This window comes from Leuresthes tenuis, unplaced genomic scaffold, assembly GCF_036924035.1.
Source record: "Leuresthes tenuis unplaced genomic scaffold, fLeuTen1.0.hap1 SCAF_5, whole genome shotgun sequence".
NCBI classification, from domain to species: domain Eukaryota; kingdom Metazoa; phylum Chordata; class Actinopteri; order Atheriniformes; family Atherinopsidae; genus Leuresthes; species Leuresthes tenuis.
The window spans coordinates 25583485-25727008 of record NW_027325359.1 but is presented as its reverse complement, the minus strand read 5'-3'; the positions used below and the strand labels follow the sequence as shown (position 1 = coordinate 25727008).

Sequence of the window (143524 nt, the reverse complement as noted above, 5' to 3'; positions counted from 1 at the left end):
TTGACTCAATAAGAACAGCAGCACTGTTATTTTGTTCCAACCAAGTTTCATTTAAAAACATAAAATCCAGGGTGTGCTCAGTGATAAAATCATCAATTAAGAATGTTTTCCCAGCTAAAGACCTAACATTTAATAAAGCCAACTTAAGTGTTTTAGAGGTATTATTTGCCCCCTCGTGTTTGGGTGCAGTCTGTGGCACACAAGGTATGTTTACTTTATTTAAAGATCTTTTTGAGTGCAACTCTCTGTGTTTTGACTGGGTCACATTTCTCCTTCTGTCACCTAAAAGTACAGAAATTTTAAGATCTTCTAATAAACAGGGTCCCAGCTTGTCCTGGGAAAAGTCACGACTGTCAGAATTCACACAGCCTGGACCCCTCACACATCACACATCAGACTGCGGAGACAGTACATGGTGGCAGCGTGAAGGGACAGAAGGGGGTGGGGCTGGGCTCCGTCGCTTCGGCTGCTCTAGTAGGGGCGGGGCTCGGCGGGGAACCTTTGGCCGCTTTGGTGGGGGGTTTATGGGGGATAAAAAGGGATTGGGCTGGGGGGTAGATCTAAGCCCAGCATTGACCCGTTCCATCATCTCCTCAGTGAATTTCAGGTGAGGGGAGGAGGAGGGAGAAAGGGAGGGTGAGGAGCACAATGACCTGTCAGGGGTTTGGGGGGCTGGGGAAGGTCCTGGTCCTGGTCCCTGGTCCTGGTCATTAGTGCTGTTGAGAGGGTTTGGGGCAAATAAAGACCTCTCTTCTTGCCTCTGATGTCTCTCCTTTCCAAAGTTCCTCTTGGGTGGGGGCAGATGGAGTTCCTCCTCAAGGTTTCTGCTGGGATTTGTTTGTTCCTCTCTATGAGATAACTCCTTGTTTATCTCAGCCTTGGCCCCGAGCACAGATGGATGACGTAGGAAATAAAATATGTTGGAGGTGAACAGTTTCACCCCTGACTTGTTAAAATTAAATCCATTTGCCATGTAAAGAGGGAGCGGAGGTGTTTGGCTGCAAGGTCTGAATGTCCAGCCATAATTTCTAAAAACCGGGTAAGAAAAGGCTCGAAAGCCCGACTTTACACCATCAAAAGCGGGAGCGGAGGTGTTCAGCTGCAAGAAGGTGTGAATGTTCGACTAAAGTTTGTAAAAATCTGGTAAGACAAGGTGCGAATGCCCAACAATGTATGATCAAAAGCGGGAGCGGAGGTGTTCAGCTGCAAGAAGGTCTGAATGTCCATCAATAATTGCTAGAAAACATGAAAGTAAAAATTTCGAAAATCAAACCGCACATGATCATAAGTGGGAGAGGAGGTGTTCCGCTGCAAGAAGATGTGAATATCCACCCATAATTCCTGAAAAAAGGGGAAAAAAATGGTGCGAATGCCCAACCATACATCATCAAAAGCAGCTGTAGATGTGTTCGGCTACAAGAAGGTGTGAACGTCCAACCAAAGTTTGTAAAAAGCAGTTAAGAAAAGGTTCGAATATCCAACCAAACATAATCAAAAGCGGGAGCAGAACTGTTCGACTGCAAGTAGGTGTGGATGTCAGATCCATCCATCCATCCATCATCTGCCGCTTATCCGGGGGTCGGGTCGCGGGGGCAGCAGCTTGAGCAGAGAAACCCAGACGTCTCTGTCCCCGGCCACTTCCTCCAGCTCTTCCGGGGGGACCCCGAGGCGTTCCCAGGCCAGCCGAGAGACATAGTCTCTCCAGCGTGTCCTGGGTCTTCCCCGGGGTCTCCTCCCAGTGGGACGTGCCCGGAACACCTCCCCAGGGAGGCGCCCAGGGGGCATCCTAACCAGATGCCCGAGCCACCTCATCTGACTCCTCTCAATGCGGAGGAGCAGCGGTTCTACTCCGAGCCCCTCCCGGATGACTGAGCTTCTCACCCTATCTCTAAGGGAGAGCCCAGACACCCTGCGGAGGAAACCCATTTCGGCCGCTTGTATTCGCGATCTTGTTCTTTCGGTCACTACCCACAACTCGTGACCATAGGTGAGGATGGGAACGTAGATTGACCAGTAAGTAGAGAGCTTCGCCTTCTGGCTCAGCTCCCTCTTCACAACGACGGGTCGGTGCAGAGCCCACAACACTGCAGACGCCGCACCGATCCGCCCGTCAATCTCCCGCTCCATTCGTCCCTCACTCGTGAACAAGACCCCGAGATACTTGAACTCCTCCACTTGGGGAAGGATCTCATTCCCGACCCGGAGAGAGCATTCCACCCTTTTCCGGCTGAGAACCATAGTCTCGGATTTGGAGGTGCTGATTCTCATCCCAGCCGCTTCACACTCGGCTGCGAATCGCTCCAGTGAGAGCTGAAGGTCACGGCCTGACGACGCTAACAGAACCACATCATCTGCAAAAAGCAGAGACCCGATTCTGAGGTCGCCAAATCGGACACCCTCAACGCCCTGGCTGCGCCTAGAAATTCTGTCCATAAAAGTTAGGAACAGAATCGGTGACAAAGGGCAGCCCTGACGGAGTCCAACTCTCACCGGAAACGTATCCGACTTACTGCCGGCAATGCGGACCAAACTCTGGCACCGGTCATACAGAGACCGAACGGACCCTATCAAGGGGTCCGGCACTCCATATTCCCGGAGCACCCCCCACAGGACTCCACGAGGGACACGGTCGAACGCTTTCTCCAAGTCCACAAAACACATGTAGACTGGTTGGGCGAACTCCCATGCACCCTCCAGGATCCTGCCGAGGGTATAGAGCTGGTCCACTGTTCCACGGCCAGGACGAAAGCCACACTGCATCTCCTGAATCCGAGGCTCGATTATCCGACGGATCCTCCTCTCCAATACCCCCGAATAGACCTTACCAGGGAGGCTGAGGAGTGTGATACCCCTATAGTTGGAACACACCCTCCGGTCCCCCTTTTTAAAGAGGGGGACCACCACCCCAATCTGCCAGTCCAGAGGCACTGTCCCCGATGTCCACGCGATGCTGCAGAGGCGTGTCAGCCAAGACAGCCCTACAACATCCAGAGCCTTGAGAAACTCAGGACGGACCTCATCCACCCCCGGGGCCTTGCCACCGAGGAGCTTTTTGACCACCTCGGCAACCTCAGCCCCAGAAATGGGAGGCCCCGTCTCCGAGCTCTCCGACTCTGCCTCTTCCGAGCACGTGTTGGTAGGATTGAGGAGTTCCTCGAAGTACTCCCCCCACCGACTCACAACATCCCTAGTTGAGGTCAGCAAAGCCCCGTCCCCACTGTAAACAGTGTTGACTGTGAGCCGCTTCCCCCCCCTGAGACGCCGGATGGTGGACCAGAATCTCTTCGAGGCCGTCCGGAAATCGTTCTCCATGGTCTCACCGAACTCCTCCCAGGCCCGAGTTTTTTTCTCAGCAACCGCCGAAGCCGCAGCCCGTCTGGCCTGTCGGTACCTATCAGCTGCTTCCAGGGTCCCACTGGCCAAAAAGGCCCGATAGGACTCCTTCTTCAGCTTGACGGCTTCCCTCACCACTGGTGTCCACCAGCAGGTTCGAGGGTTGCCGCCACGACAGGCACCGACCACCTTACGGCCACAACTCTGATCAGCTGCCTCGGCAATGGAGTCACGGAACATGGCCCATTCGGACTCAATGTCCCCCACCTCCCCCGGGATATGGTTGAAGCTCTGCCGGAGGTGGGAGTTAAAGCTCCTTCTGACGGGGGATTCTGACAAACGCTCCCAGCAGACCCTCACAATACGTTTGGGCCTGCCAGGTCTGATCGGCATCCTCCCCCACCAGCGGAGCCAACTCACCACCAGGTGGTGATCAGTTGACAGCTCCGCCCCTCTCTTCACCCGAGTGTCCAGGACATACGGCCGCAAGTCCGATGATACAACCACAAAGTCGATCATCGAACTGCGGCCAAGGGTGTCCTGGTGCCAAGTGCACATATGGACACCCTTATGTCTGAACATGGTGTTCGTTATGGACAGTCCATGACCAGCACAGAAGTCCAACAACATAACACCACTCTGGTTCAGATCGGGGGGGCCATTCCTCCCAATCACACCCCTCCAGGTCTCACTGTCATTGCCCACGTGAGCATTGAAGTCCCCCAGCAGAAAGAGGGAGTCTCCGGTAGGAGCATTCTCCAGTGCCTCCCCCAGAGACTCCAAAAAGGGTGGGTACTCTGAACTGCTGTTTGGCGCATAGGCACAAACAACAGTCAGGACTCGTCCCCCCACCCGAAGGCGGAGGGAGGCTACCCTCTCGTTCACTGGGGTAAACCCCAATGTACTGGCACACAGCCGGGGGGCAATAAGTATGCCCACACCTGCTCTGCGCCTCTCACCACGGGCAACTCCAGAGTGGAAGAGAGTCCAACCCCTCTCAAGAGGACTGGTTCCAGAGCCCAAGCCGTGCGTCGAGGTGAGTCCGACTATATCTAGCCGGAACCGCTCAGCCTCGCGCACCAGCTCCGGCTCCTTCCCCAACAGAGAGGTGACATTCCACGTCCCAAGAGCTAGCTTCAGTAGCCGAGGATCAGACCGCCAAGGCCTCTGCCTTCGGCCGCTACCCAGCTCACATCGCACCCGACCCCCTTGGCCCCTCCCACGGGTGGTGAGCCCGTCGGAAGGGGGACCCACGTCATCATTTCGGGCTATGCCCGACCGAGCCCCATGGGCACAGACCCGGCCACCAGGCGCCCGCTGCCGGGCCCCACCCCCGGGCCTGGCTCCGGGGGGAGGCCCCGGTGTCCCATATCCGGGCAAGGGATCACGAGGTCCAAATTTTTTGTTCATCATAAGGGGTCTTTTGAGCTGTTCTTTGTCTGGTCCCTCATCTAGGATCTGCTTGCCTTGGGTGACCCTACCAGGGGCTTAAAGCCCCGAGCAACATAGCTCCCGGACTCATTGGGGCACGCAAACTCCCCCACCACGATAAGGTGACAGCTCAGGAGGGAGGGATGTCAGATCATAATTTGCAAAAAGCTGATGAGAAAGGGTGAGAATGCCCAACTATACACCATCAAATGCGGGAGCGGAGTTGTTCGTCTGTGAGTAGGTGTGAATCTCCGACCATAATTGCTGAAAAATGTGTTAGAAAAGGTAAGAATGCCGGTCCATACATCATCAAAAGCGAGAGAAGTGGTGTTCTGCTGAAAGTAGGTGTGAATGTCCAGCCATAATTACTCACAAACGGGTAAGAAAAGGTAGTATTGCCAGACCATACATGATCAAAACAGGGAGCGGAGGTGGTTCAGCTGCAAGAAGGTGTGAATGTCCGACTAAAGTTCAAATATATTAACAAAAGCGAGAGGAGAAGTCTTCGGATGAGAGTGTTTGAGAATTTCCAACCATAATCTATAAAATGCGGTGAAAAAAAGGTGTTATAGAACACTAAAAGGTGGAGCGGAAGTGTTCGGCTGCAAGAAGGTGTGAATGTCCGACTATATTTGGTGAAAAGCATGTGAAGCAAGGTCTGAATGCCCAACCTTACATCATCAAAAGCGAGATCAGAGGTGTTTGGCTGCAAGAAGGCCATAGTTTGCCAAAAGCGGGTAAGGTGCGAATGACCGACTAAATATCAACAAAAGTGGGGGCGGAGGTCTTCGGATGAAAGTGGGTGTGAATATTCCACCATACAAGTATGGTGGAGAGGAAGCTATGAATTGCTGACCATTGTTTGCAAAAAGCGGGTGAGAAAAGGTGCGAATGTCCAACCATACATGATCAAAACAGGGAGCGGACGTGTTTGGCTGCGACAAGGTTTTAATGTCCACCCATAATTAATGAATAGCGGGCAACAAGTAGGTTCCAATGCCCAACCATACATCATCAAAAGCAGGAGTGGATGTGTTCGGCTACAAGAAGGTTTGAATGTCCGAGCATAGTTTGTAAAAAGCGGGTAAGAAAAGCTTCGAATGCCCGAACATACACCATCAAAAGACAGACCGGACGTGTTCCGCTGTAAGTAGGTGTGAATGCCCAACCATAGTTGGTAAAAAGAAGGTAAGAAAAGGTTCAAATATCCGACTGTACACAATCAATAGCGGGAGCGGATGTGTTCGGCTACAAGAAGGTGTGAAAGTCTCACCATGGTTTGTAAAAAGCGGGTAAGAAAAGGTGCGAATGCCCGACAATGTATGATCAAACGAGGGAGCGGAGGTTTTCGGCTACAAGAAGGTCTGAATGTCCGACCAAAGTTTGTAAAAAGCGGGTAAGAAAGGTTTGAATGCCCGACTATACACCATCAAAAGCGGGAGCGGAGGTGTTGCACTGTAAGACGGTGTGAATGTCTGACCATAGTTTGTAAAAAGCAGTAGGTGTGAATGTCAGATCATAATTTGCAAAAAGCTGATGAGAAAGGGTGAGAATGCCCTACTATACACCATCAAATGCGAGAGCGGAGGTGTTTGTCTGTGAGTAGGTGTGAATGTCCCACCCTAGTTGCTGAAAAATGTGTTAGAAAAGGTAAGAATGCCAGCCCATACATCATCAAAAGCGGGAGAGGTGGTGTTCGGCTGCAAGAAGGTGTGAATATCCAGCCATAATTACTCACAAACGGGTAAGAAAAGGTAAGAATACCAAACCATAAATTATCAAAAGCGGCAGCAGAGATGTTCGGCTGGTATTTATAAATGTCTAGATAGATTTGAACAAAAAACAACGTAGTATTTTGCAGTAAAAGAAAGAAAGGTTCAGAAATCCGAGAAAAAGCTTTTCATGAGTTCTGCATGATTTGGGATTTTGCTTATAAAATGCATTCCTTCAATCAAACTATGGTAAAACGGCTTTTACCTTCATATTTATCAATGTCTAGATCGACTTCAACAAAGAACAACATTAGATTTTGCAGTAGAAGAAAGAGAGACACTGAAGGATCAGGAATCCGAGAATAAGCTTATTTTCATACGTTCTGCATGATTTGGGATTTTGCTATAAAATGAATTCCTTCACTCAAACTATGTTAAAACTGCTTTTACCTTCATATTTATCAATGTCTAGATCGACTTCAACAAAGAACAACATTGTATATTGCAGTAGAAGAAAGAGCAACACTGAAGGAACAGGAATCCGAGAATAAGCTTACTTTCATACGTTCTGCATGATTTGGGATTTTATGTATAAAATGAATTCCTTCACTCAAACCAAGTGAAAACTTCTTTGTCCTTCATATTTATCAATGTCTAGATCGACTTCAACAAAGAACAACATTGTATATTGCAGTAGAAGAAAGAGAGACACTGAAGGAACAGGAATCCGAGAATAAGCTTCTTTTCATACGTTCTGCATGATTTGGGATTTTGCTATAAAATGAATTCCTTCACTCAAACTATGTTAAAACTGCTTTTAACTTCATATTTATCAATGTCTAGATCGACTTCAACAAAGAACAACATTGTATATTGCAGTAGAAGAAAGAGCAACACTGAAGGAACAGGAATCCGAGAATAAGCTTATTTTCATACGTTCTGCATGATTTCGGATTTTCCTATAAAATGAATTGCTTTGCTCAAACCAAGTTAAAATTGCTTTGTCTTCATATTTATCAATGTCAAAGCAGTTTTAACATAGTTTGAGTGAAGGAATTCATTTTAAAACAAAATCTCAAAACATGCACAACACATGAAAAGCTTATTCTCGGATTCCTGATCCTTCAGTGTTGCTATTTGTTATATTGCAAAGTACAACGTGTTTTCTTTGTTTTGTTTAAATCTATCTCGACATTGATAAATATGGAAGGACAAAGCAGGTTTAACTTGGTTTGAGCAAAGCAATTCATTTTGTAGCAAAATCCGAAATCGTGAAGAACTCATGAAAGCAAGCTTATACTCGGATTCCTGAAACTTTTAGATCTTAGATTTGCTCTTTCTTTTACTGCAAAGTACGTTGGGGGTTTTTTTTTGTTTAAATCTTTCTAGACAAGGTAAATATGAAGGACAAATCAGTTTTAACATAGTTTGAGTGAAGGAATGCATTTTATAAGCAAAATCCCAAATCATGCAAAACTAACGAAAAGCTTTTTCTCGCTTTTCACTGCTTTTTACAAACTGGTCGGACGTTCACACCTTCTTGCAGCCGAACAATTCCGCTTCCACTTTTGATGGTGTATATTCGGGCATTCAAACCTTTTCTTACCCGCTTTTTACAAACCATGGTCGGACTTTCACACCTTCTTGCAGCCGAACACCACCTCTCCCGCTTTTGATGATGTATGGTCCAGCATTCTTACCTTTTCTAACACATTTTTCAGCAATTATGGTCGGACATTCACACCTACTCACAGCCAAACACTTCCGCTCCCGCATTTGATGGTGTTTAGTCAGGCATTCTCACCCTTTCTCATCAACTTTTTGCATATGATCTGATATTCACACCTACTTGCAGTCGAACACCTCTGCTTCCGCTTTTGATGGTACATATTTGGGCATTCGAACCTTTTGTTACCCGCTTTTTACATACCATGGGTGGACTTTCACACCTTCTTGTAGCCGAACAACTCTGCTCCCGCTATTGATTGTGTACAGTCGGGTATTTTAACCTTTTCTTACCCGCTTTTTACCAACTATGGTCGGACATTCACACCTTCTTACAGCGGAACACGTCCGCTCCCTCTTTTGATGGTGTATGTTCGGGCATTCGAGCCTTTTCTTACCTGCTTTTTACAAACCATGGTCGGACTTTCACACCTTCTTGTAGCCGAACACCTCCGCTCCCTCTTTTGATCATACATTGTTGGGCATTCGCACCTTGTCTTACCCGCTTTTTACAAACTATAGTCAGACATTCACACGTTGCAGCTGAACCACCTCCGCTCCCTGTTTTGATCATGTATGGTCTGGCAATACTAGCTTTTCTTACCCATTTGTGAGTAATTATGGCTGGACATTCACACCTACTTGCAGTCGAACAGCTCTGCTCCCGCTTTTGATTTTGTTTGGTTGGATATTCGACGCTTTTCTTAACTGCTTTTTACAAACTTTGGTCGGACGTTCAAACCTTCTTGCAACCGAACACCTCCGCTTCCGCTTTTGATGGTATATATTCGGGAATTCGAACCTTTTCTTACCCGCTTTTTACAAACCATGGTCGGACTTTCACACCTTCTTGTAGCCGAACAACTCCACTCACGCTATTGATTGTGTACAGTCGGGTAGTTTAACCTTTTCTTACCCGCTTTTTACCAACTATGGTTGGACATTCACACCGTCTTACAGCGGAACACCTCCGCTTCCGCTTTTGATGGTGTATAGTCGGGCATTCGAACCTTTTCTTACCCGCTTTTTACAAACTATGGTCGGACATTCAATCCTTCTTGTAGCCGAAAAGCTCCGCTCCCTCTTTTGATCATACATTGTCGGGCATTTGCAACTTTTCTTACCCGCTTTTTACAAACCATGGTCGGACTGTCACACCTTCTTGTAGCTGAACACATCCGCTCCCACTATTGATTGTGTACAGTCAGGTTTTTTAACGTTTTCTTACCCGCTTCTTACCAACTCTGGTCGGACATTCACACCTTCTTAAAGCGGAACACGTCCGCTCCCTCTTTTGATGGTGTATGTTTGGGCATTCGAACCTTTTCTTACCCGCTTTTTACAAACTATGCTCGGACATTCAAACCTTCTTGTAGCCGAACACATCCACTCCTGCTTTTGATGATGTGTGGTTGGGCATTCGAACCTACTTCTTGCCCGCTTTTCATTAATTATGGGTGGACATTCACACCTTGTCGCAGCCAAACACCTCCGCTCCCTGTTTTGATCATGTATGGTTGGACATTCGCACCTTTTCTCAACCGCTTTTTGCAAACTATGGTCAGCAATTCACAGCTTCCTCTCCACCATACTTGTATGGTGGAAGATTCACACCCACTTGCATCCGAAGACCTCCGCCCCCACTTTTGTTGATATTTAGTCGGTCATTCGCACCTTACCCGCTTTTGGCAAACTATGGCCTTCTTGCAGCCAAACACCTCTGATCTCGCTTTTGATGATGTAAGGTTGGGCATTCAGACCTTGCTTCCCCTGCTTTTCACCAAATATAGTCGGACATTCACACCTTCTTGCAGCCGAACACTTCCGCTCCACCTTTTAGTGTTCTATAACACCTTTTTTTCACCGCATTTTATAGATTATGGTTGGAAATTCTCAACCATTGTCATCCGAAGACCTCTCCTCCCGCTTTTGTTAATATATTTGAACTTTAGTCGGACATTCACACCTTCTTGCAGCTGAACCACCTCCGCTCCCTGTTTTGATCATGTATGGTCTGGCAATACTACCTTTTCTTACCCGTTTGTGAGTAATTATGGCTGGACATTCACACCTACTTTCAGCAGAACACCACCTCTCTCGCTTTTGATGATGTATGGACCGGCATTCTTACCTTTTCTAACACATTTTTCAGCAATTATGGTCGGACATTCCCACCTACTCAGAGCCGAACACCTCCGCTCCCGCATTTGATGGTGTATAGTCGGGCATTCTCACTCTTTCTCATCAGCTTTTTGCAAATTATGATCTGATATTCACAGCTGCTTTTGATAATGTATGGTTGGGCATTCGCACCTTTTTTTACCCATTTTTCAGGAATTATGGGTGGACATTCACACCGTCTTGCAGCTGAAAACATCCTCTCCCGCTTATGATCATGTGCGGTTTGATATTCGAAAATTTTCTTTCATGTTTTAAAGAAATTATTGATGGACATTCAGACCTTCTTGCAGCTGAACCCCTCTGCTCGCGCTTTTGATGGTGTATAGTAGGGCTTTCGAGCCTTTTCTTCCCGGTTTTTACAAATTATGGTTGGACATTCAGACCTTCTTGCAACCTAACACCTCCGCTCCCTCTTTTGATCATACATTGTCTGGCATTCGCACCTTGTCTTACGCGCTTTTTACAAACTTTAGTCGGACATTCAGACCTTCTTGCAGCTGAACCACCTCCGCTCCCTGTTTTGATCATGTATGGTCTGGCAATACTACCTTTTCTTACCCGTTTGTGAGTAATTTTGGCTGGACATTCACACCTACTCAAAGCCGAACAACTCCGCTACCGCATTTGATGGTGTATAGTCGGGCATTCTCACCCTTTCTCATCAGCTTTTTGCAAATTATGATCTGACATTCACACCTACTTGCAGTCGAACAGCTCTGCTCCCGCTTTTGATTATGTTTGGTTTGATATTCGAACCTTTTCTTCACTGCTTTTTACAAACTTTGTTCGGAGGTACACGTCTTCTTGAAGCCGAACACCTCCGCTTCCGCTTTTGATGGTGTATAGTCGGGCTTTCGAGCCTTTTCTTACCTGGTTTTTAGAAATTATGGTTGGACATTCAGACCTCGCAGCCGAACACCTCCGCTCCCTCTTTTGATCATACATTGTCGGTTATTCGCACCTTGTCTTACCCGCTTTTTACAAACTATAGTCAGACATTCACACGTTGCAGCTGAACCACCTCTGCTCCCTGTTTTGATTATGTATGGTCTGGCAATACTACCTTTTCTTACCCGGTTGTGAGTAATTATGGCTGGACATTCACACCTACTTGCAGTCGAACAGCTCTGCTCCCGCTTTTGATTTTGTTTGGTTGGATATTCGAACCTTTTCTTAACTGCTTTTTACAAACTTTGGTCGGACGTTCACACCTTCTTGCAGCCGAACAACTCCACTCCCGCTATTTATTGTGTACAGTCGGGTAGTTTAACCTTTTCTTACCCGCTTTTTACCAACTATGGTCGGACATTCACACCGTCTTACAGCGGAACACCTCCGCTTCCGCTTTTGATGGTGTATAGTCGGGCATTCGAACCTTTTCTTACCCGCTTTTTACAAACTATGGTCGGACATTCAAACCTTCTTGTAGCCGAAAGCCTCCGCTGCCTCTTTTGATCATACATTGTCGGGCATTCGCACCCTTTCTTACCCGCTTTTTATAAAACCATGGTCGGACTGTCACAACTTCTTGTAGCCGAACACATCTGCTCCCGCTATCGATTGTGTACAGTTGGGTTTTTTAACCTTTTCTTACCCGCTTTTTACCAGCTCTGGTCGGACATTCACACCTTCTTACAGCGGAACACGTCCGCTCCCTCTTTTGATGGTGTATTTTCGGGCATTCAAACCTTTTCTTACCCGCTTTTTACAAACTATGCTCGGACATTCAGACCTTCTTGCAGCTGAATCACCTCCGCTCCCTGTTTTTATTATGTATGGTCTGGCAATACTACCTTTTCTTACCCGTTTGTGAGTAATTATGGCTGGACATTCACACCTACTTTCAGCAGAACACCACCTCTCTCGCTTTTGATGATGTATGGACCGGCATTCTTACCTTTTCTAACACATTTTTCAGCAATTATGGTCGGACATTCCCACCTACTCACAGACAAACAACTCCGCTCCCGCATTTGATGGTGTATAGTCGGGCATTCTCACTCTTTCTCATCAGCTTTTTGCAAATTATGATCTGATATTCACAGCTGCTTTTGATAATGTATGGTTGGGCATTCGCACCTTTTTTTACCCATTTTTCAGGAATTATGGGTGGACATTCACACCGTCTTGCAGCTGAAAACATCCTCTCCCGCTTATGATCATGTGCGGTTTGATATTCGAAAATTTTCTTTCATGTTTTAAAGAAATTATTGATGGACATTCAGACCTTCTTGCAGCTGAACCCCTCTGCTCGCGCTTTTGATGGTGTATAGTAGGGCTTTCGAGCCTTTTCTTCCCGGTTTTTACAAATTATGGTTGGACATTCAGACCTTCTTGCAACCTAACACCTCCGCTCCCTCTTTTGATCATACATTGTCTGGCATTCGCACCTTGTCTTACGCGCTTTTTACAAACTTTAGTCGGACATTCAGACCTTCTTGCAGCTGAACCACCTCCGCTCCCTGTTTTGATCATGTATGGTCTGGCAATACTACCTTTTCTTACCCGTTTGTGAGTAATTTTGGCTGGACATTCACACCTACTCAAAGCCGAACAACTCCGCTACCGCATTTGATGGTGTATAGTCGGGCATTCTCACCCTTTCTCATCAGCTTTTTGCAAATTATGATCTGACATTCACACCTACTTGCAGTCGAACAGCTCTGCTCCCGCTTTTGATTATGTTTGGTTGGATATTCGAACCTTTTCTTAACTGCTTTTTACAAACTTTGTTCGGAGGTACACGTCTTCTTGAAGCCGAACACCTCCGCTTCCGCTTTTGATGGTGTATAGTCGGGCTTTCGAGCCTTTTCTTACCTGGTTTTTAGAAATTATGGTTGGACATTCAGACCTTGCAGCCGAACACCTCCGCTCCCTCTTTTGATCATACATTGTCGGTTATTCGCACCTTGTCTTACCCGCTTTTTGCAAACTATAGTCAGACATTCACACGTTGCAGCTGAACCACCTCTGCTCCCTGTTTTGATTATGTATGGTCTGGCAATACTACCTTTTCTTACCCGGTTGTGAGTAATTATGGCTGGACATTCACACCTACTTGCAGTCGAACAGCTCTGCTCCCGCTTTTGATTTTGTTTGGTTGGATATTCGAACCTTTTCTTAACTGCTTTTTACAAACTTTGGTCGGACGTTCACACCTTCTTGCAGCCGAACACCTCCGCTTCCGCTTTTGATAGTATATATTCGGGCATTCGAACCTTTTGTTACCCGCTTTTTACAAACCATGGGTGGACTTTCACACCTTCTTGTACCCGAACAACCCTGCTCCCGCTATTGGTGGTGTACAGTCGGGTATTTTAACCTTTTCTTACCCGCTTTTTACAAACTATGGTCGGACATTCACACCTTCTTACAGCGGAACACGTCTGCTCCACCTTTTAGTGTTCTATCACACCTTTTTTTCACCGCATTTTATGGATTATGGTTGGAAATTCTCAACCACTCTCATCCGAAGACCTCTCCTCCCGCTTTTGTGAATATATTTGAACTTTAGTCGGACATTCACACCTTCTTGCAGCTGAACCACCTCCGCTCCCTGTTTTGATCATGTATGATCTGGCAATACTACATTTTCTTACCTGTTTGTGAGTAATTATGGCTGGACATTCACACCTACTTTCAGCAGAACACCACCTCTCTCGCTTTTGATGATGTATGGACCGGCATTCTTACCTTTTCTAACACATTTTTCAGCAATTATGGTCGGAGATTCACACCTACTAACAGACGAACAACTCCGCTCCCGCATTTGATGGTGTATAGTTGTTGTTTTGCAAATTATGATCTGACATTCACACTTACTTGCAGTCGAACAGTTCTGCTCCCGCTTTTGATTATGTTTGGTTGGATATTCGAAACTTTTCTTAACTGCTTTTTACAAACTTTGGTTGGACGTTCAAACCCTCTTGTAGCCGAACACATCCACAGCTGCTTTTGATGATGTATGGTTGGGTATTCGCACCTTTTTTTTACCCATTTTTCAGTAATTATGGGTGGACATTCACACCTTCTTGCAGCTGAACACCTCCTCTCCCACTTATGATCATGTGCGGTTTGATTTTCAAAATTTTTACTTTAATTTTTTCTAGCAATTATTGATGGACATTCAGACCTTCTTGCAGCTGAACAACTCCGCTCCCTCTTTTGATCATAAATTGTCGGGTTTTCGAACCTTTTCTTACCCGCTTTTTACAAAACTTGGTCGGACTTTCACACCTTTTAGTAGCCGAACAACTCCGCTCCCGCTATTGATTGTGTACAGTCGGGTATTTTAACCTTTTCTTACCCGCTTTTTACCAACTATGGTCGGACATTCATAACTTCTTACAACGGAACACCTCCGCTCCTTATTTTGATGATGTATGGTTGGGCATTCAAACCTACTTGTTGCCCGCTTTTCATTAATTATGGGTGGACATTCACACCTTGTCGCAGCCAAACACCTCCGCTCCCTGTTTTGATGGTGTATAATGGTGGACATTCGCACCTTTTCTCACCCGCTTTTTACTATGGTCGGCCATTCACAGCTTCCTCTCCACCATACTTGTATGGTGGGATATTCACACCCACTTGCATCCGAAGACCTCCGCCCCCACTTTTGTTGATATTTAGTCGGTCATTCGCACCTTACCCGCTTTTGGCAAACTATGGCCTTCTTGCAGCCAAACACCTGATCTCGCTTTTGATGATGTAAGGTTGGGCATTCAGACCTTGCTTCACCTACTTTTCACCAAATATAGTTGGACATTCACACCTTCTTGCAGCCGAACACTTCCGCTCCACTTTTGAGTGTTCTATGTAGCATTCACACCTTTTTCTTCACCGCATTTTATAGATTATGGTTGGAAATTCTCACCCACTCTCATCCGAAGACCTCTCCTCCCGCTTTTGTTAATGTATAGTCGGGCATGAGAACCTTTTCTTACCCGCTTTTTACAAATTATGGTTGGACATTCACACCTACTTGCAGCCGAATACTGATACTGATCCTCCCGTAATAAAATGGTCGGATCTTATCAAACACACTTTGTTTCTTGTGACAATCAAGTCAGCGAAACAGCGTATACACGTCAAGACACTGAATCAAGTTTGCCACAAGAACTCATAAGTTTGGCAGTATTGCTCTGCCGTCAGCAATCATACACCCATTTTATTTTCGTGAGACATGTGCAGGCACCTGTTCATCTACTGTTCTATCACTATGAATTAGTTTATCTATTATCAATAAGGATACTTCTACAACTACTATCAAAGTATGTCCGGACTTCTTATGTTGTCAGTTGCTATATATGAATAAGTGGGTAGCTACTGACAAGCATTAAGCATGTCACACAGCCCAAACATATAACATTTCAGGACACACCACACAGTTAACAACCACAGTGAAGCGTGTCAAAGCCCAAACATGTAACATTCAACGGGACACTTACACAACACATTCAAATCAAACAGTCAGACAACATACAAGAACATATACCCCAGCCGGCATTGCTCCCTGCCTATTTTCCTACAGCTCACTATGGGTGCGCACACCTTTATTCACAAACTCTTCAACTTATACTCTTTTACCGAAGCTGCTACAGCTCGATTGGCCGAATACCCTTAGATCCTATTTCGGTGAATTTGACATCTGCCTTACATGTAACAGATTAGCGATTTAGTTTGAGTGAAGGAATTCATTTTATAGCAAAATCCCAAATCGTGAAGAACTCATGAAAGTAAGCTTATTCTCGGATTCATGAAACTTTAGATTTGCTCTGTCTTTTACTGCAAAGTACAACGTTGTTTTTTTTGTTTAAATCTTTCTAGACATGGTAAATATGAAGGACAAAGCAGTTTTAACATAGTTTGAGTGAAGGAATTCATTTTATAGATAAAATCCCAAGAGTCTGCTGAGAAACAAGAATGAATGCGAAGTAGACTTTAACACGGCTCTAGGAGCGAGCCGAGTGTGGGCTAACCGGGAGAATTGCTTGAAAGAAACGCGACACCGAATGAGCGGTCAGAACAAAGCCTCAATACGGTTTTCCCGTGGTGTTTTTGTTGCTGCCTTGTCTTTTGCACAGAGTAAAAGACAAGGCAGCCATCGAATAGGGCCCGATTGTTCCTACTTGGTCAGCCGAGGAGCAAGGGGGGGAGCAAGCGTCTCAACCAAGCAAAGCTCACCATGGGGAAGGTGGCTATGCCAACTAGCCTGATGCCCTGCTCCCGCAGTGATGGATAATCGTACTCTGGTTTCTCTTCATAACGTACAAGTCTTTCGCCTTTTACTAAAGACTTCCGTGGAAAGCAGCACTAATGAGTTGTTTCTATTTTTGGCAGGCTTTACCTTTGCGGGTGAAGCCCTTTCCGTCTGTGCAAAAGAAATCTTGTTACTGTGCAGAGTGACTTCTCTGAGTAGAGTCGCCTTACTTGTTGCAACTGTGCCGATGTTGCTTGGATGGTGCTTGCTGGAGCGTGCGGGAGTGCAAAGTTATACCATTTAAAAGGGCTGAAGAGTGCTCAGTGCAGCGGGTGGGCGGAGGTGCAAAGTGACACTCTGGCCACCTATGGCCATAAAAAGAACACCGTTACAAGTGCGCATTGTGCCAGGAAGGGCCCTTGGACGTGAACCAGTGGACAGATATCACTTCTCGGCCTTTTGGCTAAGATCAAGTGTAGTACCTGTTCTTATCAGTTTAATATCTGATATGGCCTTTGTACGAGGACTACATATTAAATTGATTTTTAGCAATAGGAGTTGAAAAAGGAGCTTGCTCCGTTCACTCCAAGCATCGACCCGGTACTGCAGTGCCGCTGGGAACGGTGCGCTCTTCTCTGCTCTTGTGAAAAAGCAAACAGTGGTGCAGGATGGAAGTTTCAGGGAGCCCAAGATGAAACTTTCTTTTAGTCTGCTGAGAAAAGAGAGTGAATGCGAAGTAGACTTTAACACAGCTCTGGGGGCGAGCCGAGTGCGGGCTAACCGGGAGAATTGCTTGAAAGAAACGCGACACTGAATGAGCGGTCAGAACAAAGCCTCAATACGGTGTTCCCGTGGTGTTTGTGGCTGCCTTGTCTTTTGCACAGAGTAAAAGACAAGGCAGCCATCGAATAGGGCCCGATTTTTCCTACTTGGTCAGCCGAGGAGCAAGGAGGGGGAGCAAGCGTCTCAACCAAGCAAAGCTCACCATGGGGAAGGTGGCTATGCCAACTAGCCTGATGCCCTGCTCCCGCAGTGACAGATAATCGTACTCTGGTTTCTCTTCATAATGTACAAGTCTTTCGCCTTTTACTAAAGACTTCCGTGGAGAGCAGCACTAATGAGTTGTTGCTATTTTTGGCAGGCTTTACCTTTGCGGGTGAAGCCCTTTCTGTCTGTGCAAAAGAAATCTTGTTACTGTGCAGAGTGACTTCTCTGAGTAGAGTTGCCTTACTTGTTGCGACTGTGCCGATGTTTGAAGCTGGAGTGCAAAGTTGTTGCTTGAATGGTGCTCGCTGGAGCGTGCGGGAGTGCAAAGTTATACCATTTAAAAGGGCTGAAGAGTGCTCAGTGCAGCGGGTGGGCGGAGATGCAAAGTGACACTCTGGCCACCTCGAAAACCGAGGTTACATCCAGTACCAGGGGCAGCCCAAGCTCTGCCGCAAGTGTGGTGAGCATGGGCACCTGGTTGAGGCTTGTACCAAGGTGATATGTGGGAAGTGCAGAGAAATTGGGGACACTTTTGGAGAGTGTCCAAATGGCAGGAAATGTAATCTCTGTGGAGAATTAAATCACCTCTTCTGAGGTGGCAGTTGGTGAACAAAGTGAAGAGGTTGACCCAATAAATTCAAACTTCCCGCTAAAAGCTTGGATTGGAAGTGAGGAGCAAAAAGGAGAGGGGCCTGTAGAGGCCTCACCACTCAGTGCTGAAGTCTGTGAGAATTCACAGGCAGAGGGTGGAGCTAAGCTAAATGAGGAGGAAGAGCAGACAGGTGAGTCTAGTGAAGGTACTCACCTCCCCGAAGGTCAACAGCCGAGGAGGACGGCATCTGAGTTGTCCTCTGATTCCCTTTAGCTCTGCAATCAACCCCCAGGGACTCAAAGTTAAATGCAACATTGCATCAGAGGCCAACACGAGAGTCCGAAAAGGAGAGCTAGTTTCCCAAGAAATAACCTGAGTGTGTAATTTGTTTTGATAACTTAGAAAAACGAAAATGACATACCTACTTTCCTTTATCCTTTTAATGGTTCTCACCTTCTCAACACTAAATGTGAGAAGTGTGAAATCAAAGACAAGAGCCCAGAGTATTATATCCTTCTTAGACTCCATAAAATCAGATGTGTTTTTAATACAAGAATGTGGACTACCTTTTTTGAAAAACCATAGACAATGGGAGGAAATGTGGCCCAATTTATCGATATGGAGTGGCTCAAATCAAATTAAAAATGATGGTGTGGCCATTCTAATTAAAAATCCGCATGTTCTGGTGCGAGACGGACGGGCACTTTTAGCACACTTGAATTTTATGGGGCAAGACTTTAACCTCTTAAATATTTATGGTTTCAATGGAAAAAATGACAGGTATGACCTTTTAGAAGATTACTCACAAACGGGTAAGAAATGGTAGTATTGCCAGACTATACATGATCAAAACAGGGAGCGGAGGTGGTTCAGCTGCAAGGTGTGAATTTCTGACTAAAGTTTGTAAAAAGCGCGTAAGACAAGGTGCGAATGCCCAACAATGTATGATCAAAAGAGGGAGCGGAGGTTTTCAGCTGCAAGGTCTGAATGTCCAACCATAATTTGTAAAAACCGGGGAAGAAAAGGCTCGAAAGCCCGACTATACACCATCAAAAGCGGGAGCGGAGGTGTTCAGCTGCAAGAAGGTGTGAATGTCCGACCATAGTTGGTAAAAAGCGGGTAAGAAATGGTTAAAATGCCCGACTGTACACCATCAAAAGCGGAAGCGGAGGTGTTCGGCTTCAAGAAGACGTGAACCTCCGAACAAAGTTTGTAAAAAGCAGTTAAGAAAAGGTTCGAATATCCAACCAAACATAATCAAAAGCGGGAGCAGAGCTTTTCGACTGCAAGTAGGTGTGAATGTCAGATCATGATTTGCAAAAAGCTGATGAGAAAGGGTGAGAATGCCCGACTATACACCATCAAATGCGGGAGCGGAGTTGTTTGTCTGTGAGTAGGTGTGAATCTGCGACCATAATTGCTGAAAAATGTGTTAGAAAAGGTAAGAATGCCGGTCCATACATCATCAAAAGCGAGAGAGGTGGTGTTCTGCTGAAAGTAGGTGTGAATGTCCAGCCATAATTACTCACAAACGGGTAAGAAAAGGTAGTATTGCCAGACCATACATGATCAAAACAGGGAGCGGAGGTGGTTCAGCTGCAACGTGTGAATGTCTGACTATAGTTTGTAAAAAGCGGGTAAGACAAGGTGCGAATGCCCGACAATGTATAATCAAAAGAGGGAGCGGAGGTGTTCGGCTGCAAGGTCTGAATGTCCAACCATAATTTCTAAAAACCGGGTAAGAAAAGGCTCAAAAGCCCGACTTTACACCATCAAAAGCGGGAGCGGAGGTGTTCAGCTGCAAGAAGGTGTGAATGTTCGACTAAAGTTTGTAAAAATCTGGTAAGACAAGGTATGAATGTCCGACAATGTATGATCAAAAGCGGGAGCGGAGATGTTCAGCTGCAAGAAGGTCTGAATGTCCATCAATAATTGCTAGAAAAAATTAAAGTAAAAATTTCGAAAATCAAACCGCACATGATCATAAGTGGGAGAGGAGGTGTTCAGCTGCAAGAAGGTGTGAATGTCCACCCATAATTCCTTAAAAATGGGTAAAAAAAAAGGTGCGAATACCCAACCATACATCATCAAAAGCAGGTGTTAATGTCAGATCATAATTTGCAAAAAGCTGATGAGAAAGGGTGAGAATGCCCGACTATACACCATCAAATGCGGGAGCGGAGTTGTTTGTCTGTGAGTAGGTGTGAATCTCCGACCATAATTGCTGAAAAATGTGTTAGAAAAGGTAAGAATGCCGGTCCATACATCATCAAAAGCGAGAGAGGTGGTGTTCTGCTGAAAGTAGGTGTGAATGTCCAGCCATAATTACTCACAAACGGGTAAGAAAAAGTAGTATTGCCAGACCATACATGATCAAAACAGGGAGCGGAGGTGGTTCAGCTGCAAGAAGGTGTGAATGTCCGACTAAAGTTCAAATATATTAACAAAAGCGGGAGGAGAGGTCTTCGGATGAGAGTGGTTGAGAATTTCCAACCATAATCTATAAAATGCGGTGAAAAAAAGGTGTGATAGAACACTAAAAGGTGGAGCGGAAGTGTTCGGCTGCAAGAAGGTGTGAATGTCCGACTATATTTGGTGAAAAGCAGGGGAAGCAAGGTCTGAATGCCCAACCTTACATCATCAAAAGCGAGATCAGAGGTGTTTGGCTGCAAGAAGGCCATAGTTTGCCAAAAGCGGGTAAGGTGCGAATGACCGACTAAATATCAACAAAGGTGGGGGCGGAGGTCTTCGGATGCAAGTGGGTGTGAATATCCCACCATACAAGTATGGTGGAGAGGAAGCTGTGAATTGCTGACCATAGTTTGCAAAAAGCGGGTGAGAAAAGGTGCGAATGTCCAACCATACGTGATCAAAACAGGGAGCGGAGGTGTTTGGCTGCGACAAGGTGTGAATGTCCACCCATAATTAATGAAAAGCGGGCAAGAAGTGGGTTCGAATGCCCAACCACACATCATCAAAAGCAGGAGTGGATGTGTTCGGCTATAAGAAGGTTTGAATGTCCGAGCATAGTTTGTAAAAAGCGGGTAAGAAAAGGTTCGAATGCCCGAACATACACCATCAAAAGAGGGAGCGGAGGTGTTCCGCTGTAAGAAGGTGTGAATGTCCGACCAGAGTTGGTAAAAAGCGGGTAAGAAAAGGTTAAAAAAACCCGACTGTACACAATCAATAGCGGGAGCAGATGTGTTCGGCTACAAGAAGGTGTGACAGTCCGACCATGGTTTGTAAAAAGCGGGTAAGAAAAGGTGCAAATGCCCGACAATGTATGATCAAAAGAGGGAGCGGAGCTTTTCGGCTACAAGAAGGTTTGAATGTCCGACCATAGTTTGTAAAAAGCGGGTAAGAAAAGGTTCGAATGCCCGACTATACACCATCAAAAGCGGAAGCGGAGGTGTTCCGCTGTAGACGGTGTGAATGTCCGACCATAGTTGGTAAAAAGCGGGTAAGAAAAGGTTAAACTACACGACTGTACACAATCAATAGCGGGAGTGGAGTTGTTCGGCTACAAGAAGGTGTGAAAGTCCGACCATGGTTTGTAAAAAACGGGTAAGATAATGTTCGAATTCCCGAATATATACCATCAAAAGCGGAAGCGGAGGTGTTCGGTTGCAAGAAGGTGTGAACGTCCGACCAAAGTTTGTAAAAAGCAGTTAAGAAAAGGTTCGAATATCCAACCAAACAAAATCAAAAGCAGGAGCAGAGCTGTTCGACTGCAAGTAGGTGTGAATGTCCAGCCATAATTACTCACAAACGGGTAAGAAAAGGTAGTATTGCCACTCCATACATGATCAAAACAGGGAGCGGAGGTGGTTCAGCTGCAACGTGTGAATGTCTGACTATAGTTTGTAAAAAGCGGGTAAGACAAGGTGCGAATGCCCGACAATGTATGATCAAAAGTGGGAGCGGAGGTGTTCGGCTGCAAGGTCTGAATATCCAACCATAATTTCTAAAAACCGGGTAAGAAAAGGCTCGAAAGCCCGACTTTACACCATCAAAAGCGGGAGCGGAGGTGTTCAGCTGCAAGAAGGTGTGAATGTTCGACTAAAGTTTGTAAAAATCTGGTAAGACAAGGTATGAATGTCCGACAATGTATGATCAAAAGCGGGAGCGGAGGTGTTCATCTGCAAGCAGGTCTGAATGTCCATCAATAATTGCTAGAAAACATGAAAGTAAAAATTTCTAAAATCAAACCACACATGATCATAAGTGGGAGAGGAGGTGTTCAGCTGCAAGAAGGTGTGAATATCCACCCATAATTCCTGAAAAATGGGTAAAAAAAAGGTGCGAATGCCCAACCATACATCATCAAAAGCAGCTGTGGATGTGTTCGGCTACAAGAAGGTGTGAACGTCCAACCAAAGTTTGTAAAAAGCAGTTAAGAAAAGGTTCGAATATCCAACCAAACATAATCAAAAGCGGGAGCAGAACTCTTCGACTGCAAGTAGGTGTGGATGTCAGATCATGATTTGCAAAAAGCTGATGAGAAAGGGTGAGAATGCCCGACTATACACCATCAAATGCGGGAGCGGAGTTGTTTGTCTGTGAGTAGGTGTGAATGTCCGACCATAATTGCTGAAAAATGTGTTAGAAAAGGTAAGAATGCCGGTCCATACATCATCAAAAGCGAGAGAGGTGGTGTTCTGCTGAAAGTAGGTGTGAATGTCCAGCCATAATTACTCACAATCGGGTAAGAAAAGGTAGTATTGCCAGACCATACATGATCAAAACAGGGAGCGGAGGTGGTTCAGCTGCAACGTGTGAATGTCTGACTATAGTTTGTAAAAAGCGGGTAAGACAAGGTGCGAATGCCCGACAATGTATAATCAAAAGAGGGAGCGGAGGTGTTCAGCTGCAAGAAGGTGTGAATGTTCGACTAAAGTTTGTAAAAATCTGGTAAGACAAGGTGCGAATGCCCGACAATGTATGATCAAAAGCGGGAGCGGAGGTGTTCAGCTGCAAGAAGGTCTGAATGTCCATCAATAATTGCTAGAAAAAAATAAAGTAAAAATTTCGAAAATCAAACCGCACATGATCATAAGTGGGAGAGGAGGTGTTCAGCTGCAAGAAGGTGTGAATGTCCACCCATAATTGCTGAAAAATGGGTAAAAAAAAGGTGCGAATACCCAACCATACATCATCAAAAGCAGGTGTTAATGTCAGATCATAATTTGCAAAAAGCTGATGAGAAAGGGTGAGAATGCCCGACTATACACCATCAAATGCGGGAGCGGAGTTGTTTGTCTGTGAGTAGGTGTGAATCTCCGACCATAATTGCTGAAAAATGTGTTAGAAAAGGTAAGAATGCCGGTCCATACATCATCAAAAGCGAGAGAAGTGGTGTTCTGCTGAAAGTAGGTGTGAATGTCCAGCCATAATTACTCACAAACGGGTAAGAAAAGGTAGTATTGCCAGACCATACATGATCAAAACAGGGAGCGGAGGTGGTTCAGCTGCAAGAAGGTGTGAATGCCCGACTAAAGTTCAAATATATTAACAAAAGCGGGAGGAGAGGTCTTCGGATGAGAGTGGTTGAGAATTTCCAACCATAATCTATAAAATGCGGTGAAAAAAAGGTGTGATAGAACACTAAAAGGTGGAGCGGAAGTGTTCGGCTGCAAGAAGGTGTGAATGTCCGACTATATTTGGTGAAAAGCAGGGGAAGCAAGGTCTGAATGCCCAACCTTACATCATCAAAAGCGAGATCAGAGGTGTTTGGCTGCAAGAAGGCCATAGTTTGCCAAAAGCGGGTAAGGTGCGAATGACCGACTAAATATCAACAAAAGTGGGGGCGGAGGTCTTCGGATGCAAGTGGGTGTGAATATCCCACCATACAAGTATGGTGGAGAGGAAGCTGTGAATTGCTGACCATAGTTTGCAAAAAGCGGGTGAGAAAAGGTGCGAATGTCCAACCATACACCATCAAAACAGGGAGCGGAGGTGTTTGGCTGCGACAAGGTGTGAATGTCCACCCATAATTAATGAAAAGCGGGCAAGAAGTGGGTTCGAATGCCCAACCACACATCATCAAAAGCAGGAGTGGATGTGTTCGGCTATAAGAAGGTTTGAATGTCCGAGCATAGTTTGTAAAAAGCGGGTAAGAAAAGGTTCGAATGCCCGAACATACACCATCAAAAGAGGGAGCGGAGGTGTTCCGCTGTAAGAAGGTGTGAATGTCCGACCAGAGTTGGTAAAAAGCGGGTAAGAAAAGGTTAAAAAAACCCGACTGTACACAATCAATAGCGGGAGCAGATGTGTTCGGCTACAAGAAGGTGTGACAGTCCGACCATGGTTTGTAAAAAGCGGGTAAGAAAAGGTGCAAATGCCCGACAATGTATGATCAAAAGAGGGAGCGGAGCTTTTCGGCTACAAGAAGGTTTGAATGTCCAACCATAGTTTGTAAAAAGCGGGTAAGAAAAGGTTCGAATGCCCGACTATACACCATCAAAAGCGGAAGCGGAGGTGTTCCGCTGTAGACGGTGTGAATGTCCGACCATAGTTGGTAAAAAGCGGGTAAGAAAAGGTTAAACTACACGACTGTACACAATCAATAGCGGGAGTGGAGTTGTTCGGCTACAAGAAGGTGTGAAAGTCCGACCATGGTTTGTAAAAAACGGGTAAGATAATGTTCGAATTCCCGAATATATACCATCAAAAGCGGAAGCGGAGGTGTTCGGTTGCAAGAAGGTGTGAACGTCCGACCAAAGTTTGTAAAAAGCAGTTAAGAAAAGGTTCGAATATCCAACCAAACAAAATCAAAAGCAGGAGCAGAGCTGTTCGACTGCAAGTAGGTGTGAATGTCCAGCCATAATTACTCACAAATGGGTAAGAAAAGGTAGTATTGCCACTCCATACATGATCAAAACAGGGAGCGGAGGTGGTTCAGCTGCAACGTGTGAATGTCTGACTATAGTTTGTAAAAAGCGGGTAAGACAAGGTGCGAATGCCCGACAATGTATGATCAAAAGAGGGAGCGGAGGTGTTCGGCTGCAAGGTCTGAATATCCAACCATAATTTCTAAAAACCGGGTAAGAAAAGGCTCGAAAGCCCGACTTTACACCATCAAAAGCGGGAGCGGAGGTGTTCAGCTGCAAGAAGGTGTGAATGTTCGACTAAAGTTTGTAAAAATCTGGTAAGACAAGTTATGAATGCCCGACAATGTATGATCAAAAGCGGGAGCGGAGGTGTTCAGCTGCAAAGAAGGTCTGAATGTCCATCAATAATTGCTAGAAAACATGAAAGTAAAAATTTCTAATATCAAACCGCGCATGATCATAAGTGGGAGAGGAGGTGTTCAGCTGCAAGAAGGTGTGAATATCCACCCATAATTCCTGAAAAATGGGTAAAAAAAAGGTGCGAATGCCCAACCATACATCATCAAAAGCAGCTGTGGATGTGTTCGGCTACAAGAAGGTGTGAACGTCCAACCAAAGTTTGTAAAAAGCAGTTAAGAAAAGGTTCGAATATCCAACCAAACATAATCAAAAGCTTGAGCAGAACTGTTCGACTGCAAGTAGGTGTGGATGTCAGATCATAATTTGCAAAAAGCTGATGAGAAAGGGTGAGAATGCCCGACTATACACCATCAAATGCGGGAGCGGAGTTGTTCGTCTGTGAGTAGGTGTGAATCTCCGAACATAATTGCTGAAAAATGTGTTAGAAAAGGTAAGAATGCCGGTCCATACATCATCAAAAGCGAGAGAGGTGGTGTTCTGCTGAAAGTAGGTGTGAATGTCCAGCCATAATTACTCACAAACGGGTAAGAAAAGGTAGTATTGCCAGACCATACATGATCAAAACAGTAAGCGGAGGTGGTTCAGCTGCAAGAAGGTGTGGATGTCTGACTATAGTTTGTAAAAAGCGGGTAAGACAAGGTGCGAATGCCCGACAATGTAAGGCAAGGCAAGACAAGGCAAGTATATTTGTATAGCACAATTCAACAACAAGGTGATTCAAAGTGCTTCACAGAGACATTAAAACAGAAGAAATAAAAAGCATGATTTAAAATTTAAACAAAAGAAGGAAATAAGAACAATAGATAAAATCAGAAAAAATTATATATATGAAAGATAAAATCAATAGTTAAAACATGATTCCGTTTTGAAACTCAAGCTTATTCAAATGCAGCTGAAAATAGATGTGTCTTCAACCTGGACTTAAATACACTGAGTGTTTCAGCTGATCTGAGGCTTTCTGGGACTTTGTTCCAGACATGTGGAGCATAGAAGCTGAATGCAGCTTCTCCATGTCTGGTTTTGACTCTGGGAACTGATAAAATACCGGATCCAGATGACCTGAGGGGTCTGGAAGGTTCATAGTGGGTCAGGAGGTCACTGATGTATTTTGGTCCTTGACCATTCAGAGCTTTATAGACCAGCATCAGAACTTTAAAGTCTATCCTCTGATGGACAGGCAGCCAGTGTAAAGACTTGAGAGCTGGACTGTGATGTGCTCCACTTTTTTGGTCTTAGTGAGGACTCGAGCAGCTGAGTTCTGGATGAGCTGCAGTTGTCTAACTGACTTTTTAGGCAGACCTGTAAAGATGCTATTACAATAATCAAGCCGACTAAAGATGAATGCATGGACTAGTTTTTCCAGGTCCTGCTGAGACATCAGATCTTTTAGCCTTGATATATTCTTAAGGTGATAGTAGGCTGACTTTGTTAATGCCTTAATGTGTTTGTCCAAATTTAGGTCTGAGTCCATCACTACACCCAGATTTCTGGCCTGGTTGGTCGTTTTTAGATTTATAGATTGAAGCTCTGTGGTGACTTTCAATCGTTTATCTTTGGCTCCAAAGACAATTACCTCAGTTTTGTTTTTGTTTAGCTGGAGGAAGTTGTGGCACATCCAGTCATTAATCTCCTCAATGCATTTTCCAAGGGCCTGTACAGGCCCTCTGTCTCCTGGTGACATTGTTATATACATCTGTGTGTCATCTGCATAGCTATGGTAGTTTATTTGGTTGTTTTTTATAATCTGTGCCAGTGGGAGCATGTAGATGTTAAACAGAAGAGGTCCCAGGATGGAACCTTGGGGAACTTGTGATTCTTGTCTGCTCAGATGTAAAGTTACCTATTGACACAAAGTACTTCCTGTTCTCTAAGTATGTTTTGAACCAGTTTAGTACAGTTCCGGAAAGACCAGCCCAGTTCTCCAGTTGTTTGAGTAATATATTGTGGTCAACTGTATCAAAGGCAGCACTGAGATCCAGTAAAACTAAGACTGACATTTTTCCACTGTCTGTATTCAGACATATGTCATTAAACACTTTGGTCAGAGCAGTCTCAGTGCTGTGGTGCTGTCTAAAGCCTGACTGGAAGGTATCATAGCAGTTATTTTGTGTTAAAAAGTAATTAAGCTGTTGAAAAACCGCTTTTTCAATGATCTTACTTAAAAATGGGAGATTTGAGATGGGCCTGTAGTTGTTCATTTGCGTCTTATCAAGATTGTCCTTTTTCAGCAGAGGTTTAATTACAGCTGTTTTTAGTGGCTCTGGAAACACACCTGACGTTAAGGACAGGTTCACAATCAGTAACAGGTCTGACTCCAAAGTCTTTGAGACCCCTTTGAAAAAACCTGTTGGTAGGATGTCTAAACAGCAAGAGGAGGACTTCAGGTGACGTAAGATGTCCTCCAGGTCTTTACTGTTAATGGGTTGAAATAGTGTCATGGTGTTTAAACCGGTTTTCGGTGGACACAGTACATATGCTGAACCTGCTGCTGATGTACCAACTGCTTGTCTAATATTTTGGACTTTGTCTATGAAGAATTTGGCAAAGTCATTGCAGGCCATGGTGGAATGGAGTTCATTTGCCACTGACACAGGAGGGTTTGTTAGCCTGTCAACTGTAGCAAATAAGGCCCGAGCATTATGACTGTTTTTGGTGATGATGTCAGGGAAGTAGGATTTCCTTGCATTCCTCAGTTGTAAATTATAAGAGTGAAGTTTCTCTTTATAGATGTCATAATGAACCTGGAGATTTGTTTTTCTCCATCGGCGCTCAGCTTTCCGACACACTCTTTTCCCATTTTTCACCAGTGTGGAATTTCGCCATGGAGACTTCTTCCTTCCAGAGATAACCTTCACCTTAATGGGAGCAATAGTATCCATAACATTTAACATTTTAGTATTAAAGCTACTGACGAGCTCACTGACTGAACCCCCGGACAGGGCAGGTGCTAAGGAGAAAACCTGGTTAAAGATCTTACTACTGTTTTCAGTTTTGAGATCACTGCTGTTGAGACATTTGTGTGCACTGAAATCGTACTCTCAAAGAAAACACAGGAATGGTCAGACAGGCCCACATCAGACACAGTAATCTTTGAAATGCTTAGACCCTTGGAGATCACTAAGTCTAGAGTGTGCCCCCTATTGTGCGTAGGCTCTGTTATATGCTGAGTCAGCCCAAAGTTGTCCAGAGTGTTACTCAGGTCTTTAGTCCCTCTGTCCTGAGGATTGTCCATATGGATGTTAAAATCACCAACAATAATTATACAGTCAAAATCAACACAGATCATAGACAGCAGTTCACTGAGGTCTTCAGAAAAATCTGAACAGTATTTAGGGGGCCTGTAAATATTCAGAAACAGGACACTGGGTGAGGCCTTCACCTGTATAGCCATATATTCAAAGGACTGAAAACTTCCAGGAGATAACTGCTTACATTGAAAGGATTCATTGAATAAGACTGCGACCCCTCCTCCTCTCCTGCTCACTCTGGCCTCGCTGATAAAACTGTAACCAGGAGGGGTTGACTCAATAAGAACAGCAGCACTGTTATTTTGTTCCAACCAAGTTTCATTTAAAAACATAAAATCCAGGGTGTGCTCAGTGATAAAATCATCAATTAAGAATGTTTTCCCAGCTAAAGACCTAACATTTAATAAAGCCAACTTAAGTGTTTTAGAGGTATTATTTGCCCCCTCGTGTTTGGGTGCAGTCTGTGGCACACAAGGTATGTTTACTTTATTTAAAGATCTTTTTGAGTGCAACTCTCTGTGTTTTGACTGGGTCACATTTCTCCTTCTGTCACCTAAAAGTACAGAAATTTTAAGATCTTCTAATAAACAGGGTCCCAGCTTGTCCTGGGAAAAGTCACGACTGTCAGAATTCACACAGCCTGGACCCCTCACACATCACACATCAGACTGCGGAGACAGTACATGGTGGCAGCGTGAAGGGACAGAAGGGGGTGGGGCTGGGCTCCGTCGCTTCGGCTGCTCTAGTAGGGGCGGGGCTCGGCGGGGAACCTTTGGCCGCTTTGGTGGGGGGTTTATGGGGGATAAAAAGGGATTGGGCTGGGGGGTAGATCTAAGCCCAGCATTGACCCGTTCCATCATCTCCTCAGTGAATTTCAGGTGAGGGGAGGAGGAGGGAGAAAGGGAGGGTGAGGAGCACAATGACCTGTCAGGGGTTTGGGGGGCTGGGGAAGGTCCTGGTCCTGGTCCCTGGTCCTGGTCATTAGTGCTGTTGAGAGGGTTTGGGGCAAATAAAGACCTCTCTTCTTGCCTCTGATGTCTCTCCTTTCCAAAGTTCCTCTTGGGTGGGGGCAGATGGAGTTCCTCCTCAAGGTTTCTGCTGGGATTTGTTTGTTCCTCTCTATGAGATAACTCCTTGTTTATCTCAGCCTTGGCCCCGAGCACAGATGGATGACGTAGGAAATAAAATATGTTGGAGGTGAACAGTTTCACCCCTGACATGTTAAAATTAAATCCATTTGCCATGTATGATCAAAAGAGGGAGCGGAGGTGTTTGGCTGCAAGGTCTGAATGTCCAGCCATAATTTCTAAAAACCGGGTAAGAAAAGGCTCGAAAGCCCGACTTACACCATCAAAAGCGGGAGCGGAGGTGTTCAGCTGCAAGAAGGTGTGAATTTTCGACTAAAGTTTGTAAAAATCTGGTAAGACAAGGTGCGAATGCCCAACAATGTATGATCAAAAGCGGGAGCGGAGGTGTTCAGCTGCAAGAAGGTCTGAATGTCCATCAATAATTGCTAGAAAACATGAAAGTAAAAATTTCGAAAATCAAACCGCACATGATCATAAGTGGGAGAGGAGGTGTTCCGCTGCAAGAAGATGTGAATATCCACCCATAATTCCTGAAAAAAGGGGAAAAAAATGGTGCGAATGCCCAACCATACATCATCAAAAGCAGCTGTAGATGTGTTCGGCTACAAGAAGGTGTGAACGTCCAACCAAAGTTTGTAAAAAGCAGTTAAGAAAAGGTTCGAATATCCAACCAAACATAATCAAAAGCGGGAGCAGAACTGTTCGACTGCAAGTAGGTGTGGATGTCAGATCCATCCATCCATCCATCATCTGCCGCTTATCCGGGGGTCGGGTCGCGGGGGCAGCAGCTTGAGCAGAGAAACCCAGACGTCTCTGTCCCCGGCCACTTCCTCCAGCTCTTCCGGGGGGACCCCGAGGCGTTCCCAGGCCAGCCGAGAGACATAGTCTCTCCAGCGTGTCCTGGGTCTTCCCCGGGGTCTCCTCCCAGTGGGACGTGCCCGGAACACCTCCCCAGGGAGGCGCCCAGGGGGCATCCTAACCAGATGCCCGAGCCACCTCATCTGACTCCTCTCAATGCGGAGGAGCAGCGGTTCTACTCCGAGCCCCTCCCGGATGACTGAGCTTCTCACCCTATCTCTAAGGGAGAGCCCAGACACCCTGCGGAGGAAACCCATTTCGGCCGCTTGTATTCGCGATCTTGTTCTTTCGGTCACTACCCACAACTCGTGACCATAGGTGAGGATGGGAACGTAGATTGACCAGTAAGTAGAGAGCTTCGCCTTCTGGCTCAGCTCCCTCTTCACAACGACGGGTCGGTGCAGAGCCCACAACACTGCAGACGCCGCACCGATCCGCCCGTCAATCTCCCGCTCCATTCGTCCCTCACTCGTGAACAAGACCCCGAGATACTTGAACTCCTCCACTTGGGGAAGGATCTCATTCCCGACCCGGAGAGAGCATTCCACCCTTTTCCGGCTGAGAACCATAGTCTCGGATTTGGAGGTGCTGATTCTCATCCCAGCCGCTTCACACTCGGCTGCGAATCGCTCCAGTGAGAGCTGAAGGTCACGGCCTGACGACGCTAACAGAACCACATCATCTGCAAAAAGCAGAGACCCGATTCTGAGGTCGCCAAATCGGACACCCTCAACGCCCTGGCTGCGCCTAGAAATTCTGTCCATAAAAGTTAGGAACAGAATCGGTGACAAAGGGCAGCCCTGACGGAGTCCAACTCTCACCGGAAACGTATCCGACTTACTGCCGGCAATGCGGACCAAACTCTGGCACCGGTCATACAGAGACCGAACGGACCCTATCAAGGGGTCCGGCACTCCATATTCCCGGAGCACCCCCCACAGGACTCCACGAGGGACACGGTCGAACGCTTTCTCCAAGTCCACAAAACACATGTAGACTGGTTGGGCGAACTCCCATGCACCCTCCAGGATCCTGCCGAGGGTATAGAGCTGGTCCACTGTTCCACGGCCAGGACGAAAGCCACACTGCATCTCCTGAATCCGAGGCTCGATTATCCGACGGATCCTCCTCTCCAATACCCCCGAATAGACCTTACCAGGGAGGCTGAGGAGTGTGATACCCCTATAGTTGGAACACACCCTCCGGTCCCCCTTTTTAAAGAGGGGGACCACCACCCCAATCTGCCAGTCCAGAGGCACTGTCCCCGATGTCCACGCGATGCTGCAGAGGCGTGTCAGCCAAGACAGCCCTACAACATCCAGAGCCTTGAGAAACTCAGGACGGACCTCATCCACCCCCGGGGCCTTGCCACCGAGGAGCTTTTTGACCACCTCGGCAACCTCAGCCCCAGAAATGGGAGGCCCCGTCTCCGAGCTCTCCGACTCTGCCTCTTCCGAGCACGTGTTGGTAGGATTGAGGAGTTCCTCGAAGTACTCCCCCCACCGACTCACAACATCCCTAGTTGAGGTCAGCAAAGCCCCGTCCCCACTGTAAACAGTGTTGACTGTGAGCCGCTTCCCCCCCCTGAGACGCCGGATGGTGGACCAGAATCTCTTCGAGGCCGTCCGGAAATCGTTCTCCATGGTCTCACCGAACTCCTCCCAGGCCCGAGTTTTTTTCTCAGCAACCGCCGAAGCCGCAGCCCGTCTGGCCTGTCGGTACCTATCAGCTGCTTCCAGGGTCCCACTGGCCAAAAAGGCCCGATAGGACTCCTTCTTCAGCTTGACGGCTTCCCTCACCACTGGTGTCCACCAGCAGGTTCGAGTGTTGCCGCCACGACAGGCACCGACCACCTTACGGCCACAACTCTGATCAGCTGCCTCGGCAATGGAGTCACGGAACATGGCCCATTCGGACTCAATGTCCCCCACCTCCCCCGGGATATGGTTGAAGCTCTGCCGGAGGTGGGAGTTAAAGCTCCTTCTGACGGGGGATTCTGACAAACGCTCCCAGCAGACCCTCACAATACGTTTGGGCCTGCCAGGTCTGATCGGCATCCTCCCCCACCAGCGGAGCCAACTCACCACCAGGTGGTGATCAGTTGACAGCTCCGCCCCTCTCTTCACCCGAGTGTCCAGGACATACGGCCGCAAGTCCGATGATACAACCACAAAGTCGATCATCGAACTGCGGCCAAGGGTGTCCTGGTGCCAAGTGCACATATGGACACCCTTATGTCTGAACATGGTGTTCGTTATGGACAGTCCATGACCAGCACAGAAGTCCAACAACATAACACCACTCTGGTTCAGATCGGGGGGGCCATTCCTCCCAATCACACCCCTCCAGGTCTCACTGTCATTGCCCACGTGAGCATTGAAGTCCCCCAGCAGAAAGAGGGAGTCTCCGGTAGGAGCATTCTCCAGTGCCTCCCCCAGAGACTCCAAAAAGGGTGGGTACTCTGAACTGCTGTTTGGCGCATAGGCACAAACAACAGTCAGGACTCGTCCCCCCACCCGAAGGCGGAGGGAGGCTACCCTCTCGTTCACTGGGGTAAACCCCAATGTACTGGCACACAGCCGGGGGGCAATAAGTATGCCCACACCTGCTCTGCGCCTCTCACCACGGGCAACTCCAGAGTGGAAGAGAGTCCAACCCCTCTCAAGAGGACTGGTTCCAGAGCCCAAGCCGTGCGTCGAGGTGAGTCCGACTATATCTAGCCGGAACCGCTCAGCCTCGCGCACCAGCTCCGGCTCCTTCCCCAACAGAGAGGTGACATTCCACGTCCCAAGAGCTAGCTTCAGTAGCCGAGGATCAGACCGCCAAGGCCTCTGCCTTCGGCCGCTACCCAGCTCACATCGCACCCGACCCCCTTGGCCCCTCCCACGGGTGGTGAGCCCGTCGGAAGGGGGACCCACGTCATCATTTCGGGCTATGCCCGACCGAGCCCCATGGGCACAGACCCGGCCACCAGGCGCCCGCTGCCGGGCCCCACCCCCGGGCCTGGCTCCGGGGGGAGGCCCCGGTGTCCCATATCCGGGCAAGGGATCACGAGGTCCAAATTTTTTGTTCATCATAAGGGGTCTTTTGAGCTGTTCTTTGTCTGGTCCCTCATCTAGGATCTGCTTGCCTTGGGTGACCCTACCAGGGGCTTAAAGCCCCGAGCAACATAGCTCCCGGACTCATTGGGGCACGCAAACTCCCCCACCACGATAAGGTGACAGCTCAGGAGGGAGGGATGTCAGATCATAATTTGCAAAAAGCTGATGAGAAAGGGTGAGAATGCCCAACTATACACCATCAAATGCGGGAGCGGAGTTGTTCGTCTGTGAGTAGGTGTGAATCTCCGACCATAATTGCTGAAAAATGTGTTAGAAAAGGTAAGAATGCCGGTCCATACATCATCAAAAGCGAGAGAAGTGGTGTTCTGCTGAAAGTAGGTGTGAATGTCCAGCCATAATTACTCACAAACGGGTAAGAAAAGGTAGTATTGCCAGACCATACATGATCAAAACAGGGAGCGGAGGTGGTTCAGCTGCAAGAAGGTGTGAATGTCCGACTAAAGTTCAAATATATTAACAAAAGCGAGAGGAGAAGTCTTCGGATGAGAGTGTTTGAGAATTTCCAACCATAATCTATAAAATGCGGTGAAAAAAAGGTGTTATAGAACACTAAAAGGTGGAGCGGAAGTGTTCGGCTGCAAGAAGGTGTGAATGTCCGACTATATTTGGTGAAAAGCATGTGAAGCAAGGTCTGAATGCCCAACCTTACATCATCAAAAGCGAGATCAGAGGTGTTTGGCTGCAAGATGGCCATAGTTTGCCAAAAGCGGGTAAGGTGCGAATGACCGACTAAATATCAACAAAAGTGGGGGCGGAGGTCTTCGGATGAAAGTGGGTGTGAAAATTCCACCATACAAGTATGGTGGAGAGGAAGCTATGAATTGCTGACCATTGTTTGCAAAAAGCGGGTGAGAAAAGGTGCGAATGTCCAACCATACATGATCAAAACAGGGAGCGGACGTGTTTGGCTGCGACAAGGTTTTAATGTCCACCCATAATTAATGAATAGCGGGCAACAAGTAGGTTCCAATGCCCAACCATACATCATCAAAAGCAGGAGTGGATGTGTTCGGCTACAAGAAGGTTTGAATGTCCGAGCATAGTTTGTAAAAAGCGGGTAAGAAAAGCTTCGAATGCCCGAACATACACCATCAAAAGACAGACCGGACGTGTTCCGCTGTAAGTAGGTGTGAATGCCCAACCATAGTTGGTAAAAAGAAGGTAAGAAAAGGTTCAAATATCCGACTGTACACAATCAATAGCGGGAGCGGATGTGTTCGGCTACAAGAAGGTGTGAAAGTCTCACCATGGTTTGTAAAAAGCGGGTAAGAAAAGGTGCGAATGCCCGACAATGTATGATCAAAAGAGGGAGCGGAGGTTTTCGGCTACAAGAAGGTCTGAATGTCCGACCAAAGTTTGTAAAAAGCGGGTAAGAAAGGTTTGAATGCCCGACTATACACCATCAAAAGCGGGAGCGGAGGTGTTGCACTGTAAGACGGTGTGAATGTCTGACCATAGTTTGTAAAAAGCAGTAGGTGTGAATGTCAGATCATAATTTGCAAAAAGCTGATGAGAAAGGGTGAGAATGCCCTACTATACACCATCAAATGCGAGAGCGGAGGTGTTTGTCTGTGAGTAGGTGTGAATGTCCCACCCTAGTTGCTGAAAAATGTGTTAGAAAAGGTAAGAATGCCAGCCCATACATCATCAAAAGCGGGAGAGGTGGTGTTCGGCTGCAAGAAGGTGTGAATATCCAGCCATAATTACTCACAAACGGGTAAGAAAAGGTAAGAATACCAAACCATAAATTATCAAAAGCGGCAGCAGAGATGTTCGGCTGGTATTTATAAATGTCTAGATAGATTTGAACAAAAAACAACGTAGTATTTTGCAGTAAAAGAAAGAAAGGTTCAGAAATCCGAGAAAAAGCTTTTCATGAGTTCTGCATGATTTGGGATTTTGCTTATAAAATGCATTCCTTCAATCAAACTATGGTAAAACGGCTTTTACCTTCATATTTATCAATGTCTAGATCGACTTCAACAAAGAACAACATTAGATTTTGCAGTAGAAGAAAGAGAGACACTGAAGGATCAGGAATCCGAGAATAAGCTTATTTTCATACGTTCTGCATGATTTGGGATTTTGCTATAAAATGAATTCCTTCACTCAAACTATGTTAAAACTGCTTTTACCTTCATATTTATCAATGTCTAGATCGACTTCAACAAAGAACAACATTGTATATTGCAGTAGAAGAAAGAGCAACGCTGAAGGAACAGGAATCCGAGAATAAGCTTATTTTCATACGTTCTGCATGATTTCGGATTTTCCTATAAAATGAATTGCTTTGCTCAAACCAAGTTAAAATTGCTTTGTCTTCATATTTATCAATGTCAAAGCAGTTTTAACATAGTTTGAGTGAAGGAATTCATTTTAAAACAAAATCTCAAAACATGCACAACACATGAAAAGCTTATTCTCGGATTCCTGATCCTTCAGTGTTGCTATTTGTTATATTGCAAAGTACAACGTGTTTTCTTTGTTTTGTTTAAATCTATCTCGACATTGATAAATATGGAAGGACAAAGCAGGTTTAACTTGGTTTGAGCAAAGCAATTCATTTTGTAGCAAAATCCGAAATCGTGAAGAACTCATGAAAGCAAGCTTATACTCGGATTCCTGAAACTTTTAGATCTTAGATTTGCTCTTTCTTTTACTGCAAAGTACGTTGGGGTTTTTTTTTTGTTTAAATCTTTCTAGACAAGGTAAATATGAAGGACAAATCAGTTTTAACATAGTTTGAGTGAAGGAATGCATTTTATAAGCAAAATCCCAAATCATGCAAAACTAACGAAAAGCTTTTTCTCGCTTTTCACTGCTTTTTACAAACTGGTCGGACGTTCACACCTTCTTGCAGCCGAACAATTCCGCTTCCACTTTTGATGGTGTATATTCGGGCATTCAAACCTTTTCTTACCCGCTTTTTACAAACCATGGTCGGACTTTCACACCTTCTTGCAGCCGAACACCACCTCTCCCGCTTTTGATGATGTATGGTCCAGCATTCTTGCCTTTTCTAACACATTTTTCAGCAATTATGGTCGGACATTCACACCTACTCACAGCCAAACACTTCCGCTCCCGCATTTGATGGTGTTTAGTCAGGCATTCTCACCCTTTCTCATCAACTTTTTGCATATGATCTGATATTCACACCTACTTGCAGTCGAACACCTCTGCTTCCGCTTTTGATGGTACATATTTGGGCATTCGAACCTTTTGTTACCCGCTTTTTACATACCATGGGTGGACTTTCACACCTTCTTGTAGCCGAACAACTCTGCTCCCGCTATTGATTGTGTACAGTCGGGTATTTTAACCTTTTCTTACCCGCTTTTTACCAACTATGGTCGGACATTCACACCTTCTTACAGCGGAACACGTCCGCTCCCTCTTTTGATGATGTATGTTCGGGCATTCGAACCTTTTCTTACCTGCTTTTTACAAACCATGGTCGGACTTTCACACCTTCTTGTAGCCGAACACCTCCGCTCCCTCTTTTGATCATACATTGTTGGGCATTTGCACCTTGTCTTACCCGCTTTTTACAAACTATAGTCAGACATTCACACGTTGCAGCTGAACCACCTCCGCTCCCTGTTTTGATCATGTATGGTCTGGCAATACTAGCTTTTCTTACCCGTTTGTGAGTAATTATGGCTGGACATTCACACCTACTTGCAGTCGAACAGCTCTGCTCCCGCTTTTGATTTTGTTTGGTTGGATATTCGACGCTTTTCTTAACTGCTTTTTACAAACTTTGGTCGGACGTTCAAACCTTCTTGCAACCGAACACCTCCGCTTCCGCTTTTGATGGTATATATTCGGGAATTCGAACCTTTTCTTACCCGCTTTTTACAAACCATGGTCGGACTTTCACACCTTCTTGTAGCCGAACAACTCCACTCACGCTATTGATTGTGTACAGTCGGGTAGTTTAACCTTTTCTTACCCGCTTTTTACCAATTATGGTTGGACATTCACACCGTCTTACAGCGGAACACCTCCGCTTCCGCTTTTGATGGTGTATAGTCGGGCATTCGAACCTTTTCTTACCCGCTTTTTACAAACTATGGTCGGACATTCAATCCTTCTTGTAGCCGAAAAGCTCCGCTCCCTCTTTTGATCATACATTGTCGGGCATTTGCAACTTTTCTTACCCGCTTTTTACAAACCATGGTCGGACTGTCACACCTTCTTGTAGCTGAACACATCCGCTCCCACTATTGATTGTGTACAGTCAGGTTTTTTAACGTTTTCTTACCCGCTTCTTACCAACTCTGGTCGGACATTCACACCTTCTTAAAGCGGAACACGTCCGCTCCCTCTTTTGATGGTGTATGTTTGGGCATTCGAACCTTTTCTTACCCGCTTTTTACAAACTATGCTCGGACATTCAAACCTTCTTGTAGCCGAACACATCCACTCCTGCTTTTGATGATGTGTGGTTGGGCATTCGAACCTACTTCTTGCCCGCTTTTCATTAATTATGGGTGGACATTCACACCTTGTCGCAGCCAAACACCTCCGCTCCCTGTTTTGATCATGTATGGTTGGACATTCGCACCTTTTCTCAACCGCTTTTTGCAAACTATGGTCAGCAATTCACAGCTTCCTCTCCACCATACTTGTATGGTGGAAGATTCACACCCACTTGCATCCGAAGACCTCCGCCCCCACTTTTGTTGATATTTAGTCGGTCATTCGCACCTTACCCGCTTTTGGCAAACTATGGCCTTCTTGCAGCCAAACACCTCTGATCTCGCTTTTGATGATGTAAGGTTGGGCATTCAGACCTTGCTTCCCCTGCTTTTCACCAAATATAGTCGGACATTCACACCTTCTTGCAGCCGAACACTTCCGCTCCACCTTTTAGTGTTCTATAACACCTTTTTTTCACCGCATTTTATAGATTATGGTTGGAAATTCTCAACCATTGTCATCCGAAGACCTCTCCTCCCGCTTTTGTTAATATATTTGAACTTTAGTCGGACATTCACACCTTCTTGCAGCTGAACCACCTCCGCTCCCTGTTTTGATCATGTATGGTCTGGCAATACTACCTTTTCTTACCCGTTTGTGAGTAATTATGGCTGGACATTCACACCTACTTTCAGCAGAACACCACCTCTCTCGCTTTTGATGATGTATGGACCGGCATTCTTACCTTTTCTAACACATTTTTCAGCAATTATGGTCGGACATTCCCACCTACTCAGAGCCGAACACCTCCGCTCGCGCATTTGATGGTGTATAGTCGGGCATTCTCACTCTTTCTCATCAGCTTTTTGCAAATTATGATCTGATATTCACAGCTGCTTTTGATAATGTATGGTTGGGCATTCGCACCTTTTTTTACCCATTTTTCAGGAATTATGGGTGGACATTCACACCGTCTTTCAGCTGAAAACATCCTCTCCCGCTTATGATCATGTGCGGTTTGATATTCGAAAATTTTCTTTCATGTTTTAAAGAAATTATTGATGGACATTCAGACCTTCTTGCAGCTGAACCCCTCTGCTCGCGCTTTTGATGGTGTATAGTAGGGCTTTCGAGCCTTTTCTTCCCGGTTTTTACAAATTATGGTTGGACATTCAGACCTTCTTGCAACCTAACACCTCCGCTCCCTCTTTTGATCATACATTGTCTGGCATTCGCACCTTGTCTTACGCGCTTTTTACAAACTTTAGTCGGACATTCAGACCTTCTTGCAGCTGAACCACCTCCGCTCCCTGTTTTGATCATGTATGGTCTGGCAATACTACCTTTTCTTACCCGTTTGTGAGTAATTTTGGCTGGACATTCACACCTACTCAAAGCCGAACAACTCCGCTACCGCATTTGATGGTGTATAGTCGGGCATTCTCACCCTTTCTCATCAGCTTTTTGCAAATTATGATCTGACATTCACACCTACTTGCAGTCGAACAACTCTGCTCCCGCTTTTGATTATGTTTGGTTGGATATTCAAACCTTTTCTTCACTGCTTTTTACAAACTTTGTTCGGAGGTACACGTCTTCTTGAAGCCGAACACCTCCGCTTCCGCTTTTGATGGTGTATAGTCGGGCTTTCGAGCCTTTTCTTACCTGGTTTTTAGAAATTATGGTTGGACATTCAGACCTCGCAGCCGAACACCTCCGCTCCCTCTTTTGATCATACATTGTCGGTTATTCGCACCTTGTCTTACCCGCTTTTTACAAACTATAGTCAGACATTCACACGTTGCAGCTGAACCACCTCTGCTCCCTGTTTTGATTATGTATGGTCTGGCAATACTACCTTTTCTTACCCGGTTGTGAGTAATTATGGCTGGACATTCACACCTACTTGCAGTCGAACAGCTCTGCTCCCGCTTTTGATTTTGTTTGGTTGGATATTCGAACCTTTTCTTAACTGCTTTTTACAAACTTTGGTCGGACGTTCACACCTTCTTGCAGCCGAACACCTCCGCTTCCGCTTTTGATAGTATATATTCGGGCATTCGAACCTTTTGTTACCCGCTTTTTACAAACCATGGGTGGACTTTCACACCTTCTTGTACCCGAACAACCCTGCTCCCGCTATTGGTGGTGTACAGTCGGGTATTTTAACCTTTTCTTACCCGCTTTTTACAAACTATGGTCGGACATTCACACCTTCTTACAGCGGAACACGTCTGCTCCACCTTTTAGTGTTCTATCACACCTTTTTTTCACCGCATTTTATGGATTATGGTTGGAAATTCTCAACCACTCTCATCCGAAGACCTCTCCTCCCGCTTTTGTGAATATATTTGAACTTTAGTCGGACATTCACACCTTCTTGCAGCTGAACCACCTCCGCTCCCTGTTTTGATCATGTATGATCTGGCAATACTACATTTTCTTACCTGTTTGTGAGTAATTATGGCTGGACATTCACACCTACTTTCAGCAGAACACCACCTCTCTCGCTTTTGATGATGTATGGACCGGCATTCTTACCTTTTCTAACACATTTTTCAGCAATTATGGTCGGAGATTCACACCTACTAACAGACGAACAACTCCGCTCCCGCATTTGATGGTGTATAGTTGTTGTTTTGCAAATTATGATCTGACATTCACACTTACTTGCAGTCGAACAGTTCTGCTCCCGCTTTTGATTATGTTTGGTTGGATATTCGAAACTTTTCTTAACTGCTTTTTACAAACTTTGGTTGGACGTTCAAACCCTCTTGTAGCCGAACACATCCACAGCTGCTTTTGATGATGTATGGTTGGGTATTCACACCTTTTTTTTACCCATTTTTCAGTAATTATGGGTGGACATTCACACCTTCTTGCAGCTGAACACCTCCTCTCCCACTTATGATCATGTGCGGTTTGATTTTCAAAATTTTTACTTTAATTTTTTCTAGCAATTATTGATGGACATTCAGACCTTCTTGCAGCTGAACAACTCCGCTCCCTCTTTTGATCATAAATTGTCGGGCATTCGAACCTTTTCTTACCCGCTTTTTACAAAACTTGGTCGGACTTTCACACCTTTTAGTAGCCGAACAACTCCGCTCCCGCTATTGATTGTGTACAGTCGGGTATTTTAACCTTTTCTTACCCGCTTTTTACCAACTATGGTCGGACATTCATAACTTCTTACAACGGAACACCTCCGCTCCTTATTTTGATGATGTATGGTTGGGCATTCAAACCTACTTGTTGCCCGCTTTTCATTAATTATGGGTGGACATTCACACCTTGTCGCAGCCAAACACCTCCGCTCCCTGTTTTGATGGTGTATAATGGTGGACATTCGCACCTTTTCTCACCCGCTTTTTACTATGGTCGGCCATTCACAGCTTCCTCTCCACCATACTTGTATGGTGGGATATTCACACCCACTTGCATCCGAAGACCTCCGCCCCCACTTTTGTTGATATTTAGTCGGTCATTCGCACCTTACCCGCTTTTGGCAAACTATGGCCTTCTTGCAGCCAAACACCTGATCTCGCTTTTGATGATGTAAGGTTGGGCATTCAGACCTTGCTTCACCTACTTTTCACCAAATATAGTTGGACATTCACACCTTCTTGCAGCCGAACACTTCCGCTCCACTTTTGAGTGTTCTATGTAGCATTCACACCTTTTTCTTCACCGCATTTTATAGATTATGGTTGGAAATTCTCACCCACTCTCATCCGAAGACCTCTCCTCCCGCTTTTGTTAATGTATAGTCGGGCATGAGAACCTTTTCTTACCCGCTTTTTACAAATTATGGTTGGACATTCACACCTACTTGCAGCCGAATACTGATACTGATCCTCCCGTAATAAAATGGTCGGATCTTATCAAACACACTTTGTTTCTTGTGACAATCAAGTCAGCGAAACAGCGTATACACGTCAAGACACTGAATCAAGTTTGCCACAAGAACTCATAAGTTTGGCAGTATTGCTCTGCCGTCAGCAATCATACACCCATTTTATTTTCGTGAGACATGTGCAGGCACCTGTTCATCTACTGTTCTATCACTATGAATTAGTTTATCTATTATCAATAAGGATACTTCTACAACTACTATCAAAGTATGTCCGGACTTCTTATGTTGTCAGTTGCTATATATGAATAAGTGGGTAGCTACTGACAAGCATTAAGCATGTCACACAGCCCAAACATATAACATTTCAGGACACACCACACAGTTAACAACCACAGTGAAGCGTGTCAAAGCCCAAACATGTAACATTCAACGGGACACTTACACAACACATTCAAATCAAACAGTCAGACAACATACAAGAACATATACCCCAGCCGGCATTGCTCCCTGCCTATTTTCCTACAGCTCACTATGTGTGCGCACACCTTTATTCACAAACTCTTCAACTTATACTCTTTTACCGAAGCTGCTACAGCTCGATTGGCCGAATACCCTTAGATCCTATTTCGGTGAATTTGACATCTGCCTTACATGTAACAGATTAGCGATTTAGTTTGAGTGAAGGAATTCATTTTATAGCAAAATCCCAAATCGTGAAGAACTCATGAAAGTAAGCTTATTCTCGGATTCATGAAACTTTAGATTTGCTCTGTCTTTTACTGCAAAGTACAACGTTGTTTTTTTTGTTTAAATCTTTCTAGACATGGTAAATATGAAGGACAAAGCAGTTTTAACATAGTTTGAGTGAAGGAATTCATTTTATAGATAAAATCCCAAGAGTCTGCTGAGAAACAAGAATGAATGCGAAGTAGACTTTAACACGGCTCTAGGAGCGAGCCGAGTGTGGGCTAACCGGGAGAATTGCTTGAAAGAAACGCGACACCGAATGAGCGGTCAGAACAAAGCCTCAATACGGTTTTCCCGTGGTGTTTTTGTTGCTGCCTTGTCTTTTGCACAGAGTAAAAGACAAGGCAGCCATCGAATAGGGCCCGATTGTTCCTACTTGGTCAGCCGAGGAGCAAGGGGGGGAGCAAGCGTCTCAACCAAGCAAAGCTCACCATGGGGAAGGTGGCTATGCCAACTAGCCTGATGCCCTGCTCCCGCAGTGATGGATAATCGTACTCTGGTTTCTCTTCATAACGTACAAGTCTTTCGCCTTTTACTAAAGACTTCCGTGGAAAGCAGCACTAATGAGTTGTTTCTATTTTTGGCAGGCTTTACCTTTGCGGGTGAAGCCCTTTCCGTCTGTGCAAAAGAAATCTTGTTACTGTGCAGAGTGACTTCTCTGAGTAGAGTCGCCTTACTTGTTGCAACTGTGCCGATGTTGCTTGGATGGTGCTTGCTGGAGCGTGCGGGAGTGCAAAGTTATACCATTTAAAAGGGCTGAAGAGTGCTCAGTGCAGCGGGTGGGCGGAGGTGCAAAGTGACACTCTGGCCACCTATGGCCATAAAAAGAACACCGCTACAAGTGCGCATTGTGCCAGGAAGGGCCCTTGGACGTGAACCAGTGGACAGATATCACTTCTCGGCCTTTTGGCTAAGATCAAGTGTAGTACCTGTTCTTATCAGTTTAATATCTGATATGGCCTTTGTACGAGGACTACATATTAAATTGATTTTTAGCAATAGGAGTTGAAAAAGGAGCTTGCTCCGTTCACTCCAAGCATCGACCCGGTACTGCAGTGCCGCTGGGAACGGTGCGCTCTTCTCTGCTCTTGTGAAAAAGCAAACAGTGGTGCAGGATGGAAGTTTCAGGGAGCCCAAGATGAAACTTTCTTTTAGTCTGCTGAGAAAAGAGAGTGAATGCGAAGTAGACTTTAACACAGCTCTGGGGGCAAGCCGAGTGCGGGCTAACCGGGAGAATTACTTGAAAGAAACGCGACACTGAATGAGCGGTCAGAACAAAGCCTCAATACAGTGTTCCCGTGGTGTTTGTGGCTGCCTTGTCTTTTGCACAGAGTAAAAGACAAGGCAGCCATCGAATAGGGCCCGATTTTTCCTACTTGGTCAGCCGAGGATCATGGAGGGGGAGCAAGCGTCTCAACCAAGCAAAGCTCACCATGGGGAAGGTGGCTATGCCAACTAGCCTGATGCCCTGCTCCCGCAGTGACGGATAATCGTACTCTGGTTTCTCTTCATAACGTACAAGTCTTTCGCCTTTTACTAAAGACTTCCGTGGAAAGCAGCACTAATGAGTTGTTTCTATTTTTGGCAGGCTTTACCTTTGCGGGTGAAGCCCTTTCCGTCTGTGCAAAAGAAATCTTGTTACTGTGCAGAGTGACTTCTCTGAGTAGAGTTGCCTTACTTGTTGCGACTGTGCCGATGTTTGAAGCTGGAGTGCAACGTTGTTGCTTGGATGGTGCTCGCTGGAGCGTGCGGGAGTGCAAAGTTATACCATTTAAAAGGGCTGAAGAGTGCTCAGTGCAGCGGGTGGGCGGAGATGCAAAGTGACACTCTGGCCACCTCGAAAACCGAGGTTACATCCAGTACCAGGGGCAGCCCAAGCTCTGCCGCAAGTGTGGTGAGCATGGGCACCTGGTTGAGGCTTGTACCAAGGTGATATGTGGGAAGTGCAGAGAAATTGGGGACACTTTTGGAGAGTGTCCAAATGGCAGGAAATGTAATCTCTGTGGAGAATTAAATCACCTCTTCTGAGGTGGCAGTTGGTGAACAAAGTGAAGAGGTTGACCCAATAAATTCAAACTTCCCGCTAAAAGCTTGGATTGGAAGTGAGGAGCAAAAAGGAGAGGGGCCTGTAGAGGCCTCACCACTCAGTGCTGAAGTCTGTGAGAATTCACAGGCAGAGGGTGGAGCTAAGCTAAATGAGGAGGAAGAGCAGACAGGTGAGTCTAGTGAAGGTACTCACCTCCCCGAAGGTCAACAGCCGAGGAGGACGGCATCTGAGTTGTCCTCTGATTCCCTTTAGCTCTGCAATCAACCCCCAGGGACTCAAAGTTAAATGCAACATTGCATCAGAGGCCAACACGAGAGTCCGAAAAGGAGAGCTAGTTTCCCAAGAAATAACCTGAGTGTGTAATTTGTTTTGATAACTTAGAAAAACGAAAATGACATACCTACTTTCCTTTATCCTTTTAATGGTTCTCACCTTCTCAACACTAAATGTGAGAAGTGTGAAATCAAAGACAAGAGCCCAGAGTATTATATCCTTCTTAGACTCCATAAAATCAGATGTGTTTTTAATACAAGAATGTGGACTACCTTTTTTGAAAAACCATAGACAATGGGAGGAAATGTGGCCCAATTTATCGATATGGAGTGGCTCAAATCAAATTAAAAATGATGGTGTGGCCATTCTAATTAAAAATCCGCATGTTCTGGTGCGAGACGGACGGGCACTTTTAGCACACTTGAATTTTATGGGGCAAGACTTTAACCTCTTAAATATTTATGGTTTCAATGGAAAAAATGACAGGTATGACCTTTTAGAAGATTACTCACAAACGGGTAAGAAATGGTAGTATTGCCAGACTATACATGATCAAAACAGGGAGCGGAGGTGGTTCAGCTGCAAGGTGTGAATTTCTGACTAAAGTTTGTAAAAAGCGCGTAAGACAAGGTGCGAATGCCCAACAATGTATGATCAAAAGAGGGAGCGGAGGTTTTCGGCTGCAAGGTCTGAATGTCCAACCATAATTTGTAAAAACCGGGGAAGAAAAGGCTCGAAAGCCCGACTATACACCATCAAAAGCGGGAGCGGAGGTGTTCAGCTGCAAGAAGGTGTGAATGTCCGACCATAGTTGGTAAAAAGCGGGTAAGAAATGGTTAAAATGCCCGACTGTACACCATCAAAAGCGGAAGCGGAGGTGTTCGGCTTCAAGAAGACGTGAACCTCCGAACAAAGTTTGTAAAAAGCAGTTAAGAAAAGGTTCGAATATCCAACCAAACATAATCAAAAGCGGGAGCAGAGCTTTTCGACTGCAAGTAGGTGTGAATGTCAGATCATGATTTGCAAAAAGCTGATGAGAAAGGGTGAGAATGCCCGACTATACACCATCAAATGCGGGAGCGGAGTTGTTTGTCTGTGAGTAGGTGTGAATCTGCGACCATAATTGCTGAAAAATGTGTTAGAAAAGGTAAGAATGCCGGTCCATACATCATCAAAAGCGAGAGAGGTGGTGTTCTGCTGAAAGTAGGTGTGAATGTCCAGCCATAATTACTCACAAACGGGTAAGAAAAGGTAGTATTGCCAGACCATACATGATCAAAACAGGGAGCGGAGGTGGTTCAGCTGCAACGTGTGAATGTCTGACTATAGTTTGTAAAAAGCGGGTAAGACAAGGTGCGAATGCCCGACAATGTATAATCAAAAGAGGGAGCGGAGGTGTTCGGCTGCAAGGTCTGAATGTCCAACCATAATTTCTAAAAACCGGGTAAGAAAAGGCTCAAAAGCCCGACTTTACACCATCAAAAGTGGGAGCGGAGGTGTTCAGCTGCAAGAAGGTGTGAATGTTCGACTAAAGTTTGTAAAAATCTGGTAAGACAAGGTATGAATGTCCGACAATGTATGATCAAAAGCGGGAGCGGAGATGTTCAGCTGCAAGAAGGTCTGAATGTCCATCAATAATTGCTAGAAAAAATTAAAGTAAAAATTTCGAAAATCAAACCGCACATGATCATAAGTGGGAGAGGAGGTGTTCAGCTGCAAGAAGGTGTGAATGTCCACCCATAATTCCTTAAAAATGGGTAAAAAAAAGGTGCGAATACCCAACCATACATCATCAAAAGCAGGTGTTAATGTCAGATCATAATTTGCAAAAAGCTGATGAGAAAGGGTGAGAATGCCCGACTATACACCATCAAATGCGGGAGCGGAGTTGTTTGTCTGTGAGTAGGTGTGAATCTCCGACCATAATTGCTGAAAAATGTGTTAGAAAAGGTAAGAATGCCGGTCCATACATCATCAAAAGCGAGAGAGGTGGTGTTCTGCTGAAAGTAGGTGTGAATGTCCAGCCATAATTACTCACAAACGGGTAAGAAAAAGTAGTATTGCCAGACCATACATGATCAAAACAGGGAGCGGAGGTGGTTCAGCTGCAAGAAGGTGTGAATGTCCGACTAAAGTTCAAATATATTAACAAAAGCGGGAGGAGAGGTCTTCGGATGAGAGTGGTTGAGAATTTCCAACCATAATCTATAAAATGCGGTGAAAAAAAGGTGTGATAGAACACTAAAAGGTGGAGCGGAAGTGTTCGGCTGCAAGAAGGTGTGAATGTCCGACTATATTTGGTGAAAAGCAGGGGAAGCAAGGTCTGAATGCCCAACCTTACATCATCAAAAGCGAGATCAGAGGTGTTTGGCTGCAAGAAGGCCATAGTTTGCCAAAAGCGGGTAAGGTGCGAATGACCGACTAAATATCAACAAAGGTGGGGGCGGAGGTCTTCGGATGCAAGTGGGTGTGAATATCCCACCATACAAGTATGGTGGAGAGGAAGCTGTGAATTGCTGACCATAGTTTGCAAAAAGCGGGTGAGAAAAGGTGCGAATGTCCAACCATACACCATCAAAACAGGGAGCGGAGGTGTTTGGCTGCGACAAGGTGTGAATGTCCACCCATAATTAATGAAAAGCGGGCAAGAAGTGGGTTCGAATGCCCAACCACACATCATCAAAAGCAGGAGTGGATGTGTTCGGCTATAAGAAGGTTTGAATGTCCGAGCATAGTTTGTAAAAAGCGGGTAAGAAAAGGTTCGAATGCCCGAACATACACCATCAAAAGAGGGAGCGGAGGTGTTCCGCTGTAAGAAGGTGTGAATGTCCGACCAGAGTTGGTAAAAAGCGGGTAAGAAAAGGTTAAAAAAACCCGACTGTACACAATCAATAGCGGGAGCAGATGTGTTCGGCTACAAGAAGGTGTGACAGTCCGACCATGGTTTGTAAAAAGCGGGTAAGAAAAGGTGCAAATGCCCGACAATGTATGATCAAAAGAGGGAGCGGAGCTTTTCGGCTACAAGAAGGTTTGAATGTCCGACCATAGTTTGTAAAAAGCGGGTAAGAAAAGGTTCGAATGCCCGACTATACACAATCAATAGCGGGAGTGGAGTTGTTCGGCTACAAGAAGGTTTGAATGTCCGACCATAGTTTGTAAAAAGCGGGTAAGAAAAGGTTCGAATGCCCGACTATACACCATCAAAAGCGGAAGCGGAGGTGTTCCGCTGTAGACGGTGTGAATGTCCGACCATAGTTGGTAAAAAGCGGGTAAGAAAAGGTTAAACTACACGACTGTACACAATCAATAGCGGGAGTGGAGTTGTTCGGCTACAAGAAGGTGTGAAAGTCCGACCATGGTTTGTAAAAAACGGGTAAGATAATGTTCGAATTCCCGAATATATACCATCAAAAGCGGAAGCGGAGGTGTTCGGTTGCAAGAAGGTGTGAACGTCCGACCAAAGTTTGTAAAAAGCAGTTAAGAAAAGGTTCGAATATCCAACCAAACAAAATCAAAAGCAGGAGCAGAGCTGTTCGACTGCAAGTAGGTGTGAATGTCCAGCCATAATTACTCACAAATGGGTAAGAAAAGGTAGTATTGCCACTCCATACATGATCAAAACAGGGAGCGGAGGTGGTTCAGCTGCAACGTGTGAATGTCTGACTATAGTTTGTAAAAAGCGGGTAAGACAAGGTGCGAATGCCCGACAATGTATGATCAAAAGAGGGAGCGGAGGTGTTCGGCTGCAAGGTCTGAATATCCAACCATAATTTCTAAAAACCGGGTAAGAAAAGGCTCGAAAGCCCGACTTTACACCATCAAAAGCGGGAGCGGAGGTGTTCAGCTGCAAGAAGGTGTGAATGTTCGACTAAAGTTTGTAAAAATCTGGTAAGACAAGTTATGAATGCCCGACAATGTATGATCAAAAGCGGGAGCGGAGGTGTTCAGCTGCAAAGAAGGTCTGAATGTCCATCAATAATTGCTAGAAAACATGAAAGTAAAAATTTCTAATATCAAACCGCGCATGATCATAAGTGGGAGAGGAGGTGTTCAGCTGCAAGAAGGTGTGAATGTCCATCAATAATTGCTAGAAAACATGAAAGTAAAAATTTCTAAAATCAAACCGCACATGATCATAAGTGGGAGAGGAGGTGTTCAGCTGCAAGAAGGTGTGAATATCCACCCATAATTCCTGAAAAATGGGTAAAAAAAAGGTGCGAATGCCCAACCATACATCATCAAAAGCAGCTGTGGATGTGTTCGGCTACAAGAAGGTGTGAACGTCCAACCAAAGTTTGTAAAAAGCAGTTAAGAAAAGGTTCGAATATCCAACCAAACATAATCAAAAGCGGGAGCAGAACTGTTCGACTGCAAGTAGGTGTGGATGTCAGATCATAATTTGCAAAAAGCTGATGAGAAAGGGTGAGAATGCCCGACTATACACCATCAAATGCGGGAGCGGAGTTGTTCGTCTGTGAGTAGGTGTGAATCTCCGAACATAATTGCTGAAAAATGTGTTAGAAAAGGTAAGAATGCCGGTCCATACATCATCAAAAGCGAGAGAGGTGGTGTTCTGCTGAAAGTAGGTGTGAATGTCCAGCCATAATTACTCACAAACGGGTAAGAAAAGGTAGTATTGCCAGACCATACATGATCAAAACAGTAAGCGGAGGTGGTTCAGCTGCAAGAAGGTGTGGATGTCTGACTATAGTTTGTAAAAAGCGGGTAAGACAAGGTGCGAATGCCCGACAATGTAAGGCAAGGCAAGACAAGGCAAGTATATTTGTATAGCACAATTCAACAACAAGGTGATTCAAAGTGCTTCACAGAGACATTAAAACAGAAGAAATAAAAAGCATGATTTAAAATTTAAACAAAAGAAGGAAATAAGAACAATAGATAAAATCAGAAAAAATTATATATATGAAAGATAAAATCAATAGTTAAAACATGATTCCGTTTTGAAACTCAAGCTTATTCAAATGCAGCTGAAAATAGATGTGTCTTCAACCTGGACTTAAATACACTGAGTGTTTCAGCTGATCTGAGGCTTTCTGGGACTTTGTTCCAGACATGTGGAGCATAGAAGCTGAATGCAGCTTCTCCATGTCTGGTTTTGACTCTGGGAACTGATAAAATACCGGATCCAGATGACCTGAGGGGTCTGGAAGGTTCATAGTGGGTCAGGAGGTCACTGATGTATTTTGGTCCTTGACCATTCAGAGCTTTATAGACCAGCATCAGAACTTTAAAGTCTATCCTCTGATGGACAGGCAGCCAGTGTAAAGACTTGAGAGCTGGACTGTGATGTGCTCCACTTTTTTGGTCTTAGTGAGGACTCGAGCAGCTGAGTTCTGGATGAGCTGCAGTTGTCTAACTGACTTTTTAGGCAGACCTGTAAAGATGCTATTACAATAATCAAGCCTACTAAAGATGAATGCATGGACTAGTTTTTCCAGGTCCTGCTGAGACATCAGATCTTTTAGCCTTGATATATTCTTAAGGTGATAGTAGGCTGACTTTGTTAATGCCTTAATGTGTTTGTCCAAATTTAGGTCTGAGTCCATCACTACACCCAGATTTCTGGCCTGGTTGGTCGTTTTTAGATTTATAGATTGAAGCTCTGTGGTGACTTTCAATCGTTTATCTTTGGCTCCAAAGACAATTACCTCAGTTTTGTTTATGTTTAGCTGGAGGAAGTTGTGGCACATCCAGTCATTAATCTCCTCAATGCATTTTCCAAGGGCCTGTACAGGCCCTCTGTCTCCTGGTGACATTGTTATATACATCTGTGTGTCATCTGCATAGCTATGGTAGTTTATTTGGTTGTTTTTTATAATCTGTGCCAGTGGGAGCATGTAGATGTTAAACAGAAGAGGTCCCAGGATGGAACCTTGGGGAACTTGTGATTCTTGTCTGCTCAGATGTAAAGTTACCTATTGACACAAAGTACTTCCTGTTCTCTAAGTATGTTTTGAACCAGTTTAGTACAGTTCCGGAAAGACCAGCCCAGTTCTCCAGTTGTTTGAGTAATATATTGTGGTCAACTGTATCAAAGGCAGCACTGAGATCCAGTAAAACTAAGACTGACATTTTTCCACTGTCTGTATTCAGACATATGTCATTAAACACTTTGGTCAGAGCAGTCTCAGTGCTGTGGTGCTGTCTAAAGCCTGACTGGAAGGTATCATAGCAGTTATTTTGTGTTAAAAAGTAATTAAGCTGTTGAAAAACCGCTTTTTCAATGATCTTACTTAAAAATGGGAGATTTGAGATGGGCCTGTAGTTGTTCATTTGCGTCTTATCAAGATTGTCCTTTTTCAGCAGAGGTTTAATTACAGCTGTTTTTAGTGGCTCTGGAAACACACCTGACGTTAAGGACAGGTTCACAATCAGTAACAGGTCTGACTCCAAAGTCTTTGAGACCCCTTTGAAAAAACCTGTTGGTAGGATGTCTAAACAGCAAGAGGAGGACTTCAGGTGACGTAAGATGTCCTCCAGGTCTTTACTGTTAATGGGTTGAAATAGTGTCATGGTGTTTAAACCGGTTTTCGGTGGACACAGTACATATGCTGAACCTGCTGCTGATGTACCAACTGCTTGTCTAATATTTTGGACTTTGTCTATGAAGAATTTGGCAAAGTCATTGCAGGCCATGGTGGAATGGAGTTCATTTGCCACTGACACAGGAGGGTTTGTTAGCCTGTCAACTGTAGCAAATAAGGCCCGAGCATTATGACTGTTTTTGGTGATGATGTCAGGGAAGTAGGATTTCCTTGCATTCCTCAGTTGTAAATTATAAGAGTGAAGTTTCTCTTTATAGATGTCATAATGAACCTGGAGATTTGTTTTTCTCCATCGGCGCTCAGCTTTCCGACACACTCTTTTCCCATTTTTCACCAGTGTGGAATTTCGCCATGGAGACTTCTTCCTTCCAGAGATAACCTTCACCTTAATGGGAGCAATAGTATCCATAACATTTAACATTTTAGTATTAAAGCTACTGACGAGCTCACTGACTGAACCCCCGGACAGGGCAGGTGCTAAGGAGAAAACCTGGTTAAAGATCTTACTACTGTTTTCAGTTTTGAGATCACTGCTGTTGAGACATTTGTGTGCACTGAAATCGTACTCTCAAAGAAAACACAGGAATGGTCAGACAGGCCCACATCAGACACAGTAATCTTTGAAATGCTTAGACCCTTGGAGATCACTAAGTCTAGAGTGTGCCCCCTATTGTGCGTAGGCTCTGTTATATGCTGAGTCAGCCCAAAGTTGTCCAGAGTGTTACTCAGGTCTTTAGTCCCTCTGTCCTGAGGATTGTCCATATGGATGTTAAAATCACCAACAATAATTATACAGTCAAAATCAACACAGATCATAGACAGCAGTTCACTGAGGTCTTCAGAAAAATCTGAACAGTATTTAGGGGGCCTGTAAATATTCAGAAACAGGACACTGGGTGAGGCCTTCACCTGTATAGCCATATATTCAAAGGACTGAAAACTTCCAGGAGATAACTGCTTACATTGAAAGGATTCATTGAATAAGACTGCGACCCCTCCTCCTCTCCTGCTCACTCTGGCCTCGCTGATAAAACTGTAACCAGGAGGGGTTGACTCAATAAGAACAGCAGCACTGTTATTTTGTTCCAACCAAGTTTCAGTTAAAAACATAAAATCCAGGGTGTGCTCAGTGATAAAATCATCAATTAAGAATGTTTTCCCAGCTAAAGACCTAACATTTAATAAAGCCAACTTAAGTGTTTTAGAGGTATTATTTGCCCCCTCGTGTTTGGTTGCAGTCTGTGGCACACAAGGTATGTTTACTTTATTTAAAGATCTTTTTGAGTGCAACTCTCTGTGTTTTGACTGGGTCACATTTCTCCTTCTGTCACCTAAAAGTACAGAAATTTTAAGATCTTCTAATAAACAGGGTCCCAGCTTGTCCTGGGAAAAGTCACGACTGTCAGAATTCACACAGCCTGGACCCCTCACACATCACACATCAGACTGCGGAGACAGTACATGGTGGCAGCGTGAAGGGACAGAAGGGGGTGGGGCTGGGCTCCGTCGCTTCGGCTGCTCTAGTAGGGGCGGGGCTCGGCGGGGAACCTTTGGCCGCTTTGGTGGGGGGTTTATGGGGGATAAAAAGGGATTGGGCTGGGGGGTAGATCTAAGCCCAGCATTGACCCGTTCCATCATCTCCTCAGTGAATTTCAGGTGAGGGGAGGAGGAGGGAGAAAGGGAGGGTGAGGAGCACAATGACCTGTCAGGGGTTTGGGGGGCTGGGGAAGGTCCTGGTCCTGGTCCCTGGTCCTGGTCATTAGTGCTGTTGAGAGGGTTTGGGGCAAATAAAGACCTCTCTTCTTGCCTCTGATGTCTCTCCTTTCCAAAGTTCCTCTTGGGTGGGGGCAGATGGAGTTCCTCCTCAAGGTTTCTGCTGGGATTTGTTTGTTCCTCTCTATGAGATAACTCCTTGTTTATCTCAGCCTTGGCCCCGAGCACAGATGGATGACGTAGGAAATAAAATATGTTGGAGGTGAACAGTTTCACCCCTGACTTGTTAAAATTAAATCCATTTGCCATGTATGATCAAAAGAGGGAGCGGAGGTGTTTGGCTGCAAGGTCTGAATGTCCAGCCATAATTTCTAAAAACCGGGTAAGAAAAGGCTCGAAAGCCCGACTTTACACCATCAAAAGCGGGAGCGGAGGTGTTCAGCTGCAAGAAGGTGTGAATGTTCGACTAAAGTTTGTAAAAATCTGGTAAGACAAGGTGCGAATGCCCAACAATGTATGATCAAAAGCGGGAGCGGAGGTGTTCAGCTGCAAGAAGGTCTGAATGTCCATCAATAATTGCTAGAAAACATGAAAGTAAAAATTTCGAAAATCAAACCGCACATGATCATAAGTGGGAGAGGAGGTGTTCCGCTGCAAGAAGATGTGAATATCCACCCATAATTCCTGAAAAAAGGGGAAAAAAATGGTGCGAATGCCCAACCATACATCATCAAAAGCAGCTGTAGATGTGTTCGGCTACAAGAAGGTGTGAACGTCCAACCAAAGTTTGTAAAAAGCAGTTAAGAAAAGGTTCGAATATCCAACCAAACATAATCAAAAGTGGGAGCAGAACTGTTCGACTGCAAGTATGTGTGGATGTCAGATCCATCCATCCATCCATCATCTGCCGCTTATCCGGGGGTCGGGTCGCGGGGGCAGCAGCTTGAGCAGAGAAACCCAGACGTCTCTGTCCCCGGCCACTTCCTCCAGCTCTTCCGGGGGGACCCCGAGGCGTTCCCAGGCCAGCCGAGAGACATAGTCTCTCCAGCGTGTCCTGGGTCTTCCCCGGGGTCTCCTCCCAGTGGGACGTGCCCGGAACACCTCCCCAGGGAGGCGCCCAGGGGGCATCCTAACCAGATGCCCGAGCCACCTCATCTGACTCCTCTCAATGCGGAGGAGCAGCGGTTCTACTCCGAGCCCCTCCCGGATGACTGAGCTTCTCACCCTATCTCTAAGGGAGAGCCCAGACACCCTGCGGAGGAAACCCATTTCGGCCGCTTGTATTCGCGATCTTGTTCTTTCGGTCACTACCCACAACTCGTGACCATAGGTGAGGATGGGAACGTAGATTGACCAGTAAGTAGAGAGCTTCGCCTTCTGGCTCAGCTCCCTCTTCACAACGACGGGTCGGTGCAGAGCCCACAACACTGCAGACGCCGCACCGATCCGCCCGTCAATCTCCCGCTCCATTCGTCCCTCACTCGTGAACAAGACCCCGAGATACTTGAACTCCTCCACTTGGGGAAGGATCTCATTCCCGACCCGGAGAGAGCATTCCACCCTTTTCCGGCTGAGAACCATAGTCTCGGATTTGGAGGTGCTGATTCTCATCCCAGCCGCTTCACACTCGGCTGCGAATCGCTCCAGTGAGAGCTGAAGGTCACGGCCTGACGACGCTAACAGAACCACATCATCTGCAAAAAGCAGAGACCCGATTCTGAGGTCGCCAAATCGGACACCCTCAACGCCCTGGCTGCGCCTAGAAATTCTGTCCATAAAAGTTAGGAACAGAATCGGTGACAAAGGGCAGCCCTGACGGAGTCCAACTCTCACCGGAAACGTATCCGACTTACTGCCGGCAATGCGGACCAAACTCTGGCACCGGTCATACAGAGACCGAACGGACCCTATCAAGGGGTCCGGCACTCCATATTCCCGGAGCACCCCCCACAGGACTCCACGAGGGACACGGTCGAACGCTTTCTCCAAGTCCACAAAACACATGTAGACTGGTTGGGCGAACTCCCATGCACCCTCCAGGATCCTGCCGAGGGTATAGAGCTGGTCCACTGTTCCACGGCCAGGACGAAAGCCACACTGCATCTCCTGAATCAGAGGCTCGATTATCCGACGGATCCTCCTCTCCAATACCCCCGAATAGACCTTACCAGGGAGGCTGAGGAGTGTGAAACCCCTATAGTTGGAACACACCCTCCGGTCCCCCTTTTTAAAGAGGGGGACCACCACCCCAATCTGCCAGTCCAGAGGCACTGTCCCCGATGTCCACGCGATGCTGCAGAGGCGTGTCAGCCAAGACAGCCCTACAACATCCAGAGCCTTGAGAAACTCAGGACGGACCTCATCCACCCCCGGGGCCTTGCCACCGAGGAGCTTTTTGACCACCTCGGCAACCTCAGCCCCAGAAATGGGAGGCCCCGTCTCCGAGCTCTCCGACTCTGCCTCTTCCGAGCACGTGTTGGTAGGATTGAGGAGTTCCTCGAAGTACTCCCCCCACCGACTCACAACATCCCTAGTTGAGGTCAGCAAAGCCCCGTCCCCACTGTAAACAGTGTTGACTGTGAGCCGCTTCCCCCCCCTGAGACGCCGGATGGTGGACCAGAATCTCTTCGAGGCCATCCGGAAATCGTTCTCCATGGTCTCACCGAACTCCTCCCAGTTCCGAGTTTTTTTCTCAGCAACCGCCGAAGCCGCAGCCCGTCTGGCCTGTCGGTACCTATCAGCTGCTTCCAGGGTCCCACTGGCCAAAAAGGCCCGATAGGACTCCTTCTTCAGCTTGACGGCTTCCCTCACCACTGGTGTCCACCAGCAGGTTCGAGGGTTGCCGCCACGACAGGCACCGACCACCTTACGGCCACAACTCCGATCAGCTACCTCGGCAATGGAGTCACGGAACATGGCCCATTCGGACTCAATGTCCCCCACCTCCCCCGGGATATGGTTGAAGCTCTGCCGGAGGTGGGAGTTAAAGCTCCTTCTGACGGGGGATTCTGACAAACGCTCCCAGCAGACCCTCACAATACGTTTGGGCCTGCCAGGTCTGATCGGCATCCTCCCCCACCAGCGGAGCCAACTCACCACCAGGTGGTGATCAGTTGACAGCTCCGCCCCTCTCTTCACCCGAGTGTCCAGGACATACGGCCGCAAGTCCGATGATACAACCACAAAGTCGATCATCGAACTGCGGCCAAGGGTGTCCTGGTGCCAAGTGCACATATGGACACCCTTATGTCTGAACATGGTGTTCGTTATGGACAGTCCATGACCAGCACAGAAGTCCAACAACATAACACCACTCTGGTTCAGATCGGGGGGGCCGTTCCTCCCAATCACACCCCTCCAGGTCTCACTGTCATTGCCCACGTGAGCATTGAAGTCCCCCAGCAGAACGAGGGAGTCTCCGGTAGGAGCATTCTCCAGTGCCTCCCCCAGAGACTCCAAAAAGGGTGGGTACTCTGAACTGCTGTTTGGCGCATAGGCACAAACAACAGTCAGGACTCGTCCCCCCACCCGAAGGCGGAGGGAGGCTACCCTCTCGTTCACTGGGGTAAACCCCAATGTACTGGCACACAGCCGGGGGGCAATAAGTATGCCCACACCTGCTCTGCGCCTCTCACCACGGGCAACTCCAGAGTGGAAGAGAGTCCAACCCCTCTCAAGAGGACTGGTTCCAGAGCCCAAGCCGTGCGTCGAGGTGAGTCCGACTATATCTAGCCGGAACCGCTCAGCCTCGCGCACCAGCTCCGGCTCCTTCCCCAACAGAGAGGTGACATTCCACGTCCCAAGAGCTAGCTTCAGTAGCCGAGGATCAGACCGCCAAGGCCTCTGCCTTCGGCCGCTACCCAGCTCACATCGCACCCGACCCCCTTGGCCCCTCCCACGGGTGGTGAGCCCGTCGGAAGGGGGACCCACGTCATCATTTCGGGCTATGCCCGACCGAGCCCCATGGGCACAGACCCGGCCACCAGGCGCCCGCTGCCGGGCCCCACCCCCGGGCCTGGCTCCGGGGGGAGGCCCCGGTGTCCCATATCCGGGCAAGGGATCACGAGGTCCAAATTTTTTGTTCATCATAAGGGGTCTTTTGAGCTGTTCTTTGTCTGGTCCCTCATCTAGGATCTGCTTGCCTTGGGTGACCCTACCAGGGGCTTAAAGCCCCGAGCAACATAGCTCCCGGACTCATTGGGGCACGCAAACTCCCCCACCACGATAAGGTGACAGCTCAGGAGGGAGGGATGTCAGATCATAATTTGCAAAAAGCTGATGAGAAAGGGTGAGAATGCCCAACTATACACCATCAAATGCGGGAGCGGAGTTGTTCGTCTGTGAGTAGGTGTGAATCTCCGACCATAATTGCTGAAAAATGTGTTAGAAAAGGTAAGAATGCCGGTCCATACATCATCAAAAGCGAGAGAAGTGGTGTTCTGCTGAAAGTAGGTGTGAATGTCCAGCCATAATTACTCACAAACGGGTAAGAAAAGGTAGTATTGCCAGACCATACATGATCAAAACAGGGAGCGGAGGTGGTTCAGCTGCAAGAAGGTGTGAATGTCCGACTAAAGTTCAAATATATTAACAAAAGCGAGAGGAGAAGTCTTCGGATGAGAGTGTTTGAGAATTTCCAACCATAATCTATAAAATGCGGTGAAAAAAAGGTGTTATAGAACACTAAAAGGTGGAGCGGAAGTGTTCGGCTGCAAGAAGGTGTGAATGTCCGACTATATTTGGTGAAAAGCATGTGAAGCAAGGTCTGAATGCCCAACCTTACATCATCAAAAGCGAGATCAGAGGTGTTTGGCTGCAAGAAGGCCATAGTTTGCCAAAAGCGGGTAAGGTGCGAATGACCGACTAAATATCAACAAAAGTGGGGGCGGAGGTCTTCGGATGCAAGTGGGTGTGAATATTCCACCATACAAGTATGGTGGAGAGGAAGCTATGAATTGCTGACCATTGTTTGCAAAAAGCGGGTGAGAAAAGGTGCGAATGTCAAACCATACATGATCAAAACAGGGAGCGGACGTGTTTGGCTGCGACAAGGTTTTAATGTCCACCCATAATTAATGAATAGCGGGCAACAAGTAGGTTCCAATGCCCAACCATACATCATCAAAAGCAGGAGTGGATGTGTTCGGCTACAAGAAGGTTTGAATGTCCGAGCATAGTTTGTAAAAAGCGGGTAAGAAAAGCTTCGAATGCCCGAACATACACCATCAAAAGACAGACCGGACGTGTTCCGCTGTAAGTAGGTGTGAATGCCCAACCATAGTTGGTAAAAAGAAGGTAAGAAAAGGTTCAAATATCCGACTGTACACAATCAATAGCGGGAGCGGATGTGTTCGGCTACAAGAAGGTGTGAAAGTCTCACCATGGTTTGTAAAAAGCGGGTAAGAAAAGGTGCGAATGCCCGACAATGTATGATCAAAAGAGGGAGCGGAGGTTTTCGGCTACAAGAAGGTCTGAATGTCCGACCAAAGTTTGTAAAAAGCGGGTAAGAAAGGTTTGAATGCCCGACTATACACCATCAAAAGCGGGAGCGGAGGTGTTGCACTGTAAGACGGTGTGAATGTCTGACCATAGTTTGTAAAAAGCAGTAGGTGTGAATGTCAGATCATAAGAAATGAGAAAGGGTGAGAATGCCCTACTATACACCATCAAATGCGAGAGCGGAGGTGTTTTTCTGTGAGTAGGTGTGAATGTCCCACCCTAGTTGCTGAAAAATGTGTTAGAAAAGGTAAGAATGCCAGCCCATACATCATCAAAAGCGGGAGAGGTGGTGTTCGGCTGCAAGAAGGTGTGAATATCCAGCCATAATTACTCACAAACGGGTAAGAAAAGGTAAGAATACCAAACCATAAATTATCAAAAGCGGCAGCAGAGATGTTCGGCTGGTATTTATAAATGTCTAGATAGATTTGAACAAAAAACAACGTAGTATTTTGCAGTAAAAGAAAGAAAGGTTCAGAAATCCGAGAAAAAGCTTTTCATGAGTTCTGCATGATTTGGGATTTTGCTTATAAAATGCATTCCTTCAATCAAACTATGGTAAAACGGCTTTTACCTTCATATTTATCAATGTCTAGATCGACTTCAACAAAGAACAACATTAGATTTTGCAGTAGAAGAAAGAGAGACACTGAAGGAACAGGAATCCGAGAATAAGCTTACTTTCATACGTTCTGCATGATTTGGGATTTTATGTATAAAATGAATTCCTTCACTCAAACCAAGTGAAAACTTCTTTGTCCTTCATATTTATCAATGTCTAGATTGACTTCAACAAAGAACAACATTGTATATTGCAGTAGAAGAAAGAGAGACACTGAAGGAACAGGAATCCGAGAATAAGCTTCTTTTCATACGTTCTGCATGATTTGGGATTTTGCTATAAAATGAATTCCTTCACTCAAACTATGTTAAAACTGCTTTTAGCTTCATATTTATCAATGTCTAGATCGACTTCAACAAAGAACAACATTGTATATTGCAGTAGAAGAAAGAGCAACACTGAAGGAACAGGAATCCGAGAATAAGCTTATTTTCATACGTTCTGCATGATTTCGGATTTTCCTATAAAATGAATTGCTTTGCTCAAACCAAGTTAAAATTGCTTTGTCTTCATATTTATCAATGTCAAAGCAGTTTTAACATAGTTTGAGTGAAGGAATTCATTTTAAAACAAAATCTCAAAACATGCACAACACATGAAAAGCTTATTCTCGGATTCCTGATCCTTCAGTGTTGCTATTTGTTATATTGCAAAGTACAACGTGTTTTCTTTGTTTTGTTTAAATCTATCTCGACATTGATAAATATGGAAGGACAAAGCAGGTTTAACTTGGTTTGAGCAAAGCAATTCATTTTGTAGCAAAATCCGAAATCGTGAAGAACTCATGAAAGCAAGCTTATACTCTGATTCCTGAAACTTTTAGATCTTAGATTTGCTCTTTCTTTTACTGCAAAGTACGTTGGGGTTTTTTTTTTTGTTCAAATCTTTCTAGACAAGGTAAATATGAAGGACAAATCAGTTTTAACATAGTTTGAGTGAAGGAATGTATTTTATAAGCAAAATCCCAAATCATGCAAAACTAACGAAAAGCTTTTTCTCGCTTTTCACTGCTTTTTACAAACTGGTCGGACGTTCACACCTTCTTGCAGCCGAACAATTCCGCTTCCACTTTTGATGGTGTATATTTGGGCATTCAAACCTTTTCTTACCCGCTTTTTACAAACCATGGTCGGACTTTCACACCTTCTTGCAGCCGAACACCACCTCTCCCGCTTTTGATGATGTATGGTCCAGCATTCTTACCTTTTCTAACACATTTTTCAGCAATTATGGTCGGACATTCACACCTACTCACAGCCAAACACTTCCGCTCCCGCATTTGATGGTGTTTAGTCAGGCATTCTCACCCTTTCTCATCAACTTTTTGCATATGATCTGATATTCACACCTACTTGCAGTCGAACACCTCTGCTTCCGCTTTTGATGGTACATATTTGGGCATTCGAACCTTTTCTTACCCGCTTTTTACATACCATGGGTGGACTTTCACACCTTCTTGTAGCCGAACAACTCTGCTCCCGCTATTGATTGTGTACAGTCGGGTATTTTAACCTTTTCTTACCCGCTTTTTACCAACTATGGTCGGACATTCACACCTTCTTACAGCGGAACACGTCCGCTCCCTCTTTTGATGGTGTATGTTCGGGCATTCGAACCTTTTCTTACCTGCTTTTTACAAACCATGGTCGGACTTTCACACCTTCTTGTAGCCGAACACCTCCGCTCCCTCTTTTGATCATACATTGTTGGGCATTCGCACCTTGTCTTACCCGCTTGTTACAAACTATAGTCAGACATTCACACGTTGCAGCTGAACCACCTCCGCTCCCTGTTTTGATCATGTATGGTCTGGCAATACTAGCTTTTCTTACCCGTTTGTGAGTAATTATGGCTGGACATTCACACCTACTTGCAGTCGAACAGCTCTGCTCCCGCTTTTGATTTTGTTTGGTTGGATATTCGACGCTTTTCTTAACTGCTTTTTACAAACTTTGGTCGGACGTTCACACCTTCTTGCAACCGAACACCTCCGCTTCCGCTTTTGATGGTATATATTCGGGAATTCGAACATTATCTTACCCGTTTTTTACAAACCATGGTCGGACTTTCACACCTTCTTGTAGCCGAACAACTCCACTCCCGCTATTGATTGTGTACAGTCGTGTAGTTTAACCTTTTCTTACCCGCTTTTTACCAACTATGGTCGGACATTCACACCGTCTACAGCGGAACACCTCCGCTTCCGCTTTTGATGGTGTATAGTCGGGCATTCGAACCTTTTCTTACCCGCTTTTTACAAACTATGGTCGGACATTCAAACCTTCTTGTAGCCGAAAAGCTCCGCTCCCTCTTTTGATCATACATTGTCGGGCATTTGCAACTTTTCTTACCCGCTTTTTACAAACCATGGTCGGACTGTCACACCTTCTTGTAGCTGAACACATCCGCTCCCACTATTGATTGTGTACAGTCAGGTTTTTTAACGTTTTCTTACCCGCTTCTTACCAACTCTGGTCGGACATTCACACCTTCTTAAAGCGGAACACGTCCGCTCCCTCTTTTGATGGTGTATGTTTGGGCATTCGAACCTTTTCTTACCCGCTTTTTACAAACTATGCTCGGACATTCAAACCTTCTTATAGCCGAACACATCCACTCCTGCTTTTGATGATGTGTGGTCTGGCATTCGAACCTACTTCTTGCCCGCTTTTCATTAATTATGGGTGGACATTCACACCTTGTCGCAGCCAAACACCTCCGCTCCCTGTTTTGATCATGTATGGTTGGACATTCGCACCTTTTCTCAACCGCTTTTTGCAAACTATGGTCAGCGATTCACAGCTTCCTCTCCACCATACTTGTATGGTGGAAGATTCACACCCACTTGCATCCGAAGACCTCCGCCCCCACTTTTGTTGATATTTAGTCGGTCATTCGCACCTTACCCGCTTTTGGCAAACTATGGCCTTCTTGCAGCCAAACACCACTGATCTCGTTTTTGATGATGTAAGGTTGGACAATCAGACCTTGCTTCACCTGCTTTTCACCAAATATAGTCGGACATTCACACCTTCTTGCAGCCGAACACTTCCGCTCCACCTTTTAGTGTTCTATCACACCTTTTTTTCACCGCATTTTATAGATTATGGTTGGAAATTCTCAACCATTGTCATCCGAAGACCTCTCCTCCCGCTTTTGTTAATATATTTGAACTTTAGTCGGACATTCACACCTTCTTGCAGCTGAACCACCTCCTCTCCCTGTTTTGATCATGTATGGTCTGGCAATACTACCTTTTCTTACCCGTTTGTGAGTAATTATGGCTGGACATTCACACCTACTTTCAGCAGAACACCACCTCTCTCGCTTTTGATGATGTATGGACCGGCATTCTTACCTTTTCTAACACATTTTTCAGCAATTATGGTCGGACATTCCCACCTACTCAGAGCCGAACACCTCCGCTCCCGCATTTGATGGTGTATAGTCGGGCATTCTCACTCTTTCTCATCAGCTTTTTGCAAATTATGATCTGATATTCACAGCTGCTTTTGATAATGTATGGTTGGGCATTCGCACCTTTTTTTACCCATTTTTCAGGAATTATGGGTGGACATTCACACCGTCTTGCAGCTGAAAACATCCTCTCCCGCTTATGATCATGTGCGGTTTGATATTCGAAAATTTTCTTTCATGTTTTAAAGAAATTATTGATGGACATTCAGACCTTCTTGCAGCTGAACCCCTCTGCTCGCGCTTTTGATGGTGTATAGTAGGGCTTTCGAGCCTTTTTTTCCAGGTTTTTACAAATTATGGTTGGACATTCAGACCTTCTTGCAGCTGAACACCTCCGCTCCCTCTTTTGATCATACATTGTCTGGCATTCGCACCTTGTCTTACGCGCTTTTTACAAACTTTAGTCGGACATTCAGACCTTCTTGCAGCTGAACCACCTCCGCTCCCTGTTTTGATCATGTATGGTCTGGCAATACTACCTTTTCTTACCCGTTTGTGAGTAATTTTGGCTGGACATTCACACCTACTCAAAGCCGAACAACTCCGCTACCGCATTTGATGGTGTATAGTCGGGCATTCTCACCCTTTCTCATCAGCTTTTTGCAAATTATGATCTGACATTCACACCTACTTGCAGTCGAACAGCTCTGCTCCCGCTTTTGATTATGTTTGGTTGGATATTCGAACCTTTTCTTCACTGCTTTTTACAAACTTTGTTCGGAGGTACACGTCTTCTTGAAGCCGAACACCTCCGCTTCCGCTTTTGATGGTGTATAGTCGGGCTTTCGAGCCTTTTCTTACCTGGTTTTTAGAAATTATGGTTGGACATTCAGACCTCGCAGCCGAACACCTCCGCTCCCTCTTTTGATCATACATTGTCGTTATTCGCACCTTGTCTTACCCGCTTTTTACAAACTATAGTCAGACATTCACACGTTGCAGCTGAACCACCTCTGCTCCCTGTTTTGATTATGTATGGTCTGGCAATACTACCTTTTCTTACCCGGTTGTGAGTAATTATGGCTGGATATTCACACCTACTTGCAGTCGAACAGCTCTGCTCCCGCTTTTGATTTTGTTTGGTTGGATATTCGAACCTTTTCTTAACTGCTTTTTACAAACTTTGGTCGGACGTTCACACCTTCTTGCAGCCGAACAACTCCACTCCCGCTATTTATTGTGTACAGTCGGGTAGTTTAACCTTTTCTTACCCGCTTTTTACCAACTATGGTCGGACATTCACACCGTCTTACAGCGGAACACCTCCGCTTCCGCTTTTGATGGTGTATAGTCGGGCATGCGAACCTTTTCTTACCCGCTTTTTACAAACTATGGTCGGACATTCAAACCTTCTTGTAGCCGAAAGCCTCCGCTGCCTCTTTTGATCATACATTGTCGGGCATTCGCACCCTTTCTTACCCGCTTTTTATAAAACCATGGTCGGACTGTCACAACTTCTTGTAGCCGAACACATCTGCTCCCGCTATCGATTGTGTACAGTTGGGTTTTTTAACCTTTTCTTACCCGCTTTTTACCAGCTCTGGTCGGACATTCACACCTTCTTACAGCGGAACACGTCCGCTCCCTCTTTTGATGGTGTATTTTCGGGCATTCAAACCTTTTCTTACCCGCTTTTTACAAACTATGCTCGGACATTCAGACCTTCTTGCAGCTGAATCACCTCCGCTCCCTGTTTTGATTATGTATGGTCTGGCAATACTACCTTTTCTTACCCGTTTGTGAGCAATTATGGCTGGACATTCACACCTACTTTCAGCAGAACACCACCTCTCTCGCTTTTGATGATGTATGGACCGGCATTCTTACCTTTTCTAACACATTTTTCAGCAATTATGGTCGGACATTCCCACCTACTCAGAGCCGAACACCTCCGTTCCCGCATTTGATGGTGTATAGTCGGGCATTCTCACTCTTTCTCATCAGCTTTTTGCAAATTATGATCTGATATTCACAGCTGCTTTTGATAATGTATGGTTGGGCATTCGCACCTTTTTTTACCCATTTTTCAGGAATTATGGGTGGACATTCACACCGTCTTGCAGCTGAAAACATCCTCTCCCGCTTATGATCATGTGCGGTTTGATATTCGAAAATTTTCTTTCATGTTTTAAAGAAATTATTGATGGACATTCAGACCTTCTTGCAGCTGTACCCCTCTGCTCACGCTTTTGATGGTGTATAGTAGGGCTTTCGAGCCTTTTCTTCCCGGTTTTTACAAATTATGGTTGGACATTCAGACCTTCTTGCAACCTAACACCTCCGCTCCCTCTTTTGATCATACATTGTCTGGCATTCGCACCTTGTCTTACGCGCTTTTTACAAACTTTAGTCGGACATTCAGACCTTCTTGCAGCTGAACCACCTCCGCTCCCTGTTTTGATCATGTATGGTCTGGCAATACTACCTTTTCTTACCCGTTTGTGAGTAATTTTGGCTGGACATTCACACCTACTCAAAGCCGAACAACTCCGCTACCGCATTTGATGGTGTATAGTCGGGCATTCTCACCCTTTCTCATCAGCTTTTTGCAAATTATGATCTGACATTCACACCTACTTGCAGTCGAACAGCTCTGCTCCCGCTTTTGATTATGTTTGGTTGGATATTCGAACCTTTTCTTAACTGCTTTTTACAAACTTTGTTCGGAGGTACACGTCTTCTTGAAGCCGAACACCTCCGCTTCCGCTTTTGATGGTGTATAGTCGGGCTTTCGAGCCTTTTCTTACCTGGTTTTTAGAAATTATGGTTGGACATTCAGACCTTGCAGCCGAACACCTCCGCTCCCTCTTTTGATCATACATTGTCGGTTATTCGCACCTTGTCTTACCCGCTTTTTGCAAACTATAGTCAGACATTCACACGTTGCAGCTGAACCACCTCTGCTCCCTGTTTTGATTATGTATGGTCTGGCAATACTACCTTTTCTTACCCGGTTGTGAGTAATTATGGCTGGACATTCACACCTACTTGCAGTCGAACAGCTCTGCTCCCGCTTTTGATTTTGTTTGGTTGGATATTCGAACCTTTTCTTAACTGCTTTTTACAAACTTTGGTCGGACGTTCACACCTTCTTGCAGCCGAACACCTCCGCTTCCGCTTTTGATAGTATATATTCGGGCATTCGAACCTTTTGTTACCCGCTTTTTACAAACCATGGGTGGACTTTCACACCTTCTTGTACCCGAACAACCCTGCTCCCGCTATTGGTGGTGTACAGTCGGGTATTTTAACCTTTTCTTACCCGCTTTTTACAAACTATGGTCGGACATTCACACCTTCTTACAGCGGAACACGTCTGCTCCACCTTTTAGTGTTCTATCACACCTTTTTTTCACCGCATTTTATGGATTATGGTTGGAAATTCTCAACCACTCTCATCCGAAGACCTCTCCTCCCGCTTTTGTGAATATATTTGAACTTTAGTCGGACATTCACACCTTCTTGCAGCTGAACCACCTCCGCTCCCTGTTTTGATCATGTATGATCTGGCAATACTACATTTTCTTACCTGTTTGTGAGTAATTATGGCTGGACATTCACACCTACTTTCAGCAGAACACCACCTCTCTCGCTTTTGATGATGTATGGACCGGCATTCTTACCTTTTCTAACACATTTTTCAGCAATTATGGTCGGAGATTCACACCTACTAACAGACGAACAACTCCGCTCCCGCATTTGATGGTGTATAGTTGTTGTTTTGCAAATTATGATCTGACATTCACACTTACTTGCAGTCGAACAGTTCTGCTCCCGCTTTTGATTATGTTTGGTTGGATATTCGAAACTTTTCTTAACTGCTTTTTACAAACTTTGGTTGGACGTTCAAACCCTCTTGTAGCCGAACACATCCACAGCTGCTTTTGATGATGTATGGTTGGGTATTCGCACCTTTTTTTTACCCATTTTTCAGTAATTATGGGTGGACATTCACACCTTGCAGCTGAACACCTCCTCTCCCACTTATGATCATGTGCGGTTTGATTTTCAAAATTTTTACTTTAATTTTTTCTAGCAATTATTGATGGACATTCAGACCTTCTTGCAGCTGAACAACTCCGCTCCCTCTTTTGATCATAAATTGTCGGGCATTCGAACCTTTTCTTACCCGCTTTTTACAAAACTTGGTCGGACTTTCACACCTTTTAGTAGCCGAACAACTCCGCTCCCGCTATTGATTGTGTACAGTCGGGTATTTTAACCTTTTCTTACCCGCTTTTTACCAACTATGGTCGGACATTCATAACTTCTTACAACGGAACACCTCCGCTCCTTATTTTGATGATGTATGGTTGGGCATTCAAACCTACTTGTTGCCCGCTTTTCATTAATTATGGGTGGACATTCACACCTTGTCGCAGCCAAACACCTCCGCTCCCTGTTTTGATGGTGTATAATGGTGGACATTCGCACCTTTTCTCACCCGCTTTTTACTATGGTCGGCCATTCACAGCTTCCTCTCCACCATACTTGTATGGTGGGATATTCACACCCACTTGCATCCGAAGACCTCCGCCCCCACTTTTGTTGATATTTAGTCGGTCATTCGCACCTTACCCGCTTTTGGCAAACTATGGCCTTCTTGCAGCCAAACACCTGATCTCGCTTTTGATGATGTAAGGTTGGGCATTCAGACCTTGCTTCACCTACTTTTCACCAAATATAGTCGGACATTCACACCTTCTTGCAGCCGAACACTTCCGCTCCACTTTTGAGTGTTCTATGTAGCATTCACACCTTTTTCTTCACCGCATTTTATAGATTATGGTTGGAAATTCTCACCCACTCTCATCCGAAGACCTCTCCTCCCGCTTTTGTTAATGTATAGTCGGGCATGAGAACCTTTTCTTACCCGCTTTTTACAAATTATGGTTGGACATTCACACCTACTTGCAGCCGAATACTGATACTGATCCTCCCGTAATAAAATGGTCGGATCTTATCAAACACACTTTGTTTCTTGTGACAATCAAGTCAGCGAAACAGCGTATACACGTCAAGACACTGAATCAAGTTTGCCACAAGAACTCATAAGTTTGGCAGTATTGCTCTGCCGTCAGCAATCATACACCCATTTTATTTTCGTGAGACATGTGCAGGCACCTGTTCATCTACTGTTCTATCACTATGAATTAGTTTATCTATTATCAATAAGGATACTTCTACAACTACTATCAAAGTATGTCCGGACTTCTTATGTTGTCAGTTGCTATATATGAATAAGTGGGTAGCTACTGACAAGCATTAAGCATGTCACACAGCCCAAACATATAACATTTCAGGACACACCACACAGTTAACAACCACAGTGAAGCGTGTCAAAGCCCAAACATGTAACATTCAACGGGACACTTACACAACACATTAAAATCAAACAGTCAGACAACATACAAGAACATATACCCCAGCCGGCATTGCTCCCTGCCTATTTTCCTACAGCTCACTATGTGTGCGCACACCTTTATTCACAAACTCTTCAACTTATACTCTTTTACCGAAGCTGCTACAGCTCGATTGGCCGAATACCCTTAGATCCTATTTCGGTGAATTTGACATCTGCCTTACATGTAACAGATTAGCGATTTAGTTTGAGTGAAGGAATTCATTTTATAGCAAAATCCCAAATCGTGAAGAACTCATGAAAGTAAGCTTATTCTCGGATTCATGAAACTTTAGATTTGCTCTGTCTTTTACTGCAAAGTACAACGTTGTTTTTTTTGTTTAAATCTTTCTAGACTTGGTAAATATGAAGGACAAAGCAGTTTTAACATAGTTTGAGTGAAGGAATTCATTTTATAGATAAAATCCCAAGAGTCTGCTGAGAAACAAGAATGAATGAGAAGTAGACTTTAACACGGCTCTAGGAGCGAGCCGAGTGTGGGCTAACCGGGAGAATTGCTTGAAAGAAACGCGACACCGAATGAGCGGTCAGAACAAAGCCTCAATACGGTTTTCCCGTGGTGTTTTTGTTGCTGCCTTGTCTTTTGCACAGAGTAAAAGACAAGGCAGCCATCGAATAGGGCCCGATTGTTCCTACTTGGTCAGCCGAGGAGCAAGGGGGGGAGCAAGCGTCTCAACCAAGCAAAGCTCACCATGGGGAAGGTGGCTATGCCAACTAGCCTGATGCCCTGCTCCCGCAGTGATGGATAATCGTACTCTGGTTTCTCTTCATAACGTACAAGTCTTTCGCCTTTTACTAAAGACTTCCGTGGAAAGCAGCACTAATGAGTTGTTTCTATTTTTGGCAGGCTTTACCTTTGCGGGTGAAGCCCTTTCCGTCTGTGCAAAAGAAATCTTGTTACTGTGCAGAGTGACTTCTCTGAGTAGAGTCGCCTTACTTGTTGCAACTGTGCCGATGTTGCTTGGATGGTGCTTGCTGGAGCGTGCGGGAGTGCAAAGTTATACCATTTAAAAGGGCTGAAGAGTGCTCAGTGCAGCGGGTGGGCGGAGGTGCAAAGTGACACTCTGGCCACCTATGGCCATAAAAAGAACACCGCTACAAGTGTGCATTGTGCCAGGAAGGGCCCTCGGACGTGAACCAGTGGACAGTTATCGCTTCTCGGCCTTTTGGCTAAGATCAAGTGTAGTACCTGTTCTTATCAGTTTAATATCTGATATGGCCTTTGTACGAGGACTACATATTAAATGGATTTTTAGGAATAGGAGTTGAAAAAGGAGCTTGCTCCGTTCACTCCAAGCATCGACCCGGTACTGCAGTGCCGCTGGGAACGGTGCGCTCTTCTCTGCTCTTGTGAAAAAGCAAACAGTGGTGCAGGATGGAAGTTTCAGGGAGCCCAAGATGAAACTTTCTTTTAGTCTGCTGAGAAAAGAGAGTGAATGCGAAGTAGACTTTAACACAGCTCTGGGGGCGAGCCGAGTGCGGGCTAACCGGGAGAATTGCTTGAAAGAAACGCGACACTGAATGAGCGGTCAGAACAAAGCCTCAATACGGTGTTCCCGTGGTGTTTGTGGCTGCCTTGTCTTTTGCACAGAGTAAAAGACAAGGCAGCCATCGAATAGGGCCCGATTTTTCCTACTTGGTCAGCCGAGGAGCAAGGAGGGGGAGCAAGCGTCTCAACCAAGCAAAGCTCACCATGGGGAAGGTGGCTATGCCAACTAGCCTGATGCCCTGCTCCCGCAGTGACAGATAATCGTACTCTGGTTTCTCTTCATAATGTACAAGTCTTTCGCCTTTTACTAAAGACTTCCGTGGAGAGCAGCACTAATGAGTTGTTTCTATTTTTGGCAGGCTTTACCTTTGCGGGTGAAGCCCTTTCTGTCTGTGCAAAAGAAATCTTGTTACTGTGCAGAGTGACTTCTCTGAGTAGAGTTGCCTTACTTGTTGCGACTGTGCCGATGTTTGAAGCTGGAGTGCAAAGTTGTTGCTTGAATGGTGCTCGCTGGAGCGTGCGGGAGTGCAAAGTTATACCATTTAAAAGGGCTGAAGAGTGCTCAGTGCAGCGGGTGGGCGGAGATGCAAAGTGACACTCTGGCCACCTCGAAAACCGAGGTTACATCCAGTACCAGGGGCAGCCCAAGCTCTGCCGCAAGTGTGGTGAGCATGGGCACCTGGTTGAGGCTTGTACCAAGGTGATATGTGGGAAGTGCAGAGAAATTGGGGACACTTTTGGAGAGTGTCCAAATGGCAGGAAATGTAATCTCTGTGGAGAATTAAATCACCTCTTCTGAGATTGCCCTAAATCTTTTGCCAACAAATTAAAGACGGTAAAGCCACAGTCAAGCCAACAAAGAGAAGGACCAGAGGTGGCAGTTGGTGAACAAAGTGAAGAGGTTGACCCAATAAATTCAAACTTCCCGCTAAAAGCTTGGATTGGAAGTGAGGAGCAAAAAGGAGAGGGGCCTGTAGAGGCCTCACCACTCAGTGCTGAAGTCTGTGAGAATTCACAGGCAGAGGGTGGAGCTAAGCTAAATGAGGAGGAAGAGCAGACAGGTGAGTCTAGTGAAGGTACTCACCTCCCCGAAGGTCAACAGCCGAGGAGGACGGCATCTGAGTTGTCCTCTGATTCCCTTTAGCTCTGCAATCAACCCCCAGGGACTCAAAGTTAAATGCAACATTGCATCAGAGGCCAACACGAGAGTCCGAAAAGGAGAGTGTGTAATTTGTTTTGATAACTTAGAAAAACGAAAATGACATACCTACTTTCCTTTATCCTTTTAATGGTTCTCACCTTCTCAACACTAAATGTGAGAAGTGTGAAATCAAAGACAAGAGCCCAGAGTATTATATCCTTCTTAGACTCCATAAAATCAGATGTGTTTTTAATACAAGAATGTGGACTACCTTTTTTGAAAAACCATAGACAATGGGAGGAAATGTGGCCCAATTTATCGATTTGGAGTGGCTCAAATCAAATTAAAAATGATGGTGTGGCCATTCTAATTAAAAATCCGCATGTTCTGGTGCGAGACGGACGGGCACTTTTAGCACACTTGAATTTTATGGGGCAAGACTTTAACCTCTTAAATATTTATGGTTTCAATGGAAAAAATGACAGGTATGACCTTTTAGAAGATTACTCACAAACGGGTAAGAAATGGTAGTATTGCCAGACAATACATGATCAAAACAGGGAGCGGAGGTGGTTCAGCTGCAAGGTGTGAATTTCTGACTAAAGTTTGTAAAAAGCGCGTAAGACAAGGTGCGAATGCCCAACAATGTATGATCAAAAGAGGGAGCGGAGGTTTTCGGCTGCAAGGTCTGAATGTCCAACCATAATTTGTAAAAACCGGGGAAGAAAAGGCTCGAAAGCCCGACTATACACCATCAAAAGCGGGAGCGGAGGTGTTCAGCTGCAAGAAGGTGTGAATGTCCGACCATAGTTGGTAAAAAGCGGGTAAGAAAAGGTTAAAATGCCCGACTGTACACCATCAAAAGCGGAAGCGGAGGTGTTCCGCTGTAGACGGTGTGAATGTCCGACCATAGTTGTTAAAAAGCGGGTAAGAAAAGGTTAAACTACACGACTGTACACAATCAATAGCGGGAGTGGAGTTGTTCGGCTACAAGAAGGTGTGAAAGTCCGACCATGGTTTGTAAAAAACGGGTAAGAAAAGGTTCGAATTCCCGAATATATACCATCAAAAGCGGAAGCGGAGGTGTTCGGTTGCAAGAAGGTGTGAACGTCCGACCAAAGTTTGTAAAAAGCAGTTAAGAAAAGGTTCGAATATCCAACCAAACAAAATCAAAAGCAGGAGCAGAACTGTTCGACTGCAAGTAGGTGTGAATGTCCAGCCATAATTACTCACAAATGGGTAAGAAAAGGTAGTATTGCCACTCCATACATGATCAAAACAGGGAGCGGAGGTGGTTCAGCTGCAACGTGTGAATGTCTGACTATAGTTTGTAAAAAGCGGGTAAGACAAGGTGCGAATGCCCGACAATGTATGATCAAAAGTGGGAGCGGAGGTGTTCGGCTGCAAGGTCTGAATATCCAACCATAATTTCTAAAAACCGGGTAAGAAAAGGCTCGAAAGCCCGACTTTACACCATCAAAAGCGGGAGCGGAGGTGTTCAGCTGCAAGAAGGTGTGAATGTTCGACTAAAGTTTGTAAAAATCTGGTAAGACAAGGTATGAATGTCCGACAATGTATGATCAAAAGCGGGAGCGGAGGTGTTCATCTGCAAGCAGGTCTGAATGTCCATCAATAATTGCTAGAAAACATGAAAGTAAAAATTTCTAAAATCAAACCACACATGATCATAAGTGGGAGAGGAGGTGTTCAGCTGCAAGAAGGTGTGAATATCCACCCATAATTCCTGAAAAATGGGTAAAAAAAAGGTGCGAATGCCCAACCATACATCATCAAAAGCAGCTGTGGATGTGTTCGGCTACAAGAAGGTGTGAACGTCCAACCAAAGTTTGTAAAAAGCAGTTAAGAAAAGGTTCGAATATCCAACCAAACATAATCAAAAGCGGGAGCAGAACTCTTCGACTGCAAGTAGGTGTGGATGTCAGATCATGATTTGCAAAAAGCTGATGAGAAAGGGTGAGAATGCCCGACTATACACCATCAAATGCGGGAGCGGAGTTGTTTGTCTGTGAGTAGGTGTGAATCTGCGACCATAATTGCTGAAAAATGTGTTAGAAAAGGTAAGAATGCCGGTCCATACATCATCAAAAGCGAGAGAGGTGGTGTTCTGCTGAAAGTAGGTGTGAATGTCCAGCCATAATTACTCACAATCGGGTAAGAAAAGGTAGTATTGCCAGACCATACATGATCAAAACAGGGAGCGGAGGTGGTTCAGCTGCAACGTGTGAATGTCTGACTATAGTTTGTAAAAAGCGGGTAAGACAAGGTGCGAATGCCCGACAATGTATAATCAAAAGAGGGAGCGGAGGTGTTCGGCTGCAAGGTCTGAATGTCCAACCATAATTTCTAAAAACCGGGTAAGAAAAGGCTCAAAAGCCCGACTTTACACCATCAAAAGTGGGAGCGGAGGTGTTCAGCTGCAAGAAGGTGTGAATGTTCGACTAAAGTTTGTAAAAATCTGGTAAGACAAGGTATGAATGTCCGACAATGTATGATCAAAAGCGGGAGCGGAGATGTTCAGCTGCAAGAAGGTCTGAATGTCCATCAATAATTGCTAGAAAAAATTAAAGTAAAAATTTCGAAAATCAAACCGCACATGATCATAAGTGGGAGAGGAGGTGTTCAGCTGCAAGAAGGTGTGAATGTCCACCCATAATTCCTTAAAAATGGGTAAAAAAAAGGTGCGAATACCCAACCATACATCATCAAAAGCAGGTGTTAATGTCAGATCATAATTTTAAAAAGCTGATGAGAAAGGGTGAGAATGCCCGACTATACACCATCAAATGCGGGAGCGGAGTTGTTTGTCTGTGAGTAGGTGTGAATCTCCGACCATAATTGCTGAAAAATGTGTTAGAAAAGGTAAGAATGCCGGTCCATACATCATCAAAAGCGAGAGAGGTGGTGTTCTGCTGAAAGTAGGTGTGAATGTCCAGCCATAATTACTCACAAACGGGTAAAAAAAAGTAGTATTGCCAGACCATACATGATCAAAACAGGGAGCGGAGGTGGTTCAGCTGCAAGAAGGTGTGAATGTCTGACTAAAGTTCAAATATATTAACAAAAGCGGGAGGAGAGGTCTTCGGATAGATTGGTTGAGAATTTCCAACCATAATCTATAAAATGCGGTGAAAAAAAGGTGTGATAGAACACTAAAAGGTGGAGCGTAAGTGTTCGGCTGCAAGAAGGTGTGAATGTCCGACTATATTTGGTGAAAAGCAGGTGAAGCAAGGTCTGAATGCCCAACCTTACATCATCAAAAGTGAGATCAGAGGTGTTTGGCTGCAAGAAGGCCATAGTTTGCCAAAAGCGGGTAAGGTGCGAATGACCGACTAAATATCAACAAAAGTGGGGGCGGAGGTCTTCGGATGCAAGTGGGTGTGAATATCCCACCATACAAGTATGGTGGAGAGGAAGCTGTGAATTGCTGACCATAGTTTGCAAAAAGCGGGTGAGAAAAGGTGCGAATGTCCAACCATACACCATCAAAACAGGGAGCGGAGGTGTTTGGCTGCGACAAGGTGTGAATGTCCACCCATAATTAATGAAAAGCGGGCAAGAAGTAGGTTCGAATGCCCAACCACTCATCATCAAAAGCAGGAGTGGATGTGTTCGGCTATAAAAAGGTTTGAATGTCCGAGCATAATTTGTAAAAAGCGGGTAAGAAAAGGTTCGAATGCCCGAACATACACCATCAAAAGAGGGAGCGGAGGTGTTCCGCTGTAAGAAGGTGTGAATGTCCGACCAGAGTTGGTAAAAAGCGGGTAAGAAAAGGTTAAAAAACCCGACTGTACACAATCAATAGCGGGAGCAGATGTGTTCGGCTACAAGAAGGTGTGACAGTCCGACCATGGTTTGTAAAAAGCGGGTAAGAAAAGGTGCAAATGCCCGACAATGTATGATCAAAAGAGGGAGCGGAGCTTTTCGGCTACAAGAAGGTTTGAATGTCCGACCATAGTTTGTAAAAAGCGGGTAAGAAAAGGTTCGAATGCCCGACTATACACCATCAAAAGCGGAAGCGGAGGTGTTCCGCTGTAGACGGTGTGAATGTCCGACCATAGTTGTTAAAAAGCGGGTAAGAAAAGGTTAAACTACACGACTGTACACAATCAATAGCGGGAGTGGAGCTTTTCGGCTACAAGAAGGTTTGAATGTCCGACCATGGTTTGTAAAAAACGGGTAAGAAAAGGTTCGAATTCCCGAATATATACCATCAAAAGCGGAAGCGGAGGTGTTCGGTTGCAAGAAGGTGTGAACGTCCGACCAAAGTTTGTAAAAAGCAGTTAAGAAAAGGTTCGAATATCCAACCAAACAAAATCAAAAGCAGGAGCAGAGCTGTTCGACTGCAAGTAGGTGTGAATGTCCAGCCATAATTACTCACAAATGGGTAAGAAAAGGTAGTATTGCCACTCCATACATGATCAAAACAGGGAGCGGAGGTGGTTCAGCTGCAACGTGTGAATGTCTGACTATAGTTTGTAAAAAGCGGGTAAGACAAGGTGCGAATGCCCGACAATGTATGATCAAAAGTGGGAGCGGAGGTGTTCGGCTGCAAGGTCTGAATATCCAACCATAATTTCTAAAAACCGGGTAAGAAAAGGCTCGAAAGCCCGACTTTACACCATCAAAAGCGGGAGCGGAGGTGTTCAGCTGCAAGAAGGTGTGAATGTTCGACTAAAGTTTGTAAAAATCTGGTAAGACAAGGTATGAATGTCCGACAATGTATGATCAAAAGCGGGAGCGGAGGTGTTCATCTGCAAGCAGGTCTGAATGTCCATCAATAATTGCTAGAAAACATGAAAGTAAAAATTTCTAAAATCAAACCACACATGATCATAAGTGGGAGAGGAGGTGTTCAGCTGCAAGAAGGTGTGAATATCCACCCATAATTCCTTAAAAATGGGTAAAAAAAAGGTGCGAATGCCCAACCATACATCATCAAAAGCAGCTGTGGATGTGTTCGGCTACAAGAAGGTGTGAACGTCCAACCAAAGTTTGTAAAAAGCAGTTAAGAAAAGGTTCGAATATCCAACCAAACATAATCAAAAGCGGGAGCAGAACTCTTCGACTGCAAGTAGGTGTGGATGTCAGATCATGATTTGCAAAAAGCTGATGAGAAAGGGTGAGAATGCCCGACTATACACCATCAAATGCGGGAGCGGAGTTGTTTGTCTGTGAGTAGGTGTGAATCTGCGACCATAATTGCTGAAAAATGTGTTAGAAAAGGTAAGAATGCCGGTCCATACATCATCAAAAGCGAGAGAGGTGGTGTTCTGCTGAAAGTAGGTGTGAATGTCCAGCCATAATTACTCACAATCGGGTAAGAAAAGGTAGTATTGCCAGACCATACATGATCAAAACAGGGAGCGGAGGTGGTTCAGCTGCAACGTGTGAATGTCTGACTATAGTTTGTAAAAAGCGGGTAAGACAAGGTGCGAATGCCCGACAATGTATAATCAAAAGAGGGAGCGGAGGTGTTCAGCTGCAAGAAGGTGTGAATGTTCGACTAAAGTTTGTAAAAATCTGGTAAGACAAGGTGCGAATGCCCGACAATGTATGATCAAAAGCGGGAGCGGAGGTGTTCAGCTGCAAGAAGGTCTGAATGTCCATCAATAATTGCTAGAAAAAAATAAAGTAAAAATTTCGAAAATCAAAGCGCACATGATCATAAGTGGGAGAGGAGGTGTTCAGCTGCAAGAAGGTGTGAATGTCCACCCATAATTGCTGAAAAATGGGTAAAAAAAAGGTGCGAATACCCAACCATACATCATCAAAAGCAGGTGTTAATGTCAGATCATAATTTGCAAAAAGCTGATGAGAAAGGGTGAGAATGCCCGACTATACACCATCAAATGCGGGAGCGGAGTTCTTTGTCTGTGAGTAGGTGTGAATCTCCGACCATAATTGCTGAAAAATGTGTTAGAAAAGGTAAGAATGCCGGTCCATACATCATCAAAAGCGAGAGAGGTGGTGTTCTGCTGAAAGTAGGTGTGAATGTCCAGCCATAATTACTCACAAACGGGTAAGAAAAAGTAGTATTGCCAGACCATACATGATCAAAACAGGGAGCGGAGGTGGTTCAGCTGCAAGAAGGTGTGAATGTCCGACTAAAGTTCAAATATATTAACAAAAGCGGGAGGAGAGGTCTTCGGATGAGAGTGTTTGAGAATTTCCAACCATAATCTATAAAATGCGGTGAAAAAAAGGTGTGATAGAACACTAAAAGGTGGAGCGGAAGTGTTCGGCTGCAAGAAGGTGTGAATGTCCGACTATATTTGGTGAAAAGCAGGGGAAGCAAGGTCTGAATGCCCAACCTTACATCATCAAAAGCGAGATCAGAGGTGTTTGGCTGCAAGAAGGCCATAGTTTGCCAAAAGCGGGTAAGGTGCGAATGACCGACTAAATATCAACAAAAGTGGGGGCGGAGGTCTTCGGATGCAAGTGGGTGTGAATATCCCACCATACAAGTATGGTGGAGAGGAAGCTGTGAATTGCTGACCATAGTTTGCAAAAAGCGGGTGAGAAAAGGTGCGAATGTCCAACCATACGTGATCAAAACAGGGAGCGGAGGTGTTTGGCTGCGACAAGGTGTGAATGTCCACCCATAATTAATGAAAAGCGGGCAAGAAGTGGGTTCGAATGCCCAACCACACATCATCAAAAGCAGGAGTGGATGTGTTCGGCTATAAGAAGGTTTGAATGTCCGAGCATAGTTTGTAAAAAGCGGGTAAGAAAAGGTTCGAATGCCCGAACATACACCATCAAAAGAGGGAGCGGAGGTGTTCCGCTGTAAGAAGGTGTGAATGTCCGACCAGAGTTGGTAAAAAGCGGGTAAGAAAAGGTTAAAAAAACCCGACTGTACACAATCAATAGCGGGAGCAGATGTGTTCGGCTACAAGAAGGTGTGACAGTCCGACCATGGTTTGTAAAAAGCGGGTAAGAAAAGGTGCAAATGCCCGACAATGTATGATCAAAAGAGGGAGCGGAGCTTTTCGGCTACAAGAAGGTTTGAATGTCCGACCATAGTTTGTAAAAAGCGGGTAAGAAAAGGTTCGAATGCCCGACTATACACCATCAAAAGCGGAAGCGGAGGTGTTCCGCTGTAGACGGTGTGAATGTCCGACCATAGTTGGTAAGAAAAGGTTAAACTACACGACTGTACACAATCAATAGCGGGAGTGGAGTTGTTCGGCTACAAGAAGGTGTGAAAGTCCGACCATGGTTTGTAAAAAACGGGTAAGATAATGTTCGAATTCCCGAATATATACCATCAAAAGCGGAAGCGGAGGTGTTCGGTTGCAAGAAGGTGTGAACGTCCGACCAAAGTTTGTAAAAAGCAGTTAAGAAAAGGTTCGAATATCCAACCAAACAAAATCAAAAGCAGGAGCAGAGCTGTTCGACTGCAAGTAGGTGTGAATGTCCAGCCATAATTACTCACAAATGGGTAAGAAAAGGTAGTATTGCCACTCCATACATGATCAAAACAGGGAGCGGAGGTGGTTCAGCTGCAACGTGTGAATGTCTGACTATAGTTTGTAAAAAGCGGGTAAGACAAGGTGCGAATGCCCGACAATGTATGATCAAAAGAGGGAGCGGAGGTGTTCGGCTGCAAGGTCTGAATATCCAACCATAATTTCTAAAAACCGGGTAAGAAAAGGCTCGAAAGCCCGACTTTACACCATCAAAAGCGGGAGCGGAGGTGTTCAGCTGCAAGAAGGTGTGAATGTTCGACTAAAGTTTGTAAAAATCTGGTAAGACAAGTTATGAATGCCCGACAATGTATGATCAAAAGCGGGAGCGGAGGTGTTCAGCTGCAAAGAAGGTCTGAATGTCCATCAATAATTGCTAGAAAACATGAAAGTAAAAATTTCTAATATCAAACCGCGCATGATCATAAGTGGGAGAGGAGGTGTTCAGCTGCAAGAAGGTGTGAATGTCCATCAATAATTGCTAGAAAACATGAAAGTAAAAATTTCTAAAATCAAACCGCACATGATCATAAGTGGGAGAGGAGGTGTTCAGCTGCAAGAAGGTGTGAATATCCACCCATAATTCCTGAAAAATGGGTAAAAAAAAGGTGCGAATGCCCAACCATACATCATCAAAAGCAGCTGTGGATGTGTTCGGCTACAAGAAGGTGTGAACGTCCAACCAAAGTTTGTAAAAAGCAGTTAAGAAAAGGTTCGAATATCCAACCAAACATAATCAAAAGCGGGAGCAGAACTGTTCGACTGCAAGTAGGTGTGGATGTCAGATCATAATTTGCAAAAAGCTGATGAGAAAGGGTGAGAATGCCCGACTATACACCATCAAATGCGGGAGCGGAGTTGTTCGTCTGTGAGTAGGTGTGAATCTCCGAACATAATTGCTGAAAAATGTGTTAGAAAAGGTAAGAATGCCGGTCCATACATCATCAAAAGCGAGAGAGGTGGTGTTCTGCTGAAAGTAGGTGTGAATGTCCAGCCATAATTACTCACAAACGGGTAAGAAAAGGTAGTATTGCCAGACCATACATGATCAAAACAGTAAGCGGAGGTGGTTCAGCTGCAAGAAGGTGTGGATGTCTGACTATAGTTTGTAAAAAGCGGGTAAGACAAGGTGCGAATGCCCGACAATGTAAGGCAAGGCAAGACAAGGCAAGTATATTTGTATAGCACAATTCAACAACAAGGTGATTCAAAGTGCTTCACAGAGACATTAAAACAGAAGAAATAAAAAGCATGATTTAAAATTTAAACAAAAGAAGGAAATAAGAACAATAGATAAAATCAGAAAAAATTATATATATGAAAGATAAAATCAATAGTTAAAACATGATTCCGTTTTGAAACTCAAGCTTATTCAAATGCAGCTGAAAATAGATGTGTCTTCAACCTGGACTTAAATACACTGAGTGTTTCAGCTGATCTGAGGCTTTCTGGGACTTTGTTCCAGACATGTGGAGCATAGAAGCTGAATGCAGCTTCTCCATGTCTGGTTTTGACTCTGGGAACTGATAAAATACCGGATCCAGATGACCTGAGGGGTCTGGAAGGTTCATAGTGGGTCAGGAGGTCACTGATGTATTTTGGTCCTTGACCATTCAGAGCTTTATAGACCAGCATCAGAACTTTAAAGTCTATCCTCTGATGGACAGGCAGCCAGTGTAAAGACTTGAGAGCTGGACTGTGATGTGCTCCACTTTTTTGGTCTTAGTGAGGACTCGAGCAGCTGAGTTCTGGATGAGCTGCAGTTGTCTAACTGACTTTTTAGGCAGACCTGTAAAGATGCTATTACAATAATCAAGCCTACTAAAGATGAATGCATGGACTAGTTTTTCCAGGTCCTGCTGAGACATCAGATCTTTTAGCCTTGATATATTCTTAAGGTGATAGTAGGCTGACTTTGTTAATGCCTTAATGTGTTTGTCCAAATTTAGGTCTGAGTCCATCACTACACCCAGATTTCTGGCCTGGTTGGTCGTTTTTAGATTTATAGATTGAAGCTCTGTGGTGACTTTCAATCGTTTATCTTTGGCTCCAAAGACAATTACCTCAGTTTTGTTTTTGTTTAGCTGGAGGAAGTTGTGGCACATCCAGTCATTAATCTCCTCAATGCATTTTCCAAGGGCCTGTACAGGCCCTCTGTCTCCTGGTGACATTGTTATATACATCTGTGTGTCATCTGCATAGCTATGGTAGTTTATTTGGTTGTTTTTTATAATCTGTGCCAGTGGGAGCATGTAGATGTTAAACAGAAGAGGTCCCAGGATGGAACCTTGGGGAACTTGTGATTCTTGTCTGCTCAGATGTAAAGTTACCTATTGACACAAAGTACTTCCTGTTCTCTAAGTATGTTTTGAACCAGTTTAGTACAGTTCCGGAAAGACCAGCCCAGTTCTCCAGTTGTTTGAGTAATATATTGTGGTCAACTGTATCAAAGGCAGCACTGAGATCCAGTAAAACTAAGACTGACATTTTTCCACTGTCTGTATTCAGACATATGTCATTAAACACTTTGGTCAGAGCAGTCTCAGTGCTGTGGTGCTGTCTAAAGCCTGACTGGAAGGTATCATAGCAGTTATTTTGTGTTAAAAAGTAATTAAGCTGTTGAAAAACCGCTTTTTCAATGATCTTACTTAAAAATGGGAGATTTGAGATGGGCCTGTAGTTGTTCATTTGCGTCTTATCAAGATTGTCCTTTTTCAGCAGAGGTTTAATTACAGCTGTTTTTAGTGGCTCTGGAAACACACCTGACGTTAAGGACAGGTTCACAATCAGTAACAGGTCTGACTCCAAAGTCTTTGAGACCCCTTTGAAAAAACCTGTTGGTAGGATGTCTAAACAGCAAGAGGAGGACTTCAGGTGACGTAAGATGTCCTCCAGGTCTTTACTGTTAATGGGTTGAAATAGTGTCATGGTGTTTAAACCGGTTTTCGGTGGACACAGTACATATGCTGAACCTGCTGCTGATGTACCAACTGCTTGTCTAATATTTTGGACTTTGTCTATGAAGAATTTGGCAAAGTCATTGCAGGCCATGGTGGAATGGAGTTCATTTGCCACTGACACAGGAGGGTTTGTTAGCCTGTCAACTGTAGCAAATAAGGCCCGAGCATTATGACTGTTTTTGGTGATGATGTCAGGGAAGTAGGATTTCCTTGCATTCCTCAGTTGTAAATTATAAGAGTGAAGTTTCTCTTTATAGATGTCATAATGAACCTGGAGATTTGTTTTTCTCCATCGGCGCTCAGCTTTCCGACACACTCTTTTCCCATTTTTCACCAGTGTGGAATTTCGCCATGGAGACTTCTTCCTTCCAGAGATAACCTTCACCTTAATGGGAGCAATAGTATCCATAACATTTAACATTTTAGTATTAAAGCTACTGACGAGCTCACTGACTGAACCCCCGGACAGGGCAGGTGCTAAGGAGAAAACCTGGTTAAAGATCTTACTACTGTTTTCAGTTTTGAGATCACTGCTGTTGAGACATTTGTGTGCACTGAAATCGTACTCTCAAAGAAAACACAGGAATGGTCAGACAGGCCCACATCAGACACAGTAATCTTTGAAATGCTTAGACCCTTGGAGATCACTAAGTCTAGAGTGTGCCCCCTATTGTGCGTAGGCTCTGTTATATGCTGAGTCAGCCCAAAGTTGTCCAGAGTGTTACTCAGGTCTTTAGTCCCTCTGTCCTGAGGATTGTCCATATGGATGTTAAAATCACCAACAATAATTATACAGTCAAAATCAACACAGATCATAGACAGCAGTTCACTGAGGTCTTCAGAAAAATCTGAACAGTATTTAGGGGGCCTGTAAATATTCAGAAACAGGACACTGGGTGAGGCCTTCACCTGTATAGCCATATATTCAAAGGACTGAAAACTTCCAGGAGATAACTGCTTACATTGAAAGGATTCATTGAATAAGACTGCGACCCCTCCTCCTCTCCTGCTCACTCTGGCCTCGCTGATAAAACTGTAACCAGGAGGGGTTGACTCAATAAGAACAGCAGCACTGTTATTTTGTTCCAACCAAGTTTCAGTTAAAAACATAAAATCCAGGGTGTGCTCAGTGATAAAATCATCAATTAAGAATGTTTTCCCAGCTAAAGACCTAACATTTAATAAAGCCAACTTAAGTGTTTTAGAGGTATTATTTGCCCCCTCGTGTTTGGGTGCAGTCTGTGGCACACAAGGTATGTTTACTTTATTTAAAGATCTTTTTGAGTGCAACTCTCTGTGTTTTGACTGGGTCACATTTCTCCTTCTGTCACCTAAAAGTACAGAAATTTTAAGATCTTCTAATAAACAGGGTCCCAGCTTGTCCTGGGAAAAGTCACGACTGTCAGAATTCACACAGCCTGGACCCCTCACACATCACACATCAGACTGCGGAGACAGTACATGGTGGCAGCGTGAAGGGACAGAAGGGGGTGGGGCTGGGCTCCGTCGCTTCGGCTGCTCTAGTAGGGGCGGGGCTCGGCGGGGAACCTTTGGCCGCTTTGGTGGGGGGTTTATGGGGGATAAAAAGGGATTGGGCTGGGGGGTAGATCTAAGCCCAGCATTGACCCGTTCCATCATCTCCTCAGTGAATTTCAGGTGAGGGGAGGAGGAGGGAGAAAGGGAGGGTGAGGAGCACAATGACCTGTCAGGGGTTTGGGGGGCTGGGGAAGGTCCTGGTCCTGGTCCCTGGTCCTGGTCATTAGTGCTGTTGAGAGGGTTTGGGGCAAATAAAGACCTCTCTTCTTGCCTCTGATGTCTCTCCTTTCCAAAGTTCCTCTTGGGTGGGGGCAGATGGAGTTCCTCCTCAAGGTTTCTGCTGGGATTTGTTTGTTCCTCTCTATGAGATAACTCCTTGTTTATCTCAGCCTTGGCCCCGAGCACAAATGGATGACGTAGGAAATAAAATATGTTGGAGGTGAACAGTTTCACCCCTGACTTGTTAAAATTAAATCCATTTGCCATGTATGATCAAAAGAGGGAGCGGAGGTGTTTGGCTGCAAGGTCTGAATGTCCAGCCATAATTTCTAAAAACCGGGTAAGAAAAGGCTCGAAAGCCCGACTTTACACCATCAAAAGCGGGAGCGGAGGTGTTCAGCTGCAAGAAGGTGTGAATGTTCGACTAAAGTTTGTAAAAATCTGGTAAGACAAGGTGCGAATGCCCAACAATGTATGATCAAAAGCGGGAGCGGAGGTGTTCAGCTGCAAGAAGGTCTGAATGTCCATCAATAATTGCTAGAAAACATGAAAGTAAAAATTTCGAAAATCAAACCGCACATGATCATAAGTGGGAGAGGAGGTGTTCCGCTGCAAGAAGATGTGAATATCCACCCATAATTCCTGAAAAAAGGGGAAAAAAATGGTGCGAATGCCCAACCATACATCATCAAAAGCAGCTGTAGATGTGTTCGGCTACAAGAAGGTGTGAACGTCCAACCAAAGTTTGTAAAAAGCAGTTAAGAAAAGGTTCGAATATCCAACCAAACATAATCAAAAGCGGGAGCAGAACTGTTCGACTGCAAGTAGGTGTGGATGTCAGATCCATCCATCCATCCATCATCTGCCGCTTATCCGGGGGTCGGGTCGCGGGGGCAGCAGCTTGAGCAGAGAAACCCAGACGTCTCTGTCCCCGGCCACTTCCTCCAGCTCTTCCGGGGGGACCCCGAGGCGTTCCCAGGCCAGCCGAGAGACATAGTCTCTCCAGCGTGTCCTGGGTCTTCCCCGGGGTCTCCTCCCAGTGGGACGTGCCCGGAACACCTCCCCAGGGAGGCGCCCAGGGGGCATCCTAACCAGATGCCCGAGCCACCTCATCTGACTCCTCTCAATGCGGAGGAGCAGCGGTTCTACTCCGAGCCCCTCCCGGATGACTGAGCTTCTCACCCTATCTCTAAGGGAGAGCCCAGACACCTTGCGGAGGAAACCCATTTCGGCCGCTTGTATTCGCGATCTTGTTCTTTCGGTCACTACCCACAACTCGTGACCATAGGTGAGGATGGGAACGTAGATTGACCAGTAAGTAGAGAGCTTCGCCTTCTGGCTCAGCTCCCTCTTCACAACGACGGGTCGGTGCAGAGCCCGCAACACTGCAGACGCCGCACCGATCCGCCCGTCAATCTCCCGCTCCATTCGTCCCTCACTCGTGAACAAGACCCCGAGATACTTGAACTCCTCCACTTGGGGAAGGATCTCATTCCCGACCCGGAGAGAGCATTCCACCCTTTTCCGGCTGAGAACCATAGTCTCGGATTTGGAGGTGCTGATTCTCATCCCAGCCGCTTCACACTCGGCTGCGAATCGCTCCAGTGAGAGCTGAAGGTCACGGCCTGACGACGCTAACAGAACCACATCATCTGCAAAAAGCAGAGACCCGATTCTGAGGTCGCCAAATCGGACACCCTCAACGCCCTGGCTGCGCCTAGAAATTCTGTCCATAAAAGTTAGGAACAGAATCGGTGACAAAGGGCAGCCCTGACGGAGTCCAACTCTCACCGGAAACGTATCCGACTTACTGCCGGCAATGCGGACCAAACTCTGGCACCGGTCATACAGAGACCGAACGGACCCTATCAAGGGGTCCGGCACTCCATATTCCCGGAGCACCCCCCACAGGACTCCACGAGGGACACGGTCGAACGCTTTCTCCAAGTCCACAAAACACATGTAGACTGGTTGGGCGAACTCCCATGCACCCTCCAGGATCCTGCCGAGGGTATAGAGCTGGTCCACTGTTCCACGGCCAGGACGAAAGCCACACTGCATCTCCTGAATCCGAGGCTCGATTATCCGACGGATCCTCCTCTCCAATACCCCCGAATAGACCTTACCAGGGAGGCTGAGGAGTGTGATACCCCTATAGTTGGAACACACCCTCCGGTCCCCCTTTTTAAAGAGGGGGACCACCACCCCAATCTGCCAGTCCAGAGGCACTGTCCCCGATGTCCACGCGATGCTGCAGAGGCGTGTCAGCCAAGACAGCCCTACAACATCCAGAGCCTTGAGAAACTCAGGACGGACCTCATCCACCCCCGGGGCCTTGCCACCGAGGAGCTTTTTGACCACCTCGGCAACCTCAGCCCCAGAAATGGGAGGCCCCGTCTCCGAGCTCTCCGACTCTGCCTCTTCCGAGCACGTGTTGGTAGGATTGAGGAGTTCCTCGAAGTACTCCCCCCACCGACTCACAACATCCCTAGTTGAGGTCAGCAAAGCCCCGTCCCCACTGTAAACAGTGTTGACTGTGAGCCGCTTCCCCCCCCTGAGACGCCGGATGGTGGACCAGAATCTCTTCGAGGCCGTCCGGAAATCGTTCTCCATGGTCTCACCGAACTCCTCCCAGGCCCGAGTTTTTTTCTCAGCAACCGCCGAAGCCGCAGCCCGTCTGGCCTGTCGGTACCTATCAGCTGCTTCCAGGGTCCCACTGGCCAAAAAGGCCCGATAGGACTCCTTCTTCAGCTTGACGGCTTCCCTCACCACTGGTGTCCACCAGCAGGTTCGAGGGTTGCCGCCACGACAGGCACCGACCACCTTACGGCCACAACTCCGATCAGCTGCCTCGGCAATGGAGTCACGGAACATGGCCCATTCGGACTCAATGTCCCCCACCTCCCCCGGGATATGGTTGAAGCTCTGCCGGAGGTGGGAGTTAAAGCTCCTTCTGACGGGGGATTCTGACAAACGCTCCCAGCAGACCCTCACAATACGTTTGGGCCTGCCAGGTCTGATCGGCATCCTCCCCCACCAGCGGAGCCAACTCACCACCAGGTGGTGATCAGTTGACAGCTCCGCCCCTCTCTTCACCCGAGTGTACAGGACATACGGCCGCAAGTCCGATGATACAACCACAAAGTCGATCATCGAACTGCGGCCAAGGGTGTCCTGGTGCCAAGTGCACATATGGACACCCTTATGTCTGAACATGGTGTTCGTTATGGACAGTCCATGACCAGCACAGAAGTCCAACAACATAACACCACTCTGGTTCAGATCGGGGGGGCCGTTCCTCCCAATCACACCCCTCCAGGTCTCACTGTCATTGCCCACGTGAGCATTGAAGTCCCCCAGCAGAACGAGGGAGTCTCCGGTAGGAGCATTCTCCAGTGCCTCCCCCAGAGACTCCAAAAAGGGTGGGTACTCTGAACTGCTGTTTGGCGCATAGGCACAAACAACAGTCAGGACTCGTCCCCCCACCCGAAGGCGGAGGGAGGCTACCCTCTCGTTCACTGGGGTAAACCCCAATGTACTGGCACACAGCCGGGGGGCAATAAGTATGCCCACACCTGCTCTGCGCCTCTCACCACGGGCAACTCCAGAGTGGAAGAGAGTCCAACCCCTCTCAAGAGGACTGGTTCCAGAGCCCAAGCCGTGCGTCGAGGTGAGTCCGACTATATCTAGCCGGAACCGCTCAGCCTCGCGCACCAGCTCCGGCTCCTTCCCCAACAGAGAGGTGACATTCCACGTCCCAAGAGCTAGCTTCAGTAGCCGAGGATCAGACCGCCAAGGCCTCTGCCTTCGGCCGCTACCCAGCTCACATCGCACCCGACCCCCTTGGCCCCTCCCACGGGTGGTGAGCCCGTCGGAAGGGGGACCCACGTCATCATTTCGGGCTATGCCCGACCGAGCCCCATGGGCACAGACCCGGCCACCAGGCGCCCGCTGCCGGGCCCCACCCCCGGGCCTGGCTCCGGGGGGAGGCCCCGGTGTCCCATATCCGGGCAAGGGATCACGAGGTCCAAATTTTTTGTTCATCATAAGGGGTCTTTTGAGCTGTTCTTTGTCTGGTCCCTCATCTAGGATCTGCTTGCCTTGGGTGACCCTACCAGGGGCTTAAAGCCCCGAGCAACATAGCTCCCGGACTCATTGGGGCACGCAAACTCCCCCACCACGATAAGGTGACAGCTCAGGAGGGAGGGATGTCAGATCATAATTTGCAAAAAGCTGATGAGAAAGGGTGAGAATGCCCAACTATACACCATCAAATGCGGGAGCGGAGTTGTTCGTCTGTGAGTAGGTGTGAATCTCCGACCATAATTGCTGAAAAATGTGTTAGAAAAGGTAAGAATGCCGGTCCATACATCATCAAAAGCGAGAGAAGTGGTGTTCTGCTGAAAGTAGGTGTGAATGTCCAGCCATAATTACTCACAAACGGGTAAGAAAAGGTAGTATTGCCAGACCATACATGATCAAAACAGGGAGCGGAGGTGGTTCAGCTGCAAGAAGGTGTGAATGTCCGACTAAAGTTCAAATATATTAACAAAAGCGGGAGGAGAGGTCTTCGGATGAGAGTGTTTGAGAATTTCCAACCATAATCTATAAAATGCGGTGAAAAAAAGGTGTTATAGAACACTAAAAGGTGGAGCGGAAGTGTTCGGCTGCAAGAAGGTGTGAATGTCCGACTATATTTGGTGAAAAGCATGTGAAGCAAGGTCTGAATGCCCAACCTTACATCATCAAAAGCGAGATCAGAGGTGTTTGGCTGCAAGAAGGCCATAGTTTGCCAAAAGCGGGTAAGGTGCGAATGACCGACTAAATATCAACAAAAGTGGGGGCGGAGGTCTTCGGATGCAAGTGGGTGTGAATATTCCACCATACAAGTATGGTGGAGAGAAAGCTATGAATTGCTGACCATTTTTTGCAAAAAGCGGGTGAGAAAAGGTGCGAATGTCCAACCATACATGATCAAAACAGGGAGCGGACGTGTTTGGCTGCGACAAGGTTTTAATGTCCACCCATAATTAATGAATAGCGGGCAACAAGTAGGTTCCAATGCCCAACCATACATCATCAAAAGCAGGAGTGGATGTGTTCGGCTACAAGAAGGTTTGAATGTCCGAGCATAGTTTGTAAAAAGCGGGTAAGAAAAGCTTCGAATGCCCGAACATACACCATCAAAAGACAGACCGGACGTGTTCCGCTGTAAGTAGGTGTGAATGCCCAACCATAGTTGGTAAAAAGAAGGTAAGAAAAGGTTCAAATATCCGACTGTACACAATCAATAGCGGGAGCGGATGTGTTCGGCTACAAGAAGGTGTGAAAGTCTCACCATGGTTTGTAAAAAGCGGGTAAGAAAAGGTGCGAATGCCCGACAATGTATGATCAAAAGAGGGAGCGGAGGTTTTCGGCTACAAGAAGGTCTGAATGTCCGACCAAAGTTTGTAAAAAGCGGGTAAGAAAGGTTTGAATGCCCGACTATACACCATCAAAAGCGGGAGCGGAGGTGTTGCACTGTAAGACGGTGTGAATGTCTGACCATAGTTTGTAAAAAGCAGTAGGTGTGAATGTCAGATCATAATTTGCAAAAAGCTGATGAGAAAGGGTGAGAATGCCCTACTATACACCATCAAATGCGAGAGCGGAGGTGTTTGTCTGTGAGTAGGTGTGAATGTCCCACCCTAGTTGCTGAAAAATGTGTTAGAAAAGGTAAGAATGCCAGCCCATACATCATCAAAAGCGGGAGAGGTGGTGTTCGGCTGCAAGAAGGTGTGAATATCCAGCCATAATTACTCACAAACGGGTAAGAAAAGGTAAGAATACCAAACCATAAATTATCAAAAGCGGCAGCAGAGATGTTCGGCTGGTATTTATAAATGTCTAGATAGATTTGAACAAAAAACAACGTAGTATTTTGCAGTAAAAGAAAGAAAGGTTCAGAAATCCGAGAAAAAGCTTTTCATGAGTTCTGCATGATTTGGGATTTTGCTTATAAAATGCATTCCTTCAATCAAACTATGGTAAAACGGCTTTTACCTTCATATTTATCAATGTCTAGATCGACTTCAACAAAGAACAACATTAGATTTTGCAGTAGAAGAAAGAGAGACACTGAAGGATCAGGAATCCGAGAATAAGCTTATTTTCATACGTTCTGCATGATTTGGGATTTTGCTATAAAATGAATTCCTTCACTCAAACTATGTTAAAACTGCTTTTACCTTCATATTTATCAATGTCTAGATCGACTTCAACAAAGAACAACATTGTATATTGCAGTAGTAGAAAGAGCAACACTGAAGGAACAGGAATCCGAGAATAAGCTTACTTTCATACGTTCTGCATGATTTGGGATTTTATGTATAAAATGAATTCCTTCACTCAAACCAAGTGAAAACTTCTTTGTCCTTCATATTTATCAATGTCTAGATCGACTTCAACAAAGAACAACATTGTATATTGCAGTAGAAGAAAGAGAGACACTGAAGGAACAGGAATCCGAGAATAAGCTTCTTTTCATACGTTCTGCATGATTTGGGATTTTGCTATAAAATGAATTCCTTCACTCAAACTATGTTAAAACTGCTTTTAACTTCATATTTATCAATGTCTAGATCGACTTCAACAAAGAACAACATTGTATATTGCAGTAGAAGAAAGAGCAACACTGAAGGAACAGGAATCCGAGAATAAGCTTATTTTCATACGTTCTGCATGATTTCGGATTTTCCTATAAAATGAATTGCTTTGCTCAAACTAAGTTAAAATTGCTTTGTCTTCATATTTATCAATGTCAAAGCAGTTTTAACATAGTTTGAGTGAAGGAATTCATTTTAAAACAAAATCTCAAAACATGCACAACACATGAAAAGCTTTTTCTCGGATTCCTGATCCTTCAGTGTTGCTATTTGTTATATTGCAAAGTACAACGTGTTTTCTTTGTTTTGTTTAAATCTATCTCGACATTGATAAATATGGAAGGACAAAGCAGGTTTAACTTGGTTTGAGCAAAGCAATTCATTTTGTAGCAAAATCCGAAATCGTGAAGAACTCATGAAAGCAAGCTTATACTCGGATTCCTGAAACTTTTAGATCTTAGATTTGCTCTTTCTTTTACTGCAAAGTACGTTGGGGTTTTTTTTTGTTTAAATCTTTCTAGACAAGGTAAATATGAAGGACAAATCAGTTTTAACATAGTTTGAGTGAAGGAATGCATTTTATAAGCAAAATCCCAAATCATGCAAAACTAACGAAACGCTTTTTCTCGCTTTTCACTGCTTTTTACAAACTGGTCGGACGTTCACACCTTCTTGCAGCCGAACAATTCCGCTTCCACTTTTGATGGTGTATATTCGGGCATTCAAACCTTTTCTTACCCGCTTTTTACAAACCATGGTCGGACTTTCACACCTTCTTGCAGCCGAACACCACCTCTCCCGCTTTTGATGATGTATGGTCCAGCATTCTTACCTTTTCTAACACATTTTTCAGCAATTATGGTCGGACATTCACACCTACTCACAGCCAAACACTTCCGCTCCCGCATTTGATGGTGTTTAGTCAGGCATTCTCACCCTTTCTCATCAACTTTTTGCATATGATCTGATATTCACACCTACTTGCAGTCGAACACCTCTGCTTCCGCTTTTGATGGTACATATTTGGGCATTCGAACCTTTTCTTACCCGCTTTTTACATACCATGGGTGGACTTTCACACCTTCTTGTAGCCGAACAACTCTGCTCCCGCTATTGATTGTGTACAGTCGGGTATTTTAACCTTTTCTTACCCGCTTTTTACCAACTATGGTCGGACATTCACACCTTCTTACAGCGGAACACGTCCGCTCCCTCTTTTGATGGTGTATGTTCGGGCATTCGAACCTTTTCTTACCTGCTTTTTACAAACCATGGTCGGACTTTCACACCTTCTTGTAGCCGAACACCTCCGCTCCCTCTTTTGATCATACATTGTTGGGCATTCGCACCTTGTCTTACCCGCTTGTTACAAACTATAGTCAGACATTCACACGTTGCAGCTGAACCACCTCCGCTCCCTGTTTTGATCATGTATGGTCTGGCAATACTAGCTTTTCTTACCCGTTTGTGAGTAATTATGGCTGGACATTCACACCTACTTGCAGTCGAACAGCTCTGCTCCCGCTTTTGATTTTGTTTGGTTGGATATTCGACGCTTTTCTTAACTGCTTTTTACAAACTTTGGTCGGACGTTCAAACCTTCTTGCAACCGAACACCTCCGCTTCCGCTTTTGATGGTATATATTCGGGAATTCGAACCTTTTCTTACCCGCTTTTTACAAACCATGGTCGAACTTTCACACCTTCTTGTAGCCGAACAACTCCACTCACGCTATTGATTGTGTACAGTCGGGTAGTTTAACCTTTTCTTACCCGCTTTTTACCAACTATGGTTGGACATTCACACCGTCTTACAGCGGAACACCTCCGCTTCCGCTTTTGATGGTGTATAGTCGGGCATTCGAACATTTTCTTACCCGCTTTTTACAAACTATGGTCGGACATTAAATCCTTCTTGTAGCCGAAAAGCTCCGCTCCCTCTTTTGATCATACATTGTCGGGCATTTGCAACTTTTCTTACCCGCTTTTTACAAACCATGGTCGGACTGTCACACCTTCTTGTAGCTGAACACATCCGCTCCCACTATTGATTGTGTACAGTCAGGTTTTTTAACGTTTTCTTACCCGCTTCTTACCAACTCTGGTCGGACATTCACACCTTCTTAAAGCGGAACACGTCCGCTCCCTCTTTTGATGGTGTATGTTTGGGCATTCGAACCTTTTCTTACCCGCTTTTTACAAACTATGCTCGGACATTCAAACCTTCTTGTAGCCGAACACATCCACTCCTGCTTTTGATGATGTGTGGTTGGGCATTCGAACCTACTTCTTGCCCGCTTTTCATTAATTATGGGTGGACATTCACACCTTGTCGCAGCCAAACACCTCCGCTCCCTGTTTTGATCATGTATGGTTGGACATTCGCACCTTTTCTCAACCGCTTTTTGCAAACTATGGTCAGCGATTCACAGCTTCCTCTCCACCATACTTGTATGGTGGAAGATTCACACCCACTTGCATCCGAAGACCTCCGCCCCCACTTTTGTTGATATTTAGTCGGTCATTCGCACCTTACCCGCTTTTGGCAAACTATGGCCTTCTTGCAGCCAAACACCACTGATCTCGTTTTTGATGATGTAAGGTTGGACAATCAGACCTTGCTTCACCTGCTTTTCACCAAATATAGTCGGACATTCACACCTTCTTGCAGCCGAACACTTCCGCTCCACCTTTTAGTGTTCTATCACACCTTTTTTTCACCGCATTTTATAGATTATGGTTGGAAATTCTCAACCATTGTCATCCGAAGACCTCTCCTCCCGCTTTTGTTAATATATTTGAACTTTAGTCAGACATTCACACCTTCTTGCAGCTGAACCACCTCCTCTCCCTGTTTTGATCATGTATGGTCTGGCAATACTACCTTTTCTTACCCGTTTGTGAGTAATTATGGCTGGACATTCACACCTACTTTCAGCAGAACACCACCTCTCTCGCTTTTGATGATGTATGGACCGGCATTCTTACCTTTTCTAACACATTTTTCAGCAATTATGGTCGGACATTCCCACCTACTCAGAGCCGAACACCTCCGCTCCCGCATTTGATGGTGTATAGTCGGGCATTCTCACTCTTTCTCATCAGCTTTTTGCAAATTATGATCTGATATTCACAGCTGCTTTTGATAATGTATGGTTGGGCATTCGCACCTTTTTTTACCCATTTTTCAGGAATTATGGGTGGACATTCACACCGTCTTGCAGCTGAAAACATCCTCTCCCGCTTATGATCATGTGCGGTTTGATATTCGAAAATTTTCTTTCATGTTTTAAAGAAATTATTGATGGACATTCAGACCTTCTTGCAGCTGAACCCCTCTGCTCGCGCTTTTGATGGTGTATAGTAGGGCTTTCGAGCCTTTTCTTCCCGGTTTTTACAAATTATGGTTGGACATTCAGACCTTCTTGCAACCTAACACCTCCGCTCCCTCTTTTGATCATACATTGTCTGGCATTCGCACCTTGTCTTACGCGCTTTTTACAAACTTTAGTCGGACATTCAGACCTTCTTGCAGCTGAACCACCTCCGCTCCCTGTTTTGATCATGTATGGTCTGGCAATACTACCTTTTCTTACCCGTTTGTGAGTAATTTTGGCTGGACATTCACACCTACTCAAAGCCGAACAACTCCGCTACCGCATTTGATGGTGTATAGTCGGGCATTCTCACCCTTTCTCATCAGCTTTTTGCAAATTATGATCTGACATTCACACCTACTTGCAGTCGAACAGCTCTGCTCCCGCTTTTGATTATGTTTGGTTGGATATTCGAACCTTTTCTTCACTGCTTTTTACAAACTTTGTTCGGAGGTACACGTCTTCTTGAAGCCGAACACCTCCGCTTCCGCTTTTGATGGTGTATAGTCGGGCTTTCGAGCCTTTTCTTACCTGGTTTTTAGAAATTATGGTTGGACATTCAGACCTCGCAGCCGAACACCTCCGCTCCCTCTTTTGATCATACATTGTCGGTTATTCGCACCTTGTCTTACCCGCTTTTTACAAACTATAGTCAGACATTCACACGTTGCAGCTGAACCACCTCTGCTCCCTGTTTTGATTATGTATGGTCTGGCAATACTACCTTTTCTTACCCGGTTGTGAGTAATTATGGCTGGACATTCACACCTACTTGCAGTCGAACAGCTCTGCTCCCGCTTTTGATTTTGTTTGGTTGGATATTCGAACCTTTTCTTAACTGCTTTTTACAAACTTTGGTCGGACGTTCACACCTTCTTGCAGCCGAACAACTCCACTCCCGCTATTTATTGTGTACAGTCGGGTAGTTTAACCTTTTCTTACCCGCTTTTTACCAACTATGGTCGGACATTCACACCGTCTTACAGCGGAACACCTCCGCTTCCGCTTTTGATGGTGTATAGTCGGGCATGCGAACCTTTTCTTACCCGCTTTTTACAAACTATGGTCGGACATTCAAACCTTCTTGTAGCCGAAAGCCTCCGCTGCCTCTTTTGATCATACATTGTCGGGCATTCGCACCCTTTCTTACCCGCTTTTTATAAAACCATGGTCGGACTGTCACAACTTCTTGTAGCCGAACACATCTGCTCCCGCTATCGATTGTGTACATTTGGGTTTTTTAACCTTTTCTTATCCGCTTTTTACCAGCTCTGGTCGGACATTCACACCTTCTTACAGCGGAACACGTCCGCTCCCTCTTTTGATGGTGTATTTTCGGGCATTCAAACCTTTTCTTACCCGCTTTTTACAAACTATGCTCGGACATTCAGACCTTCTTGCAGCTGAATCACCTCCGCTCCCTGTTTTGATTATGTATGGTCTGGCAATACTACCTTTTCTTACCCGTTTGTGAGTAATTATGGCTGGACATTCACACCTACTTTCAGCAGAACACCACCTCTCTCGCTTTTGATGATGTATGGACCGGCATTCTTACCTTTTCTAACACATTTTTCAGCAATTATGGTCGGACATTCCCACCTACTCAGAGCCGAACACCTCCGTTCCCGCATTTGATGGTGTATAGTCGGGCATTCTCACTCTTTCTCATCAGCTTTTTGCAAATTATGATCTGATATTCACAGCTGCTTTTGATAATGTATGGTTGGGCATTCGCACCTTTTTTTACCCATTTTTCAGGAATTATGGGTGGACATTCACACCGTCTTGCAGCTGAAAACATCCTCTCCCGCTTATGATCATGTGCGGTTTGATATTCGAAAATTTTCTTTCATGTTTTAAAGAAATTATTGATGGACATTCAGACCTTCTTGCAGCTGAACCCCTCTGCTCGCGCTTTTGATGGTGTATAGTAGGGCTTTCGAGCCTTTTCTTCCCGGTTTTTACAAATTATGGTTGGACATTCAGACCTTCTTGCAACCTAACACCTCCGCTCCCTCTTTTGATCATACATTGTCTGGCATTCGCACCTTGTCTTACGCGCTTTTTACAAACTTTAGTCGGACATTCAGACCTTCTTGCAGCTGAACCACCTCCGCTCCCTGTTTTGATCATGTATGGTCTGGCAATACTACCTTTTCTTACCCGTTTGTGAGTAATTTTGGCTGGACATTCACACCTACTCAAAGCCGAACAACTCCGCTACCGCATTTGATGGTGTATAGTCGGGCATTCTCACCCTTTCTCATCAGCTTTTTGCAAATTATGATCTGACATTCACACCTACTTGCAGTCGAACAGCTCTGCTCCCGCTTTTGATTATGTTTGGTTGGATATTCGAACCTTTTCTTAACTGCTTTTTACAAACTTTGTTCGGAGGTACACGTCTTCTTGAAGCCGAACACCTCCGCTTCCGCTTTTGATGGTGTATAGTCGGGCTTTCGAGCCTTTTCTTACCTGGTTTTTAGAAATTATGGTTGGACATTCAGACCTTGCAGCCGAACACCTCCGCTCCCTCTTTTGATCATACATTGTCGGTTATTCGCACCTTGTCTTACCCGCTTTTTGCAAACTATAGTCAGACATTCACACGTTGCAGCTGAACCACCTCTGCTCCCTGTTTTGATTATGTATGGTCTGGCAATACTACCTTTTCTTACCCGGTTGTGAGTAATTATGGCTGGACATTCACACCTACTTGCAGTCGAACAGCTCTGCTCCCGCTTTTGATTTTGTTTGGTTGGATATTCGAACCTTTTCTTAACTGCTTTTTACAAACTTTGGTCGGACGTTCACACCTTCTTGCAGCCGAACACCTCCGCTTCCGCTTTTGATAGTATATATTCGGGCATTCGAACCTTTTGTTACCCGCTTTTTACAAACCATGGGTGGACTTTCACACCTTCTTGTACCCGAACAACCCTGCTCCCGCTATTGGTGGTGTACAGTCGGGTATTTTAACCTTTTCTTACCCGCTTTTTACAAACTATGGTCGGACATTCACACCTTCTTACAGCGGAACACGTCTGCTCCACCTTTTAGTGTTCTATCACACCTTTTTTTCACCGCATTTTATGGATTATGGTTGGAAATTCTCAACCACTCTCATCCGAAGACCTCTCCTCCCGCTTTTGTGAATATATTTGAACTTTAGTCGGACATTCACACCTTCTTGCAGCTGAACCACCTCCGCTCCCTGTTTTGATCATGTATGATCTGGCAATACTACATTTTCTTACCTGTTTGTGAGTAATTATGGCTGGACATTCACACCTACTTTCAGCAGAACACCACCTCTCTCGCTTTTGATGATGTATGGACCGGCATTCTTACCTTTTCTAACACATTTTTCAGCAATTATGGTCGGAGATTCACACCTACTAACAGACGAACAACTCCGCTCCCGCATTTGATGGTGTATAGTTGTTGTTTTGCAAATTATGATCTGACATTCACACTTACTTGCAGTCGAACAGTTCTGCTCCCGCTTTTGATTATGTTTGGTTGGATATTCGAAACTTTTCTTAACTGCTTTTTACAAACTTTGGTTGGACGTTCAAACCCTCTTGTAGCCGAACACATCCACAGCTGCTTTTGATGATGTATGGTTGGGTATTCGCACCTTTTTTTTACCCATTTTTCAGTAATTATGGGTGGACATTCACACCTTCTTGCAGCTGAACACCTCCTCTCCCACTTATGATCATGTGCGGTTTGATTTTCAAAATTTTTACTTTAATTTTTTCTAGCAATTATTGATGGACATTCAGACCTTCTTGCAGCTGAACAACTCCGCTCCCTCTTTTGATCATAAATTGTCGGGCATTCGAACCTTTTCTTACCCGCTTTTTACAAAACTTGGTCGGACTTTCACACCTTTTAGTAGCCGAACAACTCCGCTCCCGCTATTGATTGTGTACAGTCGGGTATTTTAACCTTTTCTTACCCGCTTTTTACCAACTATGGTCGGACATTCATAACTTCTTACAACGGAACACCTCCGCTCCTTATTTTGATGATGTATGGTTGGGCATTCAAACCTACTTGTTGCCCGCTTTTCATTAATTATGGGTGGACATTCACACCTTGTCGCAGCCAAACACCTCCGCTCCCTGTTTTGATGGTGTATAATGGTGGACATTCGCACCTTTTCTCACCCGCTTTTTACTATGGTCGGCCATTCACAGCTTCCTCTCCACCATACTTGTATGGTGGGATATTCACACCCACTTGCATCCGAAGACCTCCGCCCCCACTTTTGTTGATATTTAGTCGGTCATTCGCACCTTACCCGCTTTTGGCAAACTATGGCCTTCTTGCAGCCAAACACCTGATCTCGCTTTTGATGATGTAAGGTTGGGCATTCAGACCTTGCTTCACCTACTTTTCACCAAATATAGTCGGACATTCACACCTTCTTGCAGCCGAACACTTCCGCTCCACTTTTGAGTGTTCTATGTAGCATTCACACCTTTTTCTTCACCGCATTTTATAGATTATGGTTGGAAATTCTCACCCACTCTCATCCGAAGACCTCTCCTCCCGCTTTTGTTAATGTATAGTCGGGCATGAGAACCTTTTCTTACCCGCTTTTTACAAATTATGGTTGGACATTCACACCTACTTGCAGCCGAATACTGATACTGATCCTCCCGTAATAAAATGGTCGGATCTTATCAAACACACTTTGTTTCTTGTGACAATCAAGTCAGCGAAACAGCGTATACACGTCAAGACACTGAATCAAGTTTGCCACAAGAACTCATAAGTTTGGCAGTATTGCTCTGCCGTCAGCAATCATACACCCATTTTATTTTCGTGAGACATGTGCAGGCACCTGTTCATCTACTGTTCTATCACTATGAATTAGTTTATCTATTATCAATAAGGATACTTCTACAACTACTATCAAAGTATGTCCGGACTTCTTATGTTGTCAGTTGCTATATATGAATAAGTGGGTAGCTACTGACAAGCATTAAGCATGTCACACAGCCCAAACATATAACATTTCAGGACACACCACACAGTTAACAACCACAGTGAAGCGTGTCAAAGCCCAAACATGTAACATTCAACGGGACACTTACACAACACATTCAAATCAAACAGTCAGACAACATACAAGAACATATACCCCAGCCGGCATTGCTCCCTGCCTATTTTCCTACAGCTCACTATGTGTGCGCACACCTTTATTCACAAACTCTTCAACTTATACTCTTTTACCGAAGCTGCTACAGCTCGATTGGCCGAATACCCTTAGATCCTATTTCGGTGAATTTGACATCTGCCTTACATGTAACAGATTAGCGATTTAGTTTGAGTGAAGGAATTCATTTTATAGCAAAATCCCAAATCGTGAAGAACTCATGAAAGTAAGCTTATTCTCGGATTCATGAAACTTTAGATTTGCTCTGTCTTTTACTGCAAAGTACAACGTTGTTTTTTTTGTTTAAATCTTTCTAGACATGGTAAATATGAAGGACAAAGCAGTTTTAACATAGTTTGAGTGAAGGAATTAATTTTATAGATAAAATCCCAAGAGTCTGCTGAGAATCAAGAATGAATGCGAAGTAGACTTTAACACGGCTCTAGGAGCGAGCCGAGTGTGGGCTAACCGGGAGAATTGCTTGAAAGAAACGCGACACCGAATGAGCGGTCAGAACAAAGCCTCAATACGGTTTTCCCGTGGTGTTTTTGTTGCTGCCTTGTCTTTTGCACAGAGTAAAAGACAAGGCAGCCATCGAATAGGGCCCGATTGTTCCTACTTGGTCAGCCGAGGAGCAAGGGGGGGAGCAAGCGTCTCAACCAAGCAAAGCTCACCATGGGGAAGGTGGCTATGCCAACTAGCCTGATGCCCTGCTCCCGCAGTGATGGATAATCGTACTCTGGTTTCTCTTCATAACGTACAAGTCTTTCGCCTTTTACTAAAGACTTCCGTGGAAAGCAGCACTAATGAGTTGTTTCTATTTTTGGCAGGCTTTACCTTTGTGGGTAAAGCCCTTTCCGTCTGTGCAAAAGAAATCTTGTTACTGTGCAGAGTGACTTCTCTGAGTAGAGTCGCCTTACTTGTTGCAACTGTGCCGATGTTGCTTGGATGGTGCTTGCTGGAGCGTGCGGGAGTGCAAAGTTATACCATTTAAAAGGGCTGAAGAGTGCTCAGTGCAGCGGGTGGGCGGAGGTGCAAAGTGACACTCTGGCCACCTATGGCCATAAAAAGAACACCGCTACAAGTGCGCATTGTGCCAGGAAGGGCCCTTGGACGTGAACCAGTGGACAGATATCACTTCTCGGCCTTTTGGCTAAGATCAAGTGTAGTACCTGTTCTTATCAGTTTAATATCTGATATGGCCTTTGTACGAGGACTACATATTAAATTGATTTTTAGCAATAGGAGTTGAAAAAGGAGCTTGCTCCGTTCACTCCAAGCATCGACCCGGTACTGCAGTGCCGCTGGGAACGGTGCGCTCTTCTCTGCTCTTGTGAAAAAGCAAACAGTGGTGCAGGATGGAAGTTTCAGGGAGCCCAAGATGAAACTTTCTTTTAGTCTGCTGAGAAAAGAGAGTGAATGCGAAGTAGACTTTAACACAGCTCTGGGGGCAAGCCGAGTGCGGGCTAACCGGGAGAATTACTTGAAAGAAACGCGACACTGAATGAGCGGTCAGAACAAAGCCTCAATACAGTGTTCCCGTGGTGTTTGTGGCTGCCTTGTCTTTTGCACAGAGTAAAAGACAAGGCAGCCATCGAATAGGGCCCGATTTTTCCTACTTGGTCAGCCGAGGATCATGGAGGGGGAGCAAGCGTCTCAACCAAGCAAAGCTCACCATGGGGAAGGTGGCTATGCCAACTAGCCTGATGCCCTGCTCCCGCAGTGACGGATAATCGTACTCTGGTTTCTCTTCATAACGTACAAGTCTTTCGCCTTTTACTAAAGACTTCCGTGGAAAGCAGCACTAATGAGTTGTTTCTATTTTTGGCAGGCTTTACTTTGCGGGTGAAGCCCTTTCCGTCTGTGCAAAAGAAATCTTGTTACTGTGCAGAGTGACTTCTCTGAGTAGAGTCGCCTTACTTGTTGCGACTGTGCCGATGTTTGAAGCTGGAGTGCAACGTTGTTGCTTGGATGGTGCTTGCTGGAGCGTGCGGGAGTGCAAAGTTATACCATTTAAAAGGGCTGAAGAGTGCTCAGTGCAGCGGGTGGGCGGAGGTGCAAAGTGACACTCTGGCCACCTATGGCCATAAAAAGAACACCGCTACAAGTGTGCATTGTGCCAGGAAGGGCCCTCGGACGTGAACCAGTGGACAGTTATCGCTTCTCTGCCTTTTGGCTAAGATCAAGTGTAGTACCTGTTCTTATCAGTTTAATATCTGATATGGCCTTTGTACGAGGACTACATATTAAATGGATTTTTAGCAATAGGAGTTGAAAAAGGAGCTTGCTCCGTTCACTCCAAGCATCGACCCGGTACTGCAGTGCCGCTGGGAACGGTGCGCTCTTCTCTGCTCTTGTGAAAAAGCAAACAGTGGTGCAGGATGGAAGTTTCAGGGAGCCCAAGATGAAACTTTCTTTTAGTCTGCTGAGAAAAGAGAGTGAATGCGAAGTAGACTTTAACACAGCTCTGGGGGCGAGCCGAGTGCGGGCTAACCGGGAGAATTGCTTGAAAGAAACGCGACACTGAATGAGCGGTCAGAACAAAGCCTCAATACAGTGTTCCCGTGGTGTTTGTGGCTGCCTTGTCTTTTGCACAGAGTAAAAGACAAGGCAGCCATCGAATAGGGCCCGATTTTTCCTACTTGGTCAGCCGAGGAGCAAGGAGGGGGAGCAAGCGTCTCAACCAAGCAAAGCTCACCATGGGGAAGGTGGCTATGCCAACTAGCCTGATGCCCTGCTCCCGCAGTGACAGATAATCGTACTCTGGTTTCTCTTCATAATGTACAAGTCTTTCGCCTTTTACTAAAGACTTCCGTGGAGAGCAGCACTAATGAGTTGTTGCTATTTTTGGCAGGCTTTACCTTTGCGGGTGAAGCCCTTTCTGTCTGTGCAAAAGAAATCTTGTTACTGTGCAGAGTGACTTCTCTGAGTAGAGTTGCCTTACTTGTTGCGACTGTGCCGATGTTTGAAGCTGGAGTGCAAAGTTGTTGCTTGAATGGTGCTCGCTGGAGCGTGCGGGAGTGCAAAGTTATACCATTTAAAAGGGCTGAAGAGTGCTCAGTGCAGCGGGTGGGCGGAGATGCAAAGTGACACTCTGGCCACCTCGAAAACCGAGGTTACATCCAGTACCAGGGGCAGCCCAAGCTCTGCCGCAAGTGTGGTGAGCATGGGCACCTGGTTGAGGCTTGTACCAAGGTGATATGTGGGAAGTGCAGAGAAATTGGGGACACTTTTGGAGAGTGTCCAAATGGCAGGAAATGTAATCTCTGTGGAGAATTAAATCACCTCTTCTGAGATTGCCCTAAATCTTTTGCCAACAAATTAAAGACGGTAAAGCCACAGTCAAGCCAACAAAGAGAAGGACCAGAGGTGGCAGTTGGTGAACAAAGTGAAGAGGTTGACCCAATAAATTCAAACTTCCCGCTAAAAGCTTGGATTGGAAGTGAGGAGCAAAAAGGAGAGGGGCCTGTAGAGGCCTCACCACTCAGTGCTGAAGTCTGTGAGAATTCACAGGCAGAGGGTGGAGCTAAGCTAAATGAGGAGGAAGAGCAGACAGGTGAGTCTAGTGAAGGTACTCACCTCCCCGAAGGTCAACAGCCGAGGAGGACGGCATCTGAGTTGTCCTCTGATTCCCTTTAGCTCTGCAATCAACCCCCAGGGACTCAAAGTTAAATGCAACATTGCATCAGAGGCCAACACGAGAGTCCGAAAAGGAGAGCTAGTTTCCCAAGAAATAACCTGAGTGTGTAATTTGTTTTGATAACTTAGAAAAACGAAAATGACATACCTACTTTCCTTTATCCTTTTAATGGTTCTCACCTTCTCAACACTAAATGTGAGAAGTGTGAAATCAAAGACAAGAGCCCAGAGTATTATATCCTTCTTAGACTCCATAAAATCAGATGTGTTTTTAATACAAGAATGTGGACTACCTTTTTAGAAAAACCATAGACAATGGGAGGAAATGTGGCCCAATTTATCGATATGGAGTGGCTCAAATCAAATTAAAAATGATGGTGTGGCCATTCTAATTAAAAATCCGCATGTTCTGGTGCGAGACGGACGGGCACTTTTAGCACACTTGAATTTTATGGGGCAAGACTTTAACCTCTTAAATATTTATGGTTTCAATGGAAAAAATGACAGGTATGACCTTTTAGAAGATTACTCACAAACGGGTAAGAAATGGTAGTATTGCCAGACAATACATGATCAAAACAGGGAGCGGAGGTGGTTCAGCTGCAAGGTGTGAATTTCTGACTAAAGTTTGTAAAAAGCGCGTAAGACAAGGTGCGAATGCCCAACAATGTATGATCAAAAGAGGGAGCGGAGGTTTTCGGCTGCAAGGTCTGAATGTCCAACCATAATTTGTAAAAACCGGGGAAGAAAAGGCTCGAAAGCCCGACTATACACCATCAAAAGCGGGAGCGGAGGTGTTCAGCTGCAAGAAGGTGTGAATGTCCGACCATAGTTGGTAAAAAGCGGGTAAGAAAAGGTTAAAATGCCCGACTGTACACCATCAAAAGCGGAAGCGGAGGTGTTCGGCTTCAAGAAGACGTGAACCTCCGAACAAAGTTTGTAAAAAGCAGTTAAGAAAAGGTTCGAATATCCAACCAAACATAATCAAAAGCGGGAGCAGAGCTTTTCGACTGCAAGTAGGTGTGAATGTCAGATCATGATTTGCAAAAAGCTGATGAGAAAGGGTGAGAATGCCCGACTATACACCATCAAATGCGGTAGCGGAGTTGTTTGTCTGTGAGTAGGTGTGAATCTGCGACCATAATTGCTGAAAAATGTGTTAGAAAAGGTAAGAATGCCGGTCCATACATCATCAAAAGCGAGAGAGGTGGTGTTCTGCTGAAAGTAGGTGTGAATGTCCAGCCATAATTACTCACAAACGGGTAAGAAAAGGTAGTATTGCCAGACCATACATGATCAAAACAGGGAGCGGAGGTGGTTCAGCTGCAACGTGTGAATGTCTGACTATAGTTTGTAAAAAGCGGGTAAGACAAGGTGCGAATGCCCGACAATGTATAATCAAAAGAGGGAGCGGAGGTGTTCGGCTGCAAGGTCTGAATGTCCAACCATAATTTCTAAAAACCGGGTAAGAAAAGGCTCAAAAGCCCGACTTTACACCATCAAAAGTGGGAGCGGAGGTGTTCAGCTGCAAGAAGGTGTGAATGTTCGACTAAAGTTTGTAAAAATCTGGTAAGACAAGGTATGAATGTCCGACAATGTATGATCAAAAGCGGGAGCGGAGATGTTCAGCTGCAAGAAGGTCTGAATGTCCATCAATAATTGCTAGAAAAAATTAAAGTAAAAATTTCGAAAATCAAACCGCACATGATCATAAGTGGGAGAGGAGGTGTTCAGCTGCAAGAAGGTGTGAATGTCCACCCATAATTCCTTAAAAATGGGTAAAAAAAAGGTGCGAATACCCAACCATACATCATCAAAAGCAGGTGTTAATGTCAGATCATAATTTGCAAAAAGCTGATGAGAAAGGGTGAGAATGCCCGACTATACACCATCAAATGCGGGAGCGGAGTTGTTTGTCTGTGAGTAGGTGTGAATCTCCGACCATAATTGCTGAAAAATGTGTTAGAAAAGGTAAGAATGCCGGTCCATACATCATCAAAAGCGAGAGAGGTGGTGTTCTGCTGAAAGTAGGTGTGAATGTCCAGCCATAATTACTCACAAACGGGTAAAAAAAAGTAGTATTGCCAGACCATACATGATCAAAACAGGGAGCGGAGGTTGTTCAGCTGCAAGAAGGTGTGAATGTCTGACTAAAGTTCAAATATATTAACAAAAGCGGGAGGAGAGGTCTTCGGATAGATTGGTTGAGAATTTCCAACCATAATCTATAAAATGCGGTGAAAAAAAGGTGTGATAGAACACTAAAAGGTGGAGCGGAAGTGTTCGGCTGCAAGAAGGTGTGAATGTCCGACTATATTTGGTGAAAAGCAGGTGAAGCAAGGTCTGAATGCCCAACCTTACATCATCAAAAGTGAGATCAGAGGTGTTTGGCTGCAAGAAGGCCATAGTTTGCCAAAAGCGGGTAAGGTGCGAATGACCGACTAAATATCAACAAAAGTGGGGGCGGAGGTCTTCGGATGCAAGTGGGTGTGAATATCCCACCATACAAGTATGGTGGAGAGGAAGCTGTGAATTGCTGACCATAGTTTGCAAAAAGCGGGTGAGAAAAGGTGCGAATGTCCAACCATACACCATCAAAACAGGGAGCGGAGGTGTTTGGCTGCGACAAGGTGTGAATGTCCACCCATAATTAATGAAAAGCGGGCAAGAAGTAGGTTCGAATGACCAACCACTCATCATCAAAAGCAGGAGTGGATGTGTTCGGCTATAAAAAGGTTTGAATGTCCGAGCATAATTTGTAAAAAGCGGGTAAGAAAAGGTTCGAATGCCCGAACATACACCATCAAAAGAGGGAGCGGAGGTGTTCCGCTGTAAGAAGGTGTGAATGTCCGACCAGAGTTGGTAAAAAGCGGGTAAGAAAAGGTTAAAAAACCCGACTGTACACAATCAATAGCGGGAGCAGATGTGTTCGGCTACAAGAAGGTGTGACAGTCCGACCATGGTTTGTAAAAAGCGGGTAAGAAAAGGTGCAAATGCCCGACAATGTATGATCAAAAGAGGGAGCGGAGCTTTTCGGCTACAAGAAGGTTTGAATGTCCGACCATAGTTTGTAAAAAGCGGGTAAGAAAAGGTTCGAATGCCCGACTATACACCATCAAAAGCGGAAGCGGAGGTGTTCCGCTGTAGACGGTGTGAATGTCCGACCATAGTTGTTAAAAAGCGGGTAAGAAAAAGTTAAACTACACGACTGTACACAATCAATAGCGGGAGTGGAGTTGTTCGGCTACAAGAAGGTGTGAAAGTCCGACCATGGTTTGTAAAAAACGGGTAAGAAAAGGTTCGAATTCCCGAATATATACCATCAAAAGCGGAAGCGGAGGTGTTCGGTTGCAAGAAGGTGTGAACTTCCGACCAAAGTTTGTAAAAAGCAGTTAAGAAAAGGTTCGAATATCCAACCAAACAAAATCAAAAGCAGGAGCAGAGCTGTTCGACTGCAAGTAGGTGTGAATGTCCAGCCATAATTACTCACAAACGGGTAAGAAAAGGTAGTATTGCCACTCCATACATGATCAAAACAGGGAGCGGAGGTGGTTCAGCTGCAACGTGTGAATGTCTGACTATAGTTTGTAAAAAGCGGGTAAGACAAGGTGCGAATGCCCGACAATGTATGATCAAAAGTGGGAGCGGAGGTGTTCGGCTGCAAGGTCTGAATATCCAACCATAATTTCTAAAAACCGGGTAAGAAAAGGCTCGAAAGCCCGACTTTACACCATCAAAAGCGGGAGCGGAGGTGTTCAGCTGCAAGAAGGTGTGAATGTTCGACTAAAGTTTGTAAAAATCTGGTAAGACAAGGTATGAATGTCCGACAATGTATGATCAAAAGCGGGAGCGGAGGTGTTCATCTGCAAGCAGGTCTGAATGTCCATCAATAATTGCTAGAAAAACATGAAAGTAAAAATTTCTAAAATCAAACCACACATGATCATAAGTGGGAGAGGAGGTGTTCAGCTGCAAGAAGGTGTGAATATCCACCCATAATTCCTGAAAAATGGGTAAAAAAAAGGTGCGAATGCCCAACCATACATCATCAAAAGCAGCTGTGGATGTGTTCGGCTACAAGAAGGTGTGAACGTCCAACCAAAGTTTGTAAAAAGCAGTTAAGAAAAGGTTCGAATATCCAACCAAACATAATCAAAAGCGGGAGCAGAACTCTTCGACTGCAAGTAGGTGTGGATGTCAGATCATGATTTGCAAAAAGCTGATGAGAAAGGGTGAGAATGCCCGACTATACACCATCAAATGCGGGAGCGGAGTTGTTTGTCTGTGAGTAGGTGTGAATCTGCGACCATAATTGCTGAAAAATGTGTTAGAAAAGGTAAGAATGCCGGTCCATACATCATCAAAAGCGAGAGAGGTGGTGTTCTGCTGAAAGTAGGTGTGAATGTCCAGCCATAATTACTCACAATCGGGTAAGAAAAGGTAGTATTGCCAGACCATACATGATCAAAACAGGGAGCGGAGGTGGTTCAGCTGCAACGTGTGAATGTCTGACTATAGTTTGTAAAAAGCGGGTAAGACAAGGTGCGAATGCCCGACAATGTATAATCAAAAGAGGGAGCGGAGGTGTTCAGCTGCAAGAAGGCGTGAATGTTCGACTAAAGTTTGTAAAAATCTGGTAAGACAAGGTGCGAATGCCCGACAATGTATGATCAAAAGCGGGAGCGGAGGTGTTCAGCTGCAAGAAGGTCTGAATGTCCATCAATAATTGCTAGAAAAAAATAAAGTAAAAATTTCGAAAATCAAACCGCACATGATCATAAGTGGGAGAGGAGGTGTTCAGCTGCAAGAAGGTGTGAATGTCCACCCATAATTGCTGAAAAATGGGTAAAAAAAAGGTGCGAATACCCAACCATACATCATCAAAAGCAGGTGTTAATGTCAGATCATAATTTGCAAAAAGCTGATGAGAAAGGGTGAGAATGCCCGACTATACACCATCAAATGCGGGAGCGGAGTTGTTTGTCTGTGAGTAGGTGTGAATCTCCGACCATAATTGCTGAAAAATGTGTTAGAAAAGGTAAGAATGCCGGTCCATACATCATCAAAAGCGAGAGAGGTGGTGTTCTGCTGAAAGTAGGTGTGAATGTCCAGCCATAATTACTCACAAACGGGTAAGAAAAAGTAGTATTGCCAGACCATACATGATCAAAACAGGGAGCGGAGGTGGTTCAGCTGCAAGAAGGTGTGAATGTCCGACTAAAGTTCAAATATATTAACAAAAGCGGGAGGAGAGGTCTTCGGATGAGAGTGGTTGAGAATTTCCAACCATAATCTATAAAATGCGGTGAAAAAAAGGTGTGATAGAACACTAAAAGGTGGAGCGGAAGTGTTCGGCTGCAAGAAGGTGTGAATGTCCGACTATATTTGGTGAAAAGCAGGGGAAGCAAGGTCTGAATGCCCAACCTTACATCATCAAAAGCGAGATCAGAGGTGTTTGGCTGCAAGAAGGCCATAGTTTGCCAAAAGCGGGTAAGGTGCGAATGACCGACTAAATATCAACAAAAGTGGGGGCGGAGGTCTTCGGATGCAAGTGGGTGTGAATATCCCACCATACAAGTATGGTGGAGAGGAAGCTGTGAATTGCTGACCATAGTTTGCAAAAAGCGGGTGAGAAAAGGTGCGAATGTCCAACCATACGTGATCAAAACAGGGAGCGGAGGTGTTTGGCTGCGACAAGGTGTGAATGTCCACCCATAATTAATGAAAAGCGGGCAAGAAGTGGGTTCGAATGCCCAACCACACATCATCAAAAGCAGGAGTGGATGTGTTCGGCTATAAGAAGGTTTGAATGTCCGAGCATAGTTTGTAAAAAGCGGGTAAGAAAAGGTTCGAATGCCCGAACATACACCATCAAAAGAGGGAGCGGAGGTGTTCCGCTGTAAGAAGGTGTGAATGTCCGACCAGAGTTGGTAAAAAGCGGGTAAGAAAAGGTTAAAAAAACCCGACTGTACACAATCAATAGCGGGAGCAGATGTGTTCGGCTACAAGAAGGTGTGACAGTCCGACCATGGTTTGTAAAAAGCGGGTAAGAAAAGGTGCAAATGCCCGACAATGTATGATCAAAAGAGGGAGCGGAGCTTTTCGGCTACAAGAAGGTTTGAATGTCCGACCATAGTTTGTAAAAAGCGGGTAAGAAAAGGTTCGAATGCCCGACTATACACCATCAAAAGCGGAAGCGGAGGTGTTCCGCTGTAGACGGTGTGAATGTCCGACCATAGTTGTTAAAAAGCGGGTAAGAAAAGGTTAAACTACACGACTGTACACAATCAATAGCGGGAGTGGAGTTGTTCGGCTACAAGAAGGTGTGAAAGTCCGACCATGGTTTGTAAAAAACGGGTAAGATAATGTTCGAATTCCCGAATATATACGATCAAAAGCGGAAGCGGAGGTGTTCGGTTGCAAGAAGGTGTGAACGTCCGACCAAAGTTTGTAAAAAGCAGTTAAGAAAAGGTTCGAATATCCAACCAAACAAAATCAAAAGCAGGAGCAGAGCTGTTCGACTGCAAGTAGGTGTGAATGTCCAGCCATAATTACTCACAAATGGGTAAGAAAAGGTAGTATTGCCACTCCATACATGATCAAAACAGGGAGCGGAGGTGGTTCAGCTGCAACGTGTGAATGTCTGACTATAGTTTGTAAAAAGCGGGTAAGACAAGGTGCGAATGCCCGACAATGTATGATCAAAAGAGGGAGCGGAGGTGTTCGGCTGCAAGGTCTGAATATCCAACCATAATTTCTAAAAACCGGGTAAGAAAAGGCTCGAAAGCCCGACTTTACACCATCAAAAGCGGGAGCGGAGGTGTTCAGCTGCAAGAAGGTGTGAATGTTCGACTAAAGTTTGTAAAAATCTGGTAAGACAAGTTATGAATGCCCGACAATGTATGATCAAAAGCGGGAGCGGAGGTGTTCAGCTGCAAAGAAGGTCTGAATGTCCATCAATAATTGCTAGAAAACATGAAAGTAAAAATTTCTAATATCAAACCGCGCATGATCATAAGTGGGAGAGGAGGTGTTCAGCTGCAAGAAGGTGTGAATGTCCATCAATAATTGCTAGAAAACATGAAAGTAAAAATTTCTAAAATCAAACCGCACATGATCATAAGTGGGAGAGGAGGTGTTCAGCTGCAAGAAGGTGTGAATATCCACCCATAATTCCTGAAAAATGGGTAAAAAAAAGGTGCGAATGCCCAACCATACATCATCAAAAGCAGCTGTGGATGTGTTCGGCTACAAGAAGGTGTGAACGTCCAACCAAAGTTTGTAAAAAGCAGTTAAGAAAAGGTTCGAATATCCAACCAAACATAATCAAAAGCGGGAGCAGAACTGTTCGACTGCAAGTAGGTGTGGATGTCAGATCATAATTTGCAAAAAGCTGATGAGAAAGGGTGAGAATGCCCGACTATACACCATCAAATGCGGGAGCGGAGTTGTTCGTCTGTGAGTAGGTGTGAATCTCCGAACATAATTGCTGAAAAATGTGTTAGAAAAGGTAAGAATGCCGGTCCATACATCATCAAAAGCGAGAGAGGTGGTGTTCTGCTGAAAGTAGGTGTGAATGTCCAGCCATAATTACTCACAAACGGGTAAGAAAAGGTAGTATTGCCAGACCATACATGATCAAAACAGTAAGCGGAGGTGGTTCAGCTGCAAGAAGGTGTGGATGTCTGACTATAGTTTGTAAAAAGCGGGTAAGACAAGGTGCGAATGCCCGACAATGTAAGGCAAGGCAAGACAAGGCAAGTATATTTGTATAGCACAATTCAACAACAAGGTGATTCAAAGTGCTTCACAGAGACATTAAAACAGAAGAAATAAAAAGCATGATTTAAAATTTAAACAAAAGAAGGAAATAAGAACAATAGATAAAATCAGAAAAAATTATATATATGAAAGATAAAATCAATAGTTAAAACATGATTCCGTTTTTAAACTCAAGCTTATTCAAATGCAGCTGAAAATAGATGTGTCTTCAACCTGGACTTAAATACACTGAGTGTTTCAGCTGATCTGAGGCTTTCTGGGACTTTGTTCCAGACATGTGGAGCATAGAAGCTGAATGCAGCTTCTCCATGTCTGGTTTTGACTCTGGGAACTGATAAAATACCGGATCCAGATGACCTGAGGGGTCTGGAAGGTTCATAGTGGGTCAGGAGGTCACTGATGTATTTTGGTCCTTGACCATTCAGAGCTTTATAGACCAGCATCAGAACTTTAAAGTCTATCCTCTGATGGACAGGCAGCCAGTGTAAAGACTTGAGAGCTGGACTGTGATGTGCTCCACTTTTTTGGTCTTAGTGAGGACTCGAGCAGCTGAGTTCTGGATGAGCTGCAGTTGTCTAACTGACTTTTTAGGCAGACCTGTAAAGATGCTATTACAATAATCAAGCCTACTAAAGATGAATGCATGGACTAGTTTTTCCAGGTCCTGCTGAGACATCAGATCTTTTAGCCTTGATATATTCTTAAGGTGATAGTAGGCTGACTTTGTTAATGCCTTAATGTGTTTGTCCAAATTTAGGTCTGAGTCCATCACTACACCCAGATTTCTGGCCTGGTTGGTCGTTTTTAGATTTATAGATTGAAGCTCTGTGGTGACTTTCAATCGTTTATCTTTGGCTCCAAAGACAATTACCTCAGTTTTGTTTTTGTTTAGCTGGAGGAAGTTGTGGCACATCCAGTCATTAATCTCCTCAATGCATTTTCCAAGGGCCTGTACAGGCCCTCTGTCTCCTGGTGACATTGTTATATACATCTGTGTGTCATCTGCATAGCTATGGTAGTTTATTTGGTTGTTTTTTATAATCTGTGCCAGTGGGAGCATGTAGATGTTAAACAGAAGAGGTCCCAGGATGGAACCTTGGGGAACTTGTGATTCTTGTCTGCTCAGATGTAAAGTTACCTATTGACACAAAGTACTTCCTGTTCTCTAAGTATGTTTTGAACCAGTTTAGTACAGTTCCGGAAAGACCAGCCCAGTTCTCCAGTTGTTTGAGTAATATATTGTGGTCAACTGTATCAAAGGCAGCACTGAGATCCAGTAAAACTAAGACTGACATTTTTCCACTGTCTGTATTCAGACATATGTCATTAAACACTTTGGTCAGAGCAGTCTCAGTGCTGTGGTGCTGTCTAAAGCCTGACTGGAAGGTATCATAGCAGTTATTTTGTGTTAAAAAGTAATTAAGCTGTTGAAAAACCGCTTTTTCAATGATCTTACTTAAAAATGGGAGATTTGAGATGGGCCTGTAGTTGTTCATTTGCGTCTTATCAAGATTGTCCTTTTTCAGCAGAGGTTTAATTACAGCTGTTTTTAGTGGCTCTGGAAACACACCTGACGTTAAGGACAGGTTCACAATCAGTAACAGGTCTGACTCCAAAGTCTTTGAGACCCCTTTGAAAAAACCTGTTGGTAGGATGTCTAAACAGCAAGAGGAGGACTTCAGGTGACGTAAGATGTCCTCCAGGTCTTTACTGTTAATGGGTTGAAATAGTGTCATGGTGTTTAAACCGGTTTTCGGTGGACACAGTACATATGCTGAACCTGCTGCTGATGTACCAACTGCTTGTCTAATATTTTGGACTTTGTCTATGAAGAATTTGGCAAAGTCATTGCAGGCCATGGTGGAATGGAGTTCATTTGCCACTGACACAGGAGGGTTTGTTAGCCTGTCAACTGTAGCAAATAAGGCCCGAGCATTATGACTGTTTTTGGTGATGATGTCAGGGAAGTAGGATTTCCTTGCATTCCTCAGTTGTAAATTATAAGAGTGAAGTTTCTCTTTATAGATGTCATAATGAACCTGGAGATTTGTTTTTCTCCATCGGCGCTCAGCTTTCCGACACACTCTTTTCCCATTTTTCACCAGTGTGGAATTTCGCCATGGAGACTTCTTCCTTCCAGAGATAACCTTCACCTTAATGGGAGCAATAGTATCCATAACATTTAACATTTTAGTATTAAAGCTACTGACGAGCTCACTGACTGAACCCCCGGACAGGGCAGGTGCTAAGGAGAAAACCTGGTTAAAGATCTTACTACTGTTTTCAGTTTTGAGATCACTGCTGTTGAGACATTTGTGTGCACTGAAATCGTACTCTCAAAGAAAACACAGGAATGGTCAGACAGGCCCACATCAGACACAGTAATCTTTGAAATGCTTAGACCCTTGGAGATCACTAAGTCTAGAGTGTGCCCCCTATTGTGCGTAGGCTCTGTTATATGCTGAGTCAGCCCAAAGTTGTCCAGAGTGTTACTCAGGTCTTTAGTCCCTCTGTCCTGAGGATTGTCCATATGGATGTTAAAATCACCAACAATAATTATACAGTCAAAATCAACACAGATCATAGACAGCAGTTCACTGAGGTCTTCAGAAAAATCTGAACAGTATTTAGGGGGCCTGTAAATATTCAGAAACAGGACACTGGGTGAGGCCTTCACCTGTATAGCCATATATTCAAAGGACTGAAAACTTCCAGGAGATAACTGCTTACATTGAAAGGATTCATTGAATAAGACTGCGACCCCTCCTCCTCTCCTGCTCACTCTGGCCTCGCTGATAAAACTGTAACCAGGAGGGGTTGACTCAATAAGAACAGCAGCACTGTTATTTTGTTCCAACCAAGTTTCAGTTAAAAACATAAAATCCAGGGTGTGCTCAGTGATAAAATCATCAATTAAGAATGTTTTCCCAGCTAAAGACCTAACATTTAATAAAGCCAACTTAAGTGTTTTAGAGGTATTATTTGCCCCCTCGTGTTTGGGTGCAGTCTGTGGCACACAAGGTATGTTTACTTTATTTAAAGATCTTTTTGAGTGCAACTCTCTGTGTTTTGACTGGGTCACATTTCTCCTTCTGTCACCTAAAAGTACAGAAATTTTAAGATCTTCTAATAAACAGGGTCCCAGCTTGTCCTGGGAAAAGTCACGACTGTCAGAATTCACACAGCCTGGACCCCTCACACATCACACATCAGACTGCGGAGACAGTACATGGTGGCAGCGTGAAGGGACAGAAGGGGGTGGGGCTGGGCTCCGTCGCTTCGGCTGCTCTAGTAGGGGCGGGGCTCGGCGGGGAACCTTTGGCCGCTTTGGTGGGGGGTTTATGGGGGATAAAAAGGGATTGGGCTGGGGGGTAGATCTAAGCCCAGCATTGACCCGTTCCATCATCTCCTCAGTGAATTTCAGGTGAGGGGAGGAGGAGGGAGAAAGGGAGGGTGAGGAGCACAATGACCTGTCAGGGGTTTGGGGGGCTGGGGAAGGTCCTGGTCCTGGTCCCTGGTCCTGGTCATTAGTGCTGTTGAGAGGGTTTGGGGCAAATAAAGACCTCTCTTCTTGCCTCTGATGTCTCTCCTTTCCAAAGTTCCTCTTGGGTGGGGGCAGATGGAGTTCCTCCTCAAGGTTTCTGCTGGGATTTGTTTGTTCCTCTCTATGAGATAACTCCTTGTTTATCTCAGCCTTGGCCCCGAGCACAGATGGATGACGTAGGAAATAAAATATGTTGGAGGTGAACAGTTTCACCCCTGACTTGTTAAAATTAAATCCATTTGCCATGTATGATCAAAAGAGGGAGCGGAGGTGTTTGGCTGCAAGGTCTGAATGTCCAGCCATAATTTCTAAAAACCGGGTAAGAAAAGGCTCGAAAGCCCGACTTTACACCATCAAAAGCGGGAGCGGAGGTGTTCAGCTGCAAGAAGGTGTGAATGTTCGACTAAAGTTTGTAAAAATCTGGTAAGACAAGGTGCGAATGCCCAACAATGTATGATCAAAAGCGGGAGCGGAGGTGTTCAGCTGCAAGAAGGTCTGAATGTCCATCAATAATTGCTAGAAAACATGAAAGTAAAAATTTCGAAAATCAAACCGCACATGATCATAAGTGGGAGAGGAGGTGTTCCGCTGCAAGAAGATGTGAATATCCACCCATAATTCCTGAAAAAAGGGGAAAAAAATGGTGCGAATGCCCAACCATACATCATCAAAAGCAGCTGTAGATGTGTTCGGCTACAAGAAGGTGTGAACGTCCAACCAAAGTTTGTAAAAAGCAGTTAAGAAAAGGTTCGAATATCCAACCAAACATAATCAAAAGCGGGAGCAGAACTGTTCGACTGCAAGTAGGTGTGGATGTCAGATCCATCCATCCATCATCTGCCGCTTATCCGGGGGTCGGGTCGCGGGGGCAGCAGCTTGAGCAGAGAAACCCAGACGTCTCTGTCCCCGGCCACTTCCTCCAGCTCTTCCGGGGGGACCCCGAGGCGTTCCCAGGCCAGCCGAGAGACATAGTCTCTCCAGCGTGTCCTGGGTCTTCCCCGGGGTCTCCTCCCAGTGGGACGTGCCCGGAACACCTCCCCAGGGAGGCGCCCAGGGGGTATCCTAACCAGATGCCCGAGCCACCTCATCTGACTCCTCTCAATGCGGAGGAGCAGCGGTTCTACTCCGAGCCCCTCCCGGATGACTGAGCTTCTCACCCTATCTCTAAGGGAGAGCCCAGACACCCTGCGGAGGAAACCCATTTCGGCCGCTTGTATTCGCGATCTTGTTCTTTCGGTCACTACCCACAACTCGTGACCATAGGTGAGGATGGGAACGTAGATTGACCAGTAAGTAGAGAGCTTCGCCTTCTGGCTCAGCTCCCTCTTCACAACGACGGGTCGGTGCAGAGCCCGCAACACTGCAGACGCCGCACCGATCCGCCCGTCAATCTCCCGCTCCATTCGTCCCTCACTCGTGAACAAGACCCCGAGATACTTGAACTCCTCCACTTGGGGAAGGATCTCATTCCCGACCCGGAGAGAGCATTCCACCCTTTTCCGGCTGAGAACCATAGTCTCGGATTTGGAGGTGCTGATTCTCATCCCAGCCGCTTCACACTCGGCTGCGAATCGCTCCAGTGAGAGCTGAAGGTCACGGCCTGACGACGCTAACAGAACCACATCATCTGCAAAAAGCAGAGACCCGATTCTGAGGTCGCCAAATCGGACACCCTCAACGCCCTGGCTGCGCCTAGAAATTCTGTCCATAAAAGTTAGGAACAGAATCGGTGACAAAGGGCAGCCCTGACGGAGTCCAACTCTCACCGGAAACGTATCCGACTTACTGCCGGCAATGCGGACCAAACTCTGGCACCGGTCATACAGAGACCGAACGGACCCTATCAAGGGGTCCGGCACTCCATATTCCCGGAGCACCCCCCACAGGACTCCACGAGGGACACGGTCGAACGCTTTCTCCAAGTCCACAAAACACATGTAGACTGGTTGGGCGAACTCCCATGCACCCTCCAGGATCCTGCCGAGGGTATAGAGCTGGTCCACTGTTCCACGGCCAGGACGAAAGCCACACTGCATCTCCTGAATCCGAGGCTCGATTATCCGACGGATCCTCCTCTCCAATACCCCCGAATAGACCTTACCAGGGAGGCTGAGGAGTGTGATACCCCTATAGTTGGAACACACCCTCCGGTCCCCCTTTTTAAAGAGGGGGACCACCACCCCAATCTGCCAGTCCAGAGGCACTGTCCCCGATGTCCACGCGATGCTGCAGAGGCGTGTCAGCCAAGACAGCCCTACAACATCCAGAGCCTTGAGAAACTCAGGACGGACCTCATCCACCCCCGGGCCCTTGCCACCGAGGAGCTTTTTGACCACCTCGGCAACCTCAGCCCCAGAAATGGAAGGCCCCGTCTCCGAGCTCTCCGACTCTGCCTCTTCCGAGCACGTGTTGGTAGGATTGAGGAGTTCCTCGAAGTACTCCCCCCACCGACTCACAACATCCCTAGTTGAGGTCAGCAAAGCCCCGTCCCCACTGTAAACAGTGTTGACTGTGAGCCGCTTCCCCCCCCTGAGACGCCGGATGGTGGACCAGAATCTCTTCGAGGCCGTCCGGAAATCGTTCTCCATGGTCTCACCGAACTCCTCCCAGGCCCGAGTTTTTTTCTCAGCAACCGCCGAAGCCGCAGCCCGTCTGGCCTGTCAGTACCTATCAGCTGCTTCCAGGGTCCCACTGGCCAAAAAGGCCCGATAGGACTCCTTCTTCAGCTTGACGGCTTCCCTCACCACTGGTGTCCACCAGCAGGTTCGAGGGTTGCCGCCACGACAGGCACCGACCACCTTACGGCCACAACTCCGATCAGCTGCCTCGGCAATGGAGTCACGGAACATGGCCCATTCGGACTCAATGTCCCCCACCTCCCCCGGGATATGGTTGAAGCTCTGCCGGAGGTGGGAGTTAAAGCTCCTTCTGACGGGGGATTCTGACAAACGCTCCCAGCAGACCCTCACAATACGTTTGGGCCTGCCAGGTCTGATCGGCATCCTCCCCCACCAGCGGAGCCAACTCACCACCAGGTGGTGATCAGTTGACAGCTCCGCCCCTCTCTTCACCCGAGTGTACAGGACATACGGCCGCAAGTCCGATGATACAACCACAAAGTCGATCATCGAACTGCGGCCAAGGGTGTCCTGGTGCCAAGTGCACATATGGACACCCTTATGTCTGAACATGGTGTTCGTTATGGACAGTCCATGACCAGCACAGAAGTCCAACAACATAACACCACTCTGGTTCAGATCGGGGGGGCCGTTCCTCCCAATCACACCCCTCCAGGTCTCACTGTCATTGCCCACGTGAGCATTGAAGTCCCCCAGCAGAACGAGGGATTCTCCGGTAGGAGCATTCTCCAGTGCCTCCCCCAGAGACTCCAAAAAGGGTGGGTACTCTGAACTGCTGTTTGGCGCATAGGCACCAACAACAGTCAGGACTCGTCCCCCCACCCGAAGGCGGAGGGAGGCTACCCTCTCGTTCACTGGGGTAAACCCCAATGTACTGGCACACAGCCGGGGGGCAATAAGTATGCCCACACCTGCTCTGCGCCTCTCACCACGGGCAACTCCAGAGTGGAAGAGAGTCCAACCCCTCTCAAGAGGACTGGTTCCAGAGCCCAAGCCGTGCGTCGAGGTGAGTCCGACTATATCTAGCCGGAACCGCTCAGCCTCGTGCACCAGCTCCGGCTCCTTCCCCAACAGAGAGGTGACATTCCACGTCCCAAGAGCTAGCTTCAGTAGCCGAGGATCAGACCGCCAAGGCCTCTGCCTTCGGCCGCTACCCAGCTCACATCGCACCCGACCCCCTTGGCCCCTCCCACGGGTGGTGAGCCCGTCGGAAGGGGGACCCACGTCATCATTCCTGGCTCCGGGGGGAGGCCCCGGTGTCCCATATCCGGGCAAGGGATCACGAGGTCCAAATTTTTTGTTCATCATAAGGGGTCTTTTGAGCTGTTCTTTGTCTGGTCCCTCATCTAGGATCTGCTTGCCTTGGGTGACCCTACCAGGGGCTTAAAGCCCCGAGCAACATAGCTCCCGGACTCATTGGGGCACGCAAACTCCCCCACCACGATAAGGTGACAGCTCAGGAGGGAGGGATGTCAGATCATAATTTGCAAAAAGCTGATGAGAAAGGGTGAGAATGCCCAACTATACACCATCAAATGCGGGAGCGGAGTTGTTCGTCTGTGAGTAGGTGTGAATCTCCGACCATAATTGCTGAAAAATGTGTTAGAAAAGGTAAGAATGCCGGTCCATACATCATCAAAAGCGAGAGAAGTGGTGTTCTGCTGAAAGTAGGTGTGAATGTCCAGCCATAATTACTCCCAAACGGGTAAGAAAAGGTAGTATTGCCAGACCATACATGATCAAAACAGGGAGCGGAGGTGGTTCAGCTGCAAGAAGGTGTGAATGTCCGACTAAAGTTCAAATATATTAACAAAAGCGAGAGGAGAAGTCTTCGGATGAGAGTGTTTGAGAATTTCCAACCATAATCTATAAAATGCGGTGAAAAAAAGGTGTTATAGAACACTAAAAGGTGGAGCGGATGTGTTCGGCTGCAAGAAGGTGTGAATGTCCGACTATATTTGGTGAAAAGCATGTGAAGCAAGGTCTGAATGCCCAACCTTACATCATCAAAAGCGAGATCAGAGGTGTTTGGCTGCAAGAAGGCCATAGTTTGCCAAAAGCGGGTAAGGTGCGAATGACCGACTAAATATCAACAAAAGTGGGGGCGGAGGTCTTCGGATGCAAGTGGGTGTGAATATTCCACCATACAAGTATGGTGGAGAGGAAGCTATAAATTGCTGACCATTGTTTGCAAAAAGCGGGTGAGAAAAGGTGCGAATGTCCAACCATACATGATCAAAACAGGGAGCGGACGTGTTTGGCTGCGACAAGGTTTTAATGTCCACCCATAATTAATGAATAGCGGGCAACAAGTAGGTTCCAATGCCCAACCATACATCATCAAAAGCAGGAGTGGATGTGTTCGGCTACAAGAAGGTTTGAATGTCCGAGCATAGTTTGTAAAAAGCGGGTAAGAAAAGCTTCGAATGCCCGAACATACACCATCAAAAGACAGACCGGACGTGTTCCGCTGTAAGTAGGTGTGAATGCCCAACCATAGTTGGTAAAAAGAAGGTAAGAAAAGGTTCAAATATCCGACTGTACACAATCAATAGCGGGAGCGGATGTGTTCGGCTACAAGAAGGTGTGAAAGTCTCACCATGGTTTGTAAAAAGCGGGTAAGAAAAGGTGCGAATGCCCGACAATGTATGATCAAAAGAGGGAGCGGAGGTTTTCGGCTACAAGAAGGTCTGAATGTCCGACCAAAGTTTGTAAAAAGCGGGTAAGAAAGGTTTGAATGCCCGACTATACACCATCAAAAGTGGGAGCGGAGGTGTTGCACTGTAAGACGGTGTGAATGTCTGACCATAGTTTGTAAAAAGCAGTAGGTGTGAATGTCAGATCATAATTTGCAAAAAGCTGATGAGAAAGGGTGAGAATGCCCTACTATACACCATCAAATGCGAGAGCGGAGGTGTTTGTCTGTGAGTAGGTGTGAATGTCCCACCCTAGTTGCTGAAAAATGTGTTAGAAAAGGTAAGAATGCCAGCCCATACATCATCAAAAGCGGGAGAGGTGGTGTTCGGCTGCAAGAAGGTGTGAATATCCAGCCATAATTACTCACAAACGGGTAAGAAAAGGTAAGAATACCAAACCATAAATTATCAAAAGCGGCAGCAGAGATGTTCGGCTGGTATTTATAAATGTCTAGATAGATTTGAACAAAAAACAACGTAGTATTTTGCAGTAAAAGAAAGAAAGGTTCAGAAATCCGAGAAAAAGCTTTTCATGAGTTCTGCATGATTTGGGATTTTGCTTATAAAATGCATTCCTTCAATCAAACTATGGTAAAACGGCTTTTACCTTCATATTTATCAATGTCTAGATCGACTTCAACAAAGAACAACATTAGATTTTGCAGTAGAAGAAAGAGAGACACTGAAGGATCAGGAATCCGAGAATAAGCTTATTTTCATACGTTCTGCATGATTTGGGATTTTGCTATAAAATGAATTCCTTCACTCAAACTATGTTAAAACTGCTTTTACCTTCATATTTATCAATGTCTAGATCGACTTCAACAAAGAACAACATTGTATATTGCAGTAGAAGAAAGAGCAACACTGAAGGAACAGGAATCCGAGAATAAGCTTACTTTCATACGTTCTGCATGATTTGGGATTTTATGTATAAAATGAATTCCTTCACTCAAACCAAGTGAAAACTTCTTTGTCCTTCATATTTATCAATGTCTAGATCGACTTCAACAAAGAACAACATTGTATATTGCAGTAGAAGAAAGAGAGACACTGAAGGAACAGGAATCCGAGAATAAGCTTCTTTTCATACGTTCTGCATGATTTGGGATTTTGCTATAAAATGAATTGCTTTGCTCAAACCAAGTTAAAATTGCTTTGTCTTCATATTTATCAATGTCAAAGCAGTTTTAACATAGTTTGAGTGAAGGAATTCATTTTAAAACAAAATCTCAAAACATGCACAACACATGAAAAGCTTATTCTCGGATTCCTGATCCTTCAGTGTTGCTATTTGTTATATTGCAAAGTACAACGTGTTTTCTTTGTTTTGTTTAAATCTATCTCGACATTGATAAATATGGAAGGACAAAGCAGGTTTAACTTGGTTTGAGCAAAGCAATTCATTTTGTAGCAAAATCCGAAATCGTGAAGAACTCATGAAAGCAAGCTTATACTCGGATTCCTGAAACTTTTAGATCTTAGATTTGCTCTTTCTTTTACTGCAAAGTACGTTGGGGTTTTTTTTGTTTAAATCTTTCTAGACAAGGTAAATATGAAGGACAAATCAGTTTTAACATAGTTTGAGTGAAGGAATGCATTTTATAAGCAAAATCCCAAATCATGCAAAACTAACGAAAAGCTTTTTCTCGCTTTTCACTGCTTTTTACAAACTGGTCGGACGTTCACACCTTCTTGCAGCCGAACAATTCCGCTTCCACTTTTGATGGTGTATATTCGGGCATTCAAACCTTTTCTTACCCGCTTTTTACAAACCATGGTCGGACTTTCACACCTTCTTGCAGCCGAACACCACCTCTCCCGCTTTTGATGATGTATGGTCCAGCATTCTTACCTTTTCAAACACATTTTTAAGCAATTATGGTCGGACATTCACACCTACTCACAGCCAAACACTTCCGCTCCCGCATTTGATGGTGTTTAGTCAGGCATTCTCACCCTTTCTCATCAACTTTTTGCATATGATCTGATATTCACACCTACTTGCAGTCGAACACCTCTGCTTCCGCTTTTGATGGACAATATTTGGGCATTCGAACCTTTTGTTACCCGCTTTTTACATACCATGGGTGGACTTTCACACCTTCCTGTAGCCGAACAACTCTGCTCCCGCTATTGATTGTGTACAGTCGGGTATTTTAACCTTTTCTTACCCGCTTTTTACCAACTATGGTCGGACATTCACACCTTCTTACAGCGGAACACGTCCGCTCCCTCTTTTGATGGTGTATGTTCGGGCATTCGAACCTTTTCTTACCTGCTTTTTACAAACCATGGTCGGACTTTCACACCTTCTTGTAGCCGAACACCTCCGCTCCCTCTTTTGATCATACATTGTTGGGCATTCGCACCTTGTCTTACCCGCTTTTTACAAACTATAGTCAGACATTCACACGTTGCAGCTGAACCACCTCCGCTCCCTGTTTTGATCATGTATGGTCTGGCAATACTAGCTTTTCTTACCCGTTTGTGAGTAATTATGGCTGGACATTCACACCTACTTGCAGTCGAACAGCTCTGCTCCCGCTTTTGATTTTGTTTGGTTGGATATTCGAACCTTTTCTTAACTGCTTTTTACAAACTTTGGTCGGACGTTCACACCTTCTTGCAGCCGAACAACTCCACTCCCGCTATTTATTGTGTACAGTCGGGTAGTTTAACCTTTTCTTACCCGCTTTTTACCAACTATGGTCGGACATTCACACCGTCTTACAGCGGAACACCTCCGCTTCCGCTTTTGATGGTGTATAGTCGGGCATGCGAACCTTTTCTTACCCGCTTTTTACAAACTATGGTCGGACATTCAAACCTTCTTGTAGCCGAAAGCCTCCGCTGCCTCTTTTGATCATACATTGTCGGGCATTCGCACCCTTTCTTACCCGCTTTTTATAAAACCATGGTCGGACTGTCACAACTTCTTGTAGCTGAACACATCTGCTCCCGCTATCGATTGTGTACAGTTGGGTTTTTTAACCTTTTCTTACCCGCTTTTTACCAGCTCTGGTCGGACATTCACACCTTCTTACAGCGGAACACGTCCGCTCCCTCTTTTGATGGTGTATTTTCGGGCATTCAAACCTTTTCTTACCCGCTTTTTACAAACTATGCTCGGATATTCAGACCTTCTTGCAGCTGAATCACCTCCGCTCCCTGTTTTGATTATGTATGGTCTGGCAATACTACCTTTTCTTACCCGTTTGTGAGTAATTATGGCTGGACATTCACACCTACTTTCAGCAGAACACCACCTCTCTCGCTTTTGATGATGTATGGACCGGCATTCTTACCTTTTCTAACACATTTTTCAGCAATTATGGTCGGACATTCCCACCTACTCAGAGCCGAACACCTCCGTTCCCGCATTTGATGGTGTATAGTCGGGCATTCTCACTCTTTCTCATCAGCTTTTTGCAAATTATGATCTGATATTCACAGCTGCTTTTGATAATGTATGGTTGGGCATTCGCACCTTTTTTTACCCATTTTTCAGGAATTATGGGTGGACATTCACACCGTCTTGCAGCTGAAAACATCCTCTCCCGCTTATGATCATGTGCGGTTTGATATTCGAAAATTTTCTTTCATGTTTTAAAGAAATTATTGATGGACATTCAGACCTTCTTGCAGCTGAACCCCTCTGCTCGCGCTTTTGATGGTGTATAGTAGGGCTTTCGAGCCTTTTCTTCCCGGTTTTTACAAATTATGGTTGGACATTCAGACCTTCTTGCAACCTAACACCTCCGCTCCCTCTTTTGATCATACATTGTCTGGCAATCGCACCTTGTCTTACGCGCTTTTTACAAACTTTAGTCGGACATTCAGACCTTCTTGCAGCTGAACCACCTCCGCTCCCTGTTTTGATCATGTATGGTCTGGCAATACTACCTTTTCTTACCCGTTTGTGAGTAATTTTGGCTGGACATTCACACCTACTCAAAGCCGAACAACTCCGCTACCGCATTTGATGGTGTATAGTCGGGCATTCTCACCCTTTCTCATCAGCTTTTTGCAAATTATGATCTGACATTCACACCTACTTGCAGTCGAACAGCTCTGCTCCCGCTTTTGATTATGTTTGGTTGGATATTCGAACCTTTTCTTAACTGCTTTTTACAAACTTTGTTCGGAGGTACACATCTTCTTGAAGCCGAACACCTCCGCTTCCGCTTTTGATGGTGTATAGTCGGGCTTTCGAGCCTTTTCTTACCTGGTTTTTAGAAATTATGGTTGGACATTTCGACCTTGCAGCCGAACACCTCCGCTCCCTCTTTTGATCATACATTGTCGGTTATTCGCACTTTGTCTTACCCGCTTTTTGCAAACTATAGTCAGACATTCACACGTTGCAGCTGAACCACCTCTGCTCCCTGTTTTGATTATGTATGGTCTGGCAATACTACCTTTTCTTACCCGGTTGTGAGTAATTATGGCTGGACATTCACACCTACTTGCAGTCGAACAGCTCTGCTCCCGCTTTTGATTTTGTTTGGTTGGATATTCGAACCTTTTCTTAACTGCTTTTTACAAACTTTGGTCGGACGTTCACACCTTCTTGCAGCCGAACACCTCCGCTTCCGCTTTTGATAGTATATATTCGGGCATTCGAACCTTTTGTTACCCGCTTTTTACAAACCATGGGTGGACTTTCACACCTTCTTGTACCCGAACAACCCTGCTCCCGCTATTGGTGGTGTACAGTCGGGTATTTTAACCTTTTCTTACCCGCTTTTTACAAACTATGGTCGGACATTCACACCTTCTTACAGCGGAACACGTCTGCTCCACCTTTTAGTGTTCTATCACACCTTTTTTTCACCGCATTTTATGGATTATGGTTGGAAATTCTCAACCACTCTCATTCGAAGACCTCTCCTCCCGCTTTTGTGAATATATTTGAGCTTTAGTCGGACATTCACACCTTCTTGCAGCTGAACCACCTCCGCTCCCTGTTTTGATCATGTATGATCTGGCAATACTACATTTTCTTACCTGTTTGTGAGTAATTATGGCTGGACATTCACACCTACTTTCAGCAGAACACCACCTCTCTCGCTTTTGATGATGTATGGACCGGCATTCTTACCTTTTCTAACACATTTTTCAGCAATTATGGTCGGAGATTCACACCTACTAACAGACGAACAACTCCGCTCCCGCATTTGATGGTGTATAGTTGTTGTTTTGCAAATTATGATCTGACATTCACACTTACTTGCAGTCGAACAGTTCTGCTCCCGCTTTTGATTATGTTTGGTTGGATATTCGAAACTTTTCTTAACTGCTTTTTACAAACTTTGGTTGGACGTTCAAACCTTCCTGTAGCCGAACACATCCACAGCTGCTTTTGATGATGTATGGTTGGGTATTCGCACCTTTTTTTTACCCATTTTTCAGTAATTATGGGTGGACATTCACACCTTCTTGCAGCTGAACACCTCCTCTCCCACTTATGATCATGTGCGGTTTGATTTTCAAAATTTTTACTTTAATTTTTTCTAGCAATTATTGATGGACATTCAGACCTTCTTGCAGCTGAACAACTCCGCTCCCTCTTTTGATCATAAATTGTCGGGCATTCGAACCTTTTCTTACCCGCTTTTTACAAAACTTGGTCGGACTTTCACACCTTTTAGTAGCCGAACAACTCCGCTCCCGCTATTGATTGTGTACAGTCGGGTATTTTAACCTTTTCTTACCCGCTTTTTACCAACTATGGTCGGACATTCATAACTTCTTACAACGGAACACCTCCGCTCCTTATTTTGATGATGTATGGTTGGGCATTCAAACCTACTTGTTGCCCGCTTTTCATTAATTATGGGTGGACATTCACACCTTGTCGCAGCCAAACACCTCCGCTCCCTGTTTTGATGGTGTATAATGGTGGACATTCGCACCTTTTCTCACCCGCTTTTTACTATGGTCGGCCATTCACAGCTTCCTCTCCACCATACTTGTATGGTGGGATATTCACACCCACTTGCATCCGAAGACCTCCGCCCCCACTTTTGTTGATATTTAGTCGGTCATTCGCACCTTACCCGCTTTTGGCAAACTATGGCCTTCTTGCAGCCAAACACCTGATCTCGCTTTTGATGATGTAAGGTTGGGCATTCAGACCTTGCTTCACCTACTTTTCACCAAATATAGTCGGACATTCACACCTTCTTGCAGCCGAACACTTCCGCTCCACTTTTGAGTGTTCTATGTAGCATTCACACCTTTTTCTTCACCGCATTTTATAGATTATGGTTGGAAATTCTCACCCACTCTCATCCGAAGACCTCTCCTCCCGCTTTTGTTAATGTATAGTCGGGCATGAGAACCTTTTCTTACCCGCTTTTTACAAATTATGGTTGGACATTCACACCTACTTGCAGCCGAATACTGATACTGATCCTCCCGTAATAAAATGGTCGGATCTTATCAAACACACTTTGTTTCTTGTGACAATCAAGTCAGCGAAACAGCGTATACACGTCAAGACACTGAATCAAGTTTGCCACAAGAACTCATAAGTTTGGCAGTATTGCTCTGCCGTCAGCAATCATACACCCATTTTATTTTCGTGAGACATGTGCAGGCACCTGTTCATCTACTGTTCTATCACTATGAATTAGTTTATCTATTATCAATAAGGATACTTCTACAACTACTATCAAAGTATGTCCGGACTTCTTATGTTGTCAGTTGCTATATATGAATAAGTGGGTAGCTACTGACAAGCATTAAGCATGTCACACAGCCCAAACATATAACATTTCAGGACACACCACACAGTTAACAACCACAGTGAAGCGTGTCAAAGCCCAAACATGTAACATTCAACGGGACACTTACACAACACATTCAAATCAAACAGTCAGACAACATACAAGAACATATACCCCAGCCGGCATTGCTCCCTGCCTATTTTCCTACAGCTCACTATGTGTGCGCACACCTTTATTCACAAACTCTTCAACTTATACTCTTTTACCGAAGCTGCTACAGCTCGATTGGCCGAATACCCTTAGATCCTATTTCGGTGAATTTGACATCTGCCTTACATGTAACAGATTAGCGATTTAGTTTGAGTGAAGGAATTCATTTTATAGCAAAATCCCAAATCGTGAAGAACTCATGAAAGTAAGCTTATTCTCGGATTCATGAAACTTTAGATTTGCTCTGTCTTTTACTGCAAAGTACAACGTTGTTTTTTTTGTTTAAATCTTTCTAGACATGGTAAATATGAAGGACAAAGCAGTTTTAACATAGTTTGAGTGAAGGAATTAATTTTATAGATAAAATCCCAAGAGTCTGCTGAGAATCAAGAATGAATGCGAAGTAGACTTTAACACGGCTCTAGGAGCGAGCCGAGTGTGGGCTAACCGGGAGAATTGCTTGAAAGAAACGCGACACCGAATGAGCGGTCAGAACAAAGCCTCAATACGGTTTTCCCGTGGTGTTTTTGTTGCTGCCTTGTCTTTTGCACAGAGTAAAAGACAAGGCAGCCATCGAATAGGGCCCGATTGTTCCTACTTGGTCAGCCGAGGAGCAAGGGGGGGAGCAAGCGTCTCAACCAAGCAAAGCTCACCATGGGGAAGGTGGCTATGCCAACTAGCCTGATGCCCTGCTCCCGCAGTGATGGATAATCGTACTCTGGTTTCTCTTCATAACGTACAAGTCTTTCGCCTTTTACTAAAGACTTCCGTGGAAAGCAGCACTAATGAGTTGTTTCTATTTTTGGCAGGCTTTACCTTTGTGGGTAAAGCCCTTTCCGTCTGTGCAAAAGAAATCTTGTTACTGTGCAGAGTGACTTCTCTGAGTAGAGTCGCCTTACTTGTTGCAACTGTGCCGATGTTGCTTGGATGGTGCTTGCTGGAGCGTGCGGGAGTGCAAAGTTATACCATTTAAAAGGGCTGAAGAGTGCTCAGTGCAGCGGGTGGGCGGAGGTGCAAAGTGACACTCTGGCCACCTATGGCCATAAAAAGAACACCGCTACAAGTGCGCATTGTGCCAGGAAGGGCCCTTGGACGTGAACCAGTGGACAGATATCACTTCTCGGCCTTTTGGCTAAGATCAAGTGTAGTACCTGTTCTTATCAGTTTAATATCTGATATGGCCTTTGTACGAGGACTACATATTAAATTGATTTTTAGCAATAGGAGTTGAAAAAGGAGCTTGCTCCGTTCACTCCAAGCATCGACCCGGTACTGCAGTGCCGCTGGGAACGGTGCGCTCTTCTCTGCTCTTGTGAAAAAGCAAACAGTGGTGCAGGATGGAAGTTTCAGGGAGCCCAAGATGAAACTTTCTTTTAGTCTGCTGAGAAAAGAGAGTGAATGCGAAGTAGACTTTAACACAGCTCTGGGGGCAAGCCGAGTGCGGGCTAACCGGGAGAATTACTTGAAAGAAACGCGACACTGAATGAGCGGTCAGAACAAAGCCTCAATACAGTGTTCCCGTGGTGTTTGTGGCTGCCTTGTCTTTTGCACAGAGTAAAAGACAAGGCAGCCATCGAATAGGGCCCGATTTTTCCTACTTGGTCAGCCGAGGATCATGGAGGGGGAGCAAGCGTCTCAACCAAGCAAAGCTCACCATGGGGAAGGTGGCTATGCCAACTAGCCTGATGCCCTGCTCCCGCAGTGACGGATAATCGTACTCTGGTTTCTCTTCATAACGTACAAGTCTTTCGCCTTTTACTAAAGACTTCCGTGGAAAGCAGCACTAATGAGTTGTTTCTATTTTTGGCAGGCTTTACTTTGCGGGTGAAGCCCTTTCCGTCTGTGCAAAAGAAATCTTGTTACTGTGCAGAGTGACTTCTCTGAGTAGAGTCGCCTTACTTGTTGCGACTGTGCCGATGTTTGAAGCTGGAGTGCAACGTTGTTGCTTGGATGGTGCTTGCTGGAGCGTGCGGGAGTGCAAAGTTATACCATTTAAAAGGGCTGAAGAGTGCTCAGTGCAGCGGGTGGGCGGAGGTGCAAAGTGACACTCTGGCCACCTATGGCCATAAAAAGAACACCGCTACAAGTGTGCATTGTGCCAGGAAGGGCCCTCGGACGTGAACCAGTGGACAGTTATCGCTTCTCGGCCTTTTGGCTAAGATCAAGTGTAGTACCTGTTCTTATCAGTTTAATATCTGATATGGCCTTTGTACGAGGACTACATATTAAATGGATTTTTAGCAATAGGAGTTGAAAAAGGAGCTTGCTCCGTTCACTCCAAGCATCGACCCGGTACTGCAGTGCCGCTGGGAACGGTGCGCTCTTCTCTGCTCTTGTGAAAAAGCAAACAGTGGTGCAGGATGGAAGTTTCAGGGAGCCCAAGATGAAACTTTCTTTTAGTCTGCTGAGAAAAGAGAGTGAATGCGAAGTAGACTTTAACACAGCTCTGGGGGCGAGCCGAGTGCGGGCTAACCGGGAGAATTGCTTGAAAGAAACGCGACACTGAATGAGCGGTCAGAACAAAGCCTCAATACAGTGTTCCCGTGGTGTTTGTGGCTGCCTTGTCTTTTGCACAGAGTAAAAGACAAGGCAGCCATCGAATAGGGCCCGATTTTTCCTACTTGGTCAGCCGAGGAGCAAGGAGGGGGAGCAAGCGTCTCAACCAAGCAAAGCTCACCATGGGGAAGGTGGCTATGCCAACTAGCCTGATGCCCTGCTCCCGCAGTGACAGATAATCGTACTCTGGTTTCTCTTCATAATGTACAAGTCTTTCGCCTTTTACTAAAGACTTCCGTGGAGAGCAGCACTAATGAGTTGTTGCTATTTTTGGCAGGCTTTACCTTTGCGGGTGAAGCCCTTTCTGTCTGTGCAAAAGAAATCTTGTTACTGTGCAGAGTGACTTCTCTGAGTAGAGTTGCCTTACTTGTTGCGACTGTGCCGATGTTTGAAGCTGGAGTGCAAAGTTGTTGCTTGAATGGTGCTCGCTGGAGCGTGCGGGAGTGCAAAGTTATACCATTTAAAAGGGCTGAAGAGTGCTCAGTGCAGCGGGTGGGCGGAGATGCAAAGTGACACTCTGGCCACCTCGAAAACCGAGGTTACATCCAGTACCAGGGGCAGCCCAAGCTCTGCCGCAAGTGTGGTGAGCATGGGCACCTGGTTGAGGCTTGTACCAAGGTGATATGTGGGAAGTGCAGAGAAATTGGGGACACTTTTGGAGAGTGTCCAAATGGCAGGAAATGTAATCTCTGTGGAGAATTAAATCACCTCTTCTGAGATTGCCCTAAATCTTTTGCCAACAAATTAAAGACGGTAAAGCCACAGTCAAGCCAACAAAGAGAAGGACCAGAGGTGGCAGTTGGTGAACAAAGTGAAGAGGTTGACCCAATAAATTCAAACTTTCCGCTAAAAGCTTGGATTGGAAGTGAGGAGCAAAAAGGAGAGGGGCCTGTAGAGGCCTCACCACTCAGTGCTGAAGTCTGTGAGAATTCACAGGCAGAGGGTGGAGCTAAGCTAAATGAGGAGGAAGAGCAGACAGGTGAGTCTAGTGAAGGTACTCACCTCCCCGAAGGTCAACAGCCGAGGAGGACGGCATCTGAGTTGTCCTCTGATTCCCTTTAGCTCTGCAATCAACCCCCAGGGACTCAAAGTTAAATGCAACATTGCATCAGAGGCCAACACGAGAGTCCGAAAAGGAGAGCTATTTTCCCAAGAAATAACCTGAGTGTGTAATTTGTTTTGATAACTTAGAAAAACGAAAATGACATAACTACTTTCCTTTATCCTTTTAATGGTTCTCACCTTCTCAACACTAAATGTGAGAAGTGTGAAATCAAAGACAAGAGCCCAGAGTATTATATCCTTCTTCGACTCCATAAAATCAGATGTGTTTTTAATACAAGAATGTGGACTACCTTTTTTGAAAAACCATAGACAATGGGAGGAAATGTGGCCCAATTTATCGATATGGAGTGGCTCAAATCAAATTAAAAATGATGGTGTGGCCATTCTAATTAAAAATCCGCATGTTCTGGTGCGAGACGGACGGGCACTTTTAGCACACTTGAATTTTATGGGGCAAGACTTTAACCTCTTAAATATTTATGGTTTCAATGGAAAAAATGACAGGTATGACCTTTTAGAAGATTACTCACAAACGGGTAAGAAATGGTAGTATTGCCAGACAATACATGATCAAAACAGGGAGCGGAGGTGGTTCAGCTGCAAGGTGTGAATTTCTGACTAAAGTTTGTAAAAAGCGCGTAAGACAAGGTGCGAATGCCCAACAATGTATGATCAAAAGAGGGAGCGGAGGTTTTCGGCTGCAAGGTCTGAATGTCCAACCATAATTTGTAAAAACCGGGGAAGAAAAGGCTCGAAAGCCCGACTATACACCATCAAAAGCGGGAGCGGAGGTGTTCAGCTGCAAGAAGGTGTGAATGTCCGACCATAGTTGGTAAAAAGCGGGTAAGAAAAGGTTAAAATGCCCGACTGTACACCATCAAAAGCGGGAGCAGAGCTTTTCGACTGCAAGTAGGTGTGAATGTCAGATCATGATTTGCAAAAAGCTGATGAGAAAGGGTGAGAATGCCCGACTATACACCATCAAATGCGGTAGCGGAGTTGTTTGTCTGTGAGTAGGTGTGAATCTGCGACCATAATTGCTGAAAAATGTGTTAGAAAAGGTAAGAATGCCGGTCCATACATCATCAAAAGCGAGAGAGGTGGTGTTCTGCTGAAAGTAGGTGTGAATGTCCAGCCATAATTACTCACAAACGGGTAAGAAAAGGTAGTATTGCCAGACCATACATGATCAAAACAGGGAGCGGAGGTGGTTCAGCTGCAACGTGTGAATGTCTGACTATAGTTTGTAAAAAGCGGGTAAGACAAGGTGCGAATGCCCGACAATGTATGATCAAAAGTGGGAGCGGAGGTGTTCGGCTGCAAGGTCTGAATATCCAACCATAATTTCTAAAAACCGGGTAAGAAAAGGCTCGAAAGCCCGACTTTACACCATCAAAAGCGGGAGCGGAGGTGTTCAGCTGCAAGAAGGTGTGAATGTTCGACTAAAGTTTGTAAAAATCTGGTAAGACAAGGTATGAATGTCCGACAATGTATGATCAAAAGCGGGAGCGGAGGTGTTCATCTGCAAGCAGGTCTGAATGTCCATCAATAATTGCTAGAAAACATGAAAGTAAAAATTTCTAAAATCAAACCACACATGATCATAAGTGGGAGAGGAGGTGTTCAGCTGCAAGAAGGTGTGAATATCCACCCATAATTCCTGAAAAATGGGTAAAAAAAAGGTGCGAATGCCCAACCATACATCATCAAAAGCAGCTGTGGATGTGTTCGGCTACAAGAAGGTGTGAACGTCCAACCAAAGTTTGTAAAAAGCAGTTAAGAAAAGGTTCGAATATCCAACCAAACATAATCAAAAGCGGGAGCAGAACTCTTCGACTGCAAGTAGGTGTGGATGTCAGATCATAATTTGCAAAAAGCTGATGAGAAAGGGTGAGAATGCCCGACTATACACCATCAAATGCGGGAGCGGAGTTGTTTGTCTGTGAGTAGGTGTGAATCTGCGACCATAATTGCTGAAAAATGTGTTAGAAAAGGTAAGAATGCCGGTCCATACATCATCAAAAGCGAGAGAGGTGGTGTTCTGCTGAAAGTAGGTGTGAATGTCCAGCCATAATTACTCACAAACGGGTAAGAAAAGGTAGTATTGCCAGACCATACATGATCAAAACAGGGAGCGGAGGTGGTTCAGCTGCAACGTGTGAATGTCTGACTATAGTTTGTAAAAAGCGGGTAAGAGAAGGTCCGAATGCCCGACAATGTATAATCAAAAGAGGGAGCGGAGGTGTTCAGCTGCAAGAAGGTGTGAATGTTCGACTAAAGTTTGTAAAAATCTGGTAAGACAAGGTGCGAATGCCCGACAATGTATGATCAAAAGCGGGAGCGGAGGTGTTCAGCTGCAAGAAGGTCTGAATGTCCATCAATAATTGCTAGAAAAAAATAAAGTAAAAATTTCGAAAATCAAACCGCACATGATCATAAGTGGGAGAGGAGGTGTTCAGCTGCAAGAAGGTGTGAATGTCCACCCATAATTGCTGAAAAATGGGTAAAAAAAAGGTGCGAATACCCAACCATACATCATCAAAAGCAGGTGTTAATGTCAGATCATAATTTGCAAAAAGCTGATGAGAAAGGGTGAGAATGCCCGACTATACACCATCAAATGCGGGAGCGGAGTTGTTTGTCTGTGAGTAGGTGTGAATCTCCGACCATAATTGCTGAAAAATGTGTTAGAAAAGGTAAGAATGCCGGTCCATACATCATCAAAAGCGAGAGAGGTGGTGTTCTGCTGAAAGTAGGTGTGAATGTCCAGCCATAATTACTCACAAACGGGTAAGAAAAAGTAGTATTGCCAGACCATACATGATCAAAACAGGGAGCGGAGGTGGTTCAGCTGCAAGAAGGTGTGAATGTCCGACTAAAGTTCAAATATATTAACAAAAGCGGGAGGAGAGGTCTTCGGATGAGAGTGGTTGAGAATTTCCAACCATAATCTATAAAATGCGGTGAAAAAAAGGTGTGATAGAACACTAAAAGGTGGAGCGGAAGTGTTCGGCTGCAAGAAGGTGTGAATGTCCGACTATATTTGGTGAAAAGCAGGGGAAGCAAGGTCTGAATGCCCAACCTTACATCATCAAAAGCGAGATCAGAGGTGTTTGGCTGCAAGAAGGCCATAGTTTGCCAAAAGCGGGTAAGGTGCGAATGACCGACTAAATATCAGCAAAAGTGGGGGCGGAGGTCTTCGGATGCAAGTGGGTGTGAATATCCCACCATACAAGTATGGTGGAGAGGAAGCTGTGAATTGCTGACCATAGTTTGCAAAAAGCGGGTGAGAAAAGGTGCGAATGTCCAACCATACGTGATCAAAACAGGGAGCGGAGGTGTTTGGCTGCGACAAGGTGTGAATGTCCACCCATAATTAATGAAAAGCGGGCAAGAAGTGGGTTCGAATGCCCAACCACACATCATCAAAAGCAGGAGTGGATGTGTTCGGCTATAAGAAGGTTTGAATGTCCGAGCATAGTTTGTAAAAAGCGGGTAAGAAAAGGTTCGAATGCCCGAACATACACCATCAAAAGAGGGAGCGGAGGTGTTCCGCTGTAAGAAGGTGTGAATGTCCGACCAGAGTTGGTAAAAAGCGGGTAAGAAAAGGTTAAAAAAACCCGACTGTACACAATCAATAGCGGGAGCAGATGTGTTCGGCTACAAGAAGGTGTGACAGTCCGACCATGGTTTGTAAAAAGCGGGTAAGAAAAGGTGCAAATGCCCGACAATGTATGATCAAAAGAGGGAGCGGAGCTTTTCGGCTACAAGAAGGTTTGAATGTCCGACCATAGTTTGTAAAAAGCGGGTAAGAAAAGGTTCGAATGCCCGACTATACACCATCAAAAGCGGAAGCGGAGGTGTTCCGCTGTAGACGGTGTGAATGTCCGACCATAGTTGGTAAAAAGCGGGTAAGAAAAGGTTAAACTACACGACTGTACACAATCAATAGCGGGAGTGGAGTTGTTCGGCTACAAGAAGGTGTGAAAGTCCGACCATGGTTTGTAAAAAACGGGTAAGATAATGTTCGAATTCCCGAATATATACCATCAAAAGCGGAAGCGGAGGTGTTCGGTTGCAAGAAGGTGTGAACGTCCGACCAAAGTTTGTAAAAAGCAGTTAAGAAAAGGTTCGAATATCCAACCAAACAAAATCAAAAGCAGGAGCAGAGCTGTTCGACTGCAAGTAGGTGTGAATGTCCAGCCATAATTACTCACAAATGGGTAAGAAAAGGTAGTATTGCCACTCCATACATGATCAAAACAGGGAGCGGAGGTGGTTCAGCTGCAACGTGTGAATATCTGACTATAGTTTGTAAAAAGCGGGTAAGACAAGGTGCGAATGCCCGACAATGTATGATCAAAAGAGGGAGCGGAGGTGTTCGGCTGCAAGGTCTGAATATCCAACCATAATTTCTAAAAACCGGGTAAGAAAAGGCTCGAAAGCCCGACTTTACACCATCAAAAGCGGGAGCGGAGGTGTTCAGCTGCAAGAAGGTGTGAATGTTCGACTAAAGTTTGTAAAAATCTGGTAAGACAAGTTATGAATGCCCGACAATGTATGATCAAAAGCGGGAGCGGAGGTGTTCAGCTGCAAAGAAGGTCTGAATGTCCATCAATAATTGCTAGAAAACATGAAAGTAAAAATTTCTAATATCAAACCGCGCATGATCATAAGTGGGAGAGGAGGTGTTCAGCTGCAAGAAGGTGTGAATGTCCATCAATAATTGCTAGAAAACATGAAAGTAAAAATTTCTAAAATCAAACCGCACATGATCATAAGTGGGAGAGGAGGTGTTCAGCTGCAAGAAGGTGTGAATATCCACCCATAATTCCTGAAAAATGGGTAAAAAAAAGGTGCGAATGCCCAACCATACATCATCAAAAGCAGCTGTGGATGTGTTCGGCTACAAGAAGGTGTGAACGTCCAACCAAAGTTTGTAAAAAGCAGTTAAGAAAAGGTTCGAATATCCAACCAAACATAATCAAAAGCGGGAGCAGAACTGTTCGACTGCAAGTAGGTGTGGATGTCAGATCATAATTTGCAAAAAGCTGATGAGAAAGGGTGAGAATGCCCGACTATACACCATCAAATGCGGGAGCGGAGTTGTTCGTCTGTGAGTAGGTGTGAATCTCCGAACATAATTGCTGAAAAATGTGTTAGAAAAGGTAAGAATGCCGGTCCATACATCATCAAAAGCGAGAGAGGTGGTGTTCTGCTGAAAGTAGGTGTGAATGTCCAGCCATAATTACTCACAAACGGGTAAGAAAAGGTAGTATTGCCAGACCATACATGATCAAAACAGTAAGCGGAGGTGGTTCAGCTGCAAGAAGGTGTGGATGTCTGACTATAGTTTGTAAAAAGCGGGTAAGACAAGGTGCGAATGCCCGACAATGTAAGGCAAGGCAAGACAAGGCAAGTATATTTGTATAGCACAATTCAACAACAAGGTGATTCAAAGTGCTTCACAGAGACATTAAAACAGAAGAAATAAAAAGCATGATTTAAAATTTAAACAAAAGAAGGAAATAAGAACAATAGATAAAATCAGAAAAAATTATATATATGAAAGATAAAATCAATAGTTAAAACATGATTCCGTTTTGAAACTCAAGCTTATTCAAATGCAGCTGAAAATAGATGTGTCTTCAACCTGGACTTAAATACACTGAGTGTTTCAGCTGATCTGAGGCTTTCTGGGACTTTGTTCCAGACATGTGGAGCATAGAAGCTGAATGCAGCTTCTCCATGTCTGGTTTTGACTCTGGGAACTGATAAAATACCGGATCCAGATGACCTGAGGGGTCTGGAAGGTTCATAGTGGGTCAGGAGGTCACTGATGTATTTTGGTCCTTGACCATTCAGAGCTTTATAGACCAGCATCAGAACTTTAAAGTCTATCCTCTGATGGACAGGCAGCCAGTGTAAAGACTTGAGAGCTGGACTGTGATGTGCTCCACTTTTTTGGTCTTAGTGAGGACTCGAGCAGCTGAGTTCTGGATGAGCTGCAGTTGTCTAACTGATTTTTTAGGCAGACCTGTAAAGATGCTATTACAATAATCAAGCCTACTAAAGATGAATGCATGGACTAGTTTTTCCAGGTCCTGCTGAGACATCAGATCTTTTAGCCTTGATATATTCTTAAGGTGATAGTAGGCTGACTTTGTTAATGCCTTAATGTGTTTGTCCAAATTTAGGTCTGAGTCCATCACTACACCCAGATTTCTGGCCTGGTTGGTCGTTTTTAGATTTATAGATTGAAGCTCTGTGGTGACTTTCAATCGTTTATCTTTGGCTCCAAAGACAATTACCTCAGTTTTGTTTTTGTTTAGCTGGAGGAAGTTGTGGCACATCCAGTCATTAATCTCCTCAATGCATTTTCCAAGGGCCTGTACAGGCCCTCTGTCTCCTGGTGACATTGTTATATACATCTGTGTGTCATCTGCATAGCTATGGTAGTTTATTTGGTTGTTTTTTATAATCTGTGCCAGTGGGAGCATGTAGATGTTAAACAGAAGAGGTCCCAGGATGGAACCTTGGGGAACTTGTGATTCTTGTCTGCTCAGATGTAAAGTTACCTATTGACACAAAGTACTTCCTGTTCTCTAAGTATGTTTTGAACCAGTTTAGTACAGTTCCGGAAAGACCAGCCCAGTTCTCCAGTTGTTTGAGTAATATATTGTGGTCAACTGTATCAAAGGCAGCACTGAGATCCAGTAAAACTAAGACTGACATTTTTCCACTGTCTGTGTTCAGACATATGTCATTAAACACTTTGGTCAGAGCAGTCTCAGTGCTGTGGTGCTGTCTAAAGCCTGACTGGAAGGTATCATAGCAGTTATTTTGTGTTAAAAAGTAATTAAGCTGTTGAAAAACCGCTTTTTCAATGATCTTACTTAAAAATGGGAGATTTGAGATGGGCCTGTAGTTGTTCATTTGCGTCTTATCAAGATTGTCCTTTTTCAGCAGAGGTTTAATTACAGCTGTTTTTAGTGGCTCTGGAAACACACCTGACGTTAAGGACAGGTTCACAATCAGTAACAGGTCTGACTCCAAAGTCTTTGAGACCCCTTTGAAAAAACCTGTTGGTAGGATGTCTAAACAGCAAGAGGAGGACTTCAGGTGACGTAAGATGTCCTCCAGGTCTTTACTGTTAATGGGTTGAAATAGTGTCATGGTGTTTAAACCGGTTTTCGGTGGACACAGTACATATGCTGAACCTGCTGCTGATGTACCAACTGCTTGTCTAATATTTTGGACTTTGTCTATGAAGAATTTGGCAAAGTCATTGCAGGCCATGGTGGAATGGAGTTCATTTACCACTGACACAGGAGGGTTTGTTAGCCTGTCAACTGTAGCAAATAAGGCCCGAGCATTATGACTGTTTTTGGTGATGATGTCAGGGAAGTAGGATTTCCTTGCATTCCTCAGTTGTAAATTATAAGAGTGAAGTTTCTCTTTATAGATGTCATAATGAACCTGGAGATTTGTTTTTCTCCATCTGCGCTCAGCTTTCCGACACACTCTTTTCCCATTTTTCACCAGTGTGGAATTTCGCCATGGAGACTTCTTCCTTCCAGAGATAACCTTCACCTTAATGGGAGCAATAGTATCCATAACATTTAACATTTTAGTATTAAAGCTACTGACGAGCTCACTGACTGAAATATATTCACAAAAGCGGGAGGAGAGGTCTTCGGATGAGAGTGGTTGAGAATTTCCAACCATAATCCATAAAATGCGGTGAAAAAAAGGTGTGATAGAACACTAAAAGGTGGAGCAGACGTGTTCCGCTGTAAGAAGGTGTGAATGTCCGACCATAGTTTGTAAAAAGCGGGTAAGAAAAGGTTAAAATACCCGACTGTACACCACCAATAGCGGGAGCAGGGTTGTTCGGGTACAAGAAGGTGTGAAAGTCCACCCATGGTTTGTAAAAAGCGGGTAACAAAAGGTTCGAATGCCCGAATATATACTATCAAAAGCGGAAGCGGAGGTGTTCGGCTGCAAGAAGGTGTGAACGTCCGACCAAAGTTTGTAAAAAGCAGTTAAGAAAAGGTTCGAATATCCAACCAAACAAAATCAAAAGCGGGAGCAGAGCTGTTCGACTGCAAGTAGGTGTGAATGTCCAGCCATAATTACTCACAACCGGGTAAGAAAAGGTAGTATTGCCAGACCATACATAATCAAAACAGGGAGCAGAGGTGGTTCAGCTGCAACGTGTGAATGTCTGACTATAGTTTGCAAAAAGCGGGTAAGACAAGGTGCGAATAACCGACAATGTATGATCAAAAGAGGGAGCGGAGGTGTTCGGCTGCAAGGTCTGAATGTCCAACCATAATTTCTAAAAACCAGGTAAGAAAAGGCTCGAAAGCCCGACTATACACCATCAAAAGCGGAAGCGGAGGTGTTCGGCTTCAAGAAGACGTGTACCTCCGAACAAAGTTTGTAAAAAGCAGTTAAGAAAAGGTTCGAATATCCAACCAAACATAATCAAAAGTGGGAGCAGAGCTGTTCGACTGCAAGTAGGTGTGAATGTCAGATCATAATTTGCAAAAAGCTGATGAGAAAGGGTGAGAATGCCCGACTATACACCAACAAATGCGGTAGCGGAGTTGTTCGGCTTTGAGTAGGTGTGAATGTCCAGCCAAAATTACTCACAAACGGGTAAGAAAAGGTAGTATTGCCAGACCATACATGATCAAAACAGGGAGCGGAGGTGGTTCAGCTGCAAGAAGGTCTGAATGTCCGACTAAAGTTTGTAAAAAGCGCGTAAGACAAGGTGCGAATGCCAGACAATGTATGATCAAAAGAGGGAGCGGAGGTGTTAGGTTGCAAGAAGGTCTGAATGTCCAACCATAATTTGTAAAAACCGGGAAGAAAAGGCTCGAAAGCCCTACTATACACCATCAAAAGCGCGAGCAGAGGGGTTCAGCTGCAAGAAGGTCTGAATGTCCATCAACAATTTCTTTAAAACATGAAAGAAAATTTTCGAATATCAAACCGCACATGATCATAAGCGGGAGAGGATGTTTTCAGCTGCAAGACGGTGTGAATGTCCACCCATAATTCCTGAAAAATGGGTAAAAAAAGGTGCGAATGCCCAACCATACATTATCAAAAGCAGCTGTGAATATCAGATCATAATTTGCAAAAAGCTGATGAGAAAGAGTGAGAATGCCCGACTATACACCATCAAATGCGGGAACGGAGGTGTTCGGCTCTGAGTAGGTGGGAATGTCCGACCATAATTGCTGAAAAATGTGTTAGAAAAGGTAAGAATGCCGGTCCATACATCATCAAAAGCGAGAGAGGTGGTGTTCTGCTGAAAGTAGGTGTGAATGTCCAGCCATAATTACTCACAAACGGGTAAGAAAAGGTAGTATTGCCAGACCATACATAATCAAAACAGGGAGCGGAGGTGATTCAGCTGCAAGAAGGTCTGAATGTCCGAGCATAGTTTGTAAAAAGCGGGTAAGAAAAGGTTTGAATGCCCGAAAATACACCATCAAAAGAGGGAGCGGACGTGTTCCGCTGTAAGAAGGTGTGAATGTCCGACCAGAGCTGGTAAAAAGCGGGTAAGAAAAGGTTAAAAAACCCAACTGTACACAATCGATAGCGGGAGCAGATGTGTTCGGCTACAAGAAGTTGTGACAGTCCGACCATGGTTTTATAAAAAGCGGGTAAGAAAGGGTGCGAATGCCCGACAATGTATGATCAAAAGAGGCAGCGGAGGCTTTCGGCTACAAGAAGGTTTGAATGTCCGACCATAGTTTGTAAAAAGCGGGTAAGAAAAGGTTCGCATGCCCGACTATACACCATCAAAAGCGGAAGCGGAGGTGTTCCGCTGTAAGACGGTGTGAATGTCCGACCATAGTTGGTAAAAAGCGGGTAAGAAAAGGTTAAACTACCCGACTGTACACAATAAATAGCGGGAGTGGAGTTGTTCGGCTGCAAGAAGGTGTGAACGTCCGACCAAAGTTTGTAAAAAGCAGTTAAGAAAAGGTTCGAATATCCAACCAAACAAAATCAAAAGCGGGAGCAGAGCTGTTCGACTGCAAGTAGGTGTGAATGTCCAGCCATAATTACTCACAACCGGGTAAGAAAAGGTAGTATTGCCAGACCATACATAATCAAAACAGGGAGCAGAGGTGGTTCAGCTGCAACGTGTGAATGTCTGACTATAGTTTGTAAAAAGCGGGTAAGACAAGGTGCGAATAACCGACAATGTATGATCAAAAGAGGGAGCGGAGGTGTTCGGCTGCGAGGTCTGAATGTCCAACCATAATTTCTAAAAACCAGGTAAGAAAAGGCTCGAAAGCCCGACTATACACCATCAAAAGCGGAAGCGGAGGTGTTCGGCTTCAAGAAGACGTGTACCTCCGAACAAAGTTTGTAAAAAGCAGTGAAGAAAAGGTTCGAATATCCAACCATACATAATCAAAAGCGGGAGCAGAGCTGTTCGACTGCAAGTAGGTGTGAATGTCAGATCATAATTTGCAAAAAGCTGATGAGAAAGGGTGAGAATGCCCGACTATACACCATCAAATGCGGTAGCGGAGTTGTTCGGCTTTGAGTAGGTGTGAATGTCCAGCCAAAATTACTCACAAACGGGTAAGAAAAGGTAGTATTGCCAGACCATACATGATCAAAACAGGGAGCGGAGGTGGTTCAGCTGCAAGAAGGTCTGAATGTCCGACTAAAGTTTGTAAAAAGCGCGTAAGACAAGGTGCGAATGCCAGACAATGTATGATCAAAAGAGGGAGCGGAGGTGTTAGGTTGCAAGAAGGTCTGAATGTCCAACCATAATTTGTAAAAACCGGGAAGAAAAGGCTCGAAAGCCCTACTATACACCATCAAAAGCGCGAGCAGAGGGGTTCAGCTGCAAGAAGGTCTGAATGTCCATCAATAATTTCTTTAAAACATGAAAGAAAATTTTCGAATATCAAACCGCACATGATCATAAGCGGGAGAGGATGTTTTCAGCTGCAAGACGGTGTGAATGTCCACCCATAATTCCTGAAAAATGGGTAAAAAAAGGTGCGAATGCCCAACCATACATTATCAAAAGCAGCTGTGAATATCAGATCATAATTTGCAAAAAGCTGATGAGAAAGAGTGAGAATGCCCGACTATACACCATCAAATGCGGGAGCGGAGGTGTTCGGCTCTGAGTAGGTGGGAATGTCCGACCATAATTGCTGAAAAATGTGTTAGAAAAGGTAAGAATGCCGGTCCATACATCATCAAAAGCGAGAGAGGTGGTGTTCTGCTGAAAGTAGGTGTGAATGTCCAGCCATAATTACTCACAAACGGGTAAGAAAAGGTAGTATTGCCAGACCATACATGATCAAAACAGGGAGCGGAGGTGGTTCAGCTGCAAGAAGGTGTGAATGTCCGACTAAAGTTCAAATATATTAACAAAAGCGGGAGGAGAGGTCTTCGGATGACAATGGTTGAGAATTTCCAACCATAATCTATAAAATGCGGTGAAAAAAAGGTGTGATAGAACACTAAAAGGTGGAGCGGAAGTGTTCGGCTGCAAGAAGGTGTGAATGTCCGACTATATTTGGTGAAAAGCAGGTGAAGCAAGGTCTGATTGTCCAACCTTACATCATCAAAAACGAGATCAGTGGTGTTTGGCTGCAAGAAGGCCATAGTTTGCCAAAAGCGGGTAAGGTGCGAATGACCGACTAAATATCAACAAAAGTGGGGGCGGAGGTCTTCGGATGCAAGTGGGTGTGAATCTTCCACCATACAAGTATGGTGGAGAGGAAGCTGTGAATCGCTGACCATAGTTTGCAAAAAGCGGTTGAGAAAAGGTGCGAATGTCCAACCATACATGATCAAAACAGGGAGCGGAGGTGTTTGGCTGCGACAAGGTGTGAATGTCCACCCATAATTAATGAAAAGCGGGCAAGAAGTAGGTTCGAATGCCCAACCACACATCATCAAAAGCAGGAGTGGATGTGTTCGGCTACAAGAAGGTTTGAATGTCCGAGCATAGTTTGTAAAAAGCGGGTAAGAAAAGGTTCGAATGCCCAAACATACACCATCAAAAGAGGGAGCGGACGTGTTCCGCTTTAAGAAGGTGTGAATGTCCGACCAGAGTTTGTAAAAAGCGGGTGAGAAAATGTTCGAATGCCCGACTATACACCATCAAAAGCGGAAGCGGAGGTGTTCCGCTGTAAGACGGTGTGAATGTCCAACCATAGTTGGTAAAAAGCGGGTAAGAAAAGGTTAAACTACCCGACTGTACACAATCAATAGCGTGAGTGGAGTTGTTCGGCTACAAGAAGGTGTGAAAGTTCGACCATGGTTTGTAAAAAGCGGGTAAGAAAAGGTTCGAATTCCCGAATATATACCATCAAAAGCGGAAGCGGAGGTGTTCGGTTGCAAGAAGGTTTGAACGTCCGACCAAAGTTTGTAAAAAGCAGTTAAGAAAAGCGTCGAATATCCAACCAAACAAAATCAAAAGCGGGAGCAGAGCTGTTCGACTGCAAGTAGGTGTGAATGTCCAGCCATAATTACTCACAAACGGGTAAGAAAAGCTAGTATTGCCAGACCATACATGATCAAAACAGGGAGCGGAGGTGGTTCAGCTGCAACGTGTGAATGTCTGACTATAGTTTGTAACAAGCGGGTAAGACAAGGTGCGAATGCCCAACAATGTATGATCAAAAGAGGGAGCGGAGGTGTTCGGCTACAAGAAGGTGTGAAAGTCCGACCATGGTTTGTAAAAAGCAGGTAAGAAAAGGTTCGAATGCCCGAACATACACCATCAAAAGAGGGAGCGGACGTGTTCCGCTGTAAGAAGGTGTGAATGTCCGACCATAGTTGGTAAAAAGTGGGTAAGAAAAGGTTAAAATACCCGACTGTACACAATCAATAGCGGGAGCAGAGTTGTTCGGCTACAAGAAGGTGTGAAAGTCCACCCATGGTATGTAAAAAGCGGGTAAGAAAAGGTTCGAATGCCCAAATATGTACCATCAAAAGCGGAAGCAGAGGTGTTCGACTGCAAGTAGGTGTGAATATCAGATCATATGCAAAAAGTTGATGAGAAAGGGTGAGAATGCCTGACTAAACACCATCAAATGCGGGAGCGGAAGTGTTTGGCTGTGAGTAGGTGTGAATGTCCGACCATAATTGCTGAAAAATGTGTTAGAAAAGGTAAGAATGCTGGACCATACATCATCAAAAGCGGGAGAGGTGGTGTTCGGCTGCAAGAAGGTGTGAAAGTCCGACCATGGTTTGTAAAAAGCGGGTAAGAAAAGGTTTGAATGCCCGAATATACACCATCAAAAGTGGAAGCGGAATTGTTCGGCTGCAAGAAGGTGTGAACATCCGACCAGTTTGTAAAAAGCAGTGAAAAGCGAGAAAAAGCTTTTCGTTAGTTTTGCATGATTTGGGATTTTGCTTATAAAATGCATTCCTTCACTCAAACTATGTTAAAACTGATTTGTCCTTCATATTTACCTTGTCTAGAAAGATTTAAACAAAAAAAAACCCCAACGTACTTTGCAGTAAAAGAAAGAGCAAATCTAAGATCTAAAAGTTTCAGGAATCCGAGTATAAGCTTGCTTTCATGAGTTCTTCACGATTTCGGATTTTGCTACAAAAAGAATTGCTTTGCTCAAACCAAGTTAAACCTGCTTTGTCCTTCCATATTTATCAATGTCGAGATAGATTTAAACAAAACAAAGAAAACACGTTGTACTTTGCAATATAACAAATAGCAACACTGAAGGATCAGGAATCCGAGAATAAGCTTTTCATGTGTTGTGCATGTTTTGAGATTTTGTTTTAAAATGAATTCCTTCACTCAAACTATGTTAAAACTGCTTTGACATTGATAAATATGAAGACAAAGCAATTTTAACTTGGTTTGAGCAAAGCAATTCATTTTATAGGAAAATCCGAAATCATGCAGAACGTATGAAAATAAGCTTATTCTCGGATTCCTGTTCCTTCAGTGTTGCTCTTTCTTCTACTGCAATATACAATGTTGTTCTTTGTTGAAGTCGATCTAGACATTGATAAATATGAAGTTAAAAGCAGTTTTAACATAGTTTGAGTGAAGGAATTCATTTTATAGCAAAATCCCAAATCATGCAGAACGTATGAAAAGAAGCTTATTCTCGGATTCCTGTTCCTTCAGTGTCTCTCTTTCTTCTACTGCAATATACAATGTTGTTCTTTGTTGAAGTCGATCTAGACATTGATAAATATGAAGGACAAAGAAGTTTTCACTTGGTTTGAG

General features: G+C 45.2%; 19 non-coding genes across 19 annotated transcripts; all 19 read left to right on the top strand.

The window, feature by feature from the left end:
• Positions 1–16628: 16628 nt before the first annotated feature.
• LOC140308231 (U5 spliceosomal RNA) lies at positions 16629–16742 on the top strand. Its single transcript, XR_011916197.1, has one exon. It is a non-coding gene; the product is annotated as a U5 spliceosomal RNA (small nuclear RNA).
• A 285-nt stretch (positions 16743–17027) lies between these two features.
• LOC140307861 (U2 spliceosomal RNA) lies at positions 17028–17218 on the top strand. Its single transcript, XR_011915887.1, has one exon. It is a non-coding gene; the product is annotated as a U2 spliceosomal RNA (small nuclear RNA).
• Positions 17219–17629: 411 nt separating this feature from the next.
• LOC140308333 (U5 spliceosomal RNA) lies at positions 17630–17743 on the top strand. The gene has a single exon (XR_011916290.1). It is a non-coding gene; the product is annotated as a U5 spliceosomal RNA (small nuclear RNA).
• Positions 17744–43248: 25505 nt separating this feature from the next.
• On the top strand, positions 43249–43362 carry LOC140308230 (U5 spliceosomal RNA). Its single transcript, XR_011916196.1, has one exon. It is a non-coding gene; the product is annotated as a U5 spliceosomal RNA (small nuclear RNA).
• Positions 43363–43647: 285 nt separating this feature from the next.
• Positions 43648–43838, top strand: LOC140307859 (U2 spliceosomal RNA). Its single transcript, XR_011915885.1, has one exon. It is a non-coding gene; the product is annotated as a U2 spliceosomal RNA (small nuclear RNA).
• A 411-nt stretch (positions 43839–44249) lies between these two features.
• On the top strand, positions 44250–44363 carry LOC140308229 (U5 spliceosomal RNA). The gene has a single exon (XR_011916195.1). It is a non-coding gene; the product is annotated as a U5 spliceosomal RNA (small nuclear RNA).
• A 24764-nt stretch (positions 44364–69127) lies between these two features.
• LOC140308227 (U5 spliceosomal RNA) lies at positions 69128–69241 on the top strand. The gene has a single exon (XR_011916193.1). It is a non-coding gene; the product is annotated as a U5 spliceosomal RNA (small nuclear RNA).
• Positions 69242–69526: 285 nt separating this feature from the next.
• On the top strand, positions 69527–69717 carry LOC140307953 (U2 spliceosomal RNA). The gene has a single exon (XR_011915972.1). It is a non-coding gene; the product is annotated as a U2 spliceosomal RNA (small nuclear RNA).
• A 411-nt stretch (positions 69718–70128) lies between these two features.
• Positions 70129–70242, top strand: LOC140308088 (U5 spliceosomal RNA). Its single transcript, XR_011916066.1, has one exon. It is a non-coding gene; the product is annotated as a U5 spliceosomal RNA (small nuclear RNA).
• A 28894-nt stretch (positions 70243–99136) lies between these two features.
• On the top strand, positions 99137–99252 carry LOC140308092 (U5 spliceosomal RNA). The gene has a single exon (XR_011916069.1). It is a non-coding gene; the product is annotated as a U5 spliceosomal RNA (small nuclear RNA).
• A 283-nt stretch (positions 99253–99535) lies between these two features.
• On the top strand, positions 99536–99726 carry LOC140307858 (U2 spliceosomal RNA). Its single transcript, XR_011915884.1, has one exon. It is a non-coding gene; the product is annotated as a U2 spliceosomal RNA (small nuclear RNA).
• Positions 99727–100137: 411 nt separating this feature from the next.
• Positions 100138–100251, top strand: LOC140308353 (U5 spliceosomal RNA). Its single transcript, XR_011916309.1, has one exon. It is a non-coding gene; the product is annotated as a U5 spliceosomal RNA (small nuclear RNA).
• Positions 100252–100558: 307 nt separating this feature from the next.
• On the top strand, positions 100559–100749 carry LOC140307954 (U2 spliceosomal RNA). The gene has a single exon (XR_011915973.1). It is a non-coding gene; the product is annotated as a U2 spliceosomal RNA (small nuclear RNA).
• A 411-nt stretch (positions 100750–101160) lies between these two features.
• LOC140308330 (U5 spliceosomal RNA) lies at positions 101161–101274 on the top strand. Its single transcript, XR_011916288.1, has one exon. It is a non-coding gene; the product is annotated as a U5 spliceosomal RNA (small nuclear RNA).
• A 25085-nt stretch (positions 101275–126359) lies between these two features.
• Positions 126360–126475, top strand: LOC140308091 (U5 spliceosomal RNA). The gene has a single exon (XR_011916068.1). It is a non-coding gene; the product is annotated as a U5 spliceosomal RNA (small nuclear RNA).
• A 283-nt stretch (positions 126476–126758) lies between these two features.
• LOC140307855 (U2 spliceosomal RNA) lies at positions 126759–126949 on the top strand. Its single transcript, XR_011915883.1, has one exon. It is a non-coding gene; the product is annotated as a U2 spliceosomal RNA (small nuclear RNA).
• Positions 126950–127360: 411 nt separating this feature from the next.
• Positions 127361–127474, top strand: LOC140308352 (U5 spliceosomal RNA). The gene has a single exon (XR_011916308.1). It is a non-coding gene; the product is annotated as a U5 spliceosomal RNA (small nuclear RNA).
• A 307-nt stretch (positions 127475–127781) lies between these two features.
• LOC140307938 (U2 spliceosomal RNA) lies at positions 127782–127972 on the top strand. Its single transcript, XR_011915957.1, has one exon. It is a non-coding gene; the product is annotated as a U2 spliceosomal RNA (small nuclear RNA).
• Positions 127973–128383: 411 nt separating this feature from the next.
• On the top strand, positions 128384–128497 carry LOC140308329 (U5 spliceosomal RNA). Its single transcript, XR_011916287.1, has one exon. It is a non-coding gene; the product is annotated as a U5 spliceosomal RNA (small nuclear RNA).
• Positions 128498–143524: the final 15027 nt, after the last annotated feature.